Source organism: Clinocottus analis, unplaced genomic scaffold (assembly GCF_023055335.1).
Source record: "Clinocottus analis isolate CAN_PGR_092001 unplaced genomic scaffold, fCliAna1.0.p SCAF_2, whole genome shotgun sequence".
In the NCBI taxonomy this organism is placed as follows: domain Eukaryota; kingdom Metazoa; phylum Chordata; class Actinopteri; order Perciformes; family Cottidae; genus Clinocottus; species Clinocottus analis.
In genome coordinates, this window is record NW_027175931.1 from 7,126,208 (window position 1) to 7,270,386 (window position 144,179).

General features: G+C 40.5%; 2 protein-coding genes across 4 annotated transcripts; both read right to left on the reverse strand.

Annotated features, from left to right (window-relative positions):
• Positions 1-44,296: 44,296 nt before the first annotated feature.
• Positions 44,297-109,214, reverse strand: si (sucrase-isomaltase). Of its 2 annotated transcripts, none has more exons than XM_068584673.1 (47): positions 109,091-109,214; positions 106,278-106,363; positions 105,867-105,987; positions 104,516-104,625; positions 103,992-104,143; positions 101,630-101,801; positions 101,046-101,145; positions 100,388-100,500; positions 100,117-100,242; positions 98,040-98,171; positions 97,518-97,637; positions 94,060-94,173; positions 93,525-93,609; positions 92,774-92,891; positions 89,892-90,063; positions 88,297-88,413; positions 86,424-86,578; positions 84,087-84,171; positions 79,609-79,665; positions 77,057-77,181; positions 76,725-76,813; positions 76,366-76,415; positions 75,665-75,853; positions 73,627-73,776; positions 73,247-73,453; positions 72,932-73,086; positions 71,343-71,511; positions 68,626-68,722; positions 67,745-67,857; positions 67,309-67,434; positions 65,765-65,893; positions 65,488-65,601; positions 65,323-65,385; positions 65,064-65,177; positions 64,873-64,963; positions 64,616-64,754; positions 63,712-63,845; positions 63,498-63,532; positions 62,548-62,664; positions 56,683-56,831; positions 55,772-55,856; positions 55,526-55,582; positions 54,549-54,673; positions 54,128-54,216; positions 52,361-52,410; positions 49,955-50,125; positions 44,297-47,088 (listed from the first exon to the last, which is right to left on the reverse strand). In XM_068584673.1, exons 1-47 carry the CDS (start codon positions 109,212-109,214, stop codon positions 47,011-47,013), a joined length of 5,469 nt encoding a protein of 1,822 aa, XP_068440774.1. In that variant the 3' UTR covers positions 44,297-47,010. The 2 variants fall into 2 exon arrangements, with proteins under 2 accessions (XP_068440774.1, XP_068440776.1); XM_068584675.1 differs by lacking the exon at positions 109,091-109,214 and adding an exon at positions 107,741-107,854.
• Positions 109,215-129,891: 20,677 nt separating this feature from the next.
• slitrk3a (SLIT and NTRK-like family, member 3a) lies at positions 129,892-140,034 on the reverse strand. 2 transcript variants are annotated; one of them, XM_068584738.1, is made up of 3 exons: positions 139,602-140,034; positions 138,867-138,954; positions 129,892-135,887 (listed from the first exon to the last, which is right to left on the reverse strand). In XM_068584738.1, exon 3 carries the CDS (start codon positions 135,827-135,829, stop codon positions 133,115-133,117), a length of 2,715 nt encoding a protein of 904 aa, XP_068440839.1. In that variant the 5' UTR covers positions 135,830-135,887; positions 138,867-138,954; positions 139,602-140,034; the 3' UTR covers positions 129,892-133,114. The 2 variants fall into 2 exon arrangements, with proteins under 2 accessions (XP_068440839.1, XP_068440840.1); XM_068584739.1 differs by having other exon boundaries at positions 139,122-140,034.
• Positions 140,035-144,179: the final 4,145 nt, after the last annotated feature.

Here is a 144,179-nt window from a genome sequence, read left to right on the forward strand (position 1 = left end):
CGGACTGTTTAGATATAATACCAAACCTGTTATTTCCATAAACAAAGCATGCCTTAAACATGCTACAAAGCTTATTCCACTGTTCGATATGTATTTAGTACAATATTATATTATCACTGTTGTTTTTTAGGCTCCAGGACTAACATCACAATACTCAAAGAGATAACTCTCCAGATGGTATTTGTGTTTAAAAAAAAAGTCTGCCATTATGTGAAATTCAACTAGTCTTGATACCATATCTTCCTAATAGCGAGGCCTAATTTGTCAATTATTCGGTGTCCGCTAAAAGCTCTGTGACACACTGAGTTTCATAACGATCGCATTCTTAAAAATAAAAAAAAAATCTAACAATAGAGAGATCAAAGGGCTTTGAACTACAAAACAAGATGTGCTGTCTGCACAAATACATATTTTCTGTAGGTATATGCATGCTTGTGATTGGAGGAGAGTATTGCCTAAAGAGTCCATCAGATTCTTAGTACACCGATTATATGATGACCGACAATTCAGGGTCATCACAATGTTTGTGCCATTAAAGGTACCAAACATTGTATCGCGTAAAACAATTGTACAAAAGACTTTGATCCAAAGCATCATATCTCTATATCTCCTGACCATTTTGTGCAAACATTAACCTTCGTTGAAGAATTCTGTTTTTGTTTGACCTATGACCTTTTCTGTTAAGTACTACAAAGAGGCTAAAATGTCTATTTGTCTGTGAATGCCTATGGAATGAAATGAAATTTGTTTTGAACACATCGATGCTTCCTAATGGTTAATGAACCCTTTTCATTTGAAACACTTCGAGACATTGCTGTACTGGCAATAAATGTCAATCACACCGGGTTACTTTGACAAAAATAGACAAAAGGAACTATAAACACGGCTGAGATGCCTTAAATGCACCCATATAAGGCCCCAATTATTACGTAAATAAATACAAAAAAATTATGCATTTCATCATCACTCCACCACATTTGCTAAATGACGCTGATCCTGACACTTATAGTCTATTTTTGTTTTTTAAAAATACAAAAATGGAAGATATTTATGCAAATATATTTGGATGGATAGAAGGATATGGAAGAAAATAAATGGAAGAGGGGAGAGAAAGAGAGTGTAATGTATGTGGATATTTTGCAGAGAGACTGTGGAGGTTACGAGTGAATTCTCATTGGAGCTCTATAATTACTTCATGCCATTAGACCTGCAGTCTATAATTAACTACCTATTTGGATTAGCATGGACAAAGTCACTGGGAGAGGAAAGCGATAGAGACAGAAAAAAAAGAAAGAAAGAGCAGAAGAGACATAGCACAGATAAAACGAGGGGAGTGTGGTGAGATGTAGACGAGAAAGAGACAGGGAGAGCAATTTAAAGAGAATTTTAAGTGAAAATCAGAGACTGAAGGCCGTTTTTTTGGATTCAAGGAGTGCAGAAATAACACGAAGTGGCCAGCCCAAATCACGCTTGTTATGCTCACTGTCGATGCTACTGTCTGTCTATCAAATAATGACAGAGAAGATGATTCAATTTATATTACTTATCTGTTTATTTGCTATTTAGTAATTTGGCACGCGCAAATTTTTCATGTTAAGTCATTGAGTAGTGCTATTAGGAAGCTCATGAAGGTGAAACAATACGCTCGGGGATAGTCAATGAAACCTGTGATGCTGGTAATGGTACATGGAGGACTTGGGGAACATTGAGGCATAATGAAAGGCAATATTATAATAATCATAAACGGTGCATCTGTATACAGTTTATATCGAGAATGCTATAATTGATTTGGATCTATCCTTGATGAGAGAGAACATTTACCATGGTTTCATGATGGGAGGAACCCTGACAAAGAAACGTTTGGCTAAAGGAGACAGTGGTTGGGTGAAACCATCGAGTATCAAGAATGCATTATGCTGATAGAGAATAATCATGTGTGCATTAGTCCATGGATCATGGGCTATGGAGGAATGATGTAATTGCATTGCTCAAGGCCACTATTGAAAGAGACAGCGTGGGTTAATTGAATATTAAGTCCTGTATGAGTAGTTACATAAATCCAGTACTTTCAGTTTCCATCCAGCATTACTTTTGCTTGATAAACAAACTTTATCTGTTTAGAGCCTTCATTGGTTACTGTGTGTGTGTGTGTGTGTGTGTGTGTGTGTGTGTGTGTGTGTGTGTGTGTGTGTGTGTGTGTGTGTGTGTGTGAGAGAGAGAGAGAGAGACCCACAAGCAGACATGGTAAGACAGACAGGGAGCGAGGGGCAGGGAAAGAGACAGAAGGAATTAGTGAGTGTGTTGAGGTGTGACTGCCCTGCTCTACTTGACTAATGAGCTGGTGTTAACTCAGAGGAAGTCAGGGCTCATTCTGGCTACGCTTGACCCTGGTGCTAACACTTAACGCTGGGTGACAGATACATATACACTGACTGCCACCATCAACCCCAACTCTATTCATTAACTACCTTGACCTCAGTGTGGGGATGAGTTTGTGTGCTTCCGCATATGAACCCTGCAAGTCTTAAAAACGGCATTGTCAAGTTCTTGCGTTCACCGTTGAGATAGGAGCAAATTGTTTTATTCATTTGACTACTGAGTCAAATGAATAGTGTTCATTTCGTCACTGTAATTACATGTAAACGCTGAAGATGTGTACGTCTGACCTGACAGACAACACATGATTTAAGTTGAAAAGTAGCCGGTGGACGCAGAGGCAAAATAGAGGAAATACTTACGTTTGTAGCCACTTGCTGGTAAACACATGTGTAAGAAATTCTCTTAGACAATTATCATGTGCACAATTATTCACACTTGTTTTTTTGTGGGTTTTGTTTTGTATTTTGTAGCACACATCTTAAGGCATTCTGAAATATAATCTTAATTTTAAAACAAATTTGAAAGTGCCTGTAAAATACTGTGAGATAGAGTTTGAACCTCACAAAAGTTGCCCTCTGTTAGCTGAAGAGACACTATATGTCTACCGCATGAATGTTGTGAACGTTCAGATAGCTGGCAGGAGAGCCTGGGGCTCGAGGCATCATGTCATTCACTGTGTGTTCATTCGACCTCCCCCATCGAGCAACTGCAGGATGAACAGAGCAGGAAGCCCTCGACTGAACAACTGTCAAAGAAAACTGAATAAAATAGGCTTGTGTTTGGTGTTTATTGCATTATGCTGATAGCAATGTTTTATATGTTCCCATTCCCATTGATATAAATGATGGCGTAGCCCTTTAGGCCCTCATCCTAACCCTAAGGCTAACCCCTAATCCTATGTATTGTTTGAGTTGTGTTTAGAGGTTGTAGATGGTAATTATATAGTATTGTAGCCCTGATTTCTATGTTTAATTTGATACCTACCATGTTTTTGATTTTGTTTTTAGGATTTATACCATTTTTTTTTCTTGATTTGTACCTTGTGAGCTGCAATAAAAGTGTACCCATTTTTGGGAACTTATGGCTCAAAGAGCAATTATAACAACTTTCTAATTTACGATGATAATAGATCAATCGAAGGAAAATTTAATCGGACCGGTAAGAATTGAAAGTAATGTCAATCCAGGGCCTTGTTATTCATTTGAATATGGAACGGCGCAAAGGTACGAGTGATGTGCAGAGAGGACATGAATGGTAAATTGTGATTTGTAGTCAGGACTCCCCTGATGCAGAAGTAGGTGGTCTTCTCTAAAAGCTCTGACACCGGATTGCTGTTGGCTGCGTGACCTGATAAGCTGCTCGTCATGACAGTTCCTTTTTTTCCCCCTCGTTTGCCATGAGCCTTTGGTTTGAGTGTGCCCTGTGCTTGGTTCTGCAGCAGTGGTAACGCAGGAACATCGATGGTACTGTGCGGTGCAAAGCATCGCTGTCACAACACATACATACATACCGTGCATACAAACAGACAGCTTAACTAAATGACTCCGAGCGAGAGAGAGACAAAGGAGGAGACAGATAGGAAACCGTGACAGATATACGGACAGGCATTCATACAGCCAGTCAGTTGTTTGATGATGACTTGTGTCATAACTTTTCCCATATGGCTTGTCTTGTCTCTCTCATCTGTACCATGGGACAGCTGTATCGAAGCTGGGGATACATAACTATCAGGCTATGCATATGGGAGCTGTCTGTTCTGGATACCCCTTGGCACATCAAAGCTACAGAATATACTGAATCATCTTCCCAATGCTGAACCAGCAAAGACGACAAGTAAAGACTTACTGTATATGTACTGGTGGATGCATATGTTGATATGGATTTAAAAAAGTCATGGCGATGAAAGTGCTTATGGAGGCACATAACCAGGATTTTTACTTCTAATGAGCACAGATACATTTAATTATTTAATTACAATGTTGCACAGCACTTTGAACAAATAAGACGGATGATGAAACACTGGCTGGGCTGTAACTTAAATAAAGAAAATACAAATAACTATCAGTACAAAAAGATGTTAAACTGAGAACATAGCAACATAATTTATCACATTAACACAAGTGTCTTATCGTACATACTTCCCCGCATCCCTCCCTTCTACTTTTCTTTCCTTTCTTTATTCCCTTTTCTGCTTTTATCCATTTATCTGCCGAACTCTTGCCTCACCTGCATGCCCACCAGTCTAAACAAGAAAAAAATGTTATCGATTCATAACTACAATGCCAATTAAAGACCTGACATGCAAAGTTCAGAAAGAGTGAAATACTGCTAATAGTCAAACATTAACATGCTGCATTTGCATAAACCTGAAATAATATCTGCTGTCAACACATAGCTTTTTGGTGACATTTCACTAAATGTGGGAAACAGCATGCAGTTTACATGAGACTTTGGAGATTGTTCAAAGGAACAGCACATACTTTAAAACTATTTAGGATGAATACTTCAGGAGTCAGGATGAATTGAATAATTACATACATATGCAGTATATGACACAATAACATAATAAGTTTGGAATGTCAACTTCTCACAGTAGAGACTGCATGCTCTGCTGATAGCTTTCTAACAATGTTCAATATCATATCAATTGACTACTATCATGCCAGTATATCTGGTGGAAAGGGAACATGCATGCCCTAAATGTTGAGTTTCTTACATATTATGCGCTTTCATGTGATTGGTACTATATCTCATAAGCAAACTATGAACAGGATCACACACAGCCTTGTAGCGTTTGAACAGATTCCTGTGTTTATCTGTGAAAGAATGAAAAATCTACTTTTCAAATTATTAGAGCAATTCTGCTCTATTGTGCTCACCAGTCAGAGCACAATGGCTAATTGAGCTTTTTAAAAATCATTTTATCTCACGACTCCTCACTGATGTATATCTTTGTGGCAGTTTTTCACTCCCCTATCTTGCAATGAGATTTATTTAACTGGGTCCACTGTGTCTAGTATAGAAACCCTTATCCCTAATCCCTGTGCGATTGTGACAGTAACATGACTTTGCACACATTCACACAAAAATGCAGATATTCACAGGCACATACGGTGTGAAAATACATTCGGCACATCAATCCAATTTTGACATGCGTCAAAAAGGCCACTTTGCTGAGGCCAGCGTATTTCTCAAAATAAACGAACAATTTACAAAAGGAGTGTCGTGTCCTTATGCTATATGCTACAAATGGCAGCAGCGTGTGCTGGGTGTTGCACGTTTAGCGTTGTTCTCTGGTCGCCAAGAGTAAACTTTTGAGTAAAACGGAAAAATAACCATCCACAAAGGCGTAATCAAGAGAGTTTTTTGTATGAGTCTGTTGTGGTCCTTATGTCTATGTAATGCTTTTGTTTCTATTGTTTTTACTCTGGAATGTATGCTGCATTCATATCAGCGGTACTGGACCAAATAGTTTTTCTGTCTCGGATAATGAAGTTGATCTGACTGAATGATGTTACGAGCTGAGATATTTCCTCACCCACAAAATCTCATTAGCCACAGTGCTTCATCCAGAGCAGATATGTATTGTAGCAACCAGACACAATCAAAAGCACCCTGCTGGAAAACATGCTCAATCTTTAGCTCCTTCCAGTCTGCTGTAGGCTGCTCTATTTATTGCCATATTCTTTACCTGCTAATAAAGTGTCATTGCCAGGTACCAATGATCAGCCTTCATCAGTGGCTGTCGGGCATTATTGATATGTTGATATAGTGAATTTACTACAGTTTTAGGGACATGCTGGTTTGTCAATAAATAGCAGAATAACGATTTTAAGTCTTTCTTACACATGAGCCTATTTATTTATGACTTTATGAGGCAATACTTGATTAAGTTAGGTTTGTCTTGGTGCATATTTTTCACTGAGAAGTCACCAGTTGACTGGACAACAAACATTGCTGTCTTTTCAGACACCAGCAGGAACATTGTATTCTCTTCTCTCAAGGCCGGGCCCTTGGGATGTTTCTGGCCTGATTCCTTTTCGCATTGCCATCAGTCAAGTTGCACAACTGATGGAGCAAGTGGGCCGATAAAGCCCATCAGACGATGTAGGTTTGGCAGTGGAAGTTTCTGATCAGCTAACCTCTAAGCAGCAAAATGAGTTCTCAACCCTGATTGTGTGGTGAATGAAAACAATAGTACTCTTCCCGTTCATAGAACTATGATTACAATATATAACCTTATATCAACAGTATTTCAGAATGTAGGTTGTCTGTTCTGTCACTCATGTTGCTTTCTCATTATTCCTTGGTTGTTCTAGCAGCAGGTACACACACACACACACACACACACACAAACACACACACGTTTACACATACTGATCAGACAACTCTCGAAGTAACTCAACACCTCTTTTATCTCTATCTCATATTCTCTCCTCTGTCCTCACCCCATCCTCCACTCCCTCCCATTGCCCCTGTGCCTGCTGTTCATCCATGTGTGATTGATGGAGGAGTGCATCCTTCCCTTCCTCCACCACTCAGCACTCCTCTGTCCCCAAAGCCCCTCCATCTTTCTCTCTTACCTGCCGTCACCAGATGGCCCACCACCTGCCTCCAACAGTCAACAAAAGCTGCAATTACCCTTCATGTCCAACAAAGGAAAAAATCACTGACACACACACACACATGCATGATGAGGCATCAAAATAAGTAACACACGCATAAAAGTAAACTCTGTGAGAATGCCCACAAATATACACTTTTATTATTACATTATTATTTATATAAATTATTACTCAGTGTGATCGGTCCCAGTCTTTGTAAACATTTTCAAGCGGGCTCATCATATTCTTGTGTGATATGATAATGTTCTTTTTTCCACTACTTGATTAAAAATCAGAAGGATTTGACCAGGCTTGAGTTCTATTGAGCAGAAACCAACACAGGACACAAGCACAGTAGGAAGCAACTAGTACAAGCTCCTGCTTGTTCCCACAGGAATCCACATGCACATGGACCGCCATCATAGATCATGACATCTCAAAGTTTAACTTTCAAGCTTATATGCCCTCAAACAAGTGCACAGACACACACATATATATGTACATTAATATACAGATATACACAGTAGAGTTGATGATGGGTAGAGAAAGGAAGATTTTTTAGAACTACAAACCTATCTTTATACCTTAATGATGGTTATTATTATTGTCAGAGTGTGACTCTCACTATGGAGAAATGTAACTGACTGCAACTTATTTTCCTCGATACACCATAATTACACACAATTGATTATGCGTGTGAGTCATGGTGTGTGTAGGCAGTTCCCTATTGCTGCTGATAATTGCAGCGATGACTGACAGCTGTACTAAACAGAATCCCTACTACACCTACCGTATTATGTTGCCCCTGGCTGCCAGGAATCAAGATAAAAACTGAAAGAGTAGTTGAAGCTTCATGACTGATGTTTTTTTTTCTTTTGTTATTGAAGTGTAAATGAAAAATAAAAGACCAGAGCCGTTGTTCAATATATGCATAATCACCTTTTATACAGATCAGCTTCTTTCATTTCCTCGCAGTGTCTGAAAGGATTTATGCTTCCTGACAAAAGCTTAATGCTTGCTGTGCTTTTGTCACAGTACAAAACCTGCTGTATTCAATAATAATAATAATGTTGTTTTAATTAGTTGTGTTCATGTATTAGTTCTGATGAGTTTTATTTGTTGTGAGAAAGCAAACTAAAGACATAGATTTCCATATTTATTTAGATCATCTATAAAGCGATCTTACATTGTCAGACTTACTTTTCTCAAAATAAGGTTATATTATTTTGTGTAATGGTGCAAAATACAGGATTATGGACCATTTCTGTTGCCTCTCAACATGGCAACAGTGAGCCGACATCTCACAGTTAATAGTGCAAACCATGGCGCAAGGGCTGACAGAGTGAACAGTGTTTAACCTGAGGGCAAAGCGGAGGGCGGGTTCAACCAGGCTGTGATTGGCTTGCAGAAACTGCCCTGACTCCAACTGGTTGGTTCATTCAACAAACACCGGCCCCAATCAGCTGATGGAGTAATCGCTGTCAGATTTAGAGATTGAGTTTATCAATGAATCTGAGAGTAAAGAGCGTCTTGCTTACTGAACTTCTACTTGAGCTTCATTTGTCATTTAATATGTATGTGTTACTTATGTGATATGTCCATGCGCCATGTTGAAATTATGTCAACCATTAAAACCGTTTTTAATATTGCTAAAGTCCTGGTGAAGTCTCTTACAATTCAAAATGTTTTTGTCCAACGTTTCTCCTAACCTTCCATTACCATAATGTCTATCAGGCTAACTAAGACATAATGTATGCTGTTTGAAATTGAATGAATTGTGCAACATGTTAGGTGCCATTTATTTATAATTTCATCAAATACCATTGGTAGGTGAAATGCCAGCAGATTTATAAGCAATCATGGGAGTAAATACCTACAACTAATCTTAATTTGGTTAAAATTGCCCATTGCATTTACGATTTAGTAAAAGTAAACTCTTTCATCAATGATCACATCGTTTTGATCACATGGTCAAACTTTATATCAGATATTACTGTAATTTTCCTGATTCCAAACAAACAAACATACAGGACTGAAACAGAAGCTCTTTGAAGAAGCTAATATGGTAAATAAATGCACAGTGATTATATTGTGTAAGTGTAGGTAGCATGTGACTTTAAAAGAGAAAAGGCAAGTGTTCTGTAAATAAGACAAATATAAAAAGAACCTTTCAAAGCTAATACTCCTAAAGTATTACCTTGTTTACTGATATGTTTTTTTAAACTTTTTCTTATGGGCAAAACATGTCCTTACAAATATAAAGCTATGCACAGGCTTATCAAAAGGTACAGTCACAATTGCAGCACGGCTTTCACAAGGTGGCCACACATATTGTATAATCCAGTGAAGGATAAACTGAGTTGTGTTCAGGAGAGACAACATACATTAAGTGTGTTTGTTTGTTGCACACTTGTTGTCAAGTCAGCACAGTGCTGTATCCTTCCAGATAGACCAAATCCCTATCAGCCTACTTCTCTGACCCCAATGAAACACTGTGTTTTCATACTTCACTACATAAAAAGCACATTACTTCCTGAATGTTGAACATAGGCATTGGTCCCACATCCATTATAAATGTAATTGTTAGCGATACAGGACTGAATGTTTTATGACAATCAAAGGATCTGCATCAAAGTTGTTCCACTAAACTGTGAATTCACTTATACTCTGCATATAGCATAATCCAAACATCAATACAGTGCTTTTTTACTGACTTATATGAAACTTTTTTTTCTCAGCCTTACATAATCTGCTAAGTATGTCTTAAAAGCTTAAGAATATAAAAGTGCCCAATGAGTAAAGTGGGCACTTTCAAAATCCCTTACTTTTCCCATTATAGTACTTTATTGGCCCATTTTATTTTGCACTATGCATGAGAACCTTCCTGTATGCGCAATTGCTTTTCAATAAACTCACTTCTTTGAATTCATACCCAAGTGAACATTGATTTGGCTTTATTGAAAAGTGGATCCCTTATATGATGCATGGCCTCAAGATGGCTTGCACCGTCAGGGAAATGTCCATAAAGAAGTAGAGCAATGAGAATTACAGCAGAGAAAATAAAATGAAAAAAGTCCTTGCTCATCCATGCATCACACTGCCTTCCTTCTCACTTATTTAGTCAATTCCTGGTTATGATGGATATATCAAATATGATTTATTTCCCTCTCATATTTCACATTGCTCCTGAATTTATATTACTCCAAAGTGATGTTATTTCTGCCTGCAGATGTGAACGTACACACACACGTACACACAGCAAGGTGTTTTTTCTCTCACAGGGTGGGCAATCAAACGTATAGTTCCTGCTGTAGCAATCAACAATAACTGGCAGCAATTACATCAGTAAATCATGCAATATCAATTATTCCACTCAACAGATCACATGCCAGCACTTACGACACGTATACATAACAGATGAACATGTATGTCTCAGTAAAACCTAGTTGCATTTAGATGTTCCTAGGAACGTGAGACGATAATATAATTACCAATATACATCATTCTGGTCAACTATTACTTCAATTTTTGGATTACTCCTCCTATTGTCAATTATCCCCTTGGCAGTGAACCTGTGAACGCAGCACTACCACACATTCACTTCCTCTATACTTATCGCAGTAAACATCATGTAAATGCAGCAAACTTCAGAACCTTACCCAAAATCATCAAATTCAATCAGAAACCTTCAATGCCTGATCATCAAAAGTCATATCCTTAATAAATTGATGCTGACAACAACCTTGACAGTCTCACCTAAACTTGTCAAAAAACCCCTGGGCTACATCTTACTCAGCCAGAATACCCCCAGTGGATATCATTACAGGGACAAACTTTGCCCTGATTGTCGTCAGTGGTAGAATTGCCACCCTTTACCGTCCACGCAAAAAAAGACCATCCCAACTCAATTTAAAGAGCAAAAACAATTTCTGGACATGCTTAATTGCTTTAACTTCAATCAACACATTAACTTTCCAAACCAAAACTATGGGAACATCCTTGATTTTGTCTGAATCACCATCAACTCTCCGACTCTGACCTTACCATCTACGACCACCTAGCCATCATCATTGACATAGAAATTGCCATCGCAGAACCCAAACAAACACGTACCACCACTCTCTTTAATATCAAGTCCATCTGTCCCTCATCCCTGTCAGCCTGTCTCACTGAAAAATGTATGATGAATGAAAACCCTCGACCCCTCCTTGAGCCCCTGGTCAACCTCTAAAATAACACACAATACTTCTGTGTTGATCGGCTGTCCCTCCCAAAACCAGAAGAGTCTCTTTGACCCCTGAACTCAGTCTAATGAAATCCCGCAGACTCCAACCAGAGCGACTCTCTAATAAAACTGGCCTCACAGTACAAAACTCGGCATACAAGAATACATGCAGCAATACAAAGATCATCTCAATAATGCATGCTCAACTGGCCTCATTCACTCTGGCTATGCTAACCCCAAGGTCCACTTCTCTAAAATAAACACACGTATCAAATGGATCAACCTGTGGACAATCCCTCCCATTCATTCATAAATTATTTTATATTTGATAAAAACGTATGATACACATCTTAAATAAATGTAACTACTTCCTGTCGTTCTGAAAAAAGCCAAACTTGAGACAATCTACATCCATTGGCTACTGGCTGGCCAACCCAGCTCCTCTTAACCCTGAATCTGTCACTCTCCAACTAACCAACTAGTCACTCTACCAATTCTCCCTAATCTCCCCTTTAGAACTCAATAAATCACTGTCGGGCTTAAAGGCTCCCACCTGCACACTGGACCCCATCCCCATTCGTCATCACTTGTGTCCCTGCTCATCCTCTTTGCCATTAACTCTTCCCTGTCCACGGACTTGGCCCCTTCCGCCCTCAAACTGGCCCCTGTCACACATATCCTGAAAAGGCCTGGCCTTGACCCTGACATCCTCGACAACTACAGACTCATCTCCAGTCCCCCCTTTCTATTTAAAATATTGGAACGGGTTGTTGTCTCTTGACTTAAAACCCACTTGGACTCCATCCAAATTCTGCCACACCCCTGCATCAATGGCTCCAAAGTTTTTGTCTCCACACACATCTATATACCTGGTGTCATCTTTGATCAAACCTGCTCCTTCTAACAACCACATTGCAAAAAAAGACCTTTCATCTAAAAAAACATTGCTCATCTTCACCCCATGACTCATCTACCGCAATAGCATCCTGTACAGCACATTTGTATTTGCATTGTATCATCGTTTTATGTTTATTTTTAGAGTGAAGGAATCCCCCTTTATATATATTGACTTTTTTTTCAATCATAATTGGTCTCTACTTTTTAGTTTTTGCCACTGACCATAATAAAGATCACATTATGAAAATACAAGAAACCAATGAGCATATTAGTTTGGACAATTCTTGAGAATTATACAAGAAGGAGGCAACCTTTAAATCTCTGAGAAGCTCTTTACAATTTGGTAAGATTCATCACAGTCTTTTTCGTTCCTCCAAAATGGGAAAGAATGTTAAAAAGTATCATCACATATTTACAATTCCCCTTCAAGTTTACCAGATTATAGTTCAGTGTGTACCTAGGACTTTGCCACCAAACCCCACTCTCCCCTCTGACAACTCTATTACAACACAATGGGGAGGGGGTGTCATGGCAAGAATCCCTCCCAGCTCAGATGGCAAACAGTAATTCTACAGAGCAAATTGAACTTAGAATCCAATTCCATGGTCAGATTTGATGTGTTTCTCAGCCCTCCTGCAGAACTTAACTAGTAGAGCGCAGCATTGCAAATGAGGAAACACGTCATCACTTGTATTTATTTCAGAAAATTCTTCCCAAATATATATATATATGGGTTTTATTTGTATATACGGTACATTTATTGTATTTCACTGTAGAATACTGAGCTTGGTCATGTGTGTCACAGCAGAATACATTCTTTCTAATGCATGCTAATATATTTCTGCAGACAACCGTTACTAAAACCGCTGAAAGAATTCTTCACTTCAAATTCAACTATTCCCAAAATGTTCAATGCATGGTCGCGTAATTATTTCTAAAATGTTCACAGGATGTCGCCATGTCCAACACTTCTGTTGAGTCGCATCAATTACGGAACTATAACATGTGCGATGTGCTCAAACATGTAACTGCCTATTCGATAACCACATGTGGTTAATCAACATAACCAGTGGATCAAGTGTGTATCTGATGTGGTGTGTAATGGTGCTTCGACTGTGCACATTCTCTGCTTCTTTGGAACTTTTTTAGATGTATTGATTGGTTGAAGAATGAACATAATTTTTTTGTTTATTTTGGAGCGTTAGATATGTTATATGGGTGAAGTTGTAGTCCACTGACTGTTGACCTGGACCAGGGAGGAAGATGGCCAGAACTCTCCTACGGTACCCTACTGAGCCTCTTCTCTCATTGTAGAGCAAGTAACAAGGTCTGGAGAAAACCTCTGTATACCCTGGAGGAGAATTATACCATACCAACTGTCCACTTGCATTTGGACAGAGTCCAACAATATTCCTTGAACGAACAAGCAGTGAACGAAATATACATTGGGAAGTAAGATGGGAAAGAGAGTTCTGTTGTTCATTAAACGTGAACTTGGCATTCAACGAACTGCGTAATCACTTCTCCCATTCACATTTTTTTGTTGAGACATTTATTTTGTGCATTTGGCTGCTTTTTGCTTTATTTAATAGTGAGACATGAGCTGAATCAACAGCATATACTATCCTCCAACTACTGTGGAACCCACACTGCTCTGTCTTGGACTTTCTCATCCAGAGTGGTGACTTTAATGCAGTTTTTCATAGTCTGTTAATTGTTTTCTGCATCTTGTTATTTATTTTTTTTCTTGTCTTTTACTTTTGTTTAGTTTAGATTAACATTGTCTCAGTAATGATACAAGTACATTTCACTGATTTTTAATCTCCAGAGGAGCTGCGGTTTTGGAAGTTTTTTTAATTTATTGAGTTCTTCTTTTAAGCATTGGGAGATTATTATGTATTACGATTTTGTAATATCAAACACATTCCACCACTGATCAGTCCCCACTGGCTCCTCCTTTTAAAGAAGTTTTCAGTTATTATTTGAATCGGGAGGGAAAATGGGCATCACAAATTTTGACTTATGATTACCTTTACATCCATTTGACTCTCAGTGTGTTAGAAACAACCCCCCATGACTATTTCAATTATTTTGTATGTGCGCAGAGTTTGCAGGGTATGGACACTTATTGCTTTTTTACCTATTTGCATTCAGAGCTCAAATTCAATTAGTTGTCCATTGTTTTTACCTAATGAATCAGTTGAAAGTAAAGTGCCCTCTCCACAAGTCAATTAAATCCATTCAAAGGCACAGTAATTGTTTAACACTGCCTCAGGTAATTATTCCATATAAAATACAGTCAATGTCATCTGAAGTGACTGTGTGTGTCGTGGAAGGCAGGGGGCGTGGGAGGTCAGACCCTGTTGACGGGGCATTGCTGCTTGCAGGTGGGCTACTTTACTCCTTAATAATAATATAAATGTTCTCAAGCTATGTGTTTGTGCGCTTTTTTGGTATCCAATGATTACCGCATGTGTGTGTTTCTAAAGTCTCCTGTGTGCTAGCTGTGTGCCGAGTGCCAAGAAGAACAGACGCCATGGAAAACCAGGGCTCACTGCAGGAGATAGCGATGTTTAATGAACCATTTGGCTGGCATGTGTATGCAAGCTAGCACACACACACACACACACACACACACACACACACACACACACACGCACTGTTTAGTGTGTGTTTCAGATTGTAAGTATTTGCACATTTTTCCAGGATGAGTTCCGAGTTTTGGCTCGGTGGCAAAGCAGAATTACTTTGCCTCCTGGTGAGTACACACACTTTGCCCCTGGGAGGGCAGCATAGAAATGGGGTAGAAAATGGAGTACTTGGGGTTTTGTACTATTGTGTCGTGTGAAGCTAATGGTACAGGATGACAAGCTTTTGACTTGCCTTTTGAAACAACAACCTGAGAGTCTATTGCAAACAACATTTCGCAAGTGAAGAGTTCCAGTATTTTAAAAGGTGGACAAGAGCAATGTGATTGGCTTAAGGAAACTGTGCAGAATCTGGTTGGTTAATTTAAAGTGAACGCGATCAGCTGTCACTATTCCTCTATGTATTTACTCAGAGAGATTATGAATGAAAATGAGTGCAAAGAGAGTCTTCTTGACTGAACTTCCGCTGAAGCCTCTTACGTAAAGTGGATCACAAAGAATGTTTGCTTGCATGTAGTGATTGGCCACTGCATCGAGACATCATCCAGCATAAAGTCTCGAAGGGTTGAGCCAGATTCAACTTATTTTCCGGGCATTATTGCGCTGCAGCCCTATGAAGTGGCACAACTAATGATGGAGGCTGTAGCTTAAGTCAGACTGAATGTGCCCAAAATGTTGTTTTTGTTTGCGACTATTGGTGAGGTTGGTGAAATGATGGTCTGACTAGCACATTGACAATTTTGCTTCAAAGCTAAGCTCTCTCTTTAAATGAATTACCACAAAAAAAGATAATATATGCTCTTTGTATTACATTACTAGGACTAATGCATTCTGATGCAAGTCTAATGTGAGAGAAAGTTCCCTTTAATCCAATTTAACTAGAGCATGTGATCTTATCAGCCTTCATTTAGCCACCTTAAACATCTGGTACCAAAATACCAGAACAAACAGACACTTACATTTGCTCCGACTGAGATGGAAAAAATATCTGAGTTTACGCTACACAGCTTTCAAAGTTGTCAGATCCCTCCTGTCTTGTAATTGGGAATCTTGAAGTCACTGTGACTTCCACAATACATGACCAACCGGGCAGGAGGGTGTCACCCAGTTCAGGATCTTTCGCCAGAACGAATCCCAATAAGTATGTCTGGTCTTGAAAACACATAGGATAGGAGACATGGTATATTATAAATACCTTGCAAGCTGTTATGTTTGTGGATGTTGCTGTTGGCACACAAAATAGCCTGTTTCCACATACCTTTTTGTCTTTCACTCTATTTTCCACTTGGCCGACAACAACTTTGGGCATGTAAATGCGACACGTGGGACAGAGGAGCTGCGTTCCAATTTCCATCCCTGTTTCTTTCTTAGAGCGCACAGACAGATACAGGAGACCCTCCCCCTTTTCCTCTCATTGGCTGTAGCTCCGTGACAGACTCCCAGACAGGCCCATATATTTAGACTCCTAGATATTCAGGACGGAGAGCTGCTGGCTGTAATGAGTGACTGACGGATGTTTTATGTGATGTATTGACTGCCTTGTCAGGATTTGGTGAAGAGCGAGCGGACACACTACAAACAGCCTCATCCCAGTGGCCAAGACCTTAATGATCTGAGCCAACCACAAGACTTCCACAGAAAACAATAATAGTTAGGCGTGGACAGCAGATTGAAACCGGGTCTCTCTTTGTGTATTTAAGTTTGTGTGTAAGTGTGTGTGTTGTGTGTTGTGCTTTCTTTTGTGGTGTGTTAGCCTCAGGGGATATAAATCAATGTGTCACGTAATTGCTCGAGTGACCTTTGCTGATAAAAGACGGTAGCCTTTTGAAATCTCTATCTGTCTCTGTCACTTTGGCCATCTTCACCCCTCAACCATTGCTTTCTCTATGTCACATGCTTTCACATCAATATACTCACACACTCAAACTCTTAAGAATCACTTGGCTTGTGAAAGCGACGTACCAATTTGCTTATGGTTAACCTATGCACAGCGTAGATCTAATTCTGACCACTGATCGAATCACATATACACAATTTGCCTGTTTTTCTTCAATAACAGGGACGGTGTAAAAGGTCAATTGACGAGATTACCATGACCTTCAAATATCCAACAATCTGTGCCATTTATCAAGACGAGCTCATAAAGCGTTGAGCCTTTACCGAGCAGGTGGGGCAGTGTTAATTTATGTTTTCAATCATGTGAGAAAAACTTGTAACCATTACCTGTTATTAATTTGATATTCCAAAATCTAGACGAGAGGGTCCTTCTTCCTGAATTTTTGTCAAGGGGACATCTGCTATAGACAAAAACCTTATGTTTCTGTGACATTAACTTTCATAAAAGTAAAGTTTAGATCATTTGTAATCATTTTATTTTGTTATTATTGTTATTGAACAACTCATACTGTATCAAATCGTATCATATCATAGACTTTTAATCAAATCACATAGTTTTTCTAAGCTTCTGAAGGGGTTTGATGGACTTCTTTGCATGCAGTTCTCTTTGAAAGCCACAAATTGCACACACAGACGGCACCGTTACAGTCATTGCTGACTGAATGCTGCTGAATTTGACCGCCACCAGACCTCCTTTGATGCAGTGACTTCATAGCAATAAAACATGCTGCTTTTTAACCTTTTATTATTTTTTTTTAAATGAATGCTTCCCAGAGACCAAGAACTCTCTTTTTTTCAGGATGACCCTTTTCACACTCAGACATTGCTGTTGCAAACCCCAAAGTACACCATATGTAATCAGTTGCAGGCATTATAAAAATGAAATAATAATGAAATAATGACAAAAACATGCCTTTATTCATTTTCAAAAGCTGCACTCAGCCTTTCCACATAATGCACACATTGTACTTATCTTGGGTTTGACATCTTATACTCACTTTCACTCACTTTCTATTTTGCCTCTGTCTACCTCATCTGCCAATATATCTGAAGCCCTCCACGGTTCCCTCTTCCCATCCGCTCGGCTCCAGTTGACGGTTTTGTCATTTACAGCGGTGTGTCACGTTAAATCTCTCCCCTGCTGTTGCAGCAGCCTGTGGAGAAGGAAGGAAAAAGGGAAAGAAGAGAAATGAACAGAGGCCTGATTTGTCGTTCCAGGTAGTTGCTCCTTTGGGAAGTGTAATGGCCAATGGCGCTTCAAAGTGTCTCCTATCTGTCATAAATGTTCACCGCAGATGGACACATACAACAGCGTGCGGTCTGGCTGGGGTGCAGCTGTATGTCAAAGATCGAGGCAGCATTTGAGCTTGTGAATGAGCAACTGCATCTGCTGCTGTGTGTGAACACTAGTTAGCGTGTGTGTGTGTGAGTGTGTTTGTCCAGAAACTATAGCATTATATGGAACAGTGTAATATTATGTGTGTGCAAAAGTTACTCCGTATGTATGGCATTTAGGATGTGTACTTACACGTGGCTGAATGGCCAAGATGGGAAACAGGCGGTGAATAGAAACAAAGAGTTTTTAAACATTATCGTCTTGCTTTGTGCTCAAGTAACTGCTTTATAGCACTGTTGTCACTTACGCTGCTCTCTCAGTGTAATGGTGCCAGTCGTGCCTCGAACATTCCCTTCAACGCTTTCTTCCCTCCGACTTTCTCACTTTTTCTGTCTTTTTGTCTGCTGTGCCACCTTATTTCACTCTTCATTTCAGACCGTATCTGTCTGTCTTTTACCGCCTATGGCCCAGTTTTCATCGCAGCTTTAAAAGACACCCCTGCTGTAGTTGTCGAATAATTTGTATCATTTTGCCAAAAGCAGCGTCTGAAACTCCCTGACTCTTTGGGAAAGAGCACAGAAGTCTGAAAGTCTTAGAAGGAGCTGAAAATGACTTGGATTGTTTTTTTTTCTCGGTCCAGCCAACCGAAATGAGTAGCTAAGAAAATTATTTATTTGCTTTTTTTTGCAATAAATCCATCTTACGTTATATTGTATCAAACCACTATGAGTCTACTTTTCTTCACCAGCGTTGTGGAAGGCTGGAACCTATCCGCATGTGAGAGGTAAAGTACATCCTGGACAAGTTAGCCATTGCATCACCGGGTTGACACACACCCACACACACACATATACTGACAGATCCCAGGGTTCAAATGTAAGATTTTGTTTCAGAACAGCCTCTCGGCAGTTCATTGAAAATTGCTCAAGGACACGCAGGGCGGGAGGATGCGTGCAGTCACAGTCGCATGGATTCCAGGGCCTCGAGTTGAAGGAAGTAATGACATAGCAATAGTTTGGAATACATTACTGCAGCACAAAATATGTTTTCAACAGCACACAGCTTTGAAACACACTTGAGCAGCAGGGGTTCTGGTTGTCTCAGAATCATTCCTCACAATTAAGGTAAAAAGAGTGTCTACTACCTTAAGGATACTTTTCTTGCCATACCCTAAACGTGAATCCTTATGAGAACTTGAAATTACATCTTCCCTGCATTGTTAAATACGAAATGTAAACAACTGCATTATTGATAGTCTAAAAAAAGATGTTACAATATTCCTTTACATATTCATTTAACATCACAAGTCTCAGTACTCTGAGGTGTGCGCAGGTTTTCTGTAAATAGTTGATGAGGTCTCATTGTAATTGGCGTGAATATTTCATGGATGGTAAAAAGGACTGACAGCCAGGAACACGACCTGCGTTCTGCTCCTTCCGGTGTTGCACACATTTATACACTCTTTCAAAAATGCAGTAATGATATTCATTGACACACACACACACATGCAGATACACAGAGATGCACACATACAGAGTCACCCCTAGTTTGTGCTCTAACCACAGCCTGGGACAGTACTGTGTGATATTGGCAATGTGTCATGGGACTTGAGCGCACATATGTGAGTTTAGGAAATGAACTGAAACTCTTGTCATATCTTTTTCGCTTCAGTTTATGTGACTCAAGATTCTCATCCTGTGGTTTTCCATGATCGAATTGGTCTTTAATGATTTGTAAGGATGTTAAGGACTTACTTATAACTATTAAAATAAGACCCTGGAAGTGGTTGGTAAATATTACATTGTGGCTCATATAGCCATAAAATGCATATTTACAACCAAATTTTTATCATACTAAACTTTTACACATATTTTGAACACTTTAAAATGCATAAAAGATGCCAAAGTATGTCAATAAGTTACTTTTGTCCCGTGGGTTTTGAGTCAAACAATTACAAACAAAGGATGGATCTCCATTGATTTTGTTTCAAATGCCAATGAATAAGTGTTTCGAAGTGCAATTTATTTTGTTGTTTTATTTTGGCTTGTGCTTTTTATTTCGTAAACTGCATCTAAGATGTTGAACCGAATCATGCGTCTTATATGTGAATCTATATAACTATCTATCCTACACATAACACATCTGCATCATTCAAAATCTGCCTCATCCTGCTTTTGTCCAAAAATAGTGTGAATATAACCCTTCATTCTCTCCTGGAGGGACATGGGATACTTCTTCTTTTCCAGTTTAAATACTCTGTATATTTGAAGAAATACAAATATTCTGCTTTCCTCTCCAGACTGCAAATGAGTAATCGTCTCGTCCTCTGTGCATCAGCACCTTCATCATTTTAACTAACCACTTGCAATTACATTTTATAGGAGCTGTATTTACATATTTGACATGTTTCTTTAGCATATTACTAAGTATGGCCTACCTCCGTTGCATTCTCAAATTAAGAATTGCACATCTTCAGAGAGGAAAAAAGGGCAGTGGAGAAGGTAAAAAAGAGGGAAAGAAAAGGAGAGAATAGAGGGAAATCGATGGGGACGGGAGTAAAAACAAACATGACACTAGATCTTTGATACAACCAGTACTTTCAATCACACCCACCATGTACACACACATATGCATACATGCCTTAAACACACGTATGCAGACCACCTGTACGGGTGTTTGGGGAACTATTTAGGCTAGTTGAGCAACGATCTGTCGTATCATCTCCAGTGTAAACAAGAGCAGTTGCTGACGATCTGCTGGCATCGAGCACCGGAGACTTTGTCTGTGTGAACAGTTGTTTTGCGTTTGTTTGCATGTGTGTGTGTGTGTGTGTGTTTGCAGGAATCAGGAAGTGTGGGACTGAGAGAGAACAGGAAAGAGCATAGCCACTCAGACGTGCATCTGAAGGATATGAACACACATCCAGCAGCTATTAAATATGGAATATCTGAGTCTTTTATATGGATTTGCAGACGTTTTTCACACAGAGGCATTTTAAACAAAGACACACAAATCAATCCCCTGCATTCATACAGAAATCAATTTTCTGAGCTCGCCATTTCTTCCTCTCCCGCAATCACAAAGACTGACAAACACATGGACATACACACCTGTCTGAAGTTCTAAGAGGGACGGTAGAAGAAGCCGTGAAGCCGAACCGCAGCCAAGCGTGAACAGTCAATATGGTGCAAGCTTTTCCAAACAAAACTTGCCTGCCCGTAACAGCTAATAAAAATGTGTTTAATTGTGTTTTCAGTTTACATTGATGAGAGCATTTGAACTGCTAATATGTTGTTTGTTCAACAAAAGACAACTCGGTTAAGAATTGTAGTTAGAGCAATCAAGAATATTAGTTACATAATGCAACTTTATGTTCTATGAGTATAGGCACAGCCCTCTAAGAGTTGTCGCCATTGAATTCAGCCCCATGTGATCAGGAAGATTGTTCTTTCACCGTTGTGCTCTGCACAGCCCCTTTTACGTCTGCACTTGTGATACATAACAGCTGTGGATCCATAGTTCTGCTATCTCGCCCTCTAAGAGCGGTCACTATTTGGTACAGGGTGAAGTTGATGTTGTGTATGTCTCACTGTGAGACACTAAGTTCTACAAAAAGACAACACACCAGCAATGCATTACATGGCAGGTAGGCGCCGACACAGTGAACCAAATGTCTCATACACACTGTTGAATTATTGCTGCATAAAATTGAGAGAAAGATTGTCGAAGATAACAGTCCTCTTCCAGCCCACTAATCAATGATGACCAGATTATATGCAAACCGTTAGACACGTGAGTAAAAACGCAAGATTGTGCATCTGCCATCTAGCTCATTTATAACTGAATGAGTCAGGAAGACTAAGATCTCACGGAAAAAAAGGTGAAAGGTGTACGGAGAAGCCCAGGATGCTGCTGCACATAGTTCTGCATCTTGCTCCTTCACCGGAGGGCCACAGAAGAGAGTTATCTAAGAGTGGGGAGTGTTTCTGGGCAGAGGTTTGAATTTCGCTTCGCTTCAGGCTTCACACTGCCAGTGAGACAATTGCTGTTATGACAGAGCCACTTCTTTGTTATTAATTTTCAGCAGCTGTGTCTGCCTATTGCTGTGCGTACAACATACTCCATTATTCCAGCCATTGAAATAATGGGTTTCATAGCAATGCTCCCATTGATGTTTCTGTCATCAAACTCCCTTCTTCAGCTGCTTTACCAAGGTATGCTCATATAACAATCTCACTCCATAGCCTCTGTGGCAGAACAGACTAGCTCCAGCATAGTATTTAGCTGATGGATCCAACTTGTTTTCTACCAACGGCTAAAGATAACGGTTAAGTTAACAGGAGAAGCAATGGGACATGACTTGGGAACTGAGCCTCTCTCCACACACTAATGCTGTAATGCAGACCACCTACTTGCGTAACACTCTTTGGCAGATGGGGGTCTAGCGCACTGGATAATGTTCACCGCTGCACGGGACAGCCCTAACCTTTCTAAGCGCTCCCATTCAAAAGCAGGCCCTCATTTACCGACCTATCTCCGGAAAGTGGGGGATTGCACTGTCCAGCTGTGACAGTGCATGTCAGCGCCATGGGAGCTGCCATAGGTTCTCCACCAGCAGCTGTACCATGATCAGGAACCATGACACACTTGGGGAAATGCATCAAGGAGAGCTCTGACCTACGGTTAATTGGATAATACATTCACTCCGACTGGAGGGTGGTCCTGTGTGTTAACAGTGTGCGATGCATCTTCACTGGTGAGGTCGAATAAATCCACTTTTGCCTTCCCAAACCTGTCCAAGAACATCTGAAAGAGTGAGGGACTCACTCATTTTGAGACGGACCACCATCACTGGATTGTACCGCCCCTTGAAATAAGCGTTAACATTAAGATATTTATGGATAGCAGGCATCACAACACTGAGCTGTGATCTGTCAGCTGGCGCACGGATGTCTGTTTTTTTGTCACTATATTTGCCGCCAGCTTATGGCCTTCTCTGCCAGTGTCAGTTTTCCAAGCGATGTGTACAAAACCTGACACCAGACATGCTGGGATATCATCACTAACTTGCCCAAATGGGTGGGATGTGTTTGTCTGCATGGTGACTTGTGTGCAGCAGCACGCCTTTAATTTGTGTGGTAAGCGCGTATCAGTGCAGGCGAGACTGACTATTTCTCACGAGAAGGCACTGGAGCGGAGCATGTTTAGTTGCAATGGCAGCAGCAGCTGGAGGGCGCCTCAACTTCGAGTGAGTGTCTTGCCATCTGTAGTCCTGCGGCTGAGGTGCAGCTTTGTTTCCTGACCCTCACCGCTTCCTTGGCTGTTTTGTGCAGATGAGACGTGGCCTGCTGCAGGAGTGGTCCAAACAGCCCATTGGGGATTATGGGATCACAGCAGCTGCTCCCCTCGGATCTGATCCACCCTGGAAGCCGTGGAAAGAGCCAGGACAGCAATCCTAGCCTTCACAATGTCTATGGCCTGCTGCGTGGACAAAGCGCTAAAGTGGCCATGTTGAAGAAAGCATAAGACGGCAGTGAGATGTTGTCATGTGCTGCGGCCGCCTTAGTGGCACACTGGTTTGAGTGGTCAGTAAAGAGAGTATAAACATGGTCCCGATTAGACGGTGGTGTTGTTTACTATGGTCTGAAAATGCCGCATCTGTGAAGAACAGGCCGCTGGGAAGGACGTCTGGCCAGCGGCTATCGCTGATAGACATCTGAGAAGCTACGAGTAGGTGCAGGTTGTTTTTTCAGCATCACGATTGCCTCTCAAATCGGCTGCAAAAAAAGAAAACAAATAGCACTTATCAGGATCCACTGCTCCCATTAGTGAAGGGAGAGAGTCAGGAAGATATGCAGGGAACTGAGCCAGCAGCTGGTGTTCATCACAAAAGTCCTGATCTAGGATCTCCGGGAAATCACAGAATGAAGATGTCCAGCTCCTCCTTAAGCAAGTTGACATCTGCACAGCTGCCATCCCGCCACCTTCAACACAAAGTTCCCCACAATCCTCTGCCTGATACTGCAGCTCTTCCTCAGGTAAGCAAGCAGAGACTGGCAGGCTGCCTGTGGGGTAGCCGTTAGCTAACCCGGTGTGGAGGACGCCAATGCAGCTTCATGGTTGTAATGAGTTTCAGGAGGGAGGATGTAGCCAAACCAACAGACATCACTGGACGTCTTCATTGTTTCCAATTCTTCGCTTTTTGCCTGCTTGAAGCTGAAGGGAAAGAACGGAAACAGAATGATGGTTGCATGATTATGTATTACAAGTAAGTGCAGAGCACCAGGGCGCTAATTAAATCTTACAGACTGCGTGTTCGTGGAGATTAACCCAATAGCGAATTCAAACCTGATAAATGGACCCAGGAAACCTCCTGTTCAATTTTCTCTTTAATTATTTTAATATGATAACTCGCAACTCTTACACTATTCTGTTTTTTACAAAATGTAATTCAACTTTTTACAAACCTATAACTATAACCTCTGTTACACCTTTAATGCAGTTGATAAGAAGATGAGAGTCCAGGAGAGAAATGAGCAAGAGGTAGTAGTGAATTTGCCTCTTTTCAAAATAAAAGTTGATCTGAAGAGAACAAGTTGAGCATATAACATAGCACATAATACTGCACGAGAGACATCAATGCATGACATATAAGATTCACCAAAAGAAAAGAACAATATATTTGTAGGATTAATGTTATTTTCTGAAATTAAGTTGGAATGCTTGATCATGAAAATATTAACTATTTACTACATGCTTTATTTTGGTTATATATAAGGTCAGTATTAAAAGGGAGATTCTTTCATTCTATGCTTAAGTAGGCTAGCTTTAATTTAGTCATTCAGTATTCCCTCTAATGTCTTTAGTTACTGGTACATCTGGCCAGTTCTGTTCCTTTATCTGTTTTGATTGCCCTTGCAGTCTCTTTGACATTCTGTCGGTTTCTTATCTTATTATACTCCACTTGCTTCAGTGTTTCCCTTGTTCCCTTCCCCTGTCACTCACATCACATTTTGGCCCCCCTTGTTTTACTTTCAAGTTGACTTTGACTTTTTTTTTCTTACATAGAGACTTTGCCTTCTGTCACATTATGCAACTACAATACAGGAACTCAGATATGCACTCACAGATCATGGCCAACAGAACACACACCCAACAGACACATATAAATGTGCTATTGGATTCAATTTTAACAAGCAAGACCACAAGGTTGTTTTAGTCACCTTTCATCTGAAGATGTTGTTAACAAGGGGACATATTCTAAGTTAACAAGGAGGTGTTATCTGCCTGCAACCCTGCCAAAGTCCTCTCCTTCATGATCTACACACACATATATTCACACACCTCATCAGTTGTTATATGGCCATTAAAATGCCTCGAACTGAAGCATGTATCAGGTACAACAGAACAACAGTACATAGGGTACATTGTTGAAGCATACCACACTGTCTAGACTCTAAAACACTAGATGTTTCCATCTGAATAACAACACACACACACACACACACACACACACACACACACACACACACACACACACACACACACACACACACACACACACACACACACCAGGCTTTTTATAAGTAGCTCTCAAAGTGGCCACCATGGATTCAGCAACAATCAGAAATATCAGTCCACAGTAACAAACACAGTGACTCAGATTCCTAAATACACAAACACGCAGAGCCTCAACGGGAACCGACGACACACACAAAGTCCGCTTTTAACAAACCACACACCAGTGGCTTTGTTCTGAGCGACTGCCTTCATCTTTAATGTGTTTTGGTTGCTGGTGGCTGCTGATGTTTGGGCCTTTAGATTGCTTCAGACTCTACTGTTGTCACACTACAGAGGTCAGTCCAATAACTCGCCTCCCCTGGGCTGAAATACACAAACCATGTCAGGCCAATTACACACACTGACACACAAATACATGGCATAGACACACCATTTGACAATCACAAGTGTGTACACCGACACAGTCTCACATACAATCTCCATCCTGTTTAGTATCCCTAATGCACTCCTTTTTATAGTTTACATCAATTAGTGATGCTTTGTGTGAGTGTTTGCTCTGACCTTTCATCATGAAATTGTACGTTATGAAGAAAACTCTGCGAGGCATGTCACTCTGACCTGTCCCACAGTTTTAGTTGAATATAGTTATTTTTTTAAGTGTTCTGCACATTCCAGCTCTCGCAAAACACATATATTTTCCTCACTTTCATTAAGAATCTAATTGAACACAGCTATGCATTCAGACTGAGGGACTCATATAACCACTGAACCAGTGTTACATGGTATTAAAAATTCATAATTGAACAATTTACAAAAAACGAACACACACACACGCACATGAACCCTGTTCTTACAGTAAGAAAAGCAATAGATTTCAAAGTTGCAAAGCATAAGTAGAAAAAAAACAAAAGAAAGCACAAAAAGGAAAAAGACTTAGAAACAAAGTGCACTCCTTTGATAATAATTGGAAAAATAAAAGAGAACCGCCAATTCAGAATATGCTTTAATGTTACTGGTTGGTTGGTTGGTTTCAAGTCATTTTGCACACACATACATTTAATATGTAATAATACAATATAAAGTATATGAAAACAAGGCAAAATGTACATTCAACATGTATTTTGACACATTACTGAGATACATTCACTGCAACACACAAAGGCTTAATTTATAGCACTATATATAGCACTGAGTCGACCAAGAGAGACTGCTGTCTCTCAGTCCTACTTTGGGCGTCTGTACACAATCTAGTGAAACAGAAGGAATATGCTTGTTTGGTGAAGGTACAATGGTGCCACAATGACGCAGGTATTTTAGTGTGGCAATCACATTCCACAGGAGTACGTGGTGGGCCTAAAGCAGCGGCATGCACACTGCAATTTGTGGAGATTACGGGAAAAAGACCCACCGCTGCTAACAAGCACAGTTTCGCCAGTCCTAAGACAGCTAAACACTGAGGCACATAAAAGAACACCCATTTTCAGTTATATTGTCATTTGCTGTTACTAGAGGAAAGTGAATGAGGAATGGGTTGACCTTTTCCATTTTGTACGGACAACTCCCATAGGCTCTGATTGGCTGCTCTTGTACATATACATTTTCACAGTTTTGATTCACAGAGTTAAAGCCTCTAAGAGGGACCAGCCTGTGTGAAATAGAACAAGAGAGACATATATAGACCCCACTCTGTAGAGTCTTCTATGTGTGCATGCAAGAAGATCAACAAATTTCCCCTTGGGGATCAATAAAGTACATATCTATTTATCCATCTGACATTTTCATATTCTTATCGTAACTTTCTCTCACTTTTTTTTTTCGGACGGTGAGCTCGTCAGAGATCAACTTAGAGATCAATGTTCCGAGGTTCAATAAGGATAGTTTATCATTTTGAACAGTATATTGAAGTGGCCTTCGAAAGTCAATGCGGGAAATTAACGAGTGCTGTTAATGCCGCTGCAACCACAGCGAGGAGATCACTGCCTCAAATGGGAGGGGGTCAAAGTATTTTAAGTTGTGCCGTTTGAGATGCTGATATTGATATTGTAGTTTTGTACAATAATAGTCAATTTAAATGAATGATTATATTGTTAGGCTATGTGAATACATTTAAAACGTAATATAGTTTTAATTGCAGAGTCAAACAAGTTATGTGAACCTATAGAATTGTAATAACTGTAATTTATTTGTGCTTTTAAACTCAAAATTGCTTCAAAGTAATTGAATAAGTAATCCAAAGTCCTCGTAAATCACTCCTTCAAGCCTTTTAAAAATGTATCTGTTCGTATGAGTGGCTCTTGAATGGAGCTTATTGTTTCGTATGCCTCTGGAATGAAAGGAATATACCGTCTCTACCATGTATATTAATAATCGGTGGTTCGAGCCCTGGCTCTGCCAGTCCCTGTCATTGTGTCCTTGAGCAAGACTCATACCCTGAATTGCTCCCTGGTGTTGTGTCTACAGTGCATAGAGCAAAAATGTAAGTTACTTTGGATAAAAGCACCAGCTAAATGTCATATATTGCCGTTCTTGGTCTGACTTAGCGTAAGCTTAACTGTATATACACACATTTGCGATTCAATGGAAACAAGTTGACAGACTGCTAAAATGCAGGTACTGCAGTGGGCACCGCCCATCTGTACTCTCAGTGCATTAAGGATCACACCATCATGAGAGACAGCAGCAGTTGGAATATGATCAAAGGCTTTGCTAAAAGAGCACCTTCCCAAGTGCTGTGTATGTGGAGACCTTGGTTACCATAAAGTTATTCCGGTCTCAAGTGCACGAGCAAACAAAAGGAAAAATACATTTTGCATGGCAGTCAGGCCATTACAAACATAGGTTTTCTACCCCATTACCACTTCCCCCCACACACACAAGATAATACAGTCAAATCATATAATGTGTGCGTCTGATAAAGCAACACATCCTCTCTCCCAAGTCATCAAACACCTCATCTTGGTCAGTGCGCCTTGACATCTCATACTGGCGCATTGATGCACGTCTGGATATGACACTTTGGACTTTCGACCAACTCCAATGTAAACCCATCCACGTTAGTATTACAGGGGCAGTGGGACCGAGATAGTATAAAGGGTCAGGAGGTCTGCAGAGAATATTAAATGTATCAAACTAACTCAGGGATTTCAACCAGGAGAGAAATGATCGACTACTTTTCAAGCGGTTTGTCATGTACGTTGCTGTACGCTAGTTATGTAATCAAAACCTACTTATTTTAACCAAACACAAGCTTTTCTGAAACTCCCGCTCCATCCAAACTGAAGCGAGATGGTTACCTTGAGCGTCATACTGTGGTTTAAAGCGTAGGGCCGCTGACAAGGCTGCATTATTAGTAAGATTGTGATGGCTCAGGAAATATGTAATATCTTTCTCAGATCAGGTCTCTCAAACTACCATCTGCTAGCCGGCAGTGGAGAGAGTAAAAAAATGAAACGCAGAAAGAAACAGATAGACGGTACAAGGCTGAGCAATTAACTAACATTACTTCAACTTGATAAATGCCACCTTGAGGCTAACAAATGGCCAACCAGCTGAGTGCATTGACCCGACTGGATATTAATTCATGAGCATGGCACTTTGCTACTACTAGGGCATTCCTAAGCAATGCAGTCAGAAATTTCACAAACTAATAATTGCAACAACACTCATTTTGACAGTCATGCTGTAAGTGATAACATTAAGCCACCATGCAGACCTTATCTTCACACAAAAAAGAAGAGATTATTTGGCCTGTAATTGTCGTCATTACTATATTATTACTATAGTCATGAAACAGGTTTTTGATCTGTCATTGCTAATAAATTGTTAGGTGGACAAAAACAAAGAAATGTGCCGATCACTTAAAATGCATTCTATATATATATATATATATATATATATATATATATATATATATATATATATATATATATATATATATATATATATATTTTTAAATGACAATTAATATATTATATTTGAGTTGTACTTCAGTTGCCATTGTATCTGACTCTCTATCTTCTTAACAATTGATTGATTAAATAAACCTTCATGCAATTACCTCAGCATGCAGCCAGTCCACCAAACCTATACATATGATCGATCAATGTTGTTTTTCAAACAATTGCAATATTATGCAGTAAACACAAACACACAGACACAAATGTACACAGAAAAACCTAAAGACGTGGAAAACGTTTTCTCCAGACTCTCAAGGTTTGTAAACAACTTTTCAAGCACTAACTTTGGGAAACGGTGAACATTAATACTAACCTGACCTACCAGATGGTTTGTTTAACAGAACCATCTGAGAAGCAGTCTTTGGAAAGTGTTCGGAAAAGGCCGGGCACTTATAGAAAACCCTTGGCAAGATGAACCAACTGTCAATAAAACCTTGGCCAAAGTCAGTCAGGGGAAGAGTGAAAACATATTTTCCATTTAGAAAATTCTTCAGTGACGCTCTTTGCTGCTTTTTCAATAACAACATATTCTCCAGTTCTGACATAACTGTTGTCATTGCAGCATCTCGGCTCCCCCCTTTAGGAGCCGCTATTGATGTTTGGTACAAACTGTGCAATCTCTGTGTTGTCTTGCACCCACCCGAGGCACGCTTGCATCCGCAAGTAGTTCCTCACAGGGGGCGGATTTGTCCATGATCCGGCTTCCTGGACGCAAACACTTCACTTGAGGCCTGACAAGATGGATTTCTGTGTAATATACGATTCTGAGATCCTCGCATGATCTTGTGACATTGTGAGAATCCAGCTGCCGTGCAATGTAATACAACTCTGAATTACAGATCACCTGTTCTTTATTGAATTATACAGCACTGATCCGTTATTCCAGCAGAGTTCATTAACTTTGTTTCATCCTTAATATATTTTGGCATGTTGCTGTATGTTAAATATATGGGGGGAGCACAATACCACCAGCATGATGTAATGTAATTAAATGCAAACATTCTTTGCAACGTGTTGCTCAATACTATATTTTAGGAATAGATCCAGTGTAATAATGTAAATATGTTCTTCATGACCACATCAGATTAAATGAAATTCAGTTGGATGACTGGCCAGATGATGAAGTCAGTCGAGCAATCACACTCCAAATAATCATCATGCAAGGACAGTAATTCACGATGAACATAGTAATACATTCATCATAATATTGCACTGCTGTTTGAAACAATGAATCAGGTACCACACATGAAACATGTATTGTTGGTGCTCTTAAATGTGTTTATTCTATAGCAATTGCTGTGTGAAAAAAAAAAGAAAACAAAAAGACATTAACAGTTTGGAGAGTGATGTAGAAAGACAGTATAATCCTGAAAATACACTGAAGGCAGTCCAGAGAACACGATCACAACAGCTTAGTATTGTGTAGCCCGTTTCCTCTGATTTCATGCCTTGTCAACTACTCCTGGGGTTGCCCAAAAACATAACACTCTGTATTTCGGTTGCACTTGGACTGTTTCCTACTTAATGGCCCACTGCCAGTCCACCACGATATAAGGTGGTTCTGTCTGTAATATATATTGTAAATCTTAAATAAATGCATGTTGTCATCTCAACTGCTTTTGTTGGACACATCTCTTCATTCTTCTCCACTTTGACGAACTCCTGACCCCGATGTTAACTATTGGCTCTCTGGGGATTTGACAAATATCCCAAAAGAAACCCAACAAATCCTCGGTCATCTATTGGTGTGAGTACATTATAACTATTGGTGCTTTTGTATTATTTACAGAAGCATTATTAGTATGGTAGTAATAAGAAGCCCCCCCCGCCCCCCTCCTCCAGACTGAACAATTGTTATATACAACTGTAAATCATAGCTTGTTTTATGAAAAACTGCTACATAGATGTATTGAACACCATAAGTAATAAACAAGTGAAATGGTTTGGTACAATTAAAATGTCACAGATGCACGCAAATGCACACAAATGTGCCCCAATGCAAATGTTGGAGTGCTCACCTGAATTTCCTCAGTACTAAACCCTCTTTAACTTTTGTCGAAGTCAATCTTTGCAGAGAGAAAGAACTTTTTTTTTCTGTGTTTCATCTTCATTTACTCTTAACCAGTAACATATAGACTGATATTTACACATGTGTAGCCTTTTTCATAACCAAAATGATCGGACACAGAATTTTCGAGGAAAAGGCCTAATTTGGTGGTTTCCGAAAGGAAAGATCTAAACCAACCTTGGCCGGAGAGCAGAGCTGTTCACTGAATTGAAAACCTATGAATGAAGATGGAGGTTGCACCAAACAATGTGAAATGACACACAGTGTACAAACTGATTCAACAGTCCAATTCAGCGCCTTGATGGTGAATAGCAAATGACGTCCACCAGTGTTGAACATCTCCCTCGTATCTGTCTCACTTGGTTTCTTTCAGAGACACATATAACTAAGATGTGCATGATGATTGCTACGGCCTCAAATGTCAAGGTTTTGTCCGCTGGATATTTATGCTATGCTCAGGTATACAGTCTCTAATTCCTTTAAGTATCACTTAGAGGAAATGAATATGGTAAGTTAGTCGTTATTTAACTGTGCAGATATGATGTCAGACTTGCAGTACAGTAGGCCTATATTCAGACACATGTTTGCACTTATTAAGTGTGATACACAATTACCTAAAATCTAATTGGCAACATACTGGAGGTGTTATCTATGACTTAACATTTTAATTTTGTTTAATCTTTCCAGCAGATAATGTCAAATTTGTCCCAAAACATCCATGAGAGACTTGAAAAGAAGGATTGGGTCTCTTATCACAGTCAGTCCTTCAAGGTATAAGAAATACCTCAGACTACTCGCTGATAATATCACTGCCGATCATGAATCACAAAACTCTGGTGATTTATGACTTCCTACTTTTTAATCATTGAGGCGGTGTTGCTCCGTATGAATTAAGTGGAAATCTTTTTGTTATCTGTTTCTTTCAAACTTTCCTCTCCTTTTTTTCCATATGAATTCACCCTAAACAAGGAATTTCCATCTGTTTGAAGTGTGTGCTTCCCTCTGTCTCCCTCCCACTTCCATAATACCAGAGACTCCCTTCTCCAGTCTACCTATCTGTGTAGTGAGCTATTCCTTTGGGAAAGCATGGCGCTTCAACACCTTGCGCTTTCCAAGTTAAAAATAGTGCTCTTCTGCAAATGAAAAGGTTATCCAATTAAAAGTAATTGCCTGAGAAGAGGAATGGATGCACTGCTCTTCCAGGAAAAAATAAATAAATAAATAATGACAACAAGTTGCTAACGGCTTGGTTTTGCATTATTCAGCGTGGTGTCCCCCCAATCTACATCCCCTCTGGTCCTTCTCTGTCTCTCTTTTCTCATATTTTAGCATAAAACATCAAAGATTTTTAACTCTTAATTTGAAGTGAGGCGTGATGATTTGCAACAGGATAGTGAGGAGACTGGCAGACTCGCAGAAATTGTTCTCCAGAACACACCGAACATAAAACAAAGAGAGCTGACGGTTGTGTTTCAGGCTCAGAACAAAACTCTCAGTCCGGATGCAACTTACATTACAGGGGTCACTTGTGTAAAACATCTTCATGACAGTAGACACTTCATCACCTGTTGTTCAGGCAACATAGCAATAGAGGTCATACCCAGCAGGATATTGAGAGTGATAATACAACCACTCTTAACCAGCCTCAAAAAATAAAAGCAGAAGATGTGTGGCACGCATCATATTTACGTGTATGCAATTCACTTGCTACGCTATTATGTTATATACAATATGCACTTTATTTTGTATTTTTACATATACTGAAATTTAATTTCCCCATTTAATTGATGATTTAAGAATCACGAGAGTAATTGTGGCCATGCTAAGTCGTCACTGAAGACGAGCTGACCATTTCTATTCGTTCTTGGACATTACAACTTCATGGTTTCTTAAAATAAATCCATCCTCGGTCCGCTGTGATTTGTCGGTGCAACGCATGCACTTATAAGTGGGCACCCAAAGATTGTGTGCAGTTTTGCTAAAGCAGAATGCAAGATTAATCGTGGACCACCACAGAGGTGCATGCTCACTCAGTCACGGACACACACACATGACAGGACACGTAACCTCTTCCCCGGCTTACGTCTGGCGGAGATAACAAGAGGCATGTACGCTTACACATGTAAAACAACATTTATGATACAGTCACGCTCTCCTATTTTCTGATCCTCTTTGACAAACACACACACACATACACACACACACACACACACACACACAGGGTTCATCAAAACAGTGCTTAAACAGTATACCGACACACTGTATCAATAGATATGCAGCATTTTTCTCATCACTGTGCATCTGCCAGACCAAACAGTGCAGGTGAGGAGTGGGAAGGCAGTGCAGGATGACGATAGAAAAGAGGCACTTAGACAGAGACAAGAGATGTGGAGTCAGCGAGGTCCAAAGACGGCTCCCAAGATAATAAATGCAAAAGGAGAGTAGGGTATTGAAATAGGTTTGATTGAAAAGCCACAAACAATAGAAAACCCACAAAAAAAGCAGGGCACATCAAGAATGACAACAAGCTGCAACGAGAAAAGAAGAAAATGTGGCAGACAGAAGAAGGGAATATCAATGATGTCCTCTTTTCGTTCTGTGCTCGGCAGTCTTGTTGCCAAAAGTGGAACAGAATTGTTGCCTTTTTAGATTCTCTGCCTCCGCTTCTGTTTTCCTCTTCCACCATTAGTCTTACTTTCTCCCGCTTGCCCTTATTCCTTTCATTTATCTTGCTTCTTTACACTCCATTTTCAACTCTGTGTTCCTCCTTTCCTATCTGCCACATTTCCTCCCTTTTCCTCTCCCGCTTTCCTTCTTATCTCTATTTCCATCCCCCTTTCTTTTTTTTCTGTTTACCCTTCTGTTCTTCCTTTCGTTTGTCTCTATCCCTCTCCAACCCTGTTTTCAACTTATTCTGCCTTCTGCTCTGTTTCTATCTTTCCCCTCCCTCTGTCAATCATCTCACGATATGTCTCCAGATTTACTCTTAACTGTTTCTTGCCCTCCCCCTCTTGCCTGTTGCATTATTCAGATGTGCAGCTTTCATTTTTTTTCCCCCCACCCTCTACCAGCTTGAGATTACTGTTGGAAGCCACGGGAAAGTGGATGAACAGTCTATGTCTGTCATTTGTCCTGATTTGCTGTCAAACACCTGAATGAAGCCTAAAAGATGATGGCGTGTGGCTGATGGGATGGGGGAAGGGCAGATGAAAGGAAAGATATGCCAAGGGTCAGGGAGCTAGGCTATCTCGCGTAGTTTTTTTCTTATGGCCTGTGTGCCATTTTTAACAAGTGACTGGCAGTATAGAGTTCAGGCCTCGATAAAGCAGCATATGACGTTTATATATGGCTTTTATTTTTGCACATCAAGTGGCTTTGTGAAACTGTTGGAAAAGTCCTTGTTTCTAAGGAATTATTCTCTTTCTAGTCGCAGCCTCTTTGAGGGGGAACCCGTTCACCCGTTCGGGATTGGCAGTGCTAAAAACAGGCAGTTTAGACCTGAAATCACCACCTCACTGGAATGGCAGATACCTGTTACAAAACACACAACACACACACACACACACACACACACGTGCGCGACTGAGCAAGCGGCCCTTGCCACTTCAGCACCGTGGCCAGTGGCAGCTTCAGCGATACAGCCAACGCCAAGAGGAGCTTAACTCTCAGCACCTTGGACAGCACTCATTCAAAAGCTTACAGGACAAGTGCGTGTTTGTGTGTCTGCCTGTGACACACAAACAAAAGTGTTTTATTCAACAACACATATCTTTAAGGTTTCGGCCCGATGTAAAATTACATTTTGGATACTCACAAATACAACACGTCATGATAAATGTTTTGTTCCAACTCAGATGGGTTTATTCTTGATGCAAAAGGTTAATATCAGGTTTTGATTTATAGTTCAATGTTTTCACCCAAATATATTATATGTGATCAGACGGTATCGTGCTTCGATTATGTTACCCTGCATAATTGTGTCTGCATTCTACACTCATAGTATTATTCACTGTGATGAAGGGCGACGGCCGTGGAAAGCAGAGAATTTGTAGCTACAAATTTTTGCTGATATTACTTCCTGAATACGAAAACATTACTGAGCTTTTCCTTAACTTGATTAAAGTTAAAATCGCTAAGATTTTCAGGAAGGCTTACTACATTTTTCAAATGATTTATGGTCTGCTTTTTTTGCGTTATTATACCCTTATTAAGTATGTTTTATTAATGCTGGTGGAGTTCATTTTTCCTGCCTTGGATTCAGTTTAAAAATATGGTATTTGCTTTAGATATTCACTTTTTCTTTAGCAGTTTTGATAACACTAAACACATTAGTTCCTCTCTCACTTAAAAAACAAATGCATGCTCAGCCAAATTTCACATATTACATGTGACGCATACATTTGTATTGGCACTGAGGTTTCCATTGGTTCACTCACAAGTGGTGTAACATATGCTCAAACCTTTTGTCACATCAACAATAATATGGAACCCTCCACCACCAGTTCTTCACCCTGCAGCTGATTAATGCTCCATAAAGCAAAACACTGTTCACTCAGTCCTAAACATATGAGCAGAGTTCACTGAGTTCCCATGCTTCATTTGCACTAACAAACATCAAGGATGTTGGGCAGATGGTAAAACACATAATGAGTAATATTAACACTAGAAAAGTAAACAATGGGAAATAGACTTTGATATTGTATTTTTGACAGTTGTGCCACATTTAAGACACTAAATACTCATCATATTTCCACTATAACACTGTGTCATGGTGTTGGTATACACAAGCACATAAGACAGCGAATGAAGAAACTACTTAGCAATTGTTGTCAGATTTCCATTAAAAAAATACATATTACCCTAAGATGCACATGCATAACACTTTACCTAATGAGTCTCTTTTACATAGAAAAAAAGTGTTTTAGGGATACACGTTTTCTTTTTTTAGCAGATTATAACAGTAACCCTTGGAAACAAAGTGAAGATTGTTCTATGAAGACAATGAGGACTTAAAAGAGTGCATGAATAAATCTAGCATGTAATTTTCTCCTCAAGGTAATTGTGGGAGAATTATAGGCTAACACTTTATTGTTTAGACAAGAGCTCTGAAGAAGTCTCTTACAATTACTACCCAAATTACTTTTTTTTGTATTTGTCTAATATGGCGTAATGTATGATCTGGTCCCCATATAGACAAGATTATATTTTGTATCATTACATTTTGCGGACTTTTTTGTCAATCTCACTCCCCTTTTCCTCTTTGTTTTTTTGTGCTTCTCTGGTCTTCTTTCTACGTCTTCTCTCTTCCTGGTTGTCTCCAGCATTATGCTAAGACATTTAAAGGCCGGGTCCTGCTGTGCAGAGTAATCCTTCAGTGAAGCTGCACTCCCTTAATGTGTCTGCGGGGCCTGCAATTCCTCTCAAACCGATCTATCTCTTGGATGACATCAGCCCCAAGGTTAAACCAGGGTCACACACAGGCCACACACACACACATTCAATGTACATGCAAGAGCACACTCACACTAAACAGATCTGTACACACATTAAAGTGTATGCATTTCACAGTTTTAAAAACTCTTGATTCAAGATTTCATTGGGTTGAACAAAACTCTATGTTATGTATTTTCCTATAGTCACTATCATGTTGTTACATTTATTTACTTTCTCCCTTGCCTTTTCATGATTTTATATGTTGGTGTTTTTTTTAAAATTCCAATCAGCTGCTGGCTTTACCGGTGTAATAATAACAACATCCCCTTACACTGATGCACATTGCATGATCAAGCACAGCAGTTCAAGGTCAGCATAAACAAATTGACAGAACGGTTGTCGTTCGCTGAACGCGTGACTTCTTGAACAAGGTTGTGCAAGTCTGTGTTCTCAATCCACAACAAGCACTTGTTCTAATTGTCTGTCCTGTGACGTCACTGTGACATTTAGGAAGGATTTGGTCATCACCCCCACCTTAGTTACTGCGGCTATTACTTTCATCCGGATCTGAGGCAGAGGAGGTTTATGTGATGAGAATGTTATTAGACTGCCCGTTGGAGGGTATGGAGGTATAGGACAACAGATCCTGCTGGGGTTCAATTCCAAGAATAGCACTAAAGGCAAAGCTCTCTCTTATGTAATGTACACACACGGGCGATAAGGAGGAAGGGCCACCATGTGCTTGCTGGCGGTGATGATTTGTGTGATGTTAATGTCCGCTTGTCTCTGCTATTCTGCTGTTGGTAAGAGCGGCAGAGAGCCACATACATCCATGACTCATGGTAAGTCACAATGCGCTTCTAGCCAGGCATGAGATGGACAGGGAGGACATGATGCTTGAAGTTTCCGGTTCATTTCCCCCCCCCCCATGTGTAACCCTCTATTGTGTAGAAGCCCCTGCCATCTGGTGAGAGTCCCTCGTATGGTGACAAGGATGAGAAGCCTTGATGGCTTCCAATCCCTGAACACGGCCACATGCAAGCCTGTGCCTCTGCAGGGGTCAATGACAACTTTGCCACCCGAGCAATGTTTTATTCATTAGACTTTGCAGTTAGACTTTTAGGCTGCAGCTGGTGCACCTGACCAGGAGCGGAGCCAGACTTTGTAAATATTCAGGGCTTAGCCCAAATCTAGGGGTGTCTTGGGGCCGATGTTGTTTCCTATTTACAAGCACTAGAGACACTTTTTTTTAGAGCAATTGAAAATAGCTAACAAATCTGTATATTATTCAGGAAAAACAGGATATTTGCCGAGGGGAGGAAAAAAAAAACATTGTGGAGAGCTTAATCCTATTTTGTTTTTAATTGTTGACTAATCGTTCCTCCTATCATCTAAAAAGAGGGACACATTGTCTGTTGTTACTATTTTTAGAGTTACGTAACATACAACGGTTAAAAAAAACTATGAAAAAGACACCAATGAACCACGCTGTAGTAGTAGACTGTGTCGTTTATATCTAAGCGATCCCACATACGCCATCTTTCTGCCGAAATAACTCACTCGGGCAGCAAATGCACCTTTTACGAAACAGTTTCAAAAAGATATAGTGCCGAATTATTTTTGAAATTACATGGCCATTTGTTCAAAATGAGAGCTGGCTGTTAAAGCACAGTGTGTATTTTTGAATTAAAGCTAAGTATGTGTCACTCTGGCTGCAGACAGATGGGAGACCCCATGCTGCAACCAGAATCTTCTCATCTATTTCTCTCTTATCTCTCTCTGTTTGCCTATCTCCATTTTTATCCTTGCCTCAGTGCAGGCTGTCTCTGCACTCAGTGGGCTTTTACTCTGTCAATTTTGTACGAATGCGGTGGGGGTTCCCTTTACCTAAAAACGTAATTAGATGGAATGAATAATTTTTCCAGAGCAGAAAGAAATCCACTAAACTGTCCTCAATGACGCTGTTTGAGATTGGTTGCAGTCACATTGAAGTGCAGTTTATGTGCATTTAGAACACAATTTGTACGTCTACAGAAGTACCATAATGCGTTGCGTGCTGATACCATGATAACATTCATAGTTAAATTCTTTGCTTCACTAAAAAGGGGAGATGAACATTTCTTTACGCCAGCACAAATGGGCCACTCTAAATACATTGCATATCAATAAAGTGTGCTTTACTTTGCGTATAATTAGCGTATAATTCCATTCTATTTCACTATATATACTTTTATTTCACTGTATACACTGGATATACTTTATATACACTGTATATACTTTGCATTTTCTTTATTATTTCATTTTCATAAATGTAATTTGGTGCTGCTGCTACAAACAAATATCCCCGTGGGAATGAATAAAGTATAAATCTATCTATATAATGTCTCACTATGACATGACGAGCTAAAGTAATATGCAATACATTTACTTGCAGTAAGTAAAGTACAACTAGCTTAAAATAAGTATAATACCTTTGTACTTTTTTGTCCGAGCATCACTTCCTAGCAATGGTAGTACACAGCTGCGATTTAATAGGAAAGTTATCTGCAAACATATTAGGTATCACATAAACCTATCATCACCAGAACAACAGTGATAATGTGTGAAAGACGGCCAGCAAGGTTAGAGGGGTTGCAGACGAATGCACTTGGGTTTGAATTCAAACAACTCTATGCTCCTCAGTATTCCTCCCAGCAAGTCTCTCTTTTTCTCCTTCTCCTTTCCTCTTGTGTACACAAACTATTAATCTTTTCCTTGTGTATCACTGGCTTTATTCATGTCTTTATTTTGCATTCAGTTGGATTGAAATGCCTTATTATTTATAATGCTAGTGGTTAGTCAATTACTTGAAAAGTTTGTCTTCATTTATTTTTTGTATTTCTCTTTGTCACTTTGCTTCTCTTACTCTCTTATTAAGCATATCCCGCTCACATTTTGCATGTGTCTCTCTCGTCGTAATGTTTTTTATTTCTCTTGCCGATATGTCTCCCTCTCTCCCCGAGCACTGACTCCTCTCTCCCTGATGAGGCCAGCCCTTCCATGCCGATGAGAATGACAGAGGGTGATTAAAGTGGAGTCTCAACTGGTGGGAAAACTGACCTCAATCAGAACTATTCTACCGAGAGGACGCTCTCCTGCTCTCTGTTTCCGTCCATCCATCCCTGCTGCTCAGTATATTCCTGACTCTTATCCACTATCTTTTATTCTCTTTGACCCGCTCACTCAGCATGTCAGTGTCTCCCCCTCTCTCATCGTCCCTCTCTCTACTCTAATTTCTCATCTGCTGCATCCACTCACAGTGATCACTCCCAATTTGTCATCATCGGCTCTATTGTTCTGGGATGGTGATCTGTCCTTCTGGAGACTTCTCAAATTCAGCTGTGTTCAAGAAAGTTGATATTGACAAAAAAAAAACTACTTTTCAGAATATTATTTTAAACCTATGTGTATGCAAAGTTGCTGGAATTGCGAAAATAAAGTAATTGAATCAATTACAAAATGATTCGTAAAAGTACAAGATGACCGTGTAGTGTAAGAGTCAGACGGTGCGTCCTGTGGTTTCTTTTTATTATGCTTTCAATTTAATGTCATAGAATTACAGGCGTTAAGTTACTTTTTCCGTACATAAACGTACAGTCTTGCCGTCAAGGTCTGGCCTTCTGCACAACACTGGAAAATCCTCAACAAATATTGTCTGTTAGCTTGTCAATTTAGCTTGCTAAACTGTGACGAATGCTAATACCGTAGCACTGCAGCTCAAACCACAAAGGAGCTAACGTGGACAAGCACTGTTTCTTTTATTTTTTGACTGTCAAGGATTGGGGAACACCGCAAACTGCTGGAACTCCCCAATGAGTCGTCTATCAAACTCCTGAACTTAGCTAGCTGTGTTAGACTTAGCTAGTGAGTCTCATGCTAACACCAGTGACAACGACTCAAATAAACCGCCAGAGCAGGTCAGAACCGAACCTATAGGGCAAGATATCTTTCAGGGAGAGTAAGACTAGTTTTTTGTTGGAGGTTACTGCTCTTCTCTTGTCATTGCTTTTGGTAGAATGGAAATCAAAGTGGACTACTCTCTCTCCTGCCATAGTTGGTAAACAGTAGCCTTGTGCAGGAGCGTGGTTGCGGTTACATCTAAAAGTCATAGTGTGTTTGCTTTTCTAATCATTACAATATATTGACCAGTACAGTGTTGATGTTTTAATTATACCCTTAGTATGTTATTACTCTTTTACAGGTGCACTTATATTAAATGCATAACATTGACTTTTGGCATTACAGGATTTAACTATAATTTTTTTCTTCTTGATCTGGCCCTCAGTGTCACTAGCGTTATGAAAGGTCAAATAATTGTTAAACTTAGGTGATAACATCAGTTCTCTTTTTAGATTAATTGTCTCTGGAAGAGTAACATGTTGAGCAAATATACTAATCAATGTTCACACTTACATATTTACCCTGTAATTGCACTCTAAATTCACGTACATGTCGCACGACTGAAAATAAAGGAGAGCAATCCGAATGTGTCCTTTGGAAATGTCAGGCGTAATGTGTGTTGTCATGGCAACATTCATCCACAAACTAAATCAAACACTTTCCAGTTTTAGCTTTGCAATTACTACAATACATCACGACTGTTAGCCTTTGCTCCACTTTCTGACTTGTGTTAAAAAAAAATAAAAAAAAATACAACATGCATTTCACACAAACGTGCCCGAGCCCACACACAAGTGTGTGAAGTGTGTGAATGAATGACGTATGTGTCATCCTCTGGGGGTGATCGTCATCTGCAGTGAAGCTAGAGGTGGATGCTTCGGCCCCCTTGTTTCTATGGCAGTGCTGTGACCAAAAGGGGGGGGGAAAAATAAAATAAAATGGAGGCAAACCCAAAACAAAAAGAGAAATTTCACACCGCTATCTGCGCACATAATTAGCAGGGATTATGCATTTGTTTGTTGGTCTTTTTTCCCATCCCTGTTTTATCAGCTGACAGCTACTGGGAGCAGCTGTCACATGCTCTCTCTCAAGCTCAGACACAACATTTTTATTCGGGAGTTTGGGGCAGTAGGCTTGACCCATCATACAGTTCATATGGAATGAAGCTGCTGTTTTTGGTACAGTCAAAACACTAAAGGGCAAAGTGTGTTTAGTATAATTGCATTTTGCCCTCGATGACACTATTGGGCTAGCTTGATCCGAATCTTCGGTTTGAAATTACACATGCTATCTGGAGTATTGGATTGCTTGGCCACCAGAGGCATTTAACTGGCTCTGCTGAACCGAAAGTGATGCAATCACACTGGCCCCATTTCCAGTGATATTTAAATCCTTTTCTGCGTGGATGGTCTGGCCAATTGGCAAATTGCTCTTCCTCCGTGCGTGCCCTGTTTTTGATTTGATTTGTAAGGAATGTTTGTGTGAGTGTGTAAGTGCGTGGGTGTGCCGTTGTGCCATTTGATGTGATGTTGTGTGGTAGATGTGCGCGTGTGGCCATCCTTCGGTGCTTAATCCACAATCTGTCGTCTGCCATGAAGAAATATTTTTTTTCCCCTTCAGTGCTTTATCCAGAAAAATATATATATATTTTATTTCTCAATTTGCCGACTCCTAAGTAGTCTTGCAGTTTCGCCCTCCCGTCCTTAAGGCAAAAAAACGTAAACAAAATTGTAATCCATAATTCTGTTTATATCACACCTAAAGCGTATTGTCAGCTTTTTGTCTAATTGGTTTGCAAGTCATTTCAAAGTAAACAGAAACAGTTGGTTTCTTGTTGACCCAACAGTCAATTCCAGCCACAAATACTAACGTTCAGCAAGCCAGTCAGTTAAAAGCATGTATATTAGGTAGGTAGATAGAACAAGCTCCAAAAAACATGACCAAACAGCGTCAAAATGTCTGTTTAACCCCAGTGCTCATCCACATCTAATACAACTTGACTAAATACATGTTCTTTTACCTTTGCTTTTTCCCATGTGAGGGAAATGATGGTTTTATTCTTGACTGAGGCGTTTTAAGACTGATGACAGTTATGATCATGATGATGATGATGGTGATTGTGGCAATTATGATTGCCATGCCACCTGAAGGGGTAGCGCTAGTGTCGACAGATGTGTTTTAATGGCATTTATTAATTATAGTCGTTCACCTTTAAAAATAAAAAAAAAACGTCTGTGTAGTGCTCTCTGAAGATTTATCTCTGTTTATTTTGCCCTTGCCTTTGCTGGTCTGAATGAACACTGTCAAATGTTTGGATCTACCCATTGTCTTAAAAGTTCTCCTTAGATGTTCACTGTCATGTTTTTAATTGACCACGTCTGATGCACAATTGTCTCTGCATTGTTGCTCTCAGTTTTTACAGTCAATCATTATCAGGGTGTTGGGTTGTTAATGTCAATAATTTATGTATGGTACTATCCCAACCCGCTAGCAGCCTGCCCATCTGAAAGATCATTAATCTCAATGTGCTTCAACTCTAGCATCACATTCAGCAGTGGAGTGGAAAAGTGCAAACAAAAACAGATGCAGTAGTTGTTATAGTGTCATCAACTTAACATTTCTGTATAAGATATTCACCTAGAAGCATTCAAGAAAAGAGAAAAGTGGCATTTCAAAAGGAAGAGACAACACATACCCATCGTATTTACTTCAAGGGCATGCTGTCAAATAAGGATGAAATGAAAGAACGGGATGTCAATGTTAAGGAATGGCAGACATGAATCAGGGTCAAAAATGCAAAATAAGTTCAACATTTTTTTTTAGATTTCTTTAAAATGGTATTTTTTGCCTTTTCACCTTTTGCACCACCAGCAGTCGGGGATGGAGCATCTCATTCTCTTCACATTGCCCCTCTTGAGGTTTCTTTTTATTTCTGATCTATTTATCATCTGGGGAAGAATTTCATTTTATTCTTGTTCAGGAATCATCTTTAATGCAGTGCGACACAATTAGCATAGAAGGCTCCCAGCAGGCATATATGTATGACTTGTCAGTTTGCATGACCGCCCCATGAGTGGCAGATTAGTGAAGGTGAAAGGTAAATTGCATAGCTGAGGCCTGGTGTCAACAGACACGGAACAGCTCATGACTAACAGGGGAGATTTTGGCTCCGTGTGTCATGTGTGAGTGAGAGTGTGGGAGTGTGTCAACTGGTGAAAATGACTGCGAGGACATGGTCAGGTATGGTGCTACCGGCTTGTCAGCACAGTTCCTATGCTCATAAAAACGACGGAAAAACGATGTGTGAGAAGGGGCATGGAAGAGTGCAAAGAAATGGAAAAACTGAAACGATAGTTGTGTATTCTGTAATCCGATTTATTCCTGACGTGTGTGTATTGTTTCAGGACAGGGAGTTAGGAAATCACAAGAGAAGAGATTGTATACTTTGGATTTGTTACCACATTAATGACTCAAGATGCAATTTGTTTGCAAAATATGAATAAAACAGAATGCAGGTGGTATTTTTGATGACTTTTTCATTAGCTTGTAACCAGATGTACAGAAACACAATCACCCAATGCTTAATCATCATCTCAGTTAATAATATTTGTAACCGCATAAAGGTGACTTAAGGCTCCTGACATTTTAGGTTACATGCACAAACACGACAAATAATTTATACACACGTATAAGCACAAGCATATAGAAGTATATCAACACATTAACAAATGTTAACACACACTCACACACACACACACACTCTCAAAGACCCGTCACATCTGATAGTCTTTGAAGTTGTCAAAGTGTTTTCCTACTTTCTCGCATGTTGTTTTATTTTTTTTCTTTCCCCCTTCATCTGTGACACACTTGTATCTGTCAGTCACCCCGGTAACAAAGACACATTGTTACTGCAGCTCATTTAAAAGCATGTCGGCTGGTAAGACGTTCTCTTTTCAAAAGTCAGGGAAAAACACATTGATCTGTGGACAATGAGATATAAATGAGTCTGTGAAATTGTTGGGCCACATTATTTCATTGTGCTGGAAGAAAGGATTTTTTTATTTGTATTATTCATTACAGAGAAGAAAAATATTTGATGCCATGAATACTGTCTGTAAACACTTTACATGTACAAATTTGCATCACAGATGTATGTATATGTCCTGTGTTTTTCGTATACCAGTTATACAACTGAGGCGGGTACATTTTGTGATACACACAGAATACATGTTACAGACAAAACACGTCCAAGCACAAATGAATGTGAAATCTTCTTAATGTCTAAGAAGTAAGCCAGATTTCACTCCCTCTTGGTGTAGTCTGTCGAGGTACTTTGTTTTTGGCAGGAAAGAAAAGAGAAATAAAATTCTGCTGATGATAATAATGTCAGGGGGCATTCATTATTAAGTTTCTTTCTCCAGGAAAATCAGAGATGCATTTTGTTGTTTTTTTGTCTAGTTTCGTTGTTTTTATAACAACTGATAAAACCAGCAACCACAAGTGTATGAATGTGAAGGGACAGATAAAAAGATTGTTTCAGATGTGTTTTTTCTTCTTCCTCTCTGTTAAGACTTTGTCTGAATCCAGGAAGAATAAATAGACGGATCACCTGCTCAATTAGCCCTGCTGGCACTCATGGGTGGCTGGCTTTGTTTTCCATAGATAAAACCATGAAATTGTCTCTTCAAAATCACATTTTACCTGAAGACAAGGACTGGAAATAATACATCACAATATTTTTGGACAAAAATCCCAGAAACACACTGAGACACCCGCATCCAGCATTCAGCAGTGAACTCCTTTGTAGTGGCGATCAGAGTGTAAATCAATTTCTGGTGCCCATGGTTAAATTGATATCATTATGTTTACTGCAGGCTGGATAATGGATGACTGTCCTATTATATGGGGAAGTAATAGGACGAGGGAACGCACAGGTAGACAGCTCGCCGCAGGTGAGAGCTATAATTAGTGCCTCGTTCCTGGCACACGCATACATGTACATGATGCATTCATAATTACAACTATGGGATCACGCAGGTGCCCATGCATACTAAAACTTGGCAATTCAAGCGGCATATAATCATTCTACTTTAGTCATTGCCACTTTGCTGGTGACTGCAGTGCTGCAGGGAATCAATCACAGCAGCATGCGGCTCTTGAATCTGAGCATTTCCAATTAGGTCAATCTAGAGCGGACCTGTTGAGATGGTGCATGGGTTTTCTTCTCGTGGTCATTAACTCTGGCTGTCTTTTATTTCATTTAATTCTAAACACATGTTGACTTATTCTGCCCAGCAGTTGGTTGCCTACCGATGTTTCTGTGTGGTGAATTAAGGGCAAGACATGTCAAAGAAAGGCTCACTCTGCATGTGTTGTGGACACAAATCAAGGTAACATGTCTTTCCCGCTGTATTAAATGAATAATGTGACAATAACTGAAATTAGATAATATTTTCGTGTGTCCAGAACAAAAAAAAAATGCATTTATTCAAATAGAATAAGCACAAAAAGATTGAGTGCAACATGCAGGTTGGAATTTAAACGTTTTAGTTGATAAGGAGGATTTCCTTTTTCATATAGTGTTTGCAAGTTGAATAATTATAATCTTGTTTATGTGCATGCTAACTAGCTTGCAAGCGGCTTTCCTGCTCTTGTTGGGCGCAGTCCAACTATTCTTGGCACATTCAATCACAGTAGATTACTGGATTATTGTGAAACCATTGGCAGGACTGTGTATCACATCACCCATGTGTACTTTCTCATGCAGCGCTCCAAAGCGCTACCAGAGGTCAACGTTTCTATGAAGAACCTTACATGTCATTCGCAGAAAGAAGTCAAGATTTATTTTGATATTACATTTGCACTTTAATAATTCATAGTTCTGTTTTGAAGGTGATGAGATAAAAAACAGTTATTTATTGTAAAACCTTGTCATGTTTTGGGATAATTTCTGCATGTATTACATTTTTTTATGTACAAAAAAGGCCCATCAATAAAAGCACATTTAGGTGATTTCATGATTTAAAAAAACATGCATTTAGCATCATAATTCATGACAATGGACCAGGTAAATCTATTATCGATCAATTCACAAACTGTACTCGTTGATTAGACGCTGATGCTCCACGTGATGGTAAACTTCTCATCCACAGGAACAGACTTTGAAGTAGCATCTATTATCACCTCCTGCAGACACAATAAAACAAATAATAAAACAATCATTATATGTTGTTGTTAAACCAGACATTGCCAATATTTACTCATATATCATATTGCACAGTTATAGAACATTTATTACAGTTATGCTATAAATTCAAAAAAGAACCAAATGACTCCATGATGTCTTCATTGATTATTGGTTCGATATCTTCTCTTCTTTCTTTAACATATGAATTCTTTACTTTTACAGTATCATTATGATCGTTACGACCCTGTAAAAGGACAAACGCTTACAGCTACATGATGTTATTCATTAGTGAATGTAGTTTTACAGCCAAATACTAATTTATTAATTTGTTATTTGTTTTCTGCTCCAGACAAGCAGACATGACCCTTGATCATTATTGAACCACATCAGTGCTGCAGCCTGGGTTTAAACTGGGTTTGTGAGTCCATCGTATGCTCACTTCATATTCTGTGTTAGCTGATGGTATGCGGTCGTAAAGGCATGTATAAGCAATGTATGTAAAAAAAAAATGTATCTGCAAGAGAAGTATAAAACATCCTGAGATGAGTGTGAATTATTGCCTGTCTAAAGATTTTAACTGTTAGACTTGAGAAGTTAAGTCTGCTAAATGTGACACATGTTAAAATGGACGCTACATTCCCCGTCCTGTAGCTTCTATCTGATTTAAAAGGGAAATAATCCCGTTTCATTCATGCCATATAATAAAACATGGGTACCCTGTGGAGCTAAACAAGCCTCCGCTTGTACATGTGATCGTATATTGTAAATGACAGTAGGAATAAGCTTAACATGATTCATAATGAAACGTCCTGTACCAGACAGAAATAGCTTTCCCACCTCACTGTATTTAAATGACACAGCGCCAGCTGCTTACTGTTTCTTTCAAGTTGTTACCCTATCAGACAATACTTAAGGAGATGAATGGATTGTCTTGCACTGAAAAAACACTTATTACCATACGCACACTGTGTCATCCTCATTCCCTCTCTCTCCATCCTCTCTGTCCTTCCTCCTTCCCTCCGCCCATCTTTCATTCTTCCTGTTTATCTCCTTCACCTTTCTGTTCCTCTCTCCATCTGTTTTTGTGTGTGATGCATTGTCTTTCTCTCTCTTAGTCTCTCCAGTGATGTCTGTCCTTCCTTCCTTCCCTCCCTCCTTTTTAAAGACACACTGACTTTTCATTATTCTCTACCCATCCCTGCATCCCTCACGCACACACAAACAGACACACACACAAAATCCCTCTGTCATTCTGACTTTCTTCATTTGCAATTCCTGTCGTCTCTTTGCTGTCCGTCTTCTCCAAGAACAGTATAAATCAAAGGCTTCCAGGCTTTTTCACCTGTGATTATTTATTGAGCTGCTGTAGCTATCATTTCCATGCGTCCGATAAGTGCACTGAGTACAGTACACAACCTCGACAGGAATATTTTATCACGGGCCAAATGAGAGGAAACACATGCTATCTTCTCAAACTTGGCCTTGGTTTCCGTCTTCTGCTGCCTTAAACTCTTGGAGCAGTAAATGTCTGTATCACCCATCCTCCACCTCAAGATATACTGTAACGTGACCCTATACTCTCTCTCCCCTCCATTCCAGTTTCTCCTCTAAACTCTTCTTGTGATTAAAGAAGGTTTCCTTTAGTTGAATAATCTTGATTAAAAGTGACACCCTGTAGCTCCAGCTTAATGTTGTAATCGACCTTCACCCTCTGATCTCTCTACTGAGGACTACAGAGGAGATTCACACACAAAACACTAAAGGAATTTTTCTTTGATGTAAGAAAAAAACTGACAATATGCAAGTGTTCTCAGAGCGTCCACTAAAAATGTGACTCATTAATCACCACATTGTATGCACTGTAACTTGCCCTATGGCCTCTATCACAGTGCTTTCCGCTCAACCGTTGGAGCAGATGATGGAGCGGGCGAGAGGAAATGACAATCATTTTACACAAGCGGCTTTAAAATCGCTGTCCTCAGTCAAATCGTGAGCTCGGTATTCATTACAAAACAACAGTGTCAGGTGGGGAATGCAGCGTTGATTATAGCTATCAGGTCACACGGCGCGGCACAGCAGGGGGTTGTGAACCTGACAGGTCTTTTCCTTTCTGCTGTCGTGACAGCTTTTGACTGGCAGGGAAATGCTCTATCAACTTGAAGGCTTGTGCACATGCAATGATGAAGGAGGCTCACTGAGCTCAGTGTATTAGTGCTCCAAGTGAACGATTAAATGCAATGACACGGATTGTTTGCATCTTGGACAGTGATTAATATGTTTATTTTGGGATTAATAGAGCATAAGTGAGGGTGAATGCATTTGTGGGATGCAATGGAATATGCGTACTTGTGTACACGGCCGTTAATAGTGTTGCATTAACAATCCCTGCTAAGGGGATGCCTCAGTCTAATAGTTATGTTCCTAATGATCAGTGAATGAGACTTTGGGAAAAAAAACCTAACAACACAAAAAACAGGTGATTTCAAGCAAATGCTGTGAGGCAATTCACTGTGAATTGGAAACTGAAAACATTTTTCTGTTTTCTTAAATGGTTTTCCTGAGGCTTTGAAGCTGCAGTATAATGTAGTTTGTCCATTAAATGAAAAGTATCAACAAAACAAATAAACAGGATATACCATTCAGTTTCTGTCTGCAACTATGTCCACAGAAATTACCATGAATTGCACCGGTCCTATGTTGATGATTTATCATGATGAAGCTGCACGCGTTTTCAAAAACGAAAAAGGAAGGCACTGTGTGTTATAACTGATCCCACTTGCACTATACCACCGTACTTTGCAATGTAACACAGATAGATATTTAGATAGATATTTCATGAAATGTACTCTGGCTACGTTTACTGACCAGAGTGTCGGGGTTGATCTCTGGGATCAGCGTGTGTGTCGTTCCAGCCGCATCTGTCAGGATTACGTTTGTGATCACAGCATCTCCCACTCCCCAAAGCTTCACCTCACCCAGGGTCAGGCGGTCAGCAGGCAACAGACCTGTGTTGACGACGTGACTTGACAAGGAGTTCTGGAAGTGAAGGTGTCGGAGACGGGAGGAACAAAGACACAGGGTTATTACAAATAGATAAAATGAAAATCATGCACTTCATTCATATTAAGTGAAATATATTCTCCTCCATGCTTCATCTCTTTACGGAGAGTGATTCAACGTTTGGGTATCTTTCTCTATGTCATTGGTTTTATATCCACCACATTATAATTTGTACTCTCTGCTTTGCTTCAAGTAGATAATCCTCTGATTGTTTTACATGTGTGCCTTTATTGTGCTCACACTGTGAGGGACACACGTGTTCACACACACACGCACACACACACACACACACACACACACAAACACACACACACACACACACACACACACACACACACACACACACACACAAGTTGAATGTCCCGCAGTGTGGCTACTTAAAATGAAAGAAGACTAAGATGTTCTTACTTTGGAAATAATAGCCTCACACTGAAGGTCCAGAACTCATATGGAGCTATAGCAACACACACACACACACACACGCACACACGCACACACACACACACACACACACACACACACACACACACACACACACACACACACACACACACACTCCTACATTCAGATACCCATCCAAAATGGCATACAATCTACTAATCTGCCAGGCAGCTCTGGACTCATTGCCCAACTTATCCTCATCTTCTCACATCTGCCTGTTTATACAAACACACACACACACACACACACACACACACACACACACACACACACACACACACACACACACTCCCTCTCTCCCCCCCTTTGGCTGTCAGACAGTGTGGCTGTTTTATCGCCGTGTGAAATTGCTTTGGAATGAGCCTGATGGGAGGAAGAGGACAGCCACAGATGTTTGGCCATGGTAGCTCCATGTGGGTATGTGTATACTGTAGATGTGTGCGTATATGTATATGTGTGCGTTTGTGGTTAAGCGTGTGCTCGTTAATGTGTGTGTCTGTGTGTGATTGTGTGCCTTTGCCTAGCTTGGTTAGTCCCATTAGTCCCAGTGATTAGAGGGTTTCTGTCATGTCTGACTCTAAATGTGATCAAACTGCGGCCTGGTAAACACTCTCCTCTTGCAGAAATTAGCCTTGACTTGTGCACATACAAAGCAAACTCTTTGGCGTAAACACAGGCACACTTTCATATTTATTGTCCATCTTTAAATATGCATTTGTTTAACTGATTGGTAATGTCATGGCTCCACTTAAGGCGCATATGGGAAACATCTGTTGAAAACAATCACTCATTAATATGAACAGAACAGAGCCTGCTTTAATCACACTGAAAGTTGTACTTTGATACACCCGTCACTCTGTATCAAGTGAAAAAAAGGCAAATGCAACATACGAGACAAGATTATTATTATGTTTTTTACTTTGAAACTGAAGCCACACAATAACTCTTTGTGTTTGTGATAAGAGGTTGCCTGTGCGGGCAGAAATGTAAGTGCAATTTCATGCCAAAACAAGTATCAGAAGCACACTGTGATCTGCATAAACACAACACAGCTGCTCCACTCTAACCAGCTCTCCACAAACACATATCAGTTTGAAAAAATCAGGTGCATGCACAACAAAAGCCTTTCATCTGATGAAGATGACATTGTGACTTCATTAGGGCTGTGTGCTTGGTGATGGGGCAACACTCTTACTATTACGTTTGAAACATCAACTTCCCGAATAAAATCCTCCAAAATTGACAGTAGAATCCATTTTACAGTATCTACTTTTTTATTCCTCCTTCTTAAAATTCTAACTTCAGCCTGACTAAATTGTACATCAAAAGCAACATTGGGAACGTGACAATACTATTATAATATTCATCTCCCCTACCTCACCATTTTAGTTGTATTAAAGACTGTAGAATCTTCATTCCTAAAGTGTGTATATATCTTGGGACTAAAGTTGAATAAAAATTACCCTACTGTATACTTTTAGATGATTATATGCTATTATGAAGTGATTCATTGACTAAAGTATATGTACGCCATTGCTTAGTTAGATGTGTCAAAAGCAGATTTTTTTCTCAAAGGCTAAATTTAAATCACCACCTTTGAGTTGGACATGAATTCTGCGCTAATGGTTTCCAACAGTTAACCTTTGACATCCAGCAACTACGGCCCGGTTGCATGGTGAAGCTTGGGCTCATTGTCCAGTCTCTCTGCATAAATAGCGAAACTGATAAAGACAAAAAGAGACGTGACATGCAGTTGGCCCTTGAACTCACCGCTTCTGCTGTGATGGAGGTCAGCAGATATTGTGTTTTCTGAACTGTGTCTGAAGAGAGAGAATAAGAGCAAGAGAGTTACACACCGAACCACAAAAAGACGATGGAGTCATAGAGAATGTAGAAGTGTGACTACCTGAGAAAGAGATGAGGAACTGTGTGAAAAGTGGAGTATTTATAAATAACCACAGGGCTGGATTTGTATTCATCTGACTGACTGGATGGATAAATAATACATATAATTACCATGAATAAGTGTGTCTTTGAGTGAAAAGTTGCAATTAGGAGTGAAACACTAACAGCACCATGAATGGATAAAAAAAAACTAAAAAAAAAAACTGGCCAACCGACTGGATGGATGAGTTAACATGGAGTACTGAGTCATTATTAGACTCATCACAAAGCATTACTGGTTGATTAAATGAGCAAATATTCTATAATTAGGGCAGTAAAAGCTATGCTGCTAAGCTGTATGAGAGACTGAATAATTAATTGGTTACATGAATGAGTAAACTTAGGACTGTTTGGATGAAGCTGGTACTGTAACTAATGCAGACGAGTCAGCCTGAATTGACAGCAGAGTGAATAGCTCATCCCTCGGAAGTGAAACTCAAACACGCAGGATTCAAGAAGAGCAGTGATAACACAGGTGAGCAAGCGCTACAGCGAGAAGCAGAGTAAACTAGAAAGACATCGACGGGCTACACGGCAGACAGACAGGGAGACGCAGAAGAGAGGAGCGAGGGAGCAGATACACAAGGAATGATGGAGAGCATATCTGCAGGCAGCGACACGGGGAATTACTGTAATAGTTTCTGTCAGTCCCCTTCTCTGTCATCCCTCGTTCTCTCTTTATCTCTCCCTCTTTTCTTTGTCCCAACACAAACACGTCCTTCACAGAGAAGTGAACTCCTCGCAGAAGCTCTTCAGAGGCTGATTCTGTCCGCATATCGGTGTGTGTGTGTGTGTGTGTGTGTGTGTGTGTGTTTGTGTATCTGAAGACGAGTGAGGAAGTGGAGAGAGAATATGTTGTTTTTGTTTGTGTGGATTCACATTCAGTGAATAACTCCATGTGCTTTCGCAAACTGTATATGAGTTTTAGAAAAATAAATGCAAATACTAACTGAATGATTTAAACATGTTTTTTTTATATATTTGTGTTATTTCTTTTGCTGAATTAACTTTTACAGGGTTTGTGCGATATGTTACCTCCTTCTTTTCAAGGTCAACTAAAGCATGGTACTTAGTCAAATCTTTCCTTAGATGAGCTTTCAGCATTTTCAGTAATTAAGTCACAATGGGCTCCTGACAACATTAAATTAAAATTGTATGTAAACTGGAATCAGCTTATACAGTGTGACTATCCTTTATTTTGATTTGATTACTCAACAGGCCTACTGGGCAGAGGCCCAGGAGCCCGAGTGTCAGGCCCCCTTCTAGCCTTGACCTACAAACGTTACTGAAAGAGACACGCACCAACCACTAGACTCAAGATATCCTCAAACACACAAAAAACAACAACAAAGAGATGCATAACATCTGCAAAAAGACAAACGGCTCAAAATGGCAACAATGAGACAAAAAACAACCACAAAGAAACTTAAAATGACAGAAGAGACACAACATGGCAGCAGAAAGGCACATAAAACACAGTAACCAACACGAATAATCAGTCTATTAATCTACAAACATAAAAGGACATGATATTCGTCTCTGTTTCGCTCGCTCTCTCTCTGTGTGGGTGTTCGAGGGTGACCTTTCACTTACTTATCCCTTCTCCATCATCCCAGAAGAACGATCCTTTAGCAGTCCCGGTGTCGCTCAGGGCAACGATCAGTCCTAAAGGATTCTTCCGACTGACACAAAATGGGCAGAGAGGGTGAGAGCAGATTGCTACAGGACGGCATCTATTTATACTTGCTGCTGAGGACAAACACATTAACATTTCTGCTGCGGGGATCCACCTGATCTCACCTTCGCCGGAGCATTCATCACCCACTAACTTTCACTCACTCTCATTTCTTCCTCCATTTTTTTAACACACGCTACAACTCATAGATGGCAACACTCAAACACAACTCATACGTGTATTCCTCTTTCCCCAGGCACCCTATAGCTCTCCAGAGGCATTAACACACAAACAGATGGAAGACACACTTCACACTAGCCATGATGTGTCCACGCTTACCTGTAATATGTAGTGTTCTCTGGTTTCTGCCAAGGTACGATGTATCCACCTCGGATATGAAGGTTAATATGGTCCATCGGTGTGAACATGTTATGCATTTGGCCGCGCACTCCAAGTTCTTTGCCCTGATGAAAGCACCAATAATTCCCTGCCATTAAAATACTAGGAATAGGATTAGTAATTTAACTTTGATTCATTTTATTCTACAGTTCCTTGGTGGGAAATTGGCATTTGCGCGCCAGTAAATCACAAAGCATGCAGTAAAATATGTGACATCGATAAAGGCTACATCTGAAACATTTCAGTAATTTATTGCATGCCAAAATAATTCTTTGCAAACTTCTTTCTTCCAGTATTTTCCTCTTCGTCCCCGGTCCCTTCTCTAACAGCGTGTTTAATGTGCTTAATGTACAAGTTTAATGGAGGTAACCACTCCTCCCCACCATCCCATGCCCCTGTTTAAATTGTTTCTCAAGTTTTGTGTGGCTTTATGATGCCGTCTAACAGATGGGGAGTCCCCTTGCTAGATAGCGACGGAGTGATAGGATGGTTGTTTTTGTCATCAAGGCGCCTTCTGCCGTTGTTGAGCTGCAAGTCTGTAATAATGTTGTCAAAGATGTCATTTGGGTTTTTGGCGACGTGCTCTCGGCCTCTTCTTCTGACTTGGTTTGACGACATATTTGTTTTTGTAAAAATAGTTTTTTAGACATAACGCATTGATGCAGTGCTGAGCATCTTCCAGATAGACAAACGATATGATGCACGGGCCAATTGGCACATGGTACGCATTGTTTTTGCAGCTACACTAATCAGCCAGTCAGATCTCTTTCAATAATAGACGCTGTAATTACTGTTCAGCGTTATGCTGTTTTGTTGCACCAGGGGTGTAACAGGAGTGCTTCATTTTCATCTGCAGGATTTTTGCAATACATTAGACAATAGACTTTGTTTTCTGGCTGCTACGGACTTGGACTCACCGTGTGGAAGTCATACCAGCGTGCATCGGGAATGTAGCCATTCACATTCCTGGCTCCCTGTCGATCACAAAGTTAGTCAATCAAAAGAATGAATCCAACCAAATCAGAGAGAAACACAGGCAGAAGAAATAGGCTGATGATATCCCTGCAATTATTCAAAAGTTGCATGTGATATATTTATTAATGCAAAAGAGAAGGGAAAAGAAGAAGTTGTGTGTGTGTGTGTGTGTGTGTGTGTGTATGTACCTGATCGAGAGCAGGGGTGATAAGTAGGGCAGGTCCCCAGAGGAACTGCTTGTAGATGTCCCATGTGTTTTTATCATTCACAAACCTGTAACATACCAGCACAGATGCCAATAAGCTTGACTTGGAAAAAAATATTACTAGCACTTTCTCCTGTGTCGTCAGCCCAGACGACTGCTCAAGTACTCATTTAAGTTTCAATGGTTTGAAGATGCAAGCCAAATAACCCTTCCAGACTCACCCTGCCAGCTCCTTAAATACCATCTGCGACTGTATAAGAGTCTCTTAAAGTGAATAAATATGTTTTTCTTGTCATATAGTTCCACACATTCACACATGGGAGCTGCAAAGTATAGCCACAGTCTATGGTTAACTGTCTCACGAGAATTGAAATAGAAAGTGCCTTGCTCAAGGGCCGTTTATTGGCAGCTTGTGTGGCAGAAAAGATACTTCTATTTTTTCAAAACCTTTCAAGATATTTATATGAGGAAAAAGTCACACATTAGCTTGTTCTTGTACTCCCGCAACGTATGAAGAAAGGAATATGAATATATATATATATATATATATATATATAAATATAAATATATATATATATATATAAATATATATATATAAATATATAAATATATATATATATATATATATATATATATATATATATATATATATATATATATATATATATATATATATATATATATATATAAATATATATAGATTTTTTTTTTCATCCAACAACTACTTGAAAAAAATAACTGGGAATTCAAACAGTTCTTCTGAAAAAGTGTTGTCACTCTTCTTTGGTGTTTTTTTTGTGACTTCAAGATTTGGTTAAGTGATTACACATCATGCTTGAGCCCCGATGTAAGAAGGAAAGATAAGACACTTGTGTGTCCTGAGTCTGTGCTTACTCGTGCAGGAGCGGTCTGACGACTGTGTTTCCGTTGGCGTGAGCCTCATACATCAGTGTGTACAGGTAAGGCAGGAGGGTGTAACGGATGTTCAAGACGTCCCGGGACGCATCAGCGAATGTGGAATTCCAGGCAACAGGATCTTGTCTCTGAGAGAAAAATAATGTAAATGGTGATTGAAGACCAAAATGAATGGCAACAGAAACACTATCTTTGGTAACGATGGCGCCAAACCCCAAACTCACTAAAGTGGCATTCTGTGAATCATTCAGTTTATTAAGGGATCTCCCAATTCAGTGGCTCTTAAAAATGTTTTTTCTACAATGTAAACCATTTTAAATATTTGTTTAGCAAGGTATACCCTTCCGTGCGCAGCATTTTTTCCACAGAATTATTTATCTAATGATATTCCTGGTCAAACTGAACAAAATTATCTTCAAAGTGATTGTATTTGTTGTTGCAACAGATAAAAGTTGAGGGTAGATTACATATGAAATTAGAATATTTAATATAAAAATGTGGTTTATCAAACTTGCATATAGGTTTTATTGAATCTATACCCATAACCTATATTTATATTATTATTATTATTATTATTATTATTATTATTATTATGCTTAATAGATATATTTATTAAATTAAAAAAAGAAATCTGAAGTACTTCAAATAACCCCAAGGGTACAAGTACCTCCATTTGAGAAACACTGCCCCGAGACAATCTATTTTATGCTGTGCCAAATGATACCTGTTCAACATCCACTGACTGAGTTTGTTCATTTGCAGCAGGAGAGAAGCGCTCAAACGGATTCAGTGCGTCTATAGATGTACATTTCACAAGCTCTGCTTATGTATCAATCCTCTCAGTTACAAGCACAGACACAGCCAAAAGATCGCAGAGTATGAACATATTCATTTGAAATTTGTCCATGTAATAAATGTTCATTGCACAGAGCTGCATCTTTCTTATCTTGCCATTGTGTTTCTAGTGTTGACGCTTTCCTGTTTGGATTTCACAACATGCTCAAAATTATTATCATTAAAATGATAGTGGGGAAGAGAGACTGACCCGAACACTCGATAGTTTGTAGCTCAATACTCAAATGGCCTGCGTGCATTTATAGTGATAAATGATGCCTAAACTATTCTGCCCCACACTGTAGTGGCATTTACCTCATGTTTAATTGCCAACAAGTGTAACGTCCCCTTAAGAGACAAGGACAGAAAAAGAGGACACGGTGTTCTGTCATTTTATAGATATGGGCCAATCTAAATGTATTGGCTCATTTTCTGGAGTTGTAGTAAGGACCATCATCAATCTGGTCAAACACACACACACACGCACACACACACACACACACACACCCCACCCACACAATGGAGGGCGCTGAAGCGTGTCATCAGCATATGCTTCTCCCCATGATACTGTGGGTGTGTGTGTGTGTGTGTGTGTGTGTGTGTTGGTGTCTACTTTATATGCATATCACTGTGTGTATGTGTGTGTTTGAGCGGATTCTCACAGTGTGTTATGCAGCTAAGTGTGAATCTGTGGATATGTGTCTCCTGTCTTTTAATGAAAGAGAAAAAAAAATCTGAAGATATTATTAGACAAAAAACATCACAGAGAGCAATAAAAGTGACAGGCATTTTTTCTCCCAGCTGTATTATCACTGGGTCAGATTTGATAATAATTATTAACTGTAGCCCAGTGGTTACTAAGTATAGGCCTAACAGCACACAATTAAATACAGAGGATTTCCCTCTTATGACCCAAGGAGTTTACCAGATTATCGTTTCATTTTCTGAGAACATTTCCAAGATTGTAATTATCTGGAAACCCAGGAGTTATTTTCCTGTGTGACAATAGAATGTGTTCGCTGGGAAGTAATTATCATCGTAGGTTCGAATTAATCAAAATGAGTAAGTAAGAGCTTATTTTAATTACAGAGAGGACAGATACAGTTGACGTAATGAATAAACACTTTAGCTTCCACCACCCGAGCCAGATGAGTCCAAACAAAGTACCAGGGACGCCTTCGGGGCGGCTTTGCTGTGTAAAGCTTCCGGCTCAAGTCAGGTTGGTTTATTTTCAAGTGTAATTCATTAAGACATTCCGCTCTCTTTTTTTCCCTCATCTCAACTCCAATCATCATCTAAATTTTGCCCATGTGTTGCAAGTAAATGTGCAATGCCCAGTGGGAAGTAGGAAGAGGCTGAGTGTAGCATTAAATTAGCCTGGAAAGCTAATCAGTACTGGAAGAAAGACATCTTAAAACACTCAATCATTCAGTGTCGGACAATGCATGATGGAAACGGTCTAACAGTGTTGTGACAACTGATAAATATGCCACCGGCTACGAGCAGTGTCAAAGTCCCAGTGTTATTCTAAAATAGTAAGAAAACACATTTTCTTTGCAGCGACACACTGGAAATTCAGCCTGGTCCCACTACCAGGGTGCAAAATACCGATGGTTGGGAAGTGACCTGCAACCTCTTGATACAGACACACGGCATCCTTTAGTGTCTGTATGAGAGGCTTTCAAGTACCTCCAATGTAAACTCATCCACGTCGTTAATAAATTCTTAAGGGAACAGACATACTATCAAAAGTGTCCTCGAGTTGGTGGATGTGTCACACAAACACAGGACATTTACTCAAGGGGCCGGTGTGTGAGAGCACCGGGCGAGGAGGAGTGCAGCAAGAGAGGTAGCGCCTGATAGAGATTTGGGGTATTGGTTTAGAAGGTGGACCCTCGAAGACACACTGCCAAACATTGTTCAATCGCACATACCATCCACATTGCAATGATACAAAGCCATTCGAGTTTGTGTTCCTCCATAACATTCAATCAGGGCAATCAAAATAAAATGGGTGTTGCCTCATATTTTGGATTTCCTGCTCGGAATCAAAATAAGTGTCCAGTACTCTCCTCTTCTAGTTCTGCCCTCATTATTGATATCATTGTATCATTTTGTTTGCTTAAAGACATGTTGGGTTCTGGTCAAATTTAAGGGATTTTCCACTTGTATTTGGATGATTTAAAAACCAACCGATTAATATATTAAGAAATCTAAAAAAAACAACTAAATGGTTGAGCAATATTGACATTTTGTTGTTGTTATGTGTACATAAATAGACATGTGGAGTTTTTACTTTGAACACATCTTAATTATTGCTAGTCCAACATGCACAGCTACATGACTTTGGTGTAAATGATGTCATCGTGTTGAAAGTACGCGTTCGCCAACAGGATGATCTTCCGAAGACTTTGACACTTTTTAACATTCAGTCGCACAAATCTTACATGACTTGGCAGTTACACCACTGTCTCTTGGGCCCCCAAGGTAGACTTTTCATTAGTGGAAAACCAGAGAAGGGATTGATGAAAAGATGAGAGTGGGGAGTGCTGAGGAGTGAGAAGCAGACAGAGAATCCATCTTATGAATTCACCTAATTTATGGTCACATTGATAGTGGCAAAAGGCCGTGTGACACACACTGATTGTAGACAGATATGCATGTGTGTGTGTGTGTGTGTGTGTGTGTGTGTGTGTATATGTGTGTGTGTGTGTGTGTGTGTGTGTGTGTGTGTGTGTGTGTGTGTGTGTGTGTGTGTGTGTGTGTGTGTGTGTGTGTGCACGGCATCAAGGAAAAATGAGGTTATCTAGCCGTGTCAGCCGTTCTCATCTTTTCTCTCCCCTGCATGGTCTTCCTCTTCATTTATCTGTCTGGAATCTAGTCCCACCCCACCTCATAAACCGTTGGAGTTTCTATTTTGCATTGCAGAGCACACATCCTAAAAAGAGAATATTTAGACAAATAATAATATATCCCTTTGGGAGAATAACAATGTGTACAGCTCAAATATGACTACGCTGCTGAGAGTGTCTGAGAATATATATTTTGTTTAATTAATTTAGCATTGTTCTGATAGGACTGTGGCCACTGCAGCATATTGCTGGTGCAGTGAAATTATCTCAAGGTCAACATTGAAAGTTGTCTGAGGGCAAATAGACACTAGCCATGACAAAGCTCTGGGAATGACTGTGCAAAAAAAAAAAAACCCTCCCTCTTTCTCTCGCCACCGTCTCTGACCTTGTGTGCCCTCCAGTCTGGGTTGTGGTGTTAATACTTTGTTGTCAAATGCCTTGTTAGGCAGCCGCGGAGGGTTACAGTCACTAACTGTAACATGGTGATTTGGGATTTTATTTGGCTGACCTCAAAAATAATACAGTTTTTTTACAGTTGACGACACAAATAGTTGACCTTGACTCCATTGTCTCCCATCTCACAGTCCTGGTTTGTGTATTTGTTTTTCTCCTATTGCCAAGCATCCTCCTCGCTCACATTCCCTTTCTCACTTGATCACAGGTGTTTCAAAATCGGCAAATTGTTTATTCAGCTTGGTCCCAGCTTTCATTTCCTTGTCACTACCCTTTGTCACCACCATTTAACTTGCTAAATTGCCATCTTGTTTCACTCTCCGCCAATGTTATTCCTCATCATTTTTTTCTTTTCTTTCTCTCTGAACTTTTCCCTATTCCTTTATCTGTATATGCTTTGTCAGTATTTCACCTTTTGATCATATTGTTTTTTTTTAATACCTACACTCTTCTCCCACCAATTCTCTCTCTCTACCTGTCTCACTTTTTTTCAAATTGTCATGTGCAGCCCTCGGCTGCCGTGTGTGTGAGTGCCTTTTCCCGTCAATTTTCTCCATGTTTAAACACCTATTTGCAAGCCATTATTAAATGATTAGAATCACAGGGCATATGTGTGTGTATGAAGTGGAGGTTAGGTGGTGTGCAGTGGTGCCCAGATCACCTTGAGAATTCAATTATATCCCTACCCCATGCTGTTAAAAAGCACAGGCACTGACACACACACACCCACGCATGCAGACACATACACACACACACACACACACACACACACACACACACACACACACACACACAGTGTCCTGTCTAGTATTGCAGACTCTGGTGCAGAGAAAGTTCGCCCGGTGGGATCGATCCCCGGACGGCCGTTATTGGATTTTTCAAATGTGTTCCAACGCTAAAGGTTACCGCTAGAATGAATGCCACCGACACTACACCACCAAACAGGTCTATCTTTTTGTGTGTTTGTGTATGTCAGAGGCAGATTAAGACAGAGTTGGGTTGAGAAAGACCCCTATTTTTTTTTTTTTTTTTTTTTACAGACAATGTGTTTTCTTTTGTATTCTACATTTATACAGCTTCAGCCACTGTTTTCAAAGCACAAGAACACGCTAGCTAGAGCCGAGGTATGGTCAACTCTATCATTCAAGGCAAGTAATATCAGCCCTCATACCTTTTGAAAGAATTTGTAAAGCAGATAATGCACACTTGGAATGCAACAAGTGTTCTGGGTTACATAATTTGTGATGATATTTATTTTTACTTATCTGGTGTGTTTTTTTCATATTCATTAGATTATTGTCGGCAGAATAATTCAATTTAAAAGTGCTCTATCGTTCAGGGAGAGATAACACAATGGCGATCATGTAGTCATCATCCTTTCCTCAGTTTTCATTGTTCTGTGTGAACTGGCAGAAAATAATCTGAAGCATGAAACCATTGTGGTATATTGCTCTATAGTTGGAAGACTCCAGCATTTTCAATATACCAATTGCCAGCATTATAGTAAACCCTGGAACACATTTGTAGTTGTAGTTGCACCTGAACAACAGTTTTTAAGATATAGCTCCATAGTTGGCCATCGACATGAAACAAACAACCACAAATCAGAGCAAATATAAGTATTTTTTGGGTTAGGACGCTTATTTTAAGTGTGTTTACAGTTGCGTTCATCTAAATTGTGAGTGTTTTCCTTTGGTTTACCCACCATGTTACCCTTGCCATTGTGGTTGCGTGCGTATGGATAGAAGGCACCCAGCTGCATCCAGCGAAGACACATCTCATATTCAGCAGCATTGAAGAACCCACATATGTCTGCACCAGTCTGAAAAAGAAGGACAGACAAAAGAGTGTTAGTATGTATGGGTTTGTGTGAGACAGATGGATAGTACGATGGGCACCAGGGTGCAGGTGTGACTATAAAGATGATATAATTCATAATTAGCTTAGTTTATGAAGAATAAGCATATTACTATGTTATAGAAAGGCATAAACAACATTTGACACTCAAGAGGAATTCTTATTTGTACAGAGGCTATTTCCAAGGTCCTAACACATTGTTTAAGGGCCTGCTTTATCTGCGGGGCCCCCACCCCATGGGCCTCAGTGCAACAGCACATCCTGTACTGTCTATATTTATGCCCCTGGTCACTCTACTTTTGTTGCACGCATCACATTTCTTATGTGTCCTTGAGTGCGACACTGCAAGAGTGAGCGATGTTGTGTATCTGACCCTCTGGCTGACTGGGGCATGCAAATGATTTACCATATTGGGATCGATGAGGTGTCAGATTACAATTATTATTAGATGCACTGAAGAGATGAGAGACAATAGAAGGACAGCATTTGATGGAGAGAGAAAGAGGCAGAAGTAAACACAAAAAGACAGCGGGGCAAACAAGCAAAGTCAAAGCAGGACAAGACTGTAAGGATGTTTTAAAGTTTGATTTAGGTTTTTATAGGTCATGGCGGACTAGCGCTAGGCTTCTTGGGTGGGGCTTGTAATGGCATGCTTCACATTTTATCTCAAGATATCCTTTGATGAAAGGGTCTGGCAAGCAAAAGAACATCATTCAGGCCACTCTAATCTATTTAGAGAGGACAAGGTCACATCAATAAGATTATGTCTTGTCAAAACCAAGATCAGATGATACTTACGTAAGGGATGCCAAACAGACTGAACTCCATCATGCCTGTAGAACAATGGGAAATGGGAAGTTATATAAAATGAAATTCCCTTCTCTAACGTGCACAGTGTGCAACCAGTGGGATCGATCACATCTACCTCTTCTACCTATTAGGCAAAGGCCTAATATTGTAAGATTACTGAAGTTTTATCCCAAAAGTATTGATAGTATATGTCTTTATGTACCTATGATGGATTTGGGTAGCTGGTCCCAGCTCGCAAAGTTGTCTCCGAGCCAATGTCCAGCCCATTTTCCACTGGAGGGGTAAGTGGCCCTGGTCACCACGATGCCTCGTTTATTCGTAACGTTCAGCAAGGCTCTGCAGAGAAGAATGGCTCGTGAATTTTGTTTTACATACATAAACAAGCAACAAATACAATAAAAAAGTGTCTACCCCGTAAGTGACGAACATTCATTCTGGAAACAAATTAGCCAATTGATTGTTTTTGTTGAATTTAGCGCGGAGCTGAACACAGGACAACACCGACGCTAAAGCACCTGGGATTAAGGCCAAGTGGTGCCGAGCACCCGCAAGACCTTCTGTGGACAACTTTGAAATCTGGACTCCCTCCAGATTGACCAAGGTAGTTTCACATTGGTGATTATTGTCATAAAGATTTGATTTGACTGTATTTCTGTAGATAGCTGGAAGAGATGCAGTTATGCATCTCCCTTGTGGCTGCATTTTCTTGCAAAATGTGTTTGCAATTTTAGTTTCTGATCTTTCTGTTACCTTTTCTTTTCACTTACATCTGAATTAACTGTGTTCAGTTAATGACAAATTGGGATAATTATGTAAATGTGTATACTTCAAAATGTAGTCTGGTTTGGTCGGCAATACATAAGAAATATTTTTGGAATCATGCACAATTCCCAGATAATCTATCCTATTTGCGGTGTTTAAAGTATCACAAAAAAGTATCACTGTCATCTGTGTTTGTTCATATCGGCATTTTGTTTCATACTTTTTCTCAATAATATATTAAATCTTCACTCTTTCAGGTGATACAAGTACTACTACTTTGACCCCCCAGAAATTGAAGTTGGCCTGCATCCACAAAAACAAAAAAATATAAATACATCACTTACTTATAGGTGGGCTCTGTGTGGGACCAGCCATAGAGGTTGTGGACGTCATAGTGTTTGACCTTGTTTCCATTACTGAGTATCTGCTCGCTGTTCATGCACAGTGTCTTGTGGTTTAAGCCTCGATGTTTAGACTCGAGTGCTTTTGTAGAGAAAACACAAAAACAAACACACATAATCTTGCATACTCCTAACATTGATTTCATAGCTTAGTAATATAATTACAACTACCATAAAAAATAGAACCATGTGTGGCTTACGTGGCATATATGGAGGGTTCTCTAGAAGTGGATTACCAAGACAATTTCCACCAACTGTGCCATGGACAAAACTGGCAGGCTCATTCATGTCCTGCAGATGAAGACAGTGTGCAGAAAGTGAAGGTGAAAAAAGCAGGCCTCATGAGGGAATAAGGTGATTTTATTAAAACGTCTGATTTTGGCTCACTCACAATCCAGAGGCCATCAAACTTCATTTCATTATAGAAATCCTGTATTTCTTGTTGCCACCATGCTGCTGTTTCAGCGCGGAAGAAGTCAGGGAATGCGGTGAATGCCCTGTATTTCTGGAAATGGCACAGGAAAGGAAATGCTGAAAAGTTAACAACCCGAACAAATCTCCAGATCTCATACAAATATTACAAATAGTATACAAAAGTTGGAAGCTAGAAGTGATATGTTTCAGAGGGATAATTACGAAAAATAGTGTACCTCTACTTGAGTATCCCAGTCCAGAGATTCATTTACTGTGACATTGGGAAAATCTGGCCAGACCTTTAAAAAACATGAACATGTTTGATGGTTTTGAACTCTCTTTATTAATACATGCTTGTGTGAATTTGCGCTTGTTTGTTTGGCTTTTTCGTCCCCTCGTACCTTCCCCCAAACAATTTCATCACTGATGTGCTTGGGCCATTTGATGAAAACATCTGCTGCTTCACCTCTCTCAAATGCAGGGTATCCTGTCTCATTTCCAGAGATGGCTGGATCCTGGAATTAAATACACACCAATATTGTGTATTTAGCAGAACAGAGTCGAGTGATTCAGAAATACAACATGCTGTGTATAATATGTACACATGCCTAATGGATTGCTGATCCGTGGGTGCCCAAACTTGTACATTATCAATACTTAATGATAAAATGGCATTACCAGAATGAAGATGAACCTCATGCCCTCCCCCCTCATTTTGTCAACTAGGGCAGGCAGTCCTTTAAACTCTGGATCCAGAACGAAGTCCAGCTGACGGTCCATGTAGTCAATGTCTGCATACTGCACATCCTGCAGCGGACGGAAATTAAAGCTGCTAAATAGGAGAATTCAGAGCATAATTTTGTCTCTGCAGAAATTTCAACATGGTATTTAATGAATTAGTTCATTCTTTAGCCATGTGCATGAGTGCAGTATAGTATGGCATTAAAAAGCATGTGTACCGGGTTGGTAATGGAAGTAAAGCATTGAGAAACTTGCATTACAACACACACAAAGTGAGTAATGCATTCATTCACTGCTCATTTCAAACATTATAGATACTCATTATATTACTGTAAAATTAGCTAGACATTACTATCTTTATAGAGAAAATAGTCATTTGATGCTCTGAATATTGTTTTGAATACTGCATGAATGAATAAATAACTATAACGTCAACTTTATGAACAGCAACGCTCTTGTCATCGGGTGAGCAAAAAATAATTACACATTTTGCAACAGAAATATTAACTATTGGGATTCTTACGAAATAAATATGGAAATATGTCTTAACATATGGCACGCAACACCTGAGATATAAGCGAAAGGACGGTTCACACTTTTAAAATGTGAACAACACTTCGTTCATGGTTGGTTCGTCTGTAAAGCTAGCCAATGTAGTAGCTGTGCTTCGACCTTCTTTCATTTCATTTGACGATGGAGAATTATTTTTGGCTAGCATCAGCACCTTGGCTTTGTGAAATTATATTCAGGGGATCACTTGATTATTGATGCAAACTCTTGTGTTAGGTTCGATCATGATGAAGAGGATTAGATCCTGGCCTGTTTTCACGTTGCCACAGTCAAACACAGATGAGCATTTCTTATTATTTGTATTCTAATGTGATCCCCAGATGTCCTTATTAGAAAGAATTACAGCTATTGGTACAAACTGGAAACATGTAGAGGCTGTGAAATCTACAATGGATTTCAAATCAATTTAGAGGTCACTGTATAGACCTGATGTAATTCATGAAGGCACCGTCTCGATTTTGCTTCAAACCAATAATTTATTAAGTTTTCTGATGTTATTGTATGGGCACAGTAAATCCTATTGTAAGAACATGGGTGGACACTGTATTGGATTGAGCTTAGTCCATTCCACTGAGTGCTTGCACCCTGTACTGTACAACCCAGCCGACAAGAAGAAGCTTTCAGATTGCATTTGGTTGCACGAGGGCAATAGAATGAATCGTTGAGTAAAGACACTGATTGAATGAAATCAATGTTTTGGCAGAGGCATGCAAACATACAGGAAATGTAATTGGATACGATATATGTGAGCAACATCAGCATTGTGTCCTCTGACATTCTGTCTTAAAATTACATTTCTGAAAGTATGATACATGAGCTTTGATATTGCTTTCATCATATATAAAGGTACATTTTTTCTTGTATTTAAAAATAAAATGTTGACAATATTATTTCATCTTATGGGAACTTACATAGGGTATGCCCGCTGCCCTCATCTGTTTGTATAGATCTGATATCTCCGTGTCATTGGCGTAACCATAGCGACAGAGTTGGAACCCAAGGGACCAATAGGCAGGTAGAACAGGTCGTCCAATCAGCTGTTGAGAAGAAAAACAAACAAGGAAGTCAAAACAGTTCAGCACAGAAAAAGTTGTTTTGCAGGAAAACGGGGTGGCGTCCATAAAGTGTTTGTTTGATTGTGTGTCTGTGTGTGGGGCTGTGTGTGTGTTTAGATAGGCTAAATGAGAGAGCGCAATGAAGCGAGGAACTCCCAGCTGCTGCAGTCCATCAACAGCGGCCCAGGGCCAGACACAAAACACACACACAAACACACACACATAGGTGTAAAAGCACACAAAAATGCACACAGATACACACAAAGCAGACAAGAAGTCCAAGAAGACTTACTGCGGTGTACTGCTGCACCACCATTTCAGGCTTAGGTCCCAGGACCATATAGAAATCGAGGATGCCTCCGATAGTACGGTAGGTTAAAGCTGGAGTAGGCTGGAAAGTCACATCTGGAAATAAAGACATTCATGTCCCTTAAAAATGTAAAAGAAATAGTATATGTGTGGTGTGTTTAGTATGTGTCCCTGTTCACTTACTGTGTGTGGCTTATGCATGTTTCAGTACTTTATGAGACAGTGCAGGAAGAGAATAAATAAATGGGAGAACAACAAACAACTGAAACAGTATATTTTACATATATATATATATAAATATATATATATATATATATATATATATATATATATATATATATATAAATATATATATCTATCTATATATATATATATATATATATATATATATATATATATATATATATATATATATGTTTAAGACTCTTTATATAAACTGGTTGGAATCTATTAAAAAGTAGATATTTCTTTTGCTTGTTCATGACGACAGAACCGTATGAAATGGCTTGAGTAGGACATTGGTGCAGAATGAATGACTTAGCTCTTGCAAAGTGAAAAATAGATAGAGAAGTACATGTGTCTACATATGCATTAATGTTCAGTATGCAAATATATAAAAAGAAAGTGCTCATTTTGAAATGTTGGCCTTATATAAGACTCCTTTTCAATAGACATGTGCTTAAGACATGAGGAACTGCCTCACTCATCAATACATACATTCTCTCTGCATATGTAATTGAGTGTGATCAAGTGCGCACGGGAGGTCAGTTGGTTGCATTTGCATGTGGTGTATGTGCATGTCCTGTCAATTCATTTGTACAGTATGCACAAGCATTCATGTGCATGTGTGTTTGTTTCTCTCACCCATGGCATTGCTGTTTAGTAGCAGCACACCGTGAGCATCAGCAGTGGTCTCAAGGCCCATGTAGAAAGGATGCACTCCATAGCAATTCATCTTGTACTGAAGCAGAACGACAAAGAGAAAGAATGAAGGAGATCGTGTGAAATAGGTGAATGTTGGAGAAATAATTGGTCTGTTTTGTTGCGTGTGCTAATGTGTGCTTGTGCGTCTCTTTATTTATTCAAGACCATTTTCCTCAACACCTGACAGGGCATTTCTCATTGTATATACAACATACACTAATGGGTAAATGGCCTATGGCATTTCCAAAAGTAGTGGAAGAAAGTCATCAGCTATCCTCTAAGCAAATTAAAGTAAACTGAACAGATCTTTAAATGTACACTTTCTGTGTTATTGCACCAAAATGCTCCAAAATCACTCAATTTCATCTTGCTTGAGTTTAGTATCTTTAATGGACAACTGTGATGTTATTTGGGGATTTCATTTACTGTGATGTGCTATAAAAACATCCTACATGTAGCATACAGATTATTAAAAAATAACAAAGCTGTAGCTTGGTGGTTATACTACCCTTTCCTGTAACAATTTATATATATAAAATGTTGCAATCCCTTGCATATGTTTTCCACATACATACACTGCAGTGTGCAGTAAATGTGCATAGCAATATATTGTTCTAGTGGGAATAACTGAGTTTTAGAGTGTGTTTATTCTGTTACTACTGTGGGGGTTCCACTGTTGTCTTCAGTGTTTAGACAAGAATGGAAGTAGACAGACCAAACTAAGAGGAACAGATAGAAAGGTGGCGGGGGATAGGACATCTGCCACTTTCAGATGTCACCATCTTGTAACTAAGACTCATGGGAACGTCACACTCCATCAGCCTCCTGCACTTCTGGTTCATATGACGTTGTTAAGCTGAAATATAATGGCTTTTAGCGCTGTCTCTGTGTCATCTTTGTCTGGATGTGTGCTTTTCTTGCTACTTGTGTGTTCTTGTTTCAGTGTGGCCCTGCTTCTTGGTGTGATCATGGCCTGACTCAGGAAGAAGAAAGGTCATTAACCGATAACAAAGAGTGACAGCCAGCAACAATGTTTTTTTGGTACTTCTCTCTCGCTTTCTTGATTTCTCTATCACAAGGACAATGTTTGGACACACGCTGTGTACATTTAATGTGAACTATGGATGTTCTTTGAAAAAGAGAGGAAATTAAATAGGCAATTTCCTTAGTGCCTTAATAACTTCATATTTACATTCTCCTTCATTTTCTCTGGCACACAACCCAGTTAATACGTGGAGATATACCCTCCAGAGTACACAAGAAAGTCTGAGTTTCCCTCAACTACCACATATACAACCTCAAAACATATCTCTCTTTCCTGTTGCTGCAGTTGTGTATCCTTGTGGCTATGTCTATGCAGTGTGCACATTCTTAACAAAAAAGATCCATGAGGAAGAAGCAGATGATATTCTCTGTATTTTTTTGGTGTTTTTTTTTTGTCTGCTGCTTTTAATTGATCTACGTTTGTTGGTTTGAACTCTTACAGGCTCCACCCTCTGTTGGACCATGACGCCTGCCTTGAGTGTTTGTCAGGGAGCAGGTGGAGGAAGGTGTTGAGCAGCCACCAGCCTGCCTCTGCGAAAACTCCCCCCACCCTCTCAAGACCATGTCACACGCGGCCCGGGGTAAACAGATTCAGCTGAGTGCAAAGAGGCTTCCATGCCAAGGGGAGGCCGTGATCACTGCAGTCTATTAAAGGGTGCGTGAGTGTCCTGGACACTAAAACTGATCACCACTACTAGCTTAGCTCAGTAGCAGTAGAAGTAGTATCTGTATAACTAATAGTCTTAGTTGCACACTTTCTCCATGTCTTTTCTTTGTGCAACTCAATGCTCTTGCCTTGTAGTAACTTGACACAAAAATTCCTGACTCAAAAAAGTGAATTTTGCTATTCTTTAAATTATATGACAAAAAGTTATCGCTCTATGTATTAATGTAGCTATGACGAACTCCATCTATAAATTTAGATGAAATGATAAAACATGTATTCATGATACTGTATTGAATTATATTTCATTTTGGTATATTCCTTAAAATGTTGCCTTATCCCGTTTAGGTCCACGTCACCCTGTCTGCTCTGTATTTTATTCTCATTTCATCTGCTCCCCCTCCCTCCAACTCTAATTCCTTTGCTCTCCAAGGGGCCTCATAACATTTGTCTGAACCCTGTGGAGCTGTGTTGACAGCTCAGCAATTAGGCTTGATAATGCTGATGCAGGTGGAAACCTCATCCTGTCTGGCCTTGACACCAGAGGGAAAACATGATGACACTCTATAACCGCCACACATATCAACAGCACTGCATCAAAGTGACACGAATGTGAGGAAGACAAGTTTACATACTGTGCAGGAAGGTTGATTTCAAGTCACCTCTGCAATCATAGGGTAGGGTGTTAAAGACATCCAGTGCAGAGTGCTCTGTTATTATGCCATGACAAGCAAAATTGGTTTTGATGGAACATAAATGCTTTGAAAAAGAGAGGGAAAATGTTCTGGTTCCATTTGACTTTTTTTTTTCATCTAAATCCTTACCAGTCAAACATTTTTTTCAAGCAGATGCCATGCATCAACAGAAATGGACAGCTACAACTGATAAGCACAAGTGCTTCATTGGTTTTATTACCGTTTACATGTGTGTGCTTCAGTGTGATACTTACACCAGGAGGCTGGTCCTTGGAGAACATACCCCAAGTGTGGTAGTTGAGGTCGTGTTTATAGGTGGGATGCTCCGTCTCTCCAAAGCCGTAGACAAACTCTGATGGCAGTCGAGTAGACACTTGTATGAACATGTCTGAGAACGTAAAACCTGGCACAGAGGAGTCCCAACTGAGAAAATGACAGAGGATTAAATCAATGAGAGATGGAGAGAGAGGGGGACAGGGAATTATTGTCAGAGGGAGTTATTCACAATCTGTTTGACACAAATAAGCATAATAACCCGCAGGAACAGCAGGCATCCCTTCAACATAGTTCATAAATTTTAATTAGTAAAATTTCAACTGACACGGAAGGCTTAACTATAAAATAATGTCCCCCTTGCTTGGAGATATGCTTTGAAAAGACTCTCCAACTCTCGACTGCTTCATGTGACATCATCTCGACTGCTAAACAAGAGAAAACTACTTTAGGCGCTGATATACTGGGCAACTTTCCTGAGCATATCTGATTGGGTAACAGCGCCAGCTTGGTTGACTCAGCATTGTTACTTTAATCTCACAGGAAAACAAAAGAACTTTCTTGCCTGGAAATAGTTGATAGGAATTCTCACCCCATGTCTTACCACATTATTTGTTAATGGGAGCATCTATATTGCAGAAAATTGCCTTGTGAATCTCCATCCGAAAGCAGTCAATTCGAGGGACAACAGGATGGAATTGTGGAAACAAAATGCATACAATGCATATTCATTTACCTTGATAAGACGCTATATAATAACGTTATTTATTTAAAATCATCTTATTTAAGAGTTTCCGGTCCAAGGTAGACAGCAATAAAGAGGAGTTACATAAAGGCTAACAATATTAAATAGACACATCAGAATTAATGAAAAAATAGTTTTCTTTATTCTATTTGAACTGGAACTTCAAAGCTCTGTTGCAGATGTAAAAATACAAAGTTGATGGAACTATTTTTGCCAGCTTCACCTTTGTCACCTCAACAACTATTTTGAGTTAAGGGAACTACATGTTCTTAGCTTAAACAAGCTTGTTCAAAAACAAAGAGTGTTAAAAAATAAAAATAAAAATAAACAAGCTTGTTCAAAAATAAAGTGTTAAAAAAATAAATAAAAAAATAAACAAGCTTGTTCACAAATAAAGAGTGTTAAACAAAATAAAAAATAAAAATAAACAAGCTTGTTCAAAAATAAAGAGTGTTAAAAAAATAAACAAGCTTGTTAATGAAACAGTGTAAATAAAGATAATATAGAAATTGAGGGAATTAATTACTTTCTGCACTGGTAAATATTTTGGGGAGCTGTAGGTTTTTCTATACTGACAAATAATTATTGTTTTCATTTGTTAAAATAGAGAGGGTTTGACATTCTAATAGCAAATGCTACAGTGCAGCCACTTTAAGGACATGGAAAGCAAACTTCTGGAAGACATACATTTTTTTTTGAAAGGCAGTTGAAAGGTACCCAAAACCAATAGTAAGAACCCCAAACTCATAAAACTAAATAAAACATTGAAAAAACATAACAGCAACGTTATCCCAACTGAACCACCTACACAACTAAAATACTCACATCTTGGTTCCTGTGCTTTTCCTTATGACCTGGATGCCGAATGGGTTGAGGGTAACTTCAACCTTGTAAAGCCTCATGCTCTCGTCAGTCTCCGGAATAGTGGGAATCGACAATGGCACTGGAACCTCATAACGATCTGTGGTCGGGTCCCAGATCTGAACAGGGAAGGAATGAATATTAGTGCGTTACTGTGTGTGTGTGTGTTTATGTGATGCAGGCCAGTTAGATGAATGAGTTGAAATAAAGAAAACTAGTGAAAAAAGCAGCATGGGGAAGTAAACATGAATCATGATATGCACCACCGAATATAAGCACCTTGAACTGCAGCATGTCACTGCTGTGGTAACGGATCTCAACACGAAGCGTGTCAATGTCTGGTGACTCTGGGCGACCACTGCTCCTGTACTTCTTGTTCCGAGTGATACCAAATGTCATGCCTGAGTTGCTTTCGGTTACCCCTGTAGCAGTGTAGCCAAAGTCTTGTGGATAGAAGCACCATGGAGCAAGTTCAACAGTGCTTGGCTGAATGGGGACAGAGCTCATATCAGAATTGTGCAGCTGTTTGAAAACAAAACTTTTTCTTTCAAGTTGTTTCGCAATATAACACAGCAATTATATATATATATATATATATATATATATATATATATATATATATATATATGAATTGTATGCTCATCTGTGTCACCTCTCACCTTCCAGATGCAGCCTCTGGCCTTGCACTTAGTCTCATCTGCATGCTCCTCTGGATGGCAGTCAAAGCGGTGATTTTCTTCCAGCTCCAGTTCCCATTGCACCAGATAGCTCTCTCCGAGTGTGAGGGAGAGGCCTTTAAGGAACATAACCTATATGTGCATGTGTGATGAAGTGAAGGGGAGGATGAAGATGGGAGAACGTAGTGATTAATAAATCCAAGGATGCCAGAGCGAGCACATGCCCAGACAGGCCTCCTTGAGACAGAATGTGTGCTTGATGTTGCGTGTGCTATCAATTAAGACACAGCTGTTAATTTCCCTCGCTGTTTCAACAGCCTCTGTCGGGAATTATGAGTCATTCTCACAAGATATCTCGGGGAGACCCTTTCACGCAAGTCACTAGTCACCATCTGATACATCCCCTGCTGGTAAGGTGACTTCCGGGATCTTCATCCGTCTGCCTTCCTTCAATTTATTTCGGAATCATGCTTCAGCAATTCAATTGTGAAACATGCCTCTCACAGGACACACAAGTACACAAGAATGCATGTTTAGCAAGAAGAAAAGAGACAACGCAGGCACATGGTCAGACACTGTAAACAAAGCAAAAGGCAGTCAGGCTATATAGCAGGCAGGTAATGGTTTTCAAAAAAGTCAAAAAACAAAATACAACACGGAGAGCCAACGTTGTAAAATTATGTTCCATTTAAGTACATGTGGAACTAATGATTGTAGGCAGCTGTGAGCTACGTTCAAGGCTCAGTCCGTCTCGGCGTACAAAGACCGATGGACATGACAAGCCAAAGTTTAGGTTTAACAGCGCGTTTACCCTTCACCCCCAGGAAATGATCACCACAGACAGACATTTGATAAATGCATGCATGTGTGTGTGACCAGAGAGTCCTTGAGGATTCACACAAGCATAGCCGTTGGCCACACACACACACACAAACATATGTGTGTCTGTGTGTGTGTGTCAAAGCAAATCTCTATAGTAATACTTAATCACTGAACCTCTTGACACTTAACAGACTCTAGCCAGTTCCTTATAACCCTGGCCACTTACTGTAGGACTATTGCTCAGTCATTACTTCTTACCCCTTTTGACACACACACACACTCAGGCAAAAGCTTCAATGATTCTCACCTCATGCAAATTGCTATCATTTCTTACACTTAGTGGCTAACCTTGAAAGATACAGTAATGGTTTCATCCCTGGTCTTATTGAAACAAATAATGGGCACCTGCAGTAGTAACTACGGTAGTTCTTAGCAACCATGTATCTGCCACAAGGAAGTGTTGCTTGCAGCATTGTCGAGAACAGCCAATCGCCCATCGACTCCAGTGAGGAAGAGTTTGGTTGTCAGTATATTGATGTTACAACCAGTATATTCAACAGCTAAACTGCAGTCAATGGGCTGCTGTCTCTAAAGGCCCGCTGCAGACGACATGCCAAGCCCTGAAGCTCCTCCCCCACTGCTGCGCAGGGCTGCGTTGGCTTGTATAGTCAATGTTTATCATGCTGTTATTGAACGTGTTAGATGTCTAAATTGCACCAAATTTGACGTGAAGTGTAAGGTAGATCTAACGAGTGGTTCTTGCGATAGGTAAATGACGCACCTACAAAGAGTCAGAGTTTCCTAGCTTTGTAGTTCGATGCAATTGGTTATGTATATGTAATTATACATTTTATATAGACATTATTATTTGATTGTAGCAATTATTTTTGATACTTTTTTGTTTTATAATATCTTAGTATGAAGTTGATAAGGCAAATTTGTCAGCAAATGATGACCTATTTACACATCAAGTAACCTGATAGTCCAATATTCACTTACTGTTTATCTTTGATCTCATCTCGATCAACTCCTGAGGGAAATACCTTGTCTACTTGGCCGTGCTCACTTTGTTTTTGTTTTTTCATCCCAAGTATTGTTACATTGTGTATATACAACAATTGAGTGCATTTTTCTTCAGGGTAATTTTCCTCTAGCATGTTATGCATGAGCACAAGACCATGTCTAATGGTGCGTTTACCTTCTTTGCTCCATCGTACTGTATGTTGGAGGTCGGCAGAGTGGATGCATTATGCTGTGTTGCACTGCTAGCGTTAGTCACAGAGACGGACTTGGGAGGCTGAGGTACACCGAGGACAGTGATGTTCTCAAACTTGAGACCGTTTGGGTCCTTGTAGCCATCATGTGTCACCTGCATCGTCAGCACTCCCTGAAAGGCAGAGGACACACAATTGTATGCCTTATTTGAACTCATTCCATTCATTGAATGCTCTCAAACTTAAAATGCTGATTATTTAGAAACATGTAACTTTCTTTTTGTGTAATCTTGAAAGGGTATTTTTCCAGCATGCAGCACTTCATTCTATCACGTTTACTGATTAAGCCACAAGCTCCCCAAACTCTTGTCCATCAGTCAAACAGCTGATCCGATCGATTTCCTGCCTGTAAACCGCTAGCCCAATGTAATGCCGACATACAGGAAGAACATCACCGACATACATTATACATGCAAGGCAATTCCCACTGCCTTGTAAAGCAGGAACACAGGGTAGTTGGTCCAACAAAGCCTCAGCGGCATAACATGGATTGATTATTCTTGGTGTTGTGGACTCTAGAGTCTAAAGTCTCTAGTGGTTTTGAACTTTAAACTTATGTTCAGATCAGAGGGAATATGTGGGCCAGATTTAGAAGATGACATAGATCCGAGCAAGAGAAACTTACATAGACAGCGGAGAACTTGTAGTGGATGTAATTGTCTAATTTAACAGTTTCTGTAAAAAAAAAAAAAAAAACACACACAAAAAACAGCAGATGTTAATGTTTTGTAGATAAGATAACTGACCTTCATTTGTTAATGTGTGTGAGCTGACTGACAGTGTTTGAACAGTCACCCTGACTCGTGTGATGCTTTGTACTTAACACGATAATAGCTTCAATTGGATGCTCATACATTATTTATTTTTTTAAATGCCTGTAATGAGTGGTAATAACAAGATGTGGATGATCCTGTCTGACACACACACACACACACACACACACACACACACACACACACACACCAGCACATTTGCACACAATACCTCTGGAATCTCCATCATCCCAGAATAGCTCCCCAGCTGCCTGGTTGTTGTCATCGAGAGCGACGATCAAACCCATGGGGTGACGCCGACTAAAGACGTACACATAAACAAACGCTATACACCATGCGCATGTTTTGATATTCCAATTCATTGAATCAAGCAAGTGCCCATAATTCCAATGTAGCAGAATTCTGTGAGTATGTGCATGATTGACTATTCACGTATACAATGAATGTAACTGTTTTGTGTGATAGCTTGTTGACATCCTTCAACATCATGGGTCTGTGTGTGTGTGTGTGTGTGTGTGTGTGTGTGTGTGTGTGCATGCGTACCTGTATGTGGTGGTGACATCAGGTCTTTGAGTTGGGAGGATCGCACCACCTCTGATGTGTAAACCAAGCTTGTCAGCTGGAAGATGCATATTAACATAATTTCTGCGGACTGCCAGTTGCTCCATCTGATTGGTAACACAACAAAATATATTAACTGACCTAAATATCTGTGATGCTCTGTGGGCAATAAAACCTGCGTGTGGCCTTGTTCAAAGTTACAAAAGTGGGCATACATTTGCACAAAGTCTGGGTGGCAAAATACTGGCTTTGGGCTTGTGTGATATCGACGTCGCTAAAATTAACTTTTTCTGAGGCCCCTTTAACACTGACGCGGAAACGCTTTTTGAAATACTTGAGATACTTGAAGCCGATTTCATCAGTTGTTACAGAACAGTTTAAAATCAAGAAATGCTTTGAAGGATTATATTACAAAAAAAACAGAGGGAAATGTTTTGCAATTAATAAAAAAAATAATATTTTCTCAACCTCATGTATCAAGCCATGTGGGTACACTGTGTTGTGTTTACTCTGGATAATCCATAGACATCAATGTAGACTATTTTTACTTTCTACAGAAAAAAATAGGGCCTGTAATATCTGTGTATTACACTCTATTGTTATTTATAAACCTGTGAGCTCCACACATTAAATTCTATTCACCGCCATTGTTTTGCAGTTGAGACAGAAATCTCTGAAAGCCAAGTAAATGAAGCTAAATTTATCTACAGTGCATGGCTACATAACTAAGTAAGTACAACTAAGTAAGTAATAAAGTATGTATTTTGTAATTGTGTGTGAATTGACCCATTTAATATAAGTAATGGACTGCAATTGTCGATCATAGCTATCAAATTAAGACTCATTTTGGAAAATGGGCAAAATTATATTGTAAAGAGTAATGTTTAGAAAATGCAGTGACTGAGTCAGTTGAGGACAAAAGTGTTATTGTTGTTATTATTATTATTATTATTATTATTATTATTATTATTATTATTATTATTATTATCATTATCATTATAATGATTGTTCTGTTCAGCTTAGAAGGATTTATTTCAGATGAGGAAACACATTATCTCTCCCTCTCTGTGTGTGTCTCTCTCCCCCTCCACTCATTTCTCTGAGGGTCCAGCTCGAGCTCAGTTAATTTCTGATCTCGTGAGGACTGAATTATCAGCACAGCCTAAAACAATTTAAAGCTGTCTTCTCTCCATCTCCTCTACCTACTTCCTTCTCCACGTCATGTTATTCTCTCTTGTGGTGCTCTAATTATTTTTACTTTTCTTTTTCATCCCATTTTCTTTCATTCCCATGGAGGTGTGTGTGTGTGTGTGGGTGTGTGTGTGTGTGTGTGTGTGTGTGTGTGTGTGTGTGTGTGTGTGTGTGTGTGTGTGTGCGTGTACAATGTTATGCAGTACAGTGGAGTATTGGAGAGTGTGTGGGCTGGAGTTAGTGGAGCGTCTACAACCAATTTCAGATCGTATCACCCCTTTATTGTCTGCCTTCAGGAGGTCTTCTCTCGCCTTGTCTTCTCCTTATTCCTGCAGGCCATCCTCACATCTTCCAGCTCTTCTGCAAACTAGAATTGTGATCCCTCTCTTCTTCTCATCTTTTCTCTTGTCCCTGCTTTTCCTCTGGCTTCAAGTCACGTACTGTCCTTTCATTTTTACCTGCTTTCTCTAAGTTCATCTCACATCCTGTGTGTTTTTGCTCCTTTGTCTGTTGTTTTTTTTTCCATTATTTCTTACTTGTGTGTGTGTGTGTGTGTGTGTGTGTGTGTGTATGTTGTTTTTCATGGACATTTTCACTACATCAATACTCCCCAACGAACCCTTCCATCCTCCTGCCTAGATAATCACAGGGGACCAACCAGGACAAGGGGCCGGCGGCAAGACCGCCAATCTAATCGGTCATCTGATCAGTGGGCACTTTACATCGCCACTGTGACGCTCAAATAAGGTCCCAAAGGAGCTCAACACCTCTTTTATCTCTTTGTCAGGGAGATAGTCTCTCTCCACTCTTCCCTGTCCCCTCTTTCACTCGATCTTTGTCCTCACTCTCGCTCTGTCTTGTCTCTCTCATCTCTCGGTATAAAATAAAGATCTTAAGAAAAAGACTTTCATGCGATACATGTTTTTGTGTGTGTTTGTGTTAATTACATATCATACTTTTAAGCCATTTTCCAATCATTTTTAGAGAGCACTAAACAGTTGTGTTACGAGTTAATCAGGTCCACCCAGACTGTAATATCTAGTTAAAGCATGAATGAAATTCTTTTCACATATTTTACAAGTATATAGTTGTATGGCCATAATGACTAATACAATAATGCAATGTGCACTTTACTGAGACTTTGTGCAGGTAAAGTTCACTTTTAACCTCAAAAAAAAAAAAACTGCATTAATTTCAGCTGAGAGAGGTGGTGTTTGCAATTTCTGCTGCAAGTATTTTAATTTATATGTCGAACGACCAACTTTAGATAATTTTTCACCCGAAGTGCAAAAGGATGTGTTTTTGAGGAAACTTTTTTTAACAAGAGCAGAGCCTAGTCTTACCGTCTCATAGTCATACCACACAGCATCCGGGACATATGCCCGCACGTTGTCCACACCCTGCAGAAAACAAAATATGTCATCATATTTATGCGCATTTTAACAAATCTAAATGTTTGTTGTTGCCATTGAATACAACATTATATACCTCTGATTTCTTAAGTAGACAAAAAAAAGGTGTCAGGTTTGTGAAAAGCATGCCTGTGTTTGCAGCCAATAACACATGCTTCTGCTCCCATCACAAATCCTGACACTCTAATATCATACAGGCCTAAACAGGAGGACAGAAGCCACAATACACAACAAAAGAAGCACTGATATTTCTTACTGTTATAAATCACTGCAACTTAATCATAAATAAGAAGAAGATAAAATGTTTCTATCAAGGAGAGTTATTTCAAAACTGCCTACCATCTGATATAAAGTATCCGCAAAACCCTTGTGACATTTCAGTCTACAGTGCTATAATGCAACAGATGATGGAAAAGACAGCATCAAGGGACGACTGATAGGTAACAGCCTTTGATAGCTTAAGGTGGTGGACAGACAGGAGCAATCAATAGAAGAGCACCAAGCCTTTGATAGCTTTGTCACTTCTCTGCTCTTTCTGACAGGGCGGAACAGAGAGAGAGAGAGAGAGAGAGAGAGAGAGAGAGAGAGAGAGAGAGAGAGAGGGAGAGAGAGAGAGAGAGAGAGAGAAACACCGAGAGGACAGCGAAAGAAAGAGCGAACTCGGTCCTTTTTAAAACAGACCAACTTGTGAAATACACCATGTCAGCTGAGTAGGCCTAGACCGTCTGTCAAAGGCACGGATATCACCTCTCTCTAACTTGCTTTTCTTTTCAGTGAAAGAAAGCATGGCACTCTGAGGCCTGTTAATGAACCAGAAAGAGGGTTGACAGGAAGCCAAGGAAGAACAAACAGGGAAGAAGATAAGGAACAAATGATAACTAAACAGAAGCAATTTTTAAAAGCAAAACACCCCCAAGTACATGTGGAACTCATATAACATAGCAAAATAAAATAGACAGATATTGCTATAATGTATAATTTAACCATATTAAATTACTTCATGTTCCTCTTTGGGGTCCACAATTGCAGTTTGAGGCAGATCAGCTGTCACAACCACTACACAGCCTGTTGGGTGACATCCTGTTGGGTGACATCCTGTGGGGTGACAGTCTGTGGGGTGACAGCCTGTGGGGCGACAGCCTGGGGAAATGGATGCTACCCCTATACCTCGTTTTCTGGTGTCTGATTTGCTCGCGGCGCCTATCAATCACCAAGCTGACTAATGGGAATGGACTGCAGGACCTAGCATGGCTGCTAACTGCGATTGAGAAGGACAAGGCATGAGGCCTGCACCCTCATTTGGAATACTGAAGCTCAGTTAGCCACGGGGTAAGATTTGATCAGGTGGCCTAAAGATTCATACTGGCAGAATGATCAGATGGTAGCTGAGGTAGATGAGAGAAGAAGTGAGAGTGAGCGAGAGGGGAGGAAAGCGAGATGGGATGAAATGAAATGGGATCATAAGGATGATTTGACAGCAGCTGATTAAGAGAATGCAGATGAGATAAGGGAGCCAATGCTTGATGAAAGGATGAGCTAAAAAAGTAAAGGGAGCAATGGGCAAGCAAAGGGGGGAGACTGGAAGCATGGATGAAGACTAGAAAGGATGACAGAGAGAGAGAGAGAGAGAGAGAGAGAGAGAGAGAGAGAGAGAGAGAGAGAGAGAGAACGCAGGAGATCTCCCCAGTTTATCACAGAGATCAAGGTTAAAGCATCGACTGATCTGAATGATGGAGCAAGAGCATCATTAGAGAAAGGGAGAAGCAGGCGGACAGAACGATAAATAGAAAGAGACGGAGAGATATGAGAATAATGAAAAAAGAAAAGTGATGGCAGAATGTGAAGGGTTGTTAGAGATCAGCTTGTGACCTCACTCAAGTGGCTGACACGATCTGTTCATGTGGTCCTTTCACAGCCTGATGCCTCTGAAACTGATAGTGGGCCCTCTGTTCTTAATGCCTGCCCTTACCCGATCTTAAACCATAGCACCTCAGCTCAGCAGCACACTGTCCCCGGAAAAGATGAATATTCAGCCCCATTGGATCTATCATTTGGAGAGAGTCCTTTTTTAAGTGGTACTGACCGAGGGCCGAAGTGTTTCTAAAGCGTATGCCAGAGTGCTACACAGTGCTGCTGTTATTTTTCTACAACAGATAAATATATAATAAAAACACATAATACTTGGGGGAAGAAAATAATCATTAAAGTTGCTCTCGGTTAAACAAAAAATACTTAGTGTGAATGTGGCTTTGAGCATTTTTTTTTACATTAATTGGTGATGGGTGACCTCGTGGCTATTGAGACAATATTGGCTTAATTATGCCATTCATGTTGCATTTTTGTCAGATGGTTTTTTTCTCCTTGCTACCTTGGACCCATTTGGTATTTTTCTGCCTGCCATGAACTTCAGTATGCAGAAGTGGGAGAGAAGCTTCACATGAGGTCTTGTAAGTATTGATCGTAGGAGTGGATCGAGCAGGACGGAGCATCTTTGGTGTTTTGCTCGAGTTTGGTTCAAGCCAATTCTGGGCACATGAACAAATGTTGTTCAAAAGCTTACAAACACTGGTGGAACATCTGTTGGGAGATGTTGGACAAATTGATATGAATAGTGAACACCCTCAAGCAGAAAAAAACAAACTATTTTATGTATACTGCACACGTGTGCTGTGGTGTGAACGACTGGTCTTGAATGTAGAGCTGTCCAAATGTGTCATGATGCATTAAGTGAGAATTGTAGGCTTGAATGCATCATCTGTACATGACGGGGACTTGCAATATTATGCCTCCCTATAAACAAACCATGCAGTGGCTTAGAATCTCACTCATAATGTTCCACAGTGAATTCATCTGTGACATTTCTGCACCATTGTAAGCAAGGTCACACATTTCCTCCGTGGAGATTTGTTGTCATATGAGGCATTTTATCTATATTGAATTAACAGTGTCACGAGCTTGGTTTTGGTATAGTTTGTTTCCTGTTATATTTTGAAGTGTTCTGCCTCTGGTCCTGTGTTTATTTGACTTCCTGTCTTTGTGTTTTTCCTTTTTTCTATAAATCACCTGTGTTGGATTTGTCTCGTCAGCCTTCCTCTTTTCCCTTATGTTTCTTCCACTTATCAGCTGTCAGCCTGTCCTCATGTCTGCCCACCTGTGTCTTGTTGTCTGATTAGATTCTTGTGTATTTATGGTCCTGTCTTTTGTCCGTTCATCTGCTACGTCTCCTGTTTGTAGTTCTTGTGCAGTTGTTTGAGCGGCCTGATTTTTCTGACCGTTCTAGTTTATTTTCTTAATTCTTTATTAAATCGCAGTTTAAAATTCCTCTCTGTCCCCTGTGTCTGTCTGCATTTGGGTCCATCCCCTGTTGGCCATTTCTACAGACCAGGACAATCAGGCCACTTTGATGATGCAGAGCACATTGCGTTTACAGAGAAAAGAAATGGCCGGTTGGTCATAGTTGATGCTAGACCCTAACACACCCACCTATAATGGGTTTCTTTTCACCTCATTCTGTTAACAACTTTACTTTAGTTTAGCTGTGCCTCTTGCCTTGAAAGGACCAAAAGTAAGTGTAGATTTGATTGCCATTAATTTGTCTTTTTGATTTAAATTACAACCTACATAGTCACCTTATGGCTTTTCCTTGTCCCTTCCCCTCAGACCAACTTGAGCCATGAGGCCCTGCAAGCATAAACCCTCCACTTTTTGCATGAGAAACTTTTACACAATCACACTGATTGAAGTTACTTTATCCCTGGCCCCACTATGAATCCAATTCGCTTTCCACTATTCTGTAATTCACAAGAGGCCATACTAAATTGCTTATTAATCAGGCCACTTTGACATGACCGCAATCGCTGTGTATGCACGCATACACATGCACGTTAAGCCACGCACATTTCCTAGTACACACAGGTACACACACACACACACACACACACACACACAGACACACACACACACACACACACACACTGTGACAAACATGCACAAACACACACTTCTATCTACACTTCTAATCTGCTGGTAATGAGGTCAGTGCTCTCATTAGAGTTGAGAGAAAAGAGGGAGGATATGAAAGAGAGAAGAAAGAGGGATGAGAGAAGGGGAGGGCAACAAAGAAAATCCCGTGTCATGTTTTCCCAGCGGAGGTCACAGTGTGTGTGTGTGTGTGTGTGTGTGTGTGTGTGTGTGTGTGTGCGTGTGTGTGTGTGTGTGCAACTGATCATCTCATCTGCATGACACATTTCTCGATGTACAACATGTACATTGCCATATATACTGCAGCTGTATATGATGGTAGTTTATGTCTAGCTGTGATATTGTACAGTCATGAAAGTGCATTTTGAGTGAACACATGCATTTGAAGAACAAAAGCATTTTAATTGTATTTGGGTGTGTTTGCATACCGGGTGTAGTACAGGTGTGATGAGCAGGTGTTTTCCCCAGAGGAACTGTTGGTCCACTTCCCAGGTGGTGCTGTCGGAGTAGAATCTTGGGAATGAAAAGAAGAGTTTAATCAATTAGATACATTGTTAATGTTGCTGCGAATAAAAACACGTTAGACTAAAATCATTTTGTAAAGACATCATGTATCTTATCAAAGTACCTGTGCACCTTTGTATTTGAGGTGAGAGAAGTCATGTTTTTAATTAAACTGATATAGTCCTGCATTAACAAGCTACTATATGGCAAAAAGTGCAAGATTTAGATAGTTTAAGTTTTGAAGTTTGTTCAGGCAGAGCACGGAAATTGCCCTTCTGCTGGCTGATTGGCATCAGCTGTTTGTAGTGTACTTTGATTGGCTCATTTCCAGCTAAAACGTCCACTCAATATGCATGCAGGTGTACAGCGCGGGCATTACAACCTGTCACTGGTCTTCTCATTATTTCCACATTGATGCATTTGCTGCCACACAGTTTACCTCTCACAGTCCCCGCTTCTCCACTTGGAAAACTGTTTTTAATGAGTAAATAATGGCGGTGCCCTGCGTGTCTTCTGCTGCCACTCTCTGCACACGCTCAGCTGGTTATCAGACAGCCGTCACTTCAGATGCTTGGAAGCTGAGTATTTCTGTTCCACCAGTCACCGGATATCTACTTGTCACTATACTGCGGTCAAATGTGAGCTGCTTTTGGCTTAACAGTTGCGCTCCCTTGAAAATGCCCGTAGCATAGATTTGTTTTTGGCTAGTTCCGGTTTCAGCTTTGCCGCTCTGCTATTGTTGTTTCTTACTGGCGCTTATGGCCTGTGCATGCCTGCACGTGATGCTGTGATGCCAGCTATTTGCAGTCTGCAATGCTGCTGAGGATGTTCTGATTGCGTATGTGCTTTGTTTGAAGAGGAGAGGAGGCCCGGCTTGCCGATGCCGTTTCTTTCAATAGCTTTCTCATCGAGTCCAACCCCCTAAAAATGATGTGATATTGTAGATTTAACTAAGATTAATGTTGATGCATGTGTTTATTTAGGCTATTACCTTTGTCAGCTGACTCCTAAATGTAATATGCACAAAATATTCTCTCCAATGCCATTACCCTAACAGTTAAACAATCCTGTTGTCCATGACTTATTTCAACAACTTTTTTAAAATGATAATAATAATAGAAGAAACAATGTTTCTTACTAGTCAAATATAATTATGCAGTGCTACATTTAGCTTAAAGTCAGTTCAAGCAGAGCACTGAAGTTCTAGTTGTGTCAGCTGATTGACTTCAACGGTTCGTGACGCACTACAAAGAATGACTCATTCCCAAATGTGTCCAGTGACGTCCACTCATAGTCATGCAAGTCTTTTGCGTGGACATTAAGATGTTGACTGCTCATTAGGCTGGTGTCAATGCGTTTGCTGCCACGGCTGACCTTAGTCTGTTCTTGTCCTTATGGATGACTACTAACCAGATTTCATCTCGCCACTATACCAGGGTCAAAGGTTAGCATGCTACTGTTAGCTTCATGGTTGTGTTTGCTTGGCGAGTAGCTGGCTCTGGCTGCATTGTTGTGAGTTATTTCTGGGTTCAGAAAAGCTGCACTGCTGTTTACGATTCAATTCATGATGTGAATGAATTATTGCCATTTATAGCCTTTGTGTGTTTGCAAGTGATGTTTTGCAGCTGGCAGTTTGACATCTGCTATGCTGCTGAATATGTGCGGTTTCAGCTGGCATCTTTGTGTATTCATTTGTGATGTCTGTCTACACCTTCCTTAAAAAAAAATAAAAGTTCAAATAGCAGTGGAGTAAATGTCTTTTGGTTGTTTGGTGCTGGTGTCCAACATGATAATTTGAATATTACTTCAGTATGGGCTGAATTGGTTTTCGGCACGTTTTACCCCGGCAGTTTGAAGGTGTTTTTCCTCATGCATGCTAAATGGATGTTCACTAGAGAATACGTTATCAAATATAGTTTTACGGCCATTCATACCACAATGGCATATGAAGCTAAACTCCTGCTGATTGCTTATTTGGTTTGTGTGGAGAGAAGGCCTGGCTTCCCAAAGTCATTTAAAACCTCTACCACCCCAACCTTCTCCTATGTGATATTGTTGATTTAATAACTAAGATTGATGGTCACATAAGCATTATTAGACCCTTCAGCAGACTCCTTGTCACTTAACTACATCTGTGATAACTCCCTCAAACAACAGAGCCGTATCCACCAAACTGTATAACCATTTCCTATGGATGCTTCTTAAGTGTCCCTGTCTGATATTATGAGGACTGTGTAGATACAATATTTTAAATGACTTACTCGTGCATGACGGGACGTACAACAGTCTCCCCTGTAGTGTGGGCTTTGTAGAAGAGTGTGTAGAGGTAAGGCAGCAGTGTGTAACGTATCGTCAAGTAATGTTTCGAGCTCTTGAGCAGTGTTGAGTTGGGACCAAAGAAAGCCGGATCCTGGGGCTTGAGACAGACAGATGGATTAATGGGATGGGGTTGATGAACGGGAGAGAAGAAGGGCAAATGGGAAATAAAGATTTGTCTTTTATTCACACAGGAAAAAAGAGAGATGGGGAGATGGAAAAGAGAGCTTGTTTCAATGACAAAAGAAAAATGCGTTGGAGGGGAGATAAGAAAAATGGAGAGATGGATTTGGAGTGAGAGGAAATAAAGGTGTGACAGGAGAAAGCTAAAGAAGAAAAACAATGAACTATATTTGTTTTACATTGCCAAATCATTCATGAGTAAGTGGACATTAACTAATTGCACAGATTAAAATGGAAATTAACTTTACATAGGACTAATCTAAAAGCTTGGGTTTGCAAAGTGAATGAGCAAAACAGAACTTGAGAGAAAGATATAAAAGGAGAAAAAGTGTGTGAGAAAGAAACAGAAGTATGATTTAATTCCGATGATAGTGGAGAGTGAGAGGGTGATTAGCTGCTAACAGGCCGTGCTCCCCTCATCTGGCTAATCATTTATGCCCTCGGCACCTCTGAGAGTGTGATGAGTAGTGTGTGTGTGTGTGTGTTTGGAGTGGCCTGCATGGCCATGTGTTGAAAGCCATGATTAGGGCAAAGCAAAGGTCACACATTAGCTGTCTCGTTTAGTAGAAATCGTACTTCAGATTCATCATCATCATGTCCCTGTCCTCCAGCATATAACCCCCCTCCATTCCTTCATCCAACAACCTCCCCTTCCCACCTCAATGCTGTGCTATTTTTGCAGTGGTGATGAGCATTAAAATGTCACTTGAAGAATGTTGTCAGAGGATACATTTTCACACTATTCATTGCTGCAGATAGACTTTGTCGCCCGGGTTATTTGTTCATCTCGCACAGTATGTGTGATCAATATAAACACTGTGGGCTCAGCGGGTGCTTATGCTGTGTCTCTCCGTGACATTTTCAATCTGACATTTACATTTATAGTGTGCCTCCTAAAGATAAACGTAAATATCACTCTATCCTCTTTTTGATTTTTATGATTAGTATCAGTGTTATTATTGCCAAGTAGTTTTCAAAGTGTGGGTTTAAAATTACATTTAAAAAAGTAATCAAGAAGAATCAAGAAATATAAAGTAGAATAGGTGAAAATTACAAGAATAGAATAAATGTACAATATGCATTAATATGATATTATCACACTGCCATACTACACATAGAACAAGACCAAAGGCTGTCGTTGAAGGAGGTGATGCTGTGTATGAGTAAAGAGTGACTACACTACCCTGATGCCCACTGGGGCCATCTAAGCTGAAATTGCAATTTTACAAAAACATTGGCAATGTATCCGCCACATGGCACATCATGTTCATTTTTAACGAAAGTCTTGCGGTATCGGTCTTGTATGGACCGACCAGGCTTTGTTTTACTTCAGGCTCAGATGTTCGAGTACCTGCAGCTATATTGGACTTTCAATAAATAACATCCCCGGTGTTAAACCCAAATTAGTGGTCCAACTGCGCAGCTGTACTCGTGCTGGTATGATGACAATCACCACGGATACTGAAATACGTTTCTATTTCGAACCACTTGCCATTTTATAGCACCTTTTATGCAATGCTATGAAATGAAGGGTATACCCTGCAGCACTTTAGACCCAACAATGTCCGTGTGATACACACATCTGAAACTGACAGTCTAATCGAAGAATTGCAGAACAAAATGCCTTCACAGTACCTTGTAGCCCTGAGCGTTGTGGTTCCGGCTGAAGGGATAGAAAGCTCCCACCTGCATCCAGCGACGACATAACTCTTCACTGGCGTCGTCAAAGAATCCACAGATGTCAGCCCCGATCTGAAACACAGGAGGGGACGACAGCTTGACATTCAGCCAGAACCTACACTATAGTTCTATTAATGCCTTAAATGTTACATTCAGTGTATTTGAATGTTACAGTTGTCAAACTCAGAGAAAAGGACGATGCTTTGGATTCCAGGAGAAGAATGTGTATTGGAACTGAAAATAAAATACAGTAGTTCTGTTTGTATTATTAATGTCAATCCAAACGCCTTTAGAGAAAAAAACAAACCGCATTTTAGGTCAACAAATCTACCGCAGTTGTGAAAAGGGGGCACTTATGTGATAGCCAAACACATATTTGTCTTTTAAAATAGCTTTCTTGACGTCCGCTCAATATAGTCAAGATGTACTGGCAGACAGTAGATGTGGGTAGAGATCTTTATTTGCATTAATTGCACAATGGAGGCCAAGAATGAGACTTCCGTCAAAGGCCAGTCCACACAGACTGCTTGCTTTCTTTTGTTTACTACTGGCCACATTTTACAACGGACTCAACAGGAGGCAATCGATTCAAACTGTGTGTATTTGTGTGTGTTTGTGTGTGTGTGTGTGTGTGTGTGTGTGTGTGTGTGTGTGTGTGTGTGAAATCTATCTGACACAGTCCCACCAGGATGTAGTTGGCATCTATAAGACCACCTGATGTGCACAGCTGGAGGTGTGTGTGCGTGCATGTGTACATTTGTGTGTGCATTCGACTCTTTGCTGTTTTCTTACCGGTGCACTGCATGAAAGTACATCAAGCTCACTTGGGTACTGACTTGTGGTGTGTTTTTCTTTTTTTTTGTCTTTTGAACGTGGTGTTCCCACAAAGGGAATCGGTGTTCTTCCAGACATTTTAATGGATCTCATTCCAGACACACTTTTTCTTGCCTGCCCTCCTGTCTTTGTGCTTACGCCTGAACATGGATCTCAATTAGCTGCTGAATCCACGTTTGAAAAAGGCAAAGAGGGAAACTTCCTGCCAGAACTACATGTTAACTAAACTGAAACGCGTAATAAAACCTTCAACTGGCTCAAGCCAAACTGATTTGCTACAAGGTCTTTTTGTATGATACAAGCGCTCTACATACTGAACAGCATTTCTGTCTTTCATTAATACTATCGTAAGGGAGCCTGAGCCTCAAGTAAAATGTTGCTGCATTAATAGGTATTTGCTAAAAAATTAACTGACTGCAAGGAGCTCTTGGTTGCCTCAAGTTTTACTTGCATCAAATCAATCAAAACAATATTTTTTTCTTTTGCAAGTGTGCAGTGACAATATAAGTGAAAAGGCTTAAAATGAGGTCCACATTAAACTGGTATGACGTAATGCTTAAATCTGTAGCCCAAGTGAAAAGCTGAAGAGGGATTACTCCTTGCAGTCCTGTTAAGCCCTGTCATGGCATCCAGGTAGAATGTGTTTTTCCTGTCAACCTCACTTACCTTAAGCATAATATGAACAGTATTTGCCCTTGTGGAGGTTTACTACTCACATAGGGAATCCCAAAGAGCCCAAACTCTAGCATTCCAGGGATGGCCCATTTTATGTCGTTCCAGTTGGCAGCATTGTCCCCCAGCCAATGACCCGAATATTTTCCCACACCTGGGAAGGAGGAGCGGGTCAACATCAGAGTACGGTTTCCTCCAAACACACGCTGCAGAGCTCTGCGGGCGGGGGGAGCAAGTAAGAGAGAGAAAGAAAGAGGTTGTTAAGATAAGAAAAAAAAGACATGGGTACATTGGCAGCAAGGGTGACACTGATATTATGCACACACACACATACTCAGGAGTAGAATGAGAGAGATTAGTTTGGGACACGGCCAGGGCTACTTGTACTTTTTCCTCCCCATTGTACATGATTATTATTATAGTTTGCAAAGGGAAATCGAAGCCACATTGATTTCCATGACAATATGGAACCTTGATGATGTTTATGAAATGTGTCTCCTTCCAATAATACATTTTAATTTGTGGACAGAGGGAGGTAAAGAAGGAGGAAGTGAGGAAGGGGACAAAGCAAAGATGAACCAAGGTCAATACCATAGGACTGAGTCAGCAACGGCCCTCCAGAGGGCTCGCAGTTCATGGTCTTTGGTGAACGTGTATGTTCTCTTGTGTTTGTATGTGTGTACCATGTGTGTGTTAGTATTATGTTCCCCTTAATGCACAAATTGTGTCTGAGTATTTGTGCAGCTGTGTTTACTGGGCCATTCTCATTTCTCGATATTTGCCCGCTCGCTACTCCGGCTTGTGACCCAGAAATCAATCTTGGTGCTCCATCTTAAAGGACGTCACAATTCCTGAAATGCAGCTTGAAGAGCGAGGAGCGCGTAGGCTTGCTGCAGGAGCGAGAAGCACGGAAACACCGACGTATTCTTTTCGTCACCAGTGACATATGAAAGAGCCTTGACACACAGCTGGGATAATCTCAAACCGTGGCGGGACTCTACGAATGTGTTCTTTTTGTGTTCACAAGTTGTAATTGTTAAATGATCAAATGCGCAATCAAATGTTCTGCCCTTCACTTTGTGGAGTTTGTGTTCTAGAGTCTTGTCACATTATGCCAGATTGGGCATTAAATTCATAGCAAATATATAAGATGTCACAAACACTGTTTTGCTCATTTATCGCTTTAAAATGAAGGTTCCGAGGCAAGGATTTCTAATTTGTTAAATGCCTCTCTCCCTCACCACTTCCATTCGCATCTCCGGGTGAGACCAAGACATGATGAGAGGAGGATCGACGATGTCCAAATTAGGAAATGAGAGAGGCCACTGTGTGGTTGCGATGGGTTGTACTGTTCCAGTAAAATAAAAAAAGAGTTGAGTTTATTTTTAGTTCAGTTTTGTTTTCTTTACCAGTTGGGCTGCAGTGACTGTTACCTGGGGAACTCTTAAACGGTTATTGTATTGCTAAAATAGCAGCAACAGGAAGCCTCAACAATGTAAGGTCCGTTAATGCAGACTACCCACGTTTTCGCTTCCTGTTAATGAGCAATGAATGTCTTTATGTGAGATCCAAATGTGAAAGTGAAATCTCTCTCTCTCTCTCCCTCTCTCCCTTTCCCTCTTTCCCTCTCTCCTTCCCTCCCTATCCAAAGGGCCAGTGTGTTACAACATTTTGATAAAAACCCTTGTAGCGCTCCCGTGAGACATGTTAACTGTTCCTTGCTACTTTTTGACCTCAACATACAGTATATGATATATGTCTGCATCATTGGCTGCGCAATGCATTTGTTTAGTGTTGTTTTCCATCAGATGAAAAACCCATTAGTGCAGGTGTGTGCTGCTTTCTAATTGATGCAATTTCCCGTACCATCACCATTAGTGCATATTAGGATTCCGGCAACTGCAGCCAACTTTAGCCTTGTGTGAAATGACTAGCTGGGGGCTCGGAGACTAAATAAATTCCTGTACCAAGATAAATGTGACTGCAGCTTTTATACCTCTGTGACATTTAAGTGGTTTCTGTTTTGTGCAGCACTTGCTCATGTGCCAGGCAGACTTCCTTGACTGCAGAATGTTCATAGCCTTTTGGATTATGAATCTGATCTTGTGAACCTTCTCTGCTACTCTCATTTTCAAATTGCTGCGTGCTTGTTTTTATGATGGAAACAAAAAGAGATTAGCTGCATTTTAGGCACACCTGACTCATCTCGATATCATTTGGCACCAAAGCACAGTTTCAGAGAATTGGCTAACTTTAGGCGGCGTACTTTAATTACATGCATTTACATAACTTGATTGTAGGATGTACACAAACTGGTGTTTGTACTCAAATTAGCGTGTGCTTCCAACTATCAAATGTAAATTGACTATAATAATATTGACTAATGAGTGTCCTGCACCTATATCTATAAATAAAGCTTAACCCAATTATAACTTGCTTAAAGCTGTATCAATTTTCATATTTTAATATTTATTATTATTATATCCGATAATCTCATTGATGCCTCTCTGTAGGTTTGTGTAAGTAATGGGCCCTTTAAAACAGTTTCAGCGCCAGACCCAGATGAGAGATTCATTCTCTCACCCTGGGATTCAAGCTCATTAAAACATATTTCTGCACTTATCACATGGGATATAACTTGAAATGGTCTGCAAGAGTCGCAGGCATTGATTTAGCCGAGGGCATAATTCACTGGGCTGCGCTGAACTGACAGATTTCTCCATTGCACCTTCTTCTTTTTCCATTTCAGCTCCATTACTATGTGGCCATTTCTCAACAGTCACAGATTCTACTGCACTTAACGCTAAAGATCCCGTGTGTCGCACTGTTTTGACATTACGCAACACACTTTGAGTTTGCCAATGGCCTCATTGCTCTGGAGGGGTGGCAGCAAGTTGGCGACCTAACTCCTTGTGAATGCACTCACTTTTCAGTAGCCAGCACCATAGAGTAGCCATACAGACTGTGGACATCATAGTGGTTCCCCCAGGCCTGCTTGGCATCCATACACAGAGTCTTACTGTACATCACCTCATCCAGAATCTCTGTGGGGAGAGAAAAGATGTAGAAGGTAAAGAGATCGGAGTAAGGTGAGCAGACGCATGGAATGAATACGAAATAGAGGATGCAGTGATGGAAGGAGAGGAGGGGAGGAAAACGGGCACAGAAGAAAGAGAGACATTGATATATACAGCAATAGGAAGTGGGAACAATGAGGAAATGAGAGACAGCCAGAGCAATGGAGGAACAGGATGACTAAGGAGGAGTGCAATAAAAAGGTGGCATCAGGGGAGCCTGCCTTTTCCAGTTATGATCATCCTGTCTGGGACACAGTTGGAATAAAAGACATGGCAGAAGAGTCATTTTCAAAATCCCTCACTGGGGACCCGCTATTTTAGATGAGTTTTCCTCTGGACCTGAACTTACTTTATGAGCTATTGTGATGGATTTATCAACTTGTGCACACCAGTTGGTCTTCAAATACAAGCCTTTGACATCCTCTGTATCTTTGCAGATATGTAGATTTACGACCGAAAGGCCAACTTGCAAACAATGCTGCCATGACAAAGCTTAGAGACTCAAATGTGTCTCTAAAGGAACATATACGTGGATATCAAAACTGTGATTGAAAATAAAATACTATTACGGCACAGAACTTATAAAGAAACATGTCTTACTTGGAGTGTAGGGAGGGTAGTTGAGGTTGTTATCACCACAGCCAGTTGTTGATCCTTTGTCAAAATTAGCCACCTCATTCATGTCCTGCAAGCGCATCAGCGAACATGGTTTCATAATTTTAATGTAATTAATTAAAATAATTCTAACTTAAATTTTGACTTATTTGAGGTGATCATCATAGACGAATATAATCTCTTCTATATGTAATATTGGATAAACAAAGGGACCTAGAATGTGCTATAGTGTTTGAAGTACAAGTAAGTGTGTTGCAGCAATCAGAATCCAAATTGTTGGACCCTTTAACAACATAATGTGATTTTCAGGCAGTTTTTTATTGGCCTGTGTTTCGTGCTCTTTATTGGCCTTCAATGTTCAACCCACAGTGAAGTAATTGAAACAATTTACAAAAAAGTAAGCTCGCTGCCCCTGTGTGTGCGTAATTGGCTGCCGAATAATTTCAGTCAGGATTTTGGGTTGGCGAACATCTAATCAGTGGAAACACACGTTCAGTTTATGTATTTAACATTGACTTACGATCCAGAGTGCGTCATGTTTGATCTCCCTGGAGAATCGCTCATACTCATCAACCCACCAGTCGATGCAGTTTTGGCTGGTGTAGTCTGGAAATACTGTCTCTCCTGGCCACACCTGAGGGGGAGAGGACGTGAGATATGTGTTTACAAGCACATTTGGAGAGTTTTGGAGCGAAAACCCTGAGAACATTGGTTTGGCATGGGAGCTCCCCTACTGGTGGTACTTACTGCTGATTTTGTTTTGCTAAAGCACAATGCTTTAGATTTTCTGAAGGGAAAATATCATTTTTGTCTTTGATTTTAAAAAAGCACCTGCAACATGTCTTTAATTAAGTGAGACGCAAGCCTCCACAATATCTTAAAGGTAAACAATATAAGGGAGCATGAGCACGATGGCGTAGGTGGAGAGAGCTCCCCTGAAGCAAAAACTGGGCCCATGGAAATGTCAGAGAAACAGCTTAAATATGTGGAACTGTCAAAGCATAAAGATCAGAATAGAGCTGAAGTACAGGAGGGGAAGGAATTGATGAGAGAAAGTGAGAGATGGAAATGGAGAATGGGGATAGAGAGACAGGAGGGTTGAAGAAGAGAAGAGTGGAGAGGAGGAATCGATAATGCAATAGAAATCTCTGGACGTGACTGTGTATTAGAAGTCGTCCTTAATGACATGTATTGAGAAAAATGATTAATCCACAGAGAAAGGCAGAGATTTCGCGAAAGTGTGTGTGTATGTGAGTGAGTAAGTGTATTTTTGTGTGTGAACCCTTTCTGTAGAGCACAGTAGATATTAAATCTCAAGGTTGCTCTACGCGAGCGATCTTTCTACCTTTACTTCCACTGCCAAAGACATGAATCATGCTTATGTATGCTCTCAAACACACAGATTTATAGGCAGATGTTTTTGGCAGGTGGTCAGAACTTCAAGGTCAGAGCTTATTGATAGTGCCTCACAGTTGCACGCTAACCTTTTCCAATTAGTACTTCCTTCTTTTATCTTTAGATTTCTGACCCTTAGCCGTCTACAGCCCACTTTCATCAAACCTGCTGGCTTTCGTCGCAGCATATCTCACTCTAGTTTTGTATATCTGTGTGTCCGTTTTACTGCTCTCCAGTTTGCCAAACCATGTCATCATTACCTGTCTCTCTGGTTTTCTATCTGTCTCTCTGACTGCCTCTGCTCCAAAAAAGGGACAGACAAAACAGGACGGAAGGTGGAAAGACGTCCGTCCTGTCTGTCCCTTTTTTTTACCCGGTAATCTCTTTTTGTCTCTTGTCTTTCAAGTGACTGACTTCCTGTGTACCTCCGTGTCACTTCAGCACTCAGAAAGACAGCCAGCCAGTTTGTATCTCTCTGTAACATTACTTTCTAATCTAGTATTTGGAACAGTGTCTGTTTTTCTGCACCCGCCTTTTTCCCAGTCCATGTTAGCCTATCTTTAAACCCACATAGACGATTTTCTCTCCTCGCTGCTTTGTTTATTGTGTGAGTTGGGTCCTGCTGTGATTTTACTTGCACACTGAAACATATGGGCCACCAGAAAAAGCTTTTATCTTTTTGCGAGCAATTAGCTGTCTTAAGAATAAATGCCAGCCTGCCTCTGTATCTCCTTTGTCACTGACACAACTACAGCAGAGGTCGATTTGCAAAGACCCCACTTTTTGTTATAGGACACATGCTTCATATGGAAATAAATTAGAATCAATTAAAATCCTACACATACAAAGAAAGCTCAAACGAGCAAGAATAGCATCTCGTTTAGAGAAATTGATACACATAGATGTACACACAGGCTGACTTTTTCCTTCTCTTTATCTCTCACACACACACCAGCACACCTAATCTGTGGTGCGTCGATGCGGAACATTTTAAGATTAAACACTAATGCGGAATCAATGCATATGTTTGACCTGTTATAAACGGCATGAAAAAGCGATTAGCCGAGGGACTGGGCCTAATCGTGTGCATAATCAAAAGCAACACTATAAAAGCATGGGAGCCGCAATTTTCAACCCCCCACCTCCACCTGTCTCTGCAGGGAAGAGCTTTTTAAGCATGTGCTCTGTGGGGAGAGGGATCAAAAAATAACAGACGGGATGCTTGAAGTCCCATTTGGGAATTGTAGAGAACCAGTTAAACATATGCTTGCATAGACACAGCACATGCATATATCTATGCGTACGGTGCATGCAATATTGTATAATGTGAAGGCTCAAATACTAAATGGCAAGATGGACCTTTAAGGCAGTTTTAATTTTTGTTACTCATGATTTCAACAAGGTCCTACATCATTTGAGGAGGAATCTCGCCCAACATATTTAAATGTATTCAGTTCATGCTCATCCTTGAATAGATATCCGCAGGCTAATATCCTTGTATTGCATAGTTTATTCGAACTGATCAGCCTACCAAAATATTGACCATACAAGGTATACTTTCTGGGATCAACAAGAATAAACTACTAGTAGAAACAACCTTCAAATTCCCTTTTTTTTCTCAAGATATATTTTTCCTACATTGGGATTATGTATTCTTTCATGTATGTGAGTGTGCATCCCTCTGTCTGTTTGTCTGTGGCTAATCTGGCATACTGCTGGACTTATCAGCCTTATATTGTTGTACTCAGTCACGTCCTGTATGCTTGAGTACCTCTTGTGGTTGCAGTTCCCAATGATTACTTTTTTTTTAAATCCTTATTGACAGCATATTTCATTGACTGTTTTATACCTCCATTGACTCATCACTGGCAGAAGTAAAAAAAAACTAAAAACTTAAATTTGCACACTTGATCCACTACGGATTATGAATTATTCCTCTCTTGATTGTCACATGGGATGTGTGCATATACTGTATGCGGACATCTCTCTATCTGTCTTTGTGTTGAGCCCTCTCCTCCACTAGGTCTGTGTTCGGTTTGCTGTTGCTTTGTCTTTCAGGCAGTGCATCGTTAGCTGATGAGCCACAGCTGAGCCTGGTGGGCGTGCCGGCTGCAAAGAAACACCACCTGAACATGGATGCCCGAATGCTTCCTGGATCCGATTATATGCTATTTGTTTTGTTTGTTTAGGTTAGTTTTGGTATTCTTTGTTACACGTCTATTTATCACTATCATGCCTCTACCCTCCCTTGTAATGATACTTTTTAATTGGGACCATGTTTAAGAATACACCAATAAATACATAACAATCAATAGACTTATCTATTATCGTCTTTATCTCTTAAAACTGCATACTCAGAATTGAAACCTTAACTGACTTAGGAAGGGTTTGAAGAGCGTTATTTGCTGCATTGGCATGGGAATGTGTTAGAATATCAATGTGATGAGCCTTGTCTACAAGCCGCAGACATCGTACAAACATCAGGAGGAAGTCAATCTTGGAGTATATATTTAAAAGCCACCAAGAGTATTGCCTCAAATCTATGCATGCTACATTTATTTATTTCACACAAATGCAGCTTACCGATCCTAACAGGGGAGTTGTCCCATCAGAATCAGTGACCCAGGCTTTCTTGACAGTCCCCCGGTCAAAGGCATCGTATGGAGCATTCCCGACCCTTTTACTGGTAGCTATTGCAGGATCCTAGGAGCAGACAAATAGACTTAAGAGTAGGACAGAATACAAATGTATTTAAAAGAAATAACTGTTAATGTGTTGCAAACTCATGTTAAAAAACAAAACCACTCTATATATACTGTATATATATATATATATATATATATATATATATATATATATATATATATATATATATATATATATATATATATATATGCACACACATACACATTACAGCTAGATTATATCAACATGACGTCACGGCTGCCAATATTTGGACAATAATACAAGAAGTACTATCAAACAATAAAGGACCCAGCATTGCAACGAACATAGTTATGTATTTGGACAAAGATGTGTACAGGTTACATTTACTGTTAATGCACATATCCACAGTTTTCTTCACTCACACAAAGTGCTTCTTACCAGGATGAGGATGTATTTCTGTCCCTTCGCATGAAGGTAGTCAGCAAACTGAGGCAGCTCGCTGAACTTGACTTTGTCATAAGTGAAATCTTTCTTATCCTCCATATAGTCAATGTCAGTGTACTGAATGTCCTGCAAGGGGAGAATAAGACATGCTCGGTGTATGGGCATTTCAGGTGCATGCAATACACACACACACACACACACATATATATATATATATATATATATATATATATATATATATATATATATATATATATATATATATATATTATTGATCTTGCATCAATGTAATGAATTAAAAATGACTCCTAGTGCTTCTTAAATTTACCCACTCATGTCTCCACTTCTGTGCATACTGTGAACACATTTAACTTCCTTACACTCGATCCCCATTTCTGCTATACATTTTTTTATAGGAGTTTTTTTGTAATAACTGCTATTTTGTCAGACCTACCTTTGCTAGATTTTTTTGTAGACCTGACGTGAGGGCAAACAACTTGGCTAATGTGCTGCTAAACCTTGGGAGGACAATGGGAATGCCCATTATTTTTATTTTTTTTCCAGGGTGTGACTTCATGCTTGCTCGGTCTCTCTGTTGTCTGCCAAAAAATATACTTCATATTGATAGAGCAGATGGTTTGGAACGTTCTGCCAGATCCTTTCTCTAATGGTAATCAGCTCCAGACATATTAGGGAGAATGTGATAATGCCCTCTGTGGTCTATCTAATGGTTATCAAATATGTCCCTGAGTACAGCAGGAGAGGAAGCAGCTGCATGCTAATGTCTTCGGATATGAAAGAGATTGAAGATTGAGACAGGTTAGAAATTTGTTTGGATTTCATCCTAAAATAAGAATTCAAACTGTGTCCTTGATTGGTGCAGTCGTTGCTGAGTTGTGATACAGTTGAAGTGTTTATGGGGACATATCAAGATTTGGATTAGAAGTTAACCTTTGTAATTAAGGAAAAGAAATTGCATCAAACATCAGAGCGCTGTGTGAACGGGACTTCACAAAGTTACTGTTCGCAAGCTCAGACGAAGATAAGCAGTAAGACTCATTCCCAAGAAAATGTCAACCAGAGCTGGTATTTATCAACTGTCTCAGGAGGGAAGAGGTGTTGGAGTAGTTTTAACATTCAGATCAGGATGAATGAGATAATGAAAGGAACTTGGTCGATTGATCTTTGATCAGCGCTAACATTCAGTGACGCTCGAAAAATAGTCGTCCTGGGATTGAACCTATATAGCCCAGAAGACTCTCCATTATTTGACAGAAAGCTGGATTACCCAGTCTAAGCTAAAGGCCATCCCTATCACTCTGACTGTCTGTCGAACTCCTGCTTCAACCTTCATATCACGTCTTCCCATATAGTGTAGTGGTTGAGGCTATTGCCTCTGGAACCACACGGTAGTGCATGAGTGGTTCAAATTTAACAAGGGGTGCTTAAGGTGAAGTATCGATTTTCCTCCCCCACCATCCCAAAAGCTATACAACCGTGGCAGCAGCTAAAATCCTGTATGCATTGTCACAACATAACTTCAGACAGTTGAGAAGCTTATTTTTTAAATACCTCAATCTTTTGACACTAGAGGTCAAATGCAAAGAGTTGTGAACGTTGTATCCCCAATTTGCATTTTTTGCTTCGCAAAGAAAAATTACATATTTTCATGTCATTGTTTGATAATGATTGCATGCTTCTTATACTTTGTTTGGATATTGTCACATAGTTTTCTTACAGATTCATCTTCGTCACAACATCAGCACCCTCACCTTACACCTAACTGGAATTTATTGTGATGATGACCACTGTGCAAACAAAATGTGACAAGTATGTTTATGCTGGAGTTTTACAGCATAAACATGTGATCTCGAGTGTGAAAGTTCTAAACATGAAAGTTCCAAACAATGCACCTGAAACAGTTATTTCACATTTCTTTCATAATAATATGAAAAACAGCCTTGATAGCCATTTCAGATTGACACACAGATTGACACCCAGATTGTCGGACATACTACATAATAAAAAAAGAAGTAAAAAAAAGAAGAAAAGCAAGCAAACAGGATCTTACATATGGGAGGGACACGGCCCGATTCCTCTCCACGGTATTCTTGACCTCAGCCAGGCTGCCATAGTCCCATCGAGAAAGCTGGAAGCCCAAGGACCAGTAGGGAGGAATGACAGGTCTGCCAATGAGCTGGACAACAGAAGTTGGACATATTATTGCAATTAATGTTCCCAGTCAACTCAAAAACAACTTTTCCACAACATACGGTGCTTGTCTATTCCTATGTACAGTGTATACATTTTTAAAGCAAAATAAATCATTATTTGTTCCTCACCTCAAGAAACTCCTGGACCACTTGTTCTGGCGTATCTCCAAACAGAATGTAGAAGTCCAGGACTCCTCCAATTGTCCTGTAAGTCACAGCAGGGGCTGGCTGCAAAGTCACCTCTGGAAAAAAGAAATGTGAAAAAATTAAAATGTTGCAAAATAATTCCCATTACCTATAGATCATAACCCTAAACATGGCTTCTCAAGCTATTGCGAACTGGTTTCACCTCCGTTTGAGATTCTGTTTTATCGTTGTTCAGACTACACAGAAACAGTACAGAAATCAGTCATGACAATTCATGAGAGGGGAAAAAGAGTTTGTATATCAGGAGGCTATAGACATGAACAAGAGAAACATGTCAGGGGGCATTACCATCACATTCAGTCATTTCCTTTATATAATAAAGAGTCATGTAATATTCTCTTTGATTCGTCAGCACAATTTTTTGATTGAGGCAACACTAAATCCATTTTTATTAGTAGGGTGAGGCATATCTGATGGTTCGTGCCCTTGAACCATTTTCAAATGGCTCTCGTTTCCCAATGTTATGTCTGTCTGTGCACGTGTATTAAACTATATGTTCTTTTTATGGTTTGTTTTTGAGTCTGTCAATTTCCCTGCGGACAGTGTCATTGCATGATTGTGTGTGTGTGTGCATCTTCACCCATAGCATTGCTGTTCATGAGAAAGACCCCAAATGACTTTCCACTCTCATCTTCAAGACAGAGGAAGAAGGGATAGTGTCCATAGAGGTTATGTGTTCCCTGTGGGTAAGAAAGAGGGAAAGGCGAATGAGGGGAGACAGGAAAGAGGTGGGAAGTGGGAGACTCATTGAAACTGAAGGGGCGACTTCACTGCCTAATCGGCTTACAAGGCATTCAAAAACAAACACGTCAGGAGCACACGTTAACATGACACTTGAACACTTGAACACAAGCGTGCACACGCACACGCGCGCGCGCACACACACACACACACACACACACACACACACACACACACACACACATACACACACACATCCTTGGTAGACCTGCATAAGCCTTTTAGCAAACAAACTGTCTGATGCAGCAACCGATAAACAAAAACATTATAGGGGTAAAAATACTGTACACATGCAAATACACTGAATGTATTATCTGAAATGTGCCGTTGTATGCATGCACAAGTGCATTTTAAACCATGCATAACATCAAGTTCAGTAGCATTAAAAGTGATTTGCGTATTTAATATCTTATATTTTCTCACCCCATTGGGGAAAGCATCTCTGGTGAAGATAGGCCAGGTTTTCCAGTTTGTGTCATGCTGATACCGTTGATGCACATGCTCTCCAAGGCCATAAATATTACTGGATGGAAGCTTAGCAGACATCTGTAGGTACTGGTCTGCAAACACCAGTGGAGCCATTGTAGTGTCAAACCTGAATGTGTTTGAACAAAAGAGAGGAAAACGATAGACAAACAAAAGAACTGGTCACCACGGGAGAAGTGAGAGGGCAGACAGAGAGCAAAGGGATGTGCAAAAAAAAGAGAGGGAGCAGGTGAGAGAACATGTGAGAGACAAAGACGTAAAAAAAAAAGTGAGTGTGAGACCCAGTGATACGACAGAGTGAGAGTGGGAGCGAGACCAGGAAGTGGCGAGAAGTTGAGAGCAAAGGGTAAGAAAGACCACCCCATCGAGCTCGAATAAGCCCTCTGGGTCACATTTCTCTCGCGGTCAAAACAAGACTTACGGTAGTAGAAATACTGAGCTTGCTCTGACTGTATCTAGCTATATAAAGGTATAGATACAAAATACAAAAGTTTCTTATAATAAGAGCTTTGTTCACATGAGCGTGATTAGAAGTATCACACACACTCACTTCCTCCTATGGCTATCTGGAGATATGAGACCTACATATATATTTAAAGATGACTTTGTTGTACGAGATTTATGAACCTTGTTATCACATTATGATCTTCCGAGTGGTCATGCAGTGCGCAGATAATTATGAAGTGATCATCAAATCGTTATAAAAAATATATTACATGCAATACTGTTTTTATAATGATAACAGCCGCCAAAGAAGGAACACAACAAAACCATTGGATCAAAGTGATGCAAAGACTGCAGTCTGGCAAATCATTTACTGAAATAATCTCTGAAATAATTTCTCTACAATTCAAGGTCGGTGCCAAAACTCAGGCAATACGAGTGAACACTTTACAAAGGTCCTGTGAGATAATTTAATTTGCTGGTGTGAGTGTTAACAAGGGTTTTTGAATTCTTGCAAATGTTTTTTGGAATTCTTGCAAATGGCAGAGGCCATTACCTGCCCTCAAAAAAGTAAGGTGAGTACCATTGTGGTGCCTGATGGGACCACTACAATGCAGGGAAGATAATTTCAAGGTGATTGACATGTGGCCCTGTAACGGCAGTAAAAGCAAAACATAGTTGGAGCAATTTGATTGCTGCTAATCTTAAAAGCAATCTCCCTGGCTCTGGCTGAAGATGATGTGAAGTGTTGAGAAAGACGATGCTGGTTAACACGGCAGAGTTTGTCAAGTGATACAATATTTCACCAAAAAAATATAAAATCTTAAAATTTGTGTAAAAACTCAGATATTTAGCTTTAAAACGGTTAAAGGAGAAGCTTACTTTGAAGATATACTTTGAAGATGAATGTTCACCTCGCAGGATATTAGTCATGCACCATAAATTTCTATCAGCTCTGATTCATAAATACAGAACACAATGTGCAAAGCAATGTGCTTATACATGTCGTGTATAAGGCCATGTGCTGGTATCCAACCTCGAGCATCATGTAATAGTAATGCAAACAGAAATGTGGTCTTCTCAAAAGCCCAATTTTTCACCAAGTGCCATATTTTACAGTCTATTGCCTCAACGATAATAATGGTTTCATGCTTTTTAATTGTGTTTGTGCGTGCGCGTGTTTCTGTGTGTCATAATCGAACCACGCAATGTTACAAGGTCTCACGAATTGGCCTGGTTTAACATGAACATAATAATAATGCATTTCTGTGGGAAAGTAACATGGAACATGGCAGCACAATAGTGGATTTCTGACATAATTGCATGTCATGAGATCCAAAGAATCAATGTTCATGTTTTGACAATTCTCAAATCCATGTGGTTTGTTTAAAAAGACAGTGAGAGAGAGAGAGAGAGAGAGAGAGAGAGAGAGATACAGAAAAAAGGTGAGACACTGAATGAAATATTCAAGAGTTCAGTTCGTCTTCTAATAACATTTTGGACACTAAGGCACAGGCTGTAGTTTGTCCCTAGAAATATATCCACACAGTCAACTGTGAACATGGCTTGCAGTATCTTCCTAATACAACTCCCCATAACAATCTCCTGCTACCATAAATATTTTAACCATTATCCCTCTCAACAGCTACAGCCATACAGTAGTACTGTATATATTCTACACACAGTATATGTAATAGACTGTATTGTAACAAATAGCAGAGCAATATAGTACGTGCCCGGATAGAAATATTGCTATTTTGTTAAATATACACCGTGTGTAGTTTGCTGTTTATTGTATTTCCTTCACAGTCCAGATGGAAAACAATGTGATATTGTACAATTACTGAGCACTCACAGGGCTTTTTTGTTCTCCTTCCTGCGTACAGTAAGACCAAAGGGTTTGTGTGTCATCTCCAGTGTGTTGCTGATGGGGCTGGAGGGGTCACTGGTGTGGCTGCTGATGTGCTCATGGGGGACTTCAAACCTCTGCCTGTGGGCATCATAGATCTGAGAAGAAAGAGGAGAGAAACAACAATACAGGCAGTGTGAGGGTGGCCTCATATTTCATGGTCATGTTCATACTTTGTTGTGTACATCGCTATTTTTGTCCTGTTTTTGTTCTGCACAGCATTTGTGTTTAACATGCTTTGATGAAAAATGCTCTTGAAATGAATTAGACGAGACAAGATTTATCTCACAGTTCCCTCTGTTGCTGTTTAAGTGTGTGTGTGTGTGTGTGTGTGTGTGTGTGTGTGTGTGTGTGTGTGTGTGTGTGTGTGTGTGTGTGTGTGTGTGTGTGTGTGTGTGTGTGCGTGTGTGTGTGTGTGTTAGAATGTAGTGTGAATGTGTGTAAGTAAAAAGGTGTTTATCGCTCTGTACCTTAAATCGGAGTCGATTGTTTGACTGCATTTCTGCATGAAATGACAGCTCTTGTATATCGGCCCCAAATAAGGAAGGAGAAGCCATTCTCTTCAGTCGTGCATTCATCACTGTAAAATAAACCACATGGGGAAAGGAGAGGAAAGGTTATAGTCTAGTTAAAAATATTCATTTTAGGAAATATATCACATTTAACTTCTTAATCCCCAAAATATAGATGGAATTACACAGAAAAAGTACTCTCATTGTGGAACTATAGTGGTTATATTTGCAGCCATTATTCCAATCAAAGAAAAGACAAGTTTTTAATTGAATTTTAGGTTGACATTTGAGAAATTATAATATTCACATTCTTGCTGAGAAGGGTTGGAAGACTGATACCACTCCCTTGTCTGTCCAGTACATATGAAGCAAACGTGAGTGGTCTGTTTAATTATCACAAAACGCCCCATTGGCATCTTGGCTCTAGGGAACAATTGTTGAATGAGGTGTGCCCCATCCATCAAAAAATGACATATCATTCCCTACAATGATGAGTGAACTGCAGCAATGAAAATAAATTGCAATAGTCCTCAGTTTTAGTACTCATAAAGCTCATCAGGTGAGCTTGGAAAAGAATATATTCAAACACTGATGTAGGGTTATACATTTACCAGTGTGATCAAAGGGTGCAATATGCTTTCAGAGTCCACAGTTATCCCGGAGGTAAAGGTGAGTAGTTTGCGTATTAGCCTTGAGGGATACCATGGCAGATTGTAACAATATGAGAAGACCATTAAACTTATATAAGGAGTGCTTTTATTATTTCTGTAATGGTTAAAGTCCCTGTTGAGTAACAATAAAATGCTCAGACAAAGCAAGATAAATTATTGTTTTAGATAATGTGTCTCAGAGTCTACAAGCGTTTGCCATTTTTCAATTTAACCAACTTTTGTGAGAAAAAAAATATCGGGAAAATGAAATATGTTCTCCTTTCATAAGATGTTCTTATGCTATTCAAGTGATGTCACGAGAAATATTGATATGAAACCTCCAATGTTTCTTACTGCTTTTGCACAATAACAGAGTTAACATAAGGCGGTGAAATCAAGCAGAAAATGGAAAACCTTGCATGCTGCAAAGTCAATCATGTTTTCTGATATGCCATCCATGTCATATTTCACAGAAAAGCTTGCCTGAGGTGAAGGCAGTGAAAAAGGAAAAAACGATGTGAGGAAGACAGACGGACAAATTGAGGAATGTGGAGCATTTAGAATTTGAAAATAAGCTCAATAGAAAGGCAAACATTTCCATCACTTTGAGTCTGCATGAGTGGAAGAGCAGAATAGAGAGAAGGGAAATGGGGATTTACCATAAGGATTTGGTTGCTCCGCCGATTCCACTGTGTATCCATGGTTGGTTGAGAAGTAACACCAGGGAACAAGTCTCTCGTTCAGTGGTCTCCAGCAACATCCACGCTGCTCACATCGCAGCTGTTCAAGTAGGGAGGTCTATGCTGTTATCATTATCGTCATCCACATTGTCATTAGTGTCATTGCTGCTACTTTAAACAATGTGCGTCACATTATCATCATCATTGTCGTTGTTCTAGTAATCATCATAACCAGGGTACCCGAAATCATCATGAACAACACAGTTTCAATTGTGGCAATGGTCCGAAAAGGAATTGAGTTGTAACGAAACCATTCATTTAGGTTTAAAAAAAAAATAAACTTCTCCCTGAACATTACTTTGCATTCTTGGAAATGCAAGTGACTCATACCTTTGAGGCTCCAGCATCAGGGAAACAGTCAACTCGTTCAGCCAGAGAAATGTCGGGACACTGTGGAACGAATACTTCAGTAGTTTCTGCCAAAAGATGAAATGTTTACTTGAAACAAAAATAAAATGGGACAAGTAAGCAACTTACTAATGTATAGTCATTTGAGCAGTGGGCTGATGATGGCACTCACCAGTAGACCTTTTTCACAGCAGACATTTTGGCATGTCATGATTTAAAAAGCACAGGTGAAACTGATTACATTAGTGATGGCTCGTTTCCATTATGTGTTCATTATTATTCCTGTCAGCCTTCATGTGCAATACCAGGATGACCCGAGTAGAATGCAGCCATCCTTCATGTTAATAAATACACCTGTTATTTTCTTACTATGACAAACTATCTGCATATACTGTATATAAGAAGATTATTATCATCATAACAGCGCACTGATCTGTAGTTTTGTGGCTTTTTATCATCATGTTTGTCTATGTTGAATATAATGTGTGTCAAGACGGATGCCTCTTTTTTCTATTGCAAACCAAGTCTGCCTACGCGTACACATTAAGTAGCCTAACCTAAGGAGTGAATATAGTTGTTGTGTTGCACCTGTCAATCATAAGGTAGCCATGGACTGAAAGCAGAGGTGTCAAACACATTTTCATCGTGGTCCACATCAGCATTATATTTGCCCTTAAAAAGCCGGTTGTAACTGTAATACAGTATAAACTACTCCCTAACATATTGTTAAACAACTGTCTTTGCATTTGATTTTTGTCTGTTAACATTCTACATGCATTTATATAAATGTAAAAATGTATGTCAGCAAATTTAATTTCTCTGGTATTATAACATAAATCCATTTAATTTAGGGTTAAGAAACCCACATTACTCAATCTTTAAAATAATAATAATAATAATAATAATAATAATAATAATAATAATAATAATAATAATAATAGAAGTAATAACAAAGATTAAATGCATGTTATAACATTAAATTTGTTCAAAGCATTTGTTTGTGACAGTTGAGAAGAAAATAAATCTGGTACAACAAATAATTGTGAGCTGGTAAGAAAATGTGTGACAGATGTGGGGGCACACCTGCTCACATACCTGTAGTACACTCGCGTGCACTGCTGGGAAACTCGTGCGATTCTTCAGCCAGAATGAAGCTAGCTTTCACAGCAGCAGCCATTTGGGCTGTAGCTTGTGTGAATATATTGTCAATACTGACATTATATAAGACATTGTCAATTGCAGTCTATCTTTTGATTCTTGGACAATTTAATGTTTTTTTGGAGGCTAAATTTAGCGTATTTGGCTCCGTGTTTGGCGTCAAAACGCCGACGTGAATTGTAGTCCTTCATCACCGACATTGCCTCGTAACGTAGAAGACTTAACGTTACCGGTTAGTCTGCTTGAAACACAAACAAGTATTGGCTTTCCCGTCTTCTTTAATTTACCTTCCCTCTGCATCAATCTTTATCTTCTTTGACATTTTGGGATTATTTTGTCGATCTTTTTCACTTAATCTTTACTTAAACGCCGATATAGAAACACCGCTCCCACGCGCTTCATTCGCGGTTCATTCGCGGGTCACAAAAATCAACAAGCATTGTGGGAAATGTAGTCTATGGTCAGGGTACACCGTAAAGCAGCGTCACGTTTAATTTTAAAACGATCATATGCCTTTTAAGATGTTGCGGACCATATAAAATGACGTGGCGGGCCTTAAGTTTGACACCTATGCCCAAAAAGCATACACCACTTTATCGTCGATATTACTCTCAACATACCTTAATTTACTAATTTAAAAAGTCATGCTGTATTAAAAAAAAGACATGCAACTATAGTGATTGAGTCCATAAACTCATATTCACAATGTTTACTGAGGTAATAAATCAAGTCAGAAGAAGGGCACTTTTGTCATAGATTCCAATACAATCTACTTCTTCTTGTAACCAGAGAGGGGCTATTGGCAAGTATATAGAATGCAAGTTCAAGGCTCTCATTGTCCTCACTTTCAGAACTGGTTGCAGCCTGGCTTTGAAAAAGATCGACTGAGAGAAATGAGAGTATAGAGGCAGTAGTAGTTATGATGGAAGAAAAAGAGGAAGTGGTGTGATGTTATGATAGAACCACATCCTCCCTGTGCAGGTGAATTGGTCAAAAACACTAACATTGAAACAGGGGAGTTCTTCTCTCATTTCAACGCTGGGTACCTGACCTGGCCATAACCCAGTGGATACAATTGGGACCATTTTGTCAAATTCAAAATAATAAAATTGTAAGGGCACTTTGTTTCTTGAACGACAGCTGAAAATAGGTTCTTTAATGAGCTTCCATGAGGTTCCACAACTATGCTCGAAAGTAAGATCAATCTAAGTTACCTGGAAACTGTGAAGGGTCTCTTCCAACTACTCCAAAGCCACACAAGTTGCATGTACATTTTGCACGTTTAAGTCAAATACATTTATAGAACGAGTTTAACCGTGCACCCAGCTGATGCACTGGAGCCATTTCCTGACCATTACCAGCTGACTCAGGTGACCACTTGGAACCAGCCAAGTCCTCACAGTCTCTACTCTGAAGATAACCTAAGTGATTCCAGGATATATTGGTGGAATCTAGCCTACAAAAGTCAACGTTGGAGTCACCAGATGGCATGATCGCAGACGTTTGCAGACGGCTATCAAACATCAACTGTTTACAAGTATAGGGATATAACATGGTGAAGGCTTTGGGCTCATGTTTTTTCGTTGTGTTAAATTCAACGTATGCATCTTCATGTATGTGTAAGCACGTTTACGTACCGTCTTTAAGGACTCCAGGTTCTCCGGTGACAAACAGAACTATAAGAGCGATGGCTACCACGGACATCAATGCGAACATGACCATTAGGGTCACCTCCAAACCTGAGAACTGCCTTCTCCCCATCTGACAAAAATGCACACATACACAGAGAGTGATTAAAAAGGCCAACATCATTAACACCCAATAATGACACCAAGTTTACTAAAGGCAAGGTCTCGAAGGTCTCAAACTTTCCTGCCTAATGAGGCCCATTGGCAGGACACACACTCACACACATGCACAAAACAATCAAACTATAGTAAACATGCACATATATTGCGTTAACCTTGGCCTTGGCAATAGCTTTGTAAATTGAAAAAAAAACACAAAAAGTGGTAAAAAAAAAATACATTAAGACTTTTAAAAAAAAAAGTAATACAGGGAGTCGACAAAACTGGCCGATATGCTGGGCCTAATCTTGCAAAGGCACCCATCATATCATTCAAGCGATTAGGCTCAACTCCAATGTACTCTTAGACACAAAAACAAGGTGAATGTGTGTGGGTATGTGTCTATTTAGGTGAATGAGAGGCTCATAGCCCTCCTGTTTAATGTGCTGTGAAGAGCAGGCGAGGGCAAAGAGAGACAGAGAGTCAAACGTGTGCTTGGCCTCCTGCACACCATACAGAAGCACCGACAATCACCTACAAACATGCAATGCAGCACCGAGGCACACCAGCAAACACATTCATTCAGTACAAACCTTTTAGCCTCTCTCTTCTTCCCTTTAGCTTCCACTAAGTGCCTAAAAATAGCTTCCTCTCATAACAGCATATCACTTTACTTCTCTCAACTCACAGACACTGTAATAGGTGCAGATGCACATGCTCTTCAAAAAAAGAAGAAGAAAAAGGCAGTGTCACTTTTTGGCTCCAATGTTTGGGTTTCCATGAGTGCAGGCAGTTTAGAGTATAATCTGATAGTGCATTTGAACTTTTACTTTTAGTTCACTGGTTACTTTGAGACACATCTTTAAAAGTTAATGTCAGCCCAAGAGGAGGTTTGCCACCTGTAATTATGTTCAAGGCTGACATAAAAAAAATGTGGGTCAGAGCAGTGTACATCTGAATAAAAGAATCTGTCGACACATCAGTATTCAAAGCCCTGAATAGAAACTGTTCCACAGGGCTGCATTGTAATATGCATTGGATTGTTTAGATTGGATTAAAAAACTGTATTAAGCAAAGAGCTACACCAACATTATCATTTACAAACTTGTTCAGTCTATCCACAGGAATGTGGATACTACTGCATAATACAAACATCTGCAAGCTACAGAAGGTTAAAAGAAAGTCTGTATCTGTAACAAGAAGGATTTCTAAGGTATTAGGTTGGATTTATTCATCGTTTTAATACGACGATGTTGGAGGTGTTCAAATATGAATCCCACCAGCGTCACAGTATTACCCCCAGTATCTTATTTTAAACTGTGGTGTATCATGAACAATGCCAGACGTGTAATATAAAATAAAGATTAGTTTTTGAGTTGAACAGGTAGACAGCCTGCAGCTGCAGTCTTACCTCGGCGCTCTCCAATGTTCAGGGCAAAGTGCTTTTGAGTTCAAGTGAGATAGCACCTTATAATCCACAGGATGTATTGTGGTCATAGGGGCTCACCACTCCTTTTCGTGCGTGTGTGTGTGTGTGTGTGTGTGTGTGTGTGTGTGTGTGTGTGTGTGTGTGTGTGTGTGTGTGTGTGTGTGTGTGAGATTGTGTGATTGTGTGTGTGTGTGTGTGTGTTTTACAGTCTGAGCATGCAGACCCCATAGCTATAAAAAAAAAAAAGTCAGATAACCATCTAGTATGAGAAAACAACTGCAGCCTAAAATCCACATATCGGCTTGTTGCAATCAATCCCGCAATCATGTTTGATTCCACTGAATTTATGTGTATGTGTTTGTGTGTGTGGGCATGGTTGTAATTCACCCAATGCTTGTGTATTTTTGTTTTATATAAGCTGTGACTCAGCATGGGTAATCTTTACCCCACTGCTCTCAACACACATCTACACGTCTGTGCACACACACGAGCACACACTTGGCAGTATTTAGTTAACAGGTTGCGGTCGATACAAGCAACTCAGTAGAGTAATCATACTATATATTATGCATAATAGGGTGTTTATACAGCCTAATGAATCCTCTGTGATCAAAGCTGAACAGGTATGTTTGCATTTTCGCACAACAGGAGCATAAAACAGATGATACTGGCGTCTCTGTATTGTTATTATAAGAGGCAGCCGTCTCGCCTTGTAAATGTATGATCACCTACTGGAACTGTCATGCTGCTTCTCGTGTTTCTCCAACCACCTCAGTGGTCGCATCAGCCATATGTTAAAAAGTTTGAATAACATTTGTATCTCCAAGATGCATACAACATATGTAGTTCTCTTATAATGTAATCATGTCTATGTTTGGAAATAGCCACTCACTGTTTCATTGTCTGAATACAGCCATGGTCTGTGACCTCAGTCAACCACAGTTACACTAAAACTACACTGACATTTGTTTTTTGTTTCATTAAAACTGACAGAAAAAAACTGCACCAACAACCTTTATTTATTTGATGGAAAAGACTGTTTGCCCTGATCAGTTCCACCGCTGAATGACCTGTGTGGATGAGAGCAGTGTGAATTGGAGTCCATAAAGTCTTCTGACCTGTTCATATTCATTTATGAGTTTGTGTAATGGATGGTTCTTATCTAACGCTAGCTAAACTGTTAAGTGCAGAGGTTACTCTACTTCTGGCAGTTTTTCAGTTACTGAACAGCTTCAGGTGTGTTACAAAGGGCAGACCCTGCTTAGCCTGTAGCCAAGGAAAACAAACACTGACGGCAATTCAATCTTTTATCTGGCAAATTCATGGCTCAATAAAGTTTCTCAAATCTCAATGGGATTGCACCTGTATTACCTGGAATAGGCATTTGAAGCGTGACCGTGGCCAATAAAGATCTGGTTGTCAACTCACCTTTGACTCTGGCCTTTAAAATGTCCATCACAATTTCTTAAAGCCCAAGGTGTGGTGTCTTCAAATGTCTTGCTTTCTCCAACCAATAGACCAAAACCAGACAATATTTAGTGGACAGGTCAATAAAATGAAGAAAGGTAGACAATCCTAACACTTGAGTACCTGGAGCCAATTATTTTTTGGGCATTTCTCCCAGAAAAATTACCAACAAGAAATGAGTTATCACAGTCAATTAGTATTAACTATCTGTTGATTCATTCTTAGAGCTTTAAAGGAATGAAGTACACAATTACCGAGCTAAAGTGCTTTTAATCACAGAACTAGAGTCACCATGTGTAACTATTGCTCGCCTTTGTCTCGTAACAATGCTCCTTAGGCTTTGTGGGCTGCAGACAGATGACTGCACCCTCTGCTGTGACATTTAGACAATACCACAATCATCATCATGTAGCAGGTCAGCAGCGAAGACGAACAACACTCATCTCCTCTCTAGCCATTACACATGTGGGAGTCGTAGGGATCCACAGAAAACCACGGGGAAAGTTAACTTTCTGCCTCGAAGCAAATGGTTCCATTGTTAGCCTTCGCTAACAGAGATGTAATAGGACGAGATGCAGTCTCCCTTTCTTTCAATGGGGGTTTGCCTTTAAACATGATGTCACGAGCATGAAGTTTCCTAGGTCTGGTATGTGAAGAGCCCAGTGTTGATTTTGCTTGTCTGGCTTGAAAGGACTGCAAAGCTATAGATTACATGTTTTACCGTTTCTATGGCCAGAGATCCATCCATGCCAATGCACTCTATAGTTTGGTGATGGCTTTAGTCCATGCAATCCAAATAATCAGAATGAAGAGGATCGACCAAGTGAGCTATTCACTATCTAAAGACACAATCACCGGCTCCTTCAACACAGAGCTTGATTGCCATGGACGATACGATTTAAAAAGCCAATATGACCTTTGTTCGAGTGTGTGTGAGTGGGCCCATGTAGGTGAGACAATAACAGGCTTTCATAACGGCAACCAAAAATCGCCTCAGATACCATGTGTGCAACGATGACTGAAAAAAACGTCTTGTGTGTGTGTAAGAGCGTGGAGATGTAGGCGTCCACGTCGGTCTCTGATCATTCTGCTCACTCCTTTTCACTCCTTACACGTCCAATTCCACTTCGCCGCCGCCAATTCCAGGTGCTCTCCCTCTAGAATGCAGCGCCAGCCGATTTCAATAGAACAAACTGAAATTGGCAATTCACTCTCCTGTATCGATCCAGTCACTTTAAGACTGGGCACTCAACATTGAGAGCTGCCAACCAACCATGATTATATATGTGTGTTCATTTGAGTGTGTTTCTGTGTGTGGGTATGACTGGGCACCCTCACCAGGATCCTGGAGAATCAATACCTGGATTGTCTACCTGATATCAGATCTGCATAAACCAGAGTTATTTAAGCTACTTTTAGACTTCAATGTCGGATCATATGGTTATTTTCTTTGCTACATTTTATGACTTTTGCATTGTATTATCTATAGTCCCACTCTTAAGGTCTCGATATAATAAATGTGTTTATACTGATCTTTACCTGGCCTTGGCCCTCTGTCTGTAAATGTGCCTGTAAACTAAATTGTTCTCTCCAGTTATAAATACCATGTCTATTAATAATTGACCATATGGAGGAAAACCAAGTCGTCATACAGGAAGACAACTTTAAGAATGCACACTCCCAGCCGAACGCTTGAGATAGGAGACATTCCCATGATGTACAGTTTTTCATGACATTTCCAGCTTCTACATTAACATTTATCCAAATAAATCTCTCTATAAGTTATGACACACTAATCATGCAAGATGCAGAGATGGCCACCGAGGGACGGCCATGACTGCATACAGCTTAACTTCCATCTCCCATCACATCCGTCAGGTGAAACAATACCATTTGCAGATGTCAATTTAGTTTGATATTTACAGTCCAAATACCTTTAAGCTAGATAATAAAGTAATAGTTCATGAAAATATATTATACCTGTAGATCTACATGTAATTTGAACACAACTATATGTAAGTTATGTTGTGTCGATAACCAATAAACCAATAAACGGATGTAATTGATACACATTAATCAACATCAACGATGTGAGTCACTGATCGTTGACAAGCAATCATTTTCCTTTTTGTAGTTCATTGTTTTCTTTGTAATCTAATTCTTTATTCATTAACTTCATTTTGTTTATTTTATCGCGTATTCATTTATTTTCTGTTTGCTTATGTCATTAGTCCAATAAATATTTCATTCATGAAGAACTTGATCTTGATTAATTTGTGTGGATATGAAATAATAACAAATCTGCTTCTAGCAACAACGCTACACGGAATTGAAAACTCTTTGCCTTTCTGTCATGTATAAGGGCAGATTTTATAATGATTAATTTGCAAGATTCAGTAATTACTACCCTTGAACTGCTAAATTACTTAGCCACACACACACACACACACACACACACACACACACACACACACACACACACACACACACACACACACACACACACACACACACACACACACACAAATTAATACTGTCAAATTGTCTGAGCAGAAACAGAAGTTAAAGGTTTTTGTGGCTGTTTTCAAAAACTCAGAGTGTTAGCGGCTGGCCTGCAGCTGTATTTAAATGTAGAGGTACCTTAACATTCCTGATTGAATTTCCACAACCTAATAATTATAGTTATTGCATTCAATCAATTTGTCCATGTCCCCCCTGTACTCTCCTTCTCATACATTTTTAAATAGGCATACTTTTCCCCCCCACACTCACTGTTTGCTCTGTGCTGGCTAAAGGGCCCACACGCTGCTTTGTAAAACAGTGAACGCTGAAAGTTGGGAAGTCGTGGAAGATGTAACCGATCAGCCGCGTTGAGTTTAAATAAGACTGCGATGCAATATGTGGGCCGCTAACCCCTCACAGTGGAATGTCGTACAACATAGTCTGCTTCACTTTCTTCATAGAATTGCTTGATTCATGGAACAATTTATGCACAGAATTATTTATTTTATTTTATTTTTTTAGATGTTTTAGCTTCTGCTTCAGTGCTCATCTTAATGTGTTTGATCTCCAGCCTCTCCTTTTTGTTTTTTTTCACACTTTCAGTAAGTTTCATCTCCAACGGTTCTGGACCTGTACAGTCCATCTGTAGAGTTTGGTGCACGCCAGCCCATTTAGTTTTCCATATGTATCATTGTATTAACCTGTTATATGCAGTGCATGGCCAGGTTCCTCCGAGACCTTGTAACAGTGTGGGGCTTTATTGATTCCAGCTATAAAATGTCTGCGGTGTTGGTTTAGTTGAGTCTGTTACTGCTACTATGGTGTACACTTTTGCATGTCAAATAAAAGAAGGTAACTGGTGCGTAAATTTGGTACAAGAGTGTGGAGGAAATCTATACATTCCCAATTTTAGAGAATAATAAATCGATGTTATTAGACGTTGCTGAATTGAGCTTTTATTGGCATTTGATTCCCATTAAATTGTGCTGGGGTGGTTCCGACTGCATCACCCTCACGTTGTAATATTGCTTGAGATGTGCAAAGGGCTAACCTCTTCCTTCATATTAACCTGCAGCCACGGAATGAAGTTTAGTGGTGGAAAAATGATTATCTTTGCCTTCAGCCTCGCAGAAATCAAGCCCGGGAAATGGCAACATAACAATGAACCGTCCACGTTGATATCACCATTCAACCTCCTAGGAGAGAAATTCATCCAGCAATTAGTTTGGGTTGTTGCAGTTGTACACTCTGTGTGATTGTGTGCACATTTGTATCTGTTACATCACCGATGACTGCACAAGCCATAATATGCAGGTGGCCTATCTAAGTGTTCCCATTATGCAGTATTCCCAAAAAGCATGGCACAGATGTTAGACCCCTATGGGGGAGGAACAGCATATTGAATGAAGAGGGGAATGCATATAAGCACAACTCTACACACACACACACACACACACACACGCACACACACACACACACACACACACACACACACACAGACACCTTATTCTGCATCAGTTATAAAGGAAATGTCATCTATCCCCGCTGCTACTCTCTGCATGTTTCGGAATACAAAGACTCACATAAGCATGTGCACACACAGACACACTCTAAATAATGAGTAAGCTAACAACTGTCAGTTTTAAGCTTCCATAGTTGCTTTCAATGCACCGTGTGCTCGATCCGATTTGATGATCAACCTCTATTTGTGTGCTGTTACTCAGGCTCGGTGCAAAGCTCACCTGTCGCGACTATCTTTCGAAAGAAGGTCAAAGTGTGAATATTTGTTTCGTGGCTCCTTCTCTTTGTTTTACGTCAGCTGTGTTACAAAACCGGGAGCACATTCCCCCTCTCTCTCTCTCTCTCTCTCTCTCTCTCTCTCTCTCTCTCTCTCTCTCTCTCTCTCTCTCGCTCTGTCTCTCTCTCTCTCTCTCTCTCTCTCTCTCTCTCTCGCTCCCTCTCTGTGCTTGTGCAGATATTTAAAATAAATCTGACTACTCCCCACTTTAGCCCATTCTTTCAGATTGCATATACAGATTAAAAAGCTAATATGATCTGACAGTTAATTATCTTGAATTGAGTCTGCTGAAGATGGCATAATAGCCATGCCATTGAAGGATAAACACTGCACCAACACAATTCACAGTAATTTAAAGATGATTGTTTCTTCGTTAGTTTTGCATTTTCTCCTTCCCTTATATCCCCATTGCAACATGACTTCCATTGCAATCATTCAGAAAGAGGTCTCCAAGAAACACTGATCAACTCTTCAACATTCTTCTTCATGTGGCGATGCGGAGTTGTACTGTAAAAGTAAACTGACCTTTTTGTTGGCAAAAGTATGGAAGATAACATTAGCCATAATTGACGGGGCACTAATGGACGAGCCTTGTTTCCGTGTAATGATTGATGTGCGTGCATTTAGCCGTGTGACAGGCTGGCAGCCAGAAGTGTTCCCTCCAGAGGTGCTGTTGTGCAGCTCGTCCGCTCCTCTCGCCGTCCTGGAAACATTACCTTCCTCTGGTGACGGTTGTGCAGGCCTCTATGGGTCACACGACTTTACGTCTTCTCGCATGTTGTTTCCTCGTGTATGGGGATGTGTGCGTGTGCGGTGTGCGTGCGTGCATTAGAACTTGTAGGAGTTGACGTTTTTGTTGCATTCCTTCGTTTTGCAGTTGCATCCCAGTGGATCGTTCACAGTCACTGTATTCACTCATTATGTTTCTGCCTGTCAAGCAAACTCAAAGAGGAAAAAGATAAAGGGACAAACTAAAAGCTTCACCTAGTGTCTTGGTGTTGAGACAGAATCACTCTGGTTGCGCGTGTGTTTTTATAAGAGATGGTTTTATCAGACAATCTACACATACTTGGAAAATGTGAATTATGACATTGATGTTTGAGATTCATCAACTCCAACTTCATTACACAGGGATAATACTAATAAGATAACTTGACTTGAAATCAATCATCTTACATATATACATGTATTTACTTTATTACAGTTGTAATTGACCAATTAAACACACTTAAATATATAACTGGTTATTAAAAGGATGGTGGATGGATTGCATTCATATGATCTGTGATTCCACTGCACCACAATAGTCTAATAAATAATTAATGGTTCAGACTAAACAGGAAATATGCTGCTGCTTATATTGATGTCGCAAAAATAACAGCATGTTGGTCAAACATGAATTAAAAACCACTCAACAAATAAATATGAAGTTTTTGTACCATGAAATTAATTAACGTCCTCATTTTAAGTTAAATTAGTTGTTTCATTCCCCCCACCCCACCCCACACACACACACACACACACAGACAGACACACACATACCCGCTCTTCTCTCATCAAGCTGTGAATCAGGCTGTACGGGTAGCAACAACGAATTTCCCCGTTGCCATGGCAACTCTGCGCTGGTGATCTTCTGTCAGGTGCCAAGAGCTTGCTGCAATGGTGTGTGTGTGTGTGTGTGTGTGTGTGTGTGTGTGTGTGTGTGTGTGTGTGTGTGTGTGTGACGGTTAGCAGGATAGAAAGACAACAGTGTGCTTATCATTGAGAAAGACTGCAAATCCCCTTTCGGTCTGTCACTCTCACTCCTCCAGCAACGTGACTCTTTCTTTCTTCCTTTCTGTCTTTCTGTCTTTCTTTCTCAGCTTCAATCTCCGTATCTTCCATTATCTTTGCGTCAGTAACATCATTGATGCACCCGATCACTTCAAATAACTAAAATGGACTCCATAACTTTTGTCGTCTCCCGTCTGCTCTCACCTGCTCCCATGTCTCTCTCCCTCCCGAACACAAGGACACACACCATAAAAAAGTTGCAGTGTGTACTTTTGTGTTTCTCCACACCTACTCTCCTCCCTCGCCCTGTTCCATGATATGCAGATGCTTAGCTCTCAAAGTACAGACTGTATTGATCTTCCCCGTCCACTCTCACTCTGTCTCTCACCGCTCCCTCTATCCATTATCCTCCCTTCATTCTGCTCTTTCCTTTTCCCTCATCCCTTCTTCCCTAATGACCTTTCTGCTGAATCAGAGGCCATGAAGAGTTATGGCATATCTTTATTTCTATATAACGATAATTAGAAAAAACTATTAGTCTCCAGTGAAAGTTAAACCGCATACAGCACGGCAGCTGAAGACAAAAATGTTCCGATCAAAACATCTTGTGGCGCAGCTTCTGCATGCAGAGTTATTAGAACGTGTGTGTGTGTGTGTGTGTGTGTGTGTGTGTGTGTGTGTGTGTGTGTGTGTGTCCTAAATTAGGTGAATGACTTGTTGTTGCTGTGTGGATCTGCTTGCCAACACAGAGGCTCTCTCTTCAACTTCACTTAATCAGTATGCAGCTCTTCTCTGCATCACTGTCCTTGTGTTATAAATACGTACACGCACGCGCACACACACTCACTCACACACACGCACACACAAAGTCAAATAAACACACATACTTCATCGAAATTCCGTTCCTGACTCCATCGCTGTCCTGGTGGTATAAATATCATGTATAAAAAAGAGAAGGAGGAAAACGCAGAACTTGGACCAAGTCCAGTTTCCGAAACCCACGTGTGCGTGTGTGTGGACACGCTTTCCTCCCCCTCTTTTACTTTCTTTGATTCACACACACGCACACACACACACACGCACACCCCGACACACACACTAAAACGCAGACACACTCGTGAGAGCCCCAAATATGTGAACACGTGCACACACACACACACAAGCTCACTCACTCCGGGGTGATAAATAAAGCAGTGCGAGCTCAGCAGTAGCCCTTTGCTATGTCAGGCTTTACTGATGTCTGGTTCAATCCAGAGAAGTGGTTCAATCAGGTCCCCCAAGACCAATCTAATCTGAGACCCACAACATGCACACACACACACACACACACGCACACAGAGCAATGAGAAAGTATCAAGCATTTTTCATCTTTCTCTTTCATACAGTGACTTTCTTTTGTTTCATTCGTGAGCCAATTTTCATAAAGTAACTTGATCAAATTATCCTTCTTTCAATTCATTTGGCAAAACATGAACGGAAGAGGCCAGAGCTGACATTGGAGAATAAGAGACAATTGAGAAAGAGAGGAAATATCACAAATATGTTTTCTTTTTTTTTTATGCAATGAAGTTAGAACCACTTGAGCAGTGTTACGGTAACTACAAAGGTAAAAGTTTAAAGACAATACAAAGCCTTCAAAGCTTGCAACACCCTCTGAGAACACTGGCAATAACTTAGTTTGCTGAGGTGCTGGCACGCTGACAAGTATAAACAGAAAATCACAAACCGTGGTCCCGAATCAGTACTTTGCTGAAACCTGAGAAACCGCCATTTCCAATCACCAAGGTCTGCACATTTCATGACTGAGAGACTCTCAGACAGTCCATTTACAGTTTAGACATATTACCTCCACACATATACCCTCCCAGACCTTTAACACAGGGTTGAGAATCAACTATGATATAAAAATGCATGCAATCAAGTGTGACAGCGATTCGGATCCGCCGAGTCACAGATCCAAGGTAAATCCATTGTTATCTTATTATGTATTGTGTCTTCAAATTGTGTGCAATGATTCAGGGCCCGGTGAGCCCCGTCATGCTGCTCTCCCCGACGGTAACTCTGTGATTTTACATTTTCCATGGTTTTGGAGAAAAAACAGATACAAAGCGAATGTGTTGGTCTCTGTGGCATGGTTTGTACTTTCCCTCTGCCTGCCTTAGATGGCCTCCAGCTTTTGGGAACAACCTCAATGTCAGTCCTCTCCAACCTCTTGACGACCCTGGCTTTTGTTTACCCGTGCATGCTTGAGAGTTTATTCATCCAGTTAAGAGACCAACATGCAGAAAAACACAATATTAATTTGTTTGTCCTGGGACTTCTGCCCTCCCGACACTCGGGATGATTTCTTTCTTGCTGCAATATGTCAGGACAAATTGAAGACACAAACTTGAGATGCTTGAGTGTTCTACGACGTGAAAGATCTATTTTCTCTCTCAGGCACAAAAAACCCTGGAGGTATTCAACGATCCGCTCTCTCGGATCCATTGGTTGCTGCAGTCTTAAAATTGTCTGCAGCCGAAACAACCACATTTCTTTCGTCATCTGCATGTTTTTTCCCGCTTATCTCTCGTAAGTCAAAACGCTGGTGACTTCAGAGAAGCAGGAGGATTGTTTGTCCGTTATCTCGACTTTGGCAGTGGCCGTGATGTCTCCCAGTGCCGCTGCAGGCTACCGGTAACCTACGCTGTGAAGTTGTTGATTTCCCTTTCCGACACACACAAGAGGTGGAGGTGGAGAGAAAGATCCCGCTGATCCCGCTTTTCACCTCAATGGTCGGAAATGAAAGCACCATTCAATCTATAAAAAAAGATTGTGACACCCTTCGGTGAGATATCAATGTCTGGAATAACATTTTAAGAAACTGTTTTACCCGTGAATATTTTGAAATTGTCGGTTTCAACGAGAATACTTATGTGCGGGCTACTCGCTGTAGGTTGGTTATTTCAACATTGGACCTTGAGAAACAGACATTGCTGAGAACATAAAACATGAGACACTGGAGTTGTTAATGTGTCATATAAAGAGTTAATCAAGCTGTGGACCATAGGACACTATAGGAACATAGTGTCCTATAGCCTGCCCTTGTCATTGTGCCTGGCCAGAAATATTCCAGCCTGTAAACCCTTGTTTAACTACAACAAACAAGACTTCACATACTCATTTGTGAGCTTTAGAAAGGATGGCAGGTACGTTTCTTGTATTTGACATTGTGCCATACGATGCGTTTTACCCCGTTTTGAGTCAGTGTGCTTCTCTAAGCAATTAAAGAACACACAGGAGAGTGGTATCAATCTTATCTCTTAGTGATAAGGCGAAGAAGGGCATTTCCCAAAACGTCCTTCCTATGTTGTGTAATTAGATATTAAATATGTTTCTCATTCACATTGCACTAATGTTTTCCCTTGCCTGGCCAGAGATTTGTATCAGCCACCACAGCTTGCGCTACTCCAGCCTCCAGGCTACTGCTGCTCCTAAACACCGCAGTAAATCCATGACATGATACAGAAGGAGGGAGAGAGGGATGGAAAAAATAGACGCGGTCAAAGTATCAGCAGATGATTGTAGAAGTTCAAAGGATGGGGGCAACACGAGAGGGCAAAGAGAGGGTGAGGGTAACTCTCTCCCTCTCTTTCTTTCTTTTTTTTTCATACATACACACACACACACACACACACACACACACGTTTGCACTCTGCGTCTTTCAGTCTCTCTGTCTCTTACATCAACCTGCCTGTCAACCTTTTCGACCTGAACGATCCATCAACTGCTGCTGGTGCTGCTGCTGAGGGGGGAGGGGGAATGTGAGGAGAAGGAGAAGGAGAAGGAGAGAAGAGAGCGAATGAGTGACCCACATGTATAGAAAGAGCAACACAACCTCCGATGCAACAAAACATGACTTTGGTTGGGTTGCTTGACTACTCTCCTTCCTCCATTTCTTTACGCACTCCGAGAACGGACGCTCGCAAACATGCTAAACGCAGCAATGAAACAAAGCAGCAATCTGTCTTTTTTTAGGACAAAATAATTTGGTGTAATGACCAGTGAAAATGATAAGTCACCCTGGCTTTTTCCTTAAGTGCCAGTCTAAATGACTGCCTGACTCGCCGTTGATAGGAGGTACAGTGTTACAGCTTTACATTTTACAGTCCATTCTCCTCACTCGCCTGTCCATCACCTGCTCCGCTCGCCTCTTCACCGCTCAGTCATTCTCCAAACTGCATTATTCACGGACCTCGGGAAAATTACTCAGTCGAAGCAGTTAAGCATGCTCATACATCAGACATTTAAAAATAGTTCCTGCCCCTTTACCTCTCTGCCGCCTCTCCCTCCCTTCTCCCCGTTCATTTTCTAGTCGTCTCTTTGGGTTTCTATAATTCCCCTTGTCTGCAGCGTCTACAATGTTCATCTCCCATCCTCTCTTCTCGTCACCTCGCCATCTCATCATACCCCCCCCCCCCGCGGTTCCTTATCACACTCTGCTCTCTGGGCAAGATGGAGAGAGCGGAAAGAAGGAAAAGACCAGGGTGGAAGAGAAGATAGTGGAGAGGAGAGTGACAGCAGCTTACGGGGAAGTGGGGTGGGGGCTCTTTCCCCTCTCTGGTTCGAAACCTCACTATCCATCTAGCTCTCCCTTGCTGTTACTCATCGCACACACCACCTACAACCCCCCACCCCAACCCACCCACCCACCCACACACACACCTACAGACACGCATACATACACACTGCAGGGATCTCTGTTCTCCCCTGTCTAGTTATGTTTCCTTAAGGGTTCTCAGCTTAACTCATACACAGCTGAGATCTGCCTCGTGCTGCCTGCCCTCACTGCCTGACAGTCGCTATACGTGCTGCACACACACTCGCGTGCATGCCTGTCTACATACAAATACTCACATACGCCTGCAGGGGTACACAGGAATAGACACTGACAGAAAATATCATCAAACATAGAATAAACACTTTCCAGCAATGCCGACATGTAAGGCACATGCTGATTTGCAAAACGAGCCTCCACCCATGCAGTGTGCAAACCTGCTGCGTTTGTCCTGCCGGTGGCTGCGAATCAGCATTCTGTCTGAATTATAGGGCTGCATTATGGATTCACTCCACAACCCACATACTCTCTAGACATTGTTCCGAGAAACAAACAAACACGCGCACACACAGCCGTAGCTCGTCCACCAACAGACACCAATAAGACATCTTTTAAATAACAAAAAACAGGCACTTAACATCAATTTTCCCCTACTGGTTAGACTGTTATTTAACACCGCCACAGAAATTATACAGTCTTGTAGTTGTGGTAAGAAGAAGCACATGCTCTTCCTACGTTCACTGTTGCAGGCAGAGCGCTATAAATTACAAAGAAAGTGTGTTCATGGTATTGCAGATTACACGGCAACAGTCATGGTTTTATCTATTATAACAGTTTTCATCTGTACGCAGTCCTTTGTGATACATTCAGGATGTATACACACCACAGTCCAACACCACTTAATCGAGAGGCCAATGTACATGACCAATTAAAGAAAAATTACATTTTAGAGTAATTCCTTTTTTCATAAATGTTTGGCAATAGAGACGATGAGATAGCTCTGGATTTGTGACTGATACTCATTACCTACAGTGTAGAAATGCATAGGCATGTGTTTGTGTGTGCACGTCTGTTTGGGTGAGTGCTGATCCTCGAAAAGCAGTTAGGCCTTCATTAAGCAAACCCCTCTATTGTTCGGTACTAGTGCTAACAATGCAAGTAATCCCTGCTCATGAGGCCAAAATCTCCATAAATCTTTGCCTCTCTGCTGTAGTAGTAGTTACAGAGCACTCTCACTAGCGTGACGGATCCGCACCATTACTCACACTTAACGTACACACACACACACGAAAACACATTCACGGCCATACACACATACAGGACACACATTATGCGTCATTACACTTACTAACCCAAGCAGAAATAACATCAGGTCAGTGTCAGTGGGCAAAGACATGGCACTGGTTTGTCTTGGTGGGCTGAAAGGCAACGACTCCACACACACACACACACACACACACACAGACACACACACACACACACACACACACACACACACACACACACACACACACACACACACTGTATTTCTAAAATGAGCTGAACATTAATTTAGCTGCAAACAACTATTGGTGATGTAAAGAGTAACGTCTACCTGAACAGAGGATGAATAGGAATGAGGAATAGGAATAATCCCTTATTAGTCCCACAGTGGGGACATGTATTTTTCTGCATTTGACCCATCCTTAGTATTTCAAGGAGCAGTGGGCTGCCCCTAGCGTAACACTTACGCCGTTAGCAGTGTTAGCTAGCTGCTATGTCTCGATTTCGCTATGTTTAGAGCTGTCAATAGGTAATAGAAATGCTCTCAAGCCCAAATAATTTGGCTTTACATCGCCCCTCTACTTAATGCGCCCTTGTGCATATCATGTACATTTTTTAACCTGACCTTCATTTTGATTTCAACTACACTGTAAAGTTGCGTGACTGCATCTTGAACTATTGCATTGAGGGAATCTGTCGACAGACAGATACCTGGCAAAGTACTCGGGACTATCTCTGTGGTTGTTCCTGCCAAAGGCTTTTTCAAGAATCATATTTTACCACGATGACTTTCAAAGGGAAAACTATACCCGCCACGAGAGTTTAAACAAGAAGAGAATAAGGTTTAAGGATGAAGGACCAATGCAGTTCTGAATTCCCTCTGAACTAAAACTGGGTCGTGAAAAAAATAGAAAGCTTCACTAAAAAATATATGCATATATGAGGACGAAAACCTGAAGAATGTCAGTTGAAATTCCAAGCAATAATCTGGACAGTATTGTATACTGTAACGTAATCTTACCAATGCGGCCCAGTTAATTGCACCTTCGTCCTCTTTGTCTTATACCGTATGTCCTTAATCACTCCTCCCTGCTCCTTTCTCCTCAGTTGCTTCCTCATGCTCAACCTGACCTCTCTACGTGCCGTAGCAGGGGGCTAATGGGAGTCAGCAAGCTGATCGAACAGCCAGAGCCACACACACACACACACACACACACACACACACACACACACACACACACACACACACACACACACAAAGAGAGGCACACTGTTAAAAATACAAATACATTTGCAAAAAAATAAATGTAAGTCCAAATCCCTGCGTTTTTTTTCTTCCTGTGGATGAGAAGTGTTTGTGTGTAAGCAAATGCCATCCGTATATTTTATTAATATGCATAACCATGTGTGAAAGCAAGATTTATATAGCTTAAGATACAATTTGACGTGACACCTCACTTGACTTAATAAAATCCGCTTTGTATCATGTTGACCCTGCTGAAACATGAATAATTTATTTCACTCCTTGCTATCATCTGTGCTGCACTTTCTAAGCATTGGTGTGAGTACTTCCACCTGAAAGCACAAACAAAAGAATGGAATAAACCCAGCCCTAACTTTTCCTCTTTTCTCTTTCTCTCTTTTCTCTTCTTCTGCTTCCCTCTTATTTATCCTTCCTCTCCATTCACAATTCCAATGTCACTCTAATGTCAATAAAGTGAACATGCTTTTATATCTAAATGGAAAGTTTGATCTGGTTTTCACTAAATCTCTGAATGCCAAACGTTCCTATATCTGCAACATCACTGAACCTAATGAAAGCGTTTTTTAATTATTTTGTTTTACGTAAGAAGCATTGTACTCTTTAAACAAGCAGGTGCATAAGCTACACCAGCCACCAGCAGATGGCCTTGGCCAACTAAACCATTTACAATCTGAGTAGAGCAGCTGAAAGTCAAACCACTACACACAGACACAAAAGAGCCATTGCCCTCTTTTATCTTGAGTTTAATTTTCTCTAAATACGACCTCAAAAGTAATTAAAATGTGTAAGCCTCTATGGAGAAACTGCGAAGCAATCAGTCTAATCAGTCAATATGCTTTTCCTCAAAACGGTACTTTTTTTGTCTGTCTATGTTGTTGCCAGCAACACAATGAAGAGGCGCCTTTTAACAGCAGGGACTCGATGCCTTAAAAACACACTTTAAAAAGTCTAATAGCGGAGTAACAGAATAAAGAAATTTCCTGTTGTTACAACCAGTTTTGCTTATTCTCTCAGGTCACTTGAAGATGTAATTGAGTACTCTCAAAAAGCAACACAACAGGGCAACACACAGACAGATGGACACACACGTACAGACATCATACATTCAGTACGTTCGCCTTCCTGGAGACTAGCTGCAAAAGCGGTGGAACCATGTCGGCACAAGCGAAGCACAGAGTACATGACTGAACGAAACTGGTGTCAGTGGGGTATTACTCAGCGGAGCACAACACAGAGACCAGCAGAGATAGCAGTGCACATTAGAGATACATGGATGGGATGGTGTACTGATGGAGATCAGGGCAGAATAATGGAGGGAGAAAGACAAACAAAGTGTGAAGGTAAAAGAAACAAAATGAAGAAGAAGAAAAAACATGAGACTAGGAGTCAAGGGAGGATATAGATGATTTACTTTGTGCCAATGCAAAACAAAATTATTATTAGCAAAGAAAAGAATAAACAGAAGAAGGAATAGAATGATAGGAGACAAACAAGAAGCAGGATCCTCATAGAATTCAGTACTGGCCATCCCAAAGCACAAAGTAGGGCCCACACTGCGGAACAAAGACAGATATGGTCTATTCAGAACACCAGCAAGGGACACAATGCTCCATATTTCTTCTTTTTGTAATTATGCCCATCCTCCTCCCCCCCCTTTATTAAAATGAGTGATAATGACACAAAGTGCTAATCTTTCTTTTATACAAGAGCAAGGTCTGTAGCGCACTGCTGAGCAGCACAAAATAATGCAACTTTTCCCCAAACTTGCAGTATTTTTTAGATCGGAGAGTGGGCCACGATCTCCAGGGACCCAAAATCCACGAGGCAAACAATACGAAGGCAGAGCCACACAGCGCAGACGGAGGCAGAAATAGCAGAGAATTGAGAATCTCCCTTTCTCTTTTTCACACTCACGTTAGCTCTCCCTGTGCCCACTCCCTTTTCTCTCTCTCTTTCTCCTCTCCCTCAACTCTTCTTTTCAACATACTGGGTCAGTCAAGCTCCTGCACTGCAGCACTGTCGAGTGATGTGTTGAAGCCCTTTTTTTTTTAATGATCTCAGGACCAACAAAACGTGTACTAGTTGGAGTGGTTGTCGTCTCTTTAGGGGCTTTTTCCATATTTGTAGGCTGTAATGTACCATTTGTGCCAGTTTTAATTGATTGCAGCATAATTTTAGTAACACCTAGGCTTAAGTGTGGCAAATCTGTCAAGTGACGGTCGGTCTTCTGAGGATTAACCCAGTTGACACAATCCAAGTTGTCAAATTGATGCAGTATTCAGTGCAGCAATAGCAAAAGTGGTGCCTGCATATAACTTGAAAACTGCACCCTCCTGTCTTTGCACAAGATACACACAGCACTTTATGACACCGCGAAGAAAACCAAAAGTTAGTTGAACCATCAGCATAATCACACAAAACACAAATAAGCTCTTATGCACACACACACACACACACACACACACACACACACACACACACACACACACACACACGCAAACCTTTCCCCTCGTTTCCCAACACACACAACCGTACACACAAGCACACGAAGTGGAGCGTGCCTTTCTGCATGCAGCACCTGCAGTATTCTGCAACTTCAGCACCATGGCCAGAGACAGATTGGCTTTTTCAGCACACTGGAGATAATTCCCTCTTTCCCGAACAGAGAAAGCATATCACCCCAGCTACACACATGCATGAATACATATGATGCCAAGTATAAGTGGTCGCAGCCCTCTCTCCGTGCCTTCGTAACATGCTCTCACTCTCGGTTTTGGACTCTCAGTTTGGTTAATTGGACAATTATGGATTCTTTCAGTGACAAAAGAGCACAAAGAATCCCTACTTTCGCCAAGTGGCACATCCTTCACAATCTTCTACTGACAACTCCACGTTATCGCACCCTTCCCTAAGCTGCTTGTCTGTGCTCGCCCTACTATCAATATTGCTCTCAAACTGATGTCTTTTTTCCCCACTTGTTTTATTTTTCTTGCTATTCATGCCGTGCCATTTCAAATCATGTTGACGCTAATTAAGACTCTCAACTACCCATCAACAAACACACACTGATAGAGAAGAGAAAAACAAGAGAACAGAAATGCATGGCAGCAATGTAGTTACCTCAATTCCATATATACTATGTTTGCTTGTTGGTTTATCTGTCTGTCTGACATTATCTCTGTGTCCCATTGCACAAACATATACCAGCACTGCACACACATACACGCCTATAATATGTGCACTGACAACTGACAGCAGCCCCTTTTCACTATGCAGTGCAGGCATATACCAGCAAAACAGCAACCAGGGACCCACAAATATCTTGAGCAAAAAGGGGAAAGGAGAAAAATGTCTGAAACAACATTTGTGGGGACCACCTCAAAAGTAAGCGGTAAAACAAGCAGTCACAGTTAGGCTACGGCCTCCACTTATCATGAATTATATGCACTTACAGTATATTTACTTAGCAAATGGCTAAAGTGAATTCTGAGCTGGTGAGAGAGCCGACAGAGGCTTTTCTGATAGGCTTATAGTATCTCATATCTCTAAAACGAGCTAATTTGAAACAGCTATGTCATGGTTAAGGTTTAAATCAACCAATTGATATAGAATTATGTGTCATTACATTTTTTTTTTAATAGGCATGCATTACTGGATTAGTTTCTACATTATGTTCTAATAATAATTTTATACAAAGGCCTGAAGGAAAGTGTGCAAAGCATTATTGTAATTTAACTTGGAGCAAAACTAACTCAAGACAAAAGCCTTGCAAAGCATTTACAGCACAGAGTATTTTGTCAACCCACAACACAGAATGTATCTTAATGACGTAGGTTGATGCCAAAGGTCATTAAAGTATGTTTCTTCTATTTAGATGCTATAATCAAAGGATCAAGAGTGTGCAAAAAAAGTCATGACAGACATTTTGTTTTCACAGAGTTTTCCTGATCCGACGTGAGGTCCTGGGACAGGCATGTCATGTGTACAGATTGTAAAGCCCTCCGAGGAAAATCTTGTATTTGTGATTTTGGGCTACACAAAATAAACTGAATTGATTTGAATTAATAAACAGTTGGAAGGATTCAAAATGAAGAAACATATAACTTTTACCTCTCCAAAGACAGGCGACATCGCCGAAAAGTTTCTCGTTCAACATACCTGTGTTTGAAGCTGGTTAAATTTTAAAAAGGCATGTAGGGGGGATTGAATAGATCATAATATGAACTCAGCATTAGAACAGAAAGGAAGACACAAGTGGACAAAGGAGAGGAAGCGAAAGACAATAAAAAAACAAGTTGTAGGGACGCGGACAAAGCCAAGGACAGAGAGGCGCACACTGCATTCGCTAGCTCTTGCCAACATACAAACCTCAAGAGAGATGTTGAAGGAAAGGTTAACTCCACTGTGAACATTCTAATACCACTGACTGCAAGAAGGGAAACAAGAAGGGAATGTTTACATTTGCAACACAAAAAAGAAACATTTAGCCAACCTTCAATCCTATTGGTTGCTGAAGTCTAATATTCCACCAACGGATCAAATCACTTGGAGATATTAGTGCAGGATAACAAGAGGATTTATTGGGATAAAACCACTCAGCAAGGTATACTGGGACAAAGCCCAGCACTCATTTGTGAAATATAATGGTGGGTTGGTGACAGGAGTGGAGGATAAAAAGTTACCAAGATATGGGACTATAGCAAAAGTCATCAATGATCCCAAAACTTTTTTTATTAATTCATTTGGGGGAAAGGGGTGATGATGGAGGGTTGGGCTTAACATAGTAATGCATTATGTTTTTAATCAAACTGAGTGCACACTTAAAACGCTGACCATATAGTCTAACCTCTTGGTCAGGGAAAGAAAGGCTGAACGTGTGTGTGTGTGTGTGTGTGTGTGTGTGTGTGTGTGTGTGTGTGTGTGTGTGTGTGGGTGTGGGTGTGGGTGTGTGTGTGTTTGAAGGTGCATGAGTGATGAAATAAACAGAGGAGCAGAGCAATGAGGTGGGGCAGTAGAACATAGGGGTACAGCATTGTGAAACTTTCTGCGAGTAGGAAACGGAGTCCCGACGTAATGCTACCATGCTTACAAAGGCTTTAAATGAAGATGACCTCCGCTCATTTGAGCAACAGTAAATGTCAAAGAAACTAAACAATGAATACAACACAAGGTAAAAGGTAAAATGGTTCATATAATGCAAGCTTGTAGACTGGATCCTTACTGATGATGACTGCTCTAAACTAGCTAAGGGCCTTCCCATTCAACAGGGAAGTATGTGGTTTGCTACATGTCTTTCATTTAGTGAAAGTTGACACACATGATAAACTATAATTGCAACTGAGGATCATCACTGGTAAACCTGTTGAAATCAAAGCAAGTGGCACGTTATGCCCATTTTAAAACAAAACAGAAATGCACCCTATTTTCCATATATATTCACAAATGTATAGACATCAAGATTGCATCATATTTTTTCCCAAATAGAAATTCCACTTCAAAAAGAGAAAAAGGAAAAGCACTATGATCATGTGAACTGTAATACCACATTTACTCCCCAGCTGCTTCTTCAACCTTGTTTTTTTGTCTACATGTACTATTTGGTCCCAAGAATGATTCTGGCTTGGATATATGGAAATATTAAATATCAAAAATCACAGCAAGAAAGTTAAGCAATATTCGCTGTAAGACTATTAAGGGTTAATTTACCATTAGGGATTTCAGTGCAAAGAAAAATAAAGGAAAATAAATCAAGAATACAACAATTGATGGTCAGTTCTTTCAAGGTTTTTTTTTTCCTGACCTGTGTGAGCTATTTTATTTCGCCATGTTCAAGTCAATTGGTTGCAATTAAGCAAGAAAAAAGAAGGGTCAAGAAAGGATGAAACGGATGAAACTGTGCTGGAATGGATAAACTTATCTAATGCCACTTGTAGTTCTTGTTACGTATAGATCTTTAAAAAAATAATTGATACGTAATATTAGATGTATGTATGATCTCTTAAAATAAACATTTTGTGCATTACATTATAATTGCGTCCAATCGACTAAACGCCCAATGAATCTGAAAGTCTTTTTGTCGCCCTCCAGTGGAATAAATCCACATTGCTACTATGGAAGGAGTCAGAAATTAGATGTGCAAATTCAAAGAGCGACACCCAATCATGTTTTCATTCGCCCTCTCAATTACTGCTTATTGGCCTTGATCAGCAATACCCGTTAAGATAATTAAAATTGCAGCGCACCGCACTGATTTGGTATATCCAGTCAAATCATCAACTTCAAAACCAGCTGAATTCACTTGACTTGTTCTTTTACCTTCATTACATCCAACCAGGACAATTAATATAGTGGCAAATAAAGATAGATCACTAGCATATCCAGAAGGTAAGGATCATCGGACAAACTACCAAAAAACAGAAGAAGGTGATCATATTTTGCAGAAAATAACACAAAAAAAACAGTGTTTACCATTTTTGGTTGACCCTTTATCTATGAATTGAATTAATCTGGCATTAATCCAAAACTATAACGTTGTTGATCTCTGTTTGAATGTTATTGCCCTCTACAACATTCCTGTTTAGCACTCTATTGGTCCAGTAGCTATTATCTCATCTGCAGCAGCATTACCTCATGATGGTCGGCCACAGTGCCTACATGCCATTAACAAGACACCAAATACACAGCCTGTCAATAGTGCTCCACACACAGGGTCCCGTGGCATCAACCCGTTCATCAGTTGATTGAAGAGTTTGTTTTTATTAAAAGGCTATACCAGACGCATATTCACTATACATTGATTTAACATTACCTTTACAATTAAATTCTTCACTGAAATTACAGAATAAATATATGCACATTTTTCTTCAAATCTTTGTGAGAGAGAAAACATTAAAAGTGCCTCCTACAAAGCCGTTAGTGGGTGACAATGGGAATCCAGAAGCAATGGAAGGGGTGTCAACAAAGTGCGTGGAAATATCCAGAAAACCTTGAGCGTTGTCTTATAATAATATTCACAAATGTTTTACCATCCGTGCGTCGGCGCATCCTTTTTTACGAGAAGCACCCTGATATAGACAGAAGTCCTCATTAATAGTAATAACCATATTAATAAGATATAAAAATTAAATAGAACACTGAACTGTAAATGTGTTGCAGTATCTCTGTTCATAATGTGATGTGAAAGTCTGAGTAAATCCCCTCGCTTCCTGCACTGAAGCGAGTGCATGCAGCAAACTGCAGTTCATTTTAATATATGTATTTTTTTTCTCTCTTTCGATCCTTTACTACAAACTTCATGTGCACGGCCTCCGGGTGTTTGTTCATCCTAGTCAGGGGTTAAAGAGTACAGAAAGAAACCCCAAAAGTCAGGGAGACGTCCAGCTCCCGTGCTTCTTGCGCATAACTCCATGAAAAGGGGGTATAGTGACGGATGTATTTTAGGATGTTTTGTATGTTTTATTCCCCGGTGCCCCTCTCATTCCTCTTTTGCTCTTTCTTGGGCATATAGAATTATTTATATATTATAAAAATAACGGCTGTTGACATTGCTGGCTACTCTGAAAAAAAGGCACTTCATTGAAATATCTGAGAATGGCCTCTCCTCCAAAGTGATTTTGAGGGGAAACTTTGTTGTAACTGTAATAGAATATTTTATTTTATATCATGCTGCTATCTCAAGTTTGTTTTTGTTATATTGGTTTGGAGGGATTTTTGTTTTCAGGGTGGCAAAGTGAATGTGTTGATTTTGTGTTTTGTTTTTTTCTCTCCATTGGTTAGAGATGTTAAAACCGGTACGATTTTTCCAAGACTTCGAGGTAATCCGGCTTGGTTTGAAGTTTGGCCCTTAACTCGAGGTAATCGCTTTGGGACGGGTCAGGGTAGCAGCCTTTCCCCGCTGTGAAAAGCAATGTGTCCTTCAGCCGTGCATCCTGCTGCAAATCCGGGTACTGCATGCCTGGTGGGTGCGCATGCGCCACATGCATGTCCTTTAGTTTGGGTACTGTCCCATACAAACAGTCTACAAAGCCCACTGTTGGTGTGGGCCTCTGACTGTCAATAACTGTAGGGCAGAGCCCTCCGTTCTCATGGAATCCTGCCATGTCAGCCGTTGAGTGGTTAACTGTGACGATAGTGTTGAGTTGAGAGTTGGAGACGGCCAGGGTCCACTCTCTCTCTTTCTCTAATAAGGTTCTGTAGTTACTGTTGCTACTGCTGCCATTGTCTTTCTTCTCTGAAAACTGTACTCTGTCTTCCTCTGCTATCTCCCCCTCTCGCGGCTTATATATGGGGTTGTTACACATCTGCGTCACCGGGTGGGGAATGTAATCATAAACGTGACCATGGCCATGTGTGTGACCGGTGTGAGTGTGTGTGTGCATACTAGCTGTCGGTTTCTCTGGTGTGCTAGTGTTACCAGCACTGCTCTGCCTTGGTGGGTCCTCAAAAATCCGGCATTGCATTTGGATCCCCGTCAGATCTACCTCGGAACGTTTCCGGAAAGGAAGGTTCTTCCTCCGCCGAAGAACAAAGGCGAAAAGCCCGGCAGCAACAAACACAGCAGAGATGAAAAGAATGAGTAGACTGAGAATGAGGACAGACAGTGGGACAGCCCCTCTCCCACCTGCTTCCCCCATGTCAGAGCTCCCTGTGATGAGGTCATCCCCACCAGGCAGGGCCGGGGAGGGGCCTGAAGTATACTTGAGCTCAGGGCAGATGAGCTCAACCTCCACTGAACGTAAGTCTTTCCCAAACGCAAATTCAGGTGTCTTGCAGATGACGTCTCCAACCACAATGACGGAGGAGAGCTTTTCCAGCCACTGCTTGAGGGGGATGATATCACAGGAGCAGTCCCAGGGGTTCTGATGGAAATCAATCTGGACAATGGAGGTCAGATGCTCCAGAATGCCACGCACAGGCATGGAAAGGAAGTAGTTGTTTCGGAGGTTGAGGCGTGCAAGGTTGGTGCCAGCAAAAGCGTCATTGGGAAGGGAGCGTAACAGGTTGTCATTGAGGAAAACCAGCTGGAGGTTTGGCATTAGGGAGAAGGAGTTAGGTTGTATCTCACGTATGACGTTGTACTCAAAGTATAGATAACTTAACATCTGAAGCCCTCGAAACATCCCAGGGGTGAGTCTCTCAATGTCATTCCCATTCAGATATAGACTTTTCAAGTTTGGCAGGTTGATAAAGGCGCCTTCTTGGACATAAGATATCCGATTATTCCCTAAATGCAGTAAATCCAAACTTGAGAAGTTCCAGAAATCAGATCGGTATATTTTCTGTATTAAATTCCCACTAAGATACAATTTCTTGGCATTGAGGGGCCGTGGGAGGAGCTCAGAGATGTTGTGAAAGCCTTTTTCTTTACAGTTCACTGTTAACCCCAGATCATTGATGTGAAGGTTGCAAGTACATCCAGCTGGACAAATTATTGGGATGGGAGGCCTTGTTTGGTAGCCAGCAACAGGGGCCTGGTTGATGCCTGGGTACATGCTACGAGGGGTTGGAGGGTTCTTTGTAGGCCGAGGTCGTTTGGTGGGCTTGTCAACTCGTTCCTTGTATTCCACAGAAGAGGCTGTGTTGTGAAAAGACGAGAGCATGGAGGAAGGTTTAGTAGGCCAAGTGTTCTCATTGCTGAATGGGATCCGGGGAATTCCCAGCTTGGCCTCAATCTCTGAATCTGAGAGCAGCGGACAGAGCTCACTGCGTTTGATTTCCCGTAAGTCTTTCCCATGTAAGTGGAATGGGTAGTCACATGTGATCTCACCTACCAAAGCTGTATAAGGAATTCTCTCCAGCCAAGTTTTCAACTGGACAATCTCACACACACAGTTCCAGGGGTTCTCCTCCAGCTGGATTTCCATTAAGCTCCTTCCAACGTACTCCAGCATGCCCTTATACGGCAATGTCTTTAGTCTGTTCCCTCTCAAATCCAGATGTGTAAGTGACACAGATCGGAAAAGATAATTTGGGAGCACGGGGATGAGATTGTCATTTAGTATGAGCACTCTCAATTTGTGAAGATGCCTGAATGCACCACTTTCAATCCGTTTGATTACATTGTAGTCCGCCTGGAGATACTCTAAACTCTCCAACCCCAGAAAAGTGTCATTCCGGAAAACTTCTAGTTTGTTTTCGTGTAAGAACAGACGTTTAAGTATTCCTAAGCCATTGAACGCTCCCGCGTGTATATCTTGCAAGGCGTTATTACCCAGGTTAATGGATATGGCATTGTTGAGATGGAGGAAGCTGTTAAAGTAAAGCTTCCTCATGGAGTTTCTCTGCAGGTTTAGCTTGAACGGCCTGCTCCATATCTGAGAGATCTGGCTGACATTTGTAAATCCTTTACTGTCACAGTGGACATGGAAGATGCCCTCTTTGACCTCGCAGTAGCAGGGCTCGAAACAAGGCTCGTCGATCTCCTCTGAGTCCTCTAGTAGTGGCATCGGGGTGGTCCATCCTAAGGCTATGGTGCTCAGCAAGGTAACCCACAGCATCCTCGCTGACACCAAAGGGAGGAAGTCTTGGCTCCAGGGACAGAGCCACTTCACAGCACTGCAACAAAGAACAGAGGAAGAGAATGGATGTGAGGGAGAGGGTGGGGGAAGACACCGAGAAGTAGCAGATGTAGGAGAGAAATAGAGGAAGGGTGCATTAGTTTTAATGGAATGGAATACAGCTTTGAAATGAAAACCAGTGGATAATTCAATGGCATTGGAGACCATACTTTCGATGTGTCAATAGCTGGGTATTTCAAACATATCCAAATCCAACACTATTGGATAGGTAATATCCAGCAACACAAACAAATCTCTCCATCCGGACATTAACGACAGTTTATTAGAGGAATTGTAATTTATTATACAGCAGACATGCGGGTAAGGTCGCAATAAATCACCTCAGTGATGCTTATCATGGTGAATAAACGAAGGCAACAGCAGGTGGATAAGGTTAGCGGTGAGGAGAGACACTGTCCGCCTGCTGTATTTATTACATAACAAGGAGCTTCAGTCTCTCTTTCGGTAAATGAGAGCATATCACAGGAAGTGGACGAGAATGGAATAGGTATCAGCTCGGTGACCATTAGTGGGACGAGGAGAGGATTGTCAAGGGACTCGCCGAACATCAATCTCATTATAATGAATCTCAACATATGTATATGTTCCGGTCTATAGCTTATAGAAATCTGATATTAAAAAAAGAAAATGTCACTAACGCTATGGTACATATAGGGTCTGAACTTGATCAGTTTATCGATGTTTAAAAAAAAAAAGAAAAAGAAGAAGAAGAAAAAAAAAGGTCCAACAACTCTAATGCATGCACAGTTGCATAGGAGTAGCCAGTGCCAGCCCTAATCTGATTTTCCACCCCGGACGCCAAATCTAAATTTGTACCACATCGTTAGCTTTTACCTTGCTGTTGAACGGGTGTTTGGCCAGCGTATTACTTGTGCAAGTGTGGTTGATGCCGTGCTGGTTTGCATTCAAGGGAACACAACTACACTCTTTGCAACAACATAAACACGTGCAAGCACCGGAGCCGGACACCACTTTTCAAAAGAACATGGCCCAGACTCATTCCCAGGTTTTCAATTACTGCTGTTCTGTCACAGCGCCCGGGATCTGATAATGACGCCCAAGGCACCCTTAAGCATATCCGAGACGCACCGGGATTCCAATTAAAACTCCAATGTGGATCCATCCCCAGCAATGCAGATGATCAGAGCAACACCAGCATCCATTCACTTCATCCAATTCTACCTATTAAGCTTTTAGCGTTCATCAAATAAGCTCATTATTATTTGTTATCATTATTATAATTAATATTATTGTTTGTTATTATTAAGGCCTCATCATCTCTTTGAATGGGTTTTTATAGATCCATGACAACAATTACTTATTTGGGTATCTACAGTTCAGAGTATTTCCTATTATATAATTATAAAATGCAATACAGAAAATGTATACAACAGTTTTATAATAAAGCACAGGAACCGGAAGATGGTAAAAGACATTTTTGCTTTGATAAAAAAAATCTCATGACCTGTTAACTGTAACATTTATACAGTCAAACGGATGTTGGTGTAGTGAGAGGTAACCCACTAACTTGTAATTTGTTCTGCAGCAAAAAGTTCATGAACATAACAGCCTTGGATATGCTAAGAACGTTTTTTATTCGTGATCCAAAAACATACAAGCAAATTGTTTTATTATACCAGCATATGATATAATATATGCTGAAATATAACTCAAGTTCGTAATTTGGTATTACTTTCTAAGGAATATGGAACCCAGGGTTTGCATAGTGCATTTTGTTTGATGGTGAGCTATAAAAAATATATTATCTATTTGTAATTTTTTGTTATTGCTTTTATCCTCCTTGACTATAATAGTTCTGTAGAAAACGACTGGCCATCAACAGCTGTGTGTGCATGTAGCATAATATGTTTTAATCAATTATTAGTAGAATATAAACAAAGAAAATCTGCTCAATGTGCACACATTTTGCCCCCTTCGGTGGCCACCTCAGGACATTCCGTTGCTACCCCTGGGCCACCTCAGTTATAAATGCTTAGAACCGCCACTGACACAACGGAGACTCCTCTCCCTCAGCGCATACGTGGGTTAAATTATCCATGCATGCGTTCAAAAGAGTGGCGGAAAATGTTGATTTATCATTACAACTAATCCTGCCACAATTTGCCAAACATACAACCAAATGAACTTCTTCTGGGTTTTTTCCCAAATGTTGCCATCGCAGGATTAGTGGAGCAACGGTTTAAGTGAAGAGCGCAGTGGGCGAAGCTGCTGTTATGACAATCTCACGAGGCTATGATTTAGTATCCAGCCCGACTAGAAACACGTATTAACATACAGGAAGAGAGAATGAATGGAAATAATAATAATATTAATAATAATACAAATGATTATAATAAGAATACAATAAAAAAAAGGGGGCTGGAAGAAGAGTCCGTTCAGTATCTCTATGGTGTTTTAAGTTGGATAAAGTCACACACGTACAAAGTACCCCCTATAGTCCCTGAATATATTTTCTGTAGGCTGTGATTTTTTTTTTTTTTTTACATGCACGCACACGCACAGTCCGTTCAAAAGAGGGTGCTGGCAATCCAGAGGAGATTTGCTCGATGAGACCGTCTGCCGGAGCAGAGCCTCTGTCCGTGGTGCTGAAAGCAACAACAAAAAAAAGCCCAGCGACAGGAAAAGAAGGGGGATAAAAAGGACGAAGAAAAAATATATATATATTGTAATCCCCCAAAAAAGACGCGACGGTAAAATGCGCCAATGAGGAAAAAAAGAAAGATCCTTGCGCACGATCTCCTCACTGTGAAAACCATTGTTTTCAATGCCCTCTCCGCACGTAATCCTCCAGAATTTATTGATTCCGCTTCCATGACAGAGATCAAAAAGCGCAGATGCAATGTCAAAAAAAAAGTAATAACGGCAATAAAAGCAATTAAAGCAATGTGGCCATATTATATTCCCTTGGGTGTATCAATTCAGGTGCTATACCTACTTAGTTTCGTGGGATTCCAACTTCACATATCCTCCAGCGATGGGTTCGGTTAGAGCCCGGTGCGTCCCGCTCACCGTCCGATGCCGGGCTGTGAGGAAGAGCACAAGAAACGGGGGGGTGACCGAGCCGTTAGAGGAATCAGAGAGGGGAGATTGGAAAGAGAGAGTGGGGCATTGAGATTGAGGAGGGAGAGAGGAAGAGATATGCATGCGAATGAGCCACGGATTCCCAAACCGAGCTGTTGGCTATACTTACATAAATTAAAAGTGTTGCTCGCCCGTGACTGGCAATGCCAATGCGACCTATTTATCTCGAATTCATATCAAACTAAGTTATTGAGAAACGCGGACATCTGACGAGCTCCAGTTTATCCAAACCGGTCAAGGATCTCGCGCTCGTCCACCGAAATTCACCCCAAAATAACATCGCCGCCAACACAGCGGAGAGAGCAGAGCGCTTGTTGAAATACATGCCAAGCATAATGCAGTTGTGCCTTCCGTCGTGACATTGGCAGGAAAAACGGCGAATAAAGAACAAACGGCTATTGATCAGTCAAATAGGTCCCTGCGATCCGTTATCCTTAGCGTACGGAGAGGGCTTGCTTTTTGGAGTCCATGGCAATGCAGAGACACCAAGAGGCACATGAGCACACACATACACACACACACACACATATGCAAGCGATGTCCCCCGTTAGTACACTCATGGACATACACACACAGCTTAAGCACTCACCTTAGTTTCGTACTGCAATTGGACAGCATCGGGAAAAAAAGACCACTAGTGTGAATCTTGTTAGATCTCTCTCTCTCTCTCTCTCTCTCTCTCTCTCTCTCTCTCTCTCTCTCTCTCTCTCTCTCTCTCTCTCTCTCTCTCTCTCTCTCTCTCTCTCTTGCGCGTTCTCTTTCTTTCCCTCTCTCTCTCTCTCTCTCTCTCTCTCTCTCTCTCTCTCTCTCTCTCTCTCTCTCTCTCTCTCTCTCTCTCTCTCTCTCAGAGGCAAAAGAGAGGATTGAAGACGTGAGAGGAATGCAATCTCTCCCACTCTCGTTCTCGGGTGACTCTGACTCTCTACCCTTCTTTCTCGTCTTTTTTTCTTTCTTTTTTTTTCTAAACAGTTTGCTTAAAATGCAAGACCTCGACTTGTGCCCGTCCACTTCCTTTTCCTCCCCTCTCCTCCTCCCCCTCCCCTCTCCTCCTCCTCCTTCTCCTCCTCCTCCCCCTCCTCCTCTTCCTCCTCCTCCTCCTTCTTCTTCTCCCCCGCCGCCGTCGCCGCCCCCCGGGCGAGCACTCAACAACAGAGTAGCCGGGTGAGAGTGCTCTCCTCTCGGTTTCAGGACCGCGGCTCTGTCCGGTGCAGCAGCAGTAAGAGTCTGTGGATCATATCGACGGCTGGGTCAGCTGCTGCATTTTTGTAATTTTTTCTCTCTTTTTTTTGCTTTCCTCGGGTCCGTTTCCCTGTCGTGCGTCAGAGGAGCGAGAGGGACCGAGCTGGGTGGAGGGTGGGAGGGGGAGCAAAGGGGTGAGAGACGCAGTGGAGAGAGATCTGGTGGTGAGAGAGAAAGGCGGAGGGGAGGAAAAGAGTGATGGGGACGGTTGCGCTATAGTTCTGGATGCTGTCGAGAGGAGGAGAGGAAGCAGAGTGAAGTGAGGAGCGAGTGAGGAGCGCTCCGGCTTTCACGTGTGTACGTGTGTGTGTGCGTGTGTGTGTGCGTGTGTGCGTGCGTGTGCGTGTGTGTGCGTGCGCGTGTATTTGCGTGTGTGTGTAGGGGTGCGTGCGGTCGGTCGGTGAGACTGCGAGACCTGTGGATGACAAGAAGGACGCGCGAGACTCCCTCAACATGCTCTTATTGTTTATTATTATTGAGACGCGCCTCATAATGATCACACTCACACGACATCATTTAACTGGGGTCAACGCAAAGGGCGCGCAAAGTGAGAAGCTGGCCGCGCGCACTGCCCAATACTTCTCCTCCCCGCTGTGGACGGACGGAGAGGGTGGCCGCGGCTACACAACAAGCGGGGGAGTGACTGGCAAACACGGAGCGCCTCATCTTCCCCTTCTGTTTGCGTGCCTTCCCCTGCCTCGCCTCCAGCGGGCAACACAAGCCCGTGTTGTGAACAGCAAGCCAGCGCGCAAGCACGACGGAGACACCGTCACGATTCCAAGTCCTCGCAGCTCCCTCCGCAAGGAGGGGGCTGATTGCGGTGGGAAGTCGAAATCTCCCAACCGTGTCTCTGCTTAGAACACAACAGCAAGAATGTTTCCATAATTACGGCAATTTACAGTAAAGCCGTAATATTAGGCTGCAGTACGAGCTGCCTCATACTCGCTGTTTAGCATTCGTGAAAACAATCGGCTGCGTTTGTTACCCTTCAACAGTTGGTTGACACTTCAAAAGTTGAAACAAATCGTTTTCTTTTTTTATTTATGACAGGTAGCTTTGAAACGTGTTCTCTCTGTATTTGTGATACATATTTGAGGGTCTTCAAGGGCCTCACTGGTCCCCTATATAAACCCCCCACACAGAATTCACTGACCTTCATGATTATGTTGTAAATCATCCTCTTTTAGGATTAGATAAGTAAATGTGTATTCCATGTACAACCCCTGTTGAGATGCATTACTTTATTTTAAAAAAAAGGCTAAACGTTTAAGAGGATCTGAGGAGAGTTTTAATATCTGGGTAAACTGTATAGGAATTTAAATTAATGATTCTGCACTGTTGTCGTAAACCTAAATGGTGACCTTTCTATTAATATTGTAAACTGATTTCCCAAGAGGGTAATTTAGAATCTGGGATGTTGCATGAGAACCAGATCATGTCCTCCATTTAAATTACTGCACTCAATATTAAAATGTATTAATTCATCCAACTCTAAGCAAATATTTCATAATTACAAAAAAAGGGGTGACAATGCAAAGAATTTACCTTGTCGGTTTATTTGAAGCTGTCCATATGCAAATAAAGCAAATACACACAAGCTCTTCCCATACACCAAATCACGGAAGCATAGAGCGTACACCCACAAGCAGTGTATGGGAGGTCAGGGAATGGGGTGTGGGAGCAGCTTGTTGTCTATAAAACTGCCATTCTTCTTTATGAAAAGCCCTCATTCACTTCTTCAGCCTGTCAGATATGTCAGATTAACTGACACACGGCCACTACAACCCCTTCATTCAGCTCACAGGACACACATTGGCCAGAGTTTGTCACAGCGAAGCAGAAGAAACCTTGTGATTACAGCTCACGGCCAACGTAATAATCAAACTTCACTTTGAGTGACAGAAAGAATTGGACATTGACAAAAGTCATGCCAAAACTAAAGCCCCCCCCCTTTTTTTTTGAGGGAGCAACAAAAGAACATGTTATAAAATATACAGGTTGAGTCAAGAGTTTATGTGCATAGTTGATAAAGTTATATAAGGCTTTGCAGCAGAAATAAGTATTAAAAGCCACATGAAAGAAACTTTGGTTAACATACAACATGTTATCCTGAAAAGAATGCCAATAAATGATTTTTGAAAATTATTTTAATCACGAACAGGCTCTTTCCATAGTTCTTGTCTAAACCGTGACTATGTCCATTGCAGTTTAGGAAAAGCACTGGTTCTTGTAACTTGGCATGTCTGTCATTGTGGAAGGCATTTGTAATGTTGACGACAAAAAGGACAGTGAAAGTACAACAGTTGTCAAGTCCAAATGTTTGACTGATATGTCTGGACATCGTAATGGGCATCAAAGTCAACGTCGCCATCGATGACCTTTTTGAGGCCATCGCTGCATGATGGAGGAACATCGGTGACAACTCTGTCATCGCGGACGAGAAGCAGCTCTGTGGCCGACGGGGACGAAAATGTCTTTCTGCACCGCTCAGCCACACCCTGAGAGGAAAAGAGTGAGGACATGCACCCATCCAGCACATCCAGCAGAGGGATGTTATTTACTCAAGCGTACTGTGTGTGGTACAGCTCCTGTGGTGATCATCCAGAAACTCTATTGAAAAGATTAGAAGAAACTGTGTTTGATTTAATATGTGATTGCTTCAAATTTCATTAATATGGTAACACACTATCTGGTTGCTATAACACTTAAACCTCTGGCGAAGAGACAATTATCACTTTGATTGTAAAGGCCAAACTAGAACTGCTTTAGTCATGTACATTGTTGGTACTTTCTATAATTGTAGTGGCATTACCACACTTCACACTTAATCTACAAGGTATCTGAGTTTTGACTTGTGTTCTAATTAATAATATTTTTTTTGTGAGGACCCAATGTTCTCACGGGAGCCGGGGTCAATGAGGGTTTATTTTGAGATCCATTACAACGTGGCTATTTCCATCCGAGTTACATTTTACTGGATCCTCGACCGACTTGATGTCCAAATATATACAGTATATACGTTGTTTATTACTCCATGTATGTTAAAACACGCTAAACACGGGCAAAAAATGGTTGTGATTCAAACTTATGCAGTCTTCACGGCATTTAAACGCTTTTTTCCAACACTGTGCACTGAAAAACTTAAGCACGACACTATTATGTCGTGCTTAATTCTAGCTTAATGCTTAATTCGTGCTTAATGTCGTGCTTAATTCTAGCACTTTGTTGCATGAAAATGGCATCTGTAACAACATACACTTGAAATCTGAAATAAAAAAAACAATGTATATTTTACCTTGTATGTCATGCCAACATAAGCAATACAAATATGTGACTATTTGGCACTTTCAACACAGTTTGATTTGTTTGAGAAAAAAAAATGCTTTTCAACTATGACCTTATAGCAAAAGGAAAAGTTAAAGAGGGAAAAAGTTTGGCGTCCATTAAAAACCTCCTCCTCCTCTTCAGCTGTCACCATTTGAAACCCTCCATTATGCTTTCTCTGCTTGTCATCAGGGACTTCAGTGACATACCTCATGCCACCTGCCTTAAGTCCTTTGTGGACCACAAGGGATGGTGGGAAGCACAGTCAAATAATTCCCTATCTATCAGTCTGTCTGTCTCTCCACCTGACATCCTGCCTGGCTGCTTGGGAGTCAATACGTCTGAACGCTGGTCGGCCTTTCTTGCTGTCCACTTACATCCCCGCCTGGCCGCCTGCCAACCCGAGCCCGTGCCTGCCAGTCTCTCCATCTGATGCCCTGTTTGGCCGACTGCTTTCCTATCAGTCTGTCTCTGCGCTGCCTGTGTGCTTGTCCATGTGACCGCCTGTCTGACAAAGTTCCTTTTTTCGCAGCCATTAGGTTGTGACTTGTTCTTAGTTGTCTTTCATTCAACACAAGCAATGACTTGTTTATAGTGTATGCTG

Bases quoted from the DNA above. Each gene is read 5' to 3' on its own strand.
- si (XM_068584673.1), bottom strand. From the start codon at position 109,214: ATGGGGAGAAGGCAGTTCTCAGGTTTGGAGGTGACCCTAATGGTCATG. The intron at 98,172-100,116 runs GTAAGATCCTGT...CTCCCCTTGCAG, and splicing joins GGGCCGTGTCCCTCCCATAT to GACATTCAGTACACTGACAT. The intron at 88,414-89,891 runs GTGAGTAGTAAA...CCTGTGTTTCAG, and splicing joins GGCTCTTTGGGATTCCCTAT to ATCGGGGCTGACATCTGTGG.
- slitrk3a (XM_068584738.1), bottom strand. From the start codon at position 135,829: ATGCTGTGGGTTACCTTGCTGAGCACCATAGCCTTAGGATGGACCACC.